Source organism: Anabrus simplex, chromosome 6 (genome assembly GCF_040414725.1).
Source record: "Anabrus simplex isolate iqAnaSimp1 chromosome 6, ASM4041472v1, whole genome shotgun sequence".
Classification (NCBI taxonomy): domain Eukaryota; kingdom Metazoa; phylum Arthropoda; class Insecta; order Orthoptera; family Tettigoniidae; genus Anabrus; species Anabrus simplex.
The window spans coordinates 298,499,928-298,644,106 of record NC_090270.1 but is presented as its reverse complement, the minus strand read 5'-3'; the positions used below and the strand labels follow the sequence as shown (position 1 = coordinate 298,644,106).

The 144,179-nt window shown below is 39.8% G+C and overlaps 1 protein-coding gene across 2 annotated transcripts; it reads left to right on the top strand.

Moving 5' to 3' along the window:
- Positions 1 to 30,454: 30,454 nt before the first annotated feature.
- On the top strand, positions 30,455 to 66,513 carry LOC136875763 (zinc finger protein 250). Of its 2 annotated transcripts, none has more exons than XM_068228120.1 (5): positions 30,455 to 30,977; positions 41,533 to 41,651; positions 46,692 to 46,792; positions 46,898 to 46,968; positions 65,219 to 66,513. In XM_068228120.1, exons 2-5 carry the CDS (start codon positions 41,561 to 41,563, stop codon positions 65,826 to 65,828), a joined length of 873 nt encoding a protein of 290 aa, XP_068084221.1. In that variant the 5' UTR covers positions 30,455 to 30,977; positions 41,533 to 41,560; the 3' UTR covers positions 65,829 to 66,513. The 2 variants fall into 2 exon arrangements, with proteins under 2 accessions (XP_068084221.1, XP_068084223.1); XM_068228122.1 differs by having other exon boundaries at positions 41,533 to 41,736.
- The last annotated feature ends 77,666 nt before the right edge of the window (positions 66,514 to 144,179 follow it).

Below are 144,179 nucleotides of genomic sequence, written 5' to 3'. Positions count from 1 at the left end.
TTAATGTTGTATTTGTGGAGGACCTTGGCAGTTCGATCTATGGTGTTGTGAATGTAAGGCAAGTAGGTAGTTCCCTTCAATTCTTCTTTCTGTGAGCTTTGCTTGGTCGTTTCTTTGGGACGCATTGCTATATGAATCAGCAAATCGCTGTAACCATTACTCTTGAACGTGGTTTTGAGTGTATCCATCTTCACCTGGGTATTTGATGACTTGCAAATTCGTCTCGCCTTCTTGGTGAGTGTCGTGAGAAGGCCTTGTTTTTGTGCTGGATGGTGGTGAGAATCAGCATGAAGATAGCGATTTGTGTGGGTAGGCTTACGATAGACGGTGGGTATGACCTAAGCAGCCGTCCAGTTTCTTTCTTACTAGAACATCCAAGAAAGGAAGACATCCGTTCGACTCCATTTCCATAATGAATTTAATTGAAGGATATTGCTGATTTAGGTCGTTTGGAATTAGATGAATTTTCTCAGGACCATCTGTCCAGACCACAAATGTATCATCAACATACCTCCACCGAATCATATGTTTGACGGGCGCTGAAGCAATAGTCTCTTCCTCAAAATGCTCCATAAAGAAATTGCCCACTTCGGACGAAAGTGGACTTCCCACTTCGTAAAATTTCCTGCCCCACAAGGAACAGCTGGAAGTCATGCAGTGGTAAAAATAGCTTAGTAATGTCATCACGGAACAGATGATCAATGAGAGACATGACCGAGTTAATCGGCACTTTAATGACCAAGGACTCCACATCGAAACTCACCAAAAGTGCATTAGGTTGAATGGTTATGGTTGACAAATTGTTGACGAAATACCGAGAGTCCCTAACGTATGATTCTGTACGCCCTATGTGTGGCTGAAGCAATTTTCTTAGGTATTTAGCCAGAGCATGCCTAGGTGAACCTATCACACTAACAATAGGTCTGAGGGGAACATATTCTTTATGGATCTTAGGCAGTCCATATAATATACGCGCCACTGCGTCCCCCGGGGACAGATGTTTAACCTCCTCCTTTGGAAATGAAGATTGCCTTAGGAGCTTTACGGTGGCGTTTGACACACGAGTAGTAGAGTCACGTGAGCTCAGTCTGTAAACAGGCTCTGACAATATAGCCGAGATCTTATTCTTACCCTGTCGATTTACCCTTATCAGCTGAGAGAATGGTCAGTTCAGAATCATCTCTAAGTTCCTTCAGAGCTTTCCTCTCGCCTCTTGCTAAATTGGGTGCGGGTACAACAGCAGACCTTATGAGTCTCACACATTTCTGTCTTAACTCCTCAGCCTCATCCGCAGGTAGTTTGTGGATGGCTGCCTCAACGAAAGTAATTCATTCCTGAGAGGGAGCGACAGCGAAATTAAGACCCCTAGCGAGAACTGCCTCGTCCAAGAATTTCTTGGAAAGATTGACGACAGTTTTACTAGCATTCTAGTTCGTGCGAGAGACCGCCTGTTTCTGAGCTAGTCGGAGGAACTTAGATATTTCTCTGAATGTCACCTGGTTGAATTTGCGTTCAGGCTGTATAGCAGTAATGCGATCGAAAGACAACCACGATTCCTGCGAGAGAGTGTTGTTTAGCAGCAGGTGTAAATGAAGCAACTCTCGGGAGACTGGGAGACTGAGTCCAGTTCCTTACGAGTGTAATGCACTCTCTCTATGACAAGAGCCTTGCTAGCATGTTGATATATTCTCCGGTCCTCCCCACAGAGGTTTTTAATGTTGCCATTGATGCTTGCACGGCCCGTACTTATAGACATGATATAGGCCTTTGGGCTTATGCCGTGTCAAGAAAATAAGGTAAACTTCTTTAAGATTCGCAGAGAACTTTGCACTGCGTCATCAAAAGAAAATCTTGACTGTTCACCTTACCTTCTTGACACGGCATAAGCCCAAAAACCCATATCATGTCTGTTTTATGTAGCTATGTAAGGAAGTATGTATTCAGATTTTATGGGATATGTATGTGGACTCGCGAGTCGATAAAAGCCCCGATACGGCCAATATATCACGAAGGAAGTGCTCTAAATATCTGGAAATAATATTACGGTTCAGTTTTTGGAGGCTTGGCATGTGTCAGATATGTTTCTAAGGAAACGTATAAATTTATTATTGCCACAAAAATTTATTAATGTATGAGAACATGGCAGCTTGTAATACATGCCATACATTGTAATCGCTGATCATTGAGCGTGATGTACGACCTCCAGGAGTGAGGTAGAAACACTACTACAGTATTTGATATCCTTAATGGAATATGTGTCCAGAACACAATGCGAGGGCAGGAGTTTCACAGCCCAATTCAACAATCCTCCGGTAGGAAACGATATAATATACGAGAGAAACTCATTTTTTTTCTTACGACCTTAATTCTTAATTTTAATCTTAATCATAATGTTAAGATCTAGTAGGAAATGACGGGATTGGGAGAAGCCTTCATTCTGTTCTATAGTCGCAACACATTCTGTGCGCAGTCAACAATAAGACACGATAGAAGCATACCATTGTTGAACAAGCCGCTTACTGTGCAGTCCGCGTTCAGTTAATATATGAAGGGTAAGAATTGTTTTCGCTATTCCTCGTTCACCCAGCACGCGTCCGTAAGGATTCCGGGGGCAATCAAGCGTGCTGACTCTCTGGATGGTTGCCACGGGTGATGGCGGGGAGGGGCCATCACTACGGGGAAGCCTGCTGCGATCGCAGCTGGTACTCCCTCGCTGTACTTGTTACATCGTCGGGGTAACAGTCGAACTCGACACGAGGTACTGCTCCTCAGAACAGGGGTTTTCTCTGTTCGGGGATTCAGTCCCGAGTGTCGGATACGACTGAAACTTCGGGGATATTAACAAATACGCGGGATGAGGTGCGCGTCCGAAAGGATTCCGGGGGCGACAAAGCGCATCGACTTACTGGATGGTCGCCACGGGTGATGGCGGGGAGGGGCCATCACCTCTACGAAAGTTTCCTGCATTAGGTCAAGGAGGCAAGACACCCTCATCGTATTTGATGAGATGGACTTAGAAGTTCTACCCACTATCTGACAAGAAAGAAGAAACGTGCGCTGAATCGACAAAATGACGCATGTTCAGTTGATGTGAAGAGCTTCCATTGTAAAATTTTGGTATTAATGGATGATCATAAAATCTATGTATGGATAATTATGTCTATCCCTATGCTACTCGCTAAATACTGTAAAATTCAACATCACTGTTCTTAACTGCAGTATTCTTTAATATTAAAGCAAATAAAGAAGGCTAAATATATTTACACTGATGGGCTGTTGAAAAGCTCACAACCATAGTGTTAACGGGAGATTTAAGACAATACCCATCTCCCATAATTTCGGAAACCATAGAGCCGAGAGAGAGTATTGATTATTTTAATCTTCATTTTCGATACATGCAGTTTACAAAACGGAATATGGTATAATTGAAAAACATGCACTAAAATCACAAAAAATAATTTGTCCGGAAAATATGAATCAAAATTTAATATTTGCATGTAATTTAGAAATTAAACAGAGAAAGAATGGCCTGAAAACTGTGTTAGAAATATTATCGTAGGAAATGAAACTTCTCGGATATGCTATCGAGGAAACATGACACACGCCCCAAAGAGGTCATCACAGCCTTTATCTTCAGTCCCTCCATATGTCCGACACCTGAAATAAATATTAATATTGACTATCGAAAGAAAAACAAAAAACGTACAGACTAATAGAACTACGACGATAAACTAATTATATGCTATATCTATAATCAACGCACCTAACTGCTCTACTCTTCAAAGGAGTTATATTTTCTAGTTGCCTTAGGTACAATTCTGTTAGTAACAAGCATGTATAACTTATTTTCCTTCCACCAATTTACTACTCCACATTCCCCTAATAATGATGAAAAATTTTTCATTTCTTCCCGGATGCATTCACTCTCTGTTCAATAACTTTACAATCGTATACAGCTGAAATCTTTACCAATTTTTCTCATATCTCCCTCATTACTTCCCTTGCCCCTAAACAATCTTTTATAAGGTGTGCCCATCCCATTTCTTCAGAACATATTAAACCTTTATTTTCATCTCTATTTTGTCTGTATGTTTTATTTTTGTATAACCCTATTAACCACTATATTATGCCCCTCATTTCCTTATTTGTTATGTTATCTACATTTATCCTCACTATCGTAATTAAATTACAAAATTCCCCTAGTTATTATTGTTATTATTATTATTATTATTATTATTATTATTATTATTATTATTATTATTATTATTATTATTATTATTATTATTATTATTATTATTATTATTATTATTCACAGGATCTAACTTAAATTATGCCATAATTATGGCACCTTATAAAAGAAAAACTGACAGACAGTCATGGAGTCAAGAGAGTATGAAAGAAGCTGTAGCGGCAGTTTTGGCCCAAAAAATGGGCTATTTGAAAGCATCAAAGTCCTTCGGGGTTTCTCAGAGTACTCTGGAAGCACGTGTAAAAAAGGCCCGGAGTGGAATGTGTTTAGAGGATGCTACAAATAAAGGTAGGCCTTTTACTATTTTAAAAGAAATTAATTAAACTGTTGTAGTTATTATTATTATTATTATTATTATTATTATTATTATTATTATTATTATTATTGTTGTTGTTGTTTTAGGTCTAGGCTGCTACAAACCTGTATTTAATCAGGAGCAGGAAAATGAACTGGCTGAATATATCCTGTTAATGGAAAGCAGATTGTTTGGATTGGCCATCAATGAGGTGCGGAGTCTTGCTTTCAAACTGGCAGAGAAAAATAACTTGCCGCATAACTTCAGCAAGACTAAGAAGATGGCAGGAAAATGCTGGTTTCATTCGTTTTTGAAGAGGAATCCGGAAATAAGCCTGCGTTCTGCCGAGCCAACATCTCTTGCCAGAGCAATGGGCTTTAACCGTGCAGTGGTGAAGCAATTCTTTGGTTTGCTGTTAGAACTTCATAATAGGTACAACTTCACAGCCGATAGAGTCTATAACGTTCATGAGACAGGAATAACAACAGTCCGTAATAAGCAATCAAAGGTGCTTGCCTTGAGGGGAAAACGTCAAGTTGGCGGTTTGGTTTCTGCGGAGAGAGGCATCTTAGTGACTGCTGTAGCCTCTATGAGCGCTTCTGGAATTTATATGCCCACAAGGTTTGTGTTCCCTAGCCCATTCCAGTCTGGGCCTTAATATCCCTAACAAACGTTCTGGACTGGACATTTTTAAGAATCTCTAAAACATTATATCTCTGTACCTGTAGTAGATATTGGCATGATTCATTTTTCTTTGTGCTTGTTTGAGAATCTAATTTTCAAAGCGCTCTTTGTATCATGTCAACTATCACTTGAGATTTTAAAATTGTTTATATATTATACCATGTTTTGCGAATGGAAGAAAAGTCTGACGGATAACTAAGCAAGTACAGTTTTCTGAAATACAGTTATATTTAGGCCTACCCTATTTCGCTAATATAAAATGTGCATTGCAATTACAAAACAACAACAATAATGAGTACGATATAAAAACAATAATTTTTCAATAATAATAATAATAGTAATAATTACAATAACGAAAATGGGAGCTCTTACGAAATTTTATTTTAATTGATAAATTTTGTTAAAACTCAAATGTAAAATTATTGTTCCATTTACCACAAAATACTTCTGAGAAGGACAAAATAAGTCTTCTAAACAGACAACTTTACGAATATGTAGACAATCTTACGTATTCACGCAAATATGAAATACGCGGGAACATGCGCTAGGCCGTAAAACGATCACCAATCATAATGAAATGCAAGAAGTTGTTTCGAATTCATACGTCAATAATATGTTCATTTGCGCATAAACTTATAATATATCATAAAATATCGAAAATATCACTTTCATCAAGCACATGTTCGCCGCGATAAACCATGTCTTAGACCTCACTGAGTGACAACATCTACTGATGCATGCAGTTCAAAAATATCGTAAATTCTCTGACTTTGACATATAATACTGCCATCTGCTTAAATACTCTCGTAACTAATACATGAAGAAACACGATTTAACCTCCAGAATGTGTGCATAGCTCCTTCTCAATTTTTAGCGAATTGTCAAACCTTACTATGCTCGCAGTTAGACCGGAAAGAGCTAGACAAAGAGCCAAGCCTGAGTTGCTGGATGCAGAAAGACATTTTCCTGAAGTGGTTTCAAAGATTTGTTGAATTGTCTAAACCAACTGCAGAGAAACCCGTTCTTCTTCTCTTGGATGGTCACTCAACATACACAAAGAGTATTGAACTTATTGATATGGCTAGAGAAAACCATGTTCATCTCTTATGCTTCCCCCCACACTGCACCTACCGAATGCAGCCCCTGGATGTTGCATTCATGGCCCCACTGAGTAATTATTACTCTCAAGAATTTCGAAAGTGATTTCGGTGTCATCCTGGACGAGTGACAACCATCAATCAAGTTACAGGGCTGTATGGGACAGCTTTCATGAAAGCTGCTTCTATTGAGACTGCTGTAAATGCATTTCGTCAAACTGGAATCTTCCCACTGGATGCAGATATTTTCCCTGATTGGATGTGTCAGCCTGCTGAAACAACAGACACTGACCCACCGTTGGATAAAGGTGATGTCCCGCCTTCGGAACCTGCTTCAGAGTCAGTAAACAGAGAAACATATTTTCTAACCACACCAGGGTCTTCCCAGTCTGATAGGCCTAAGCCTTCAACTTCAGCTTTCCACGTCTCTCCGAAAGACATAAAAGCAGTGCCGATAGCTGAAAGAAAGGAACAAAAATCTGATAGAAGAAGAGGAAAGACAGCTGTTCTTACAAGTTCACCTTATAAGGAAGAATTAAAGTCTTCTATGAAAAAGGGGAAGACTCCCAAAAGGAAACTTCAAATGGGGCCACGTTCTAACAGTTCTAGGCCTACTGAAGTCAGAAATGTTGGACAGAAGAAAGCAAAGAAAGTTGGAAAAGTACGGGAGTAGGCCTATAGCACATCGTCAGAAGAGGAAGGAGAAGATAATAATACAACTTGCATTTATTGTAATGAACTTTTCTCCAATTCTAAGTCTGAAGAAGGCTGGGTGAAGTGTTATAAGTGTAGTGAATGGGCTCATGAACAGTGCGCCGGCAATGATGATGATGATGATGATGATGATGATGATGATGATGAACCATATAAAAGTGATTTTTGTACATGAAGTGATTGTCAGGGTTTGTAAATGGAGTTTAAAAATTTTCATTATAATATAGTACCCTGTTTTATCCAACTAGATGAACATTGGCAAAGATACAACCCTGCTACCTTTCGTTGCAGAACATACTACACATTGCTCCGCGGGTCTCCACTACTTTCTATGGCGCTGTACAATTCGGTTAGCCACGACGAACGACATTTTGTGCGTATTTCCGCTAAGTATTTTTCTTAATAATTAAAGAAAATAAAGGAAAGAAGTATCTGAAATGACAACAGAGTTTGCAAATATTTTTTATAAATCCTAGTTTCAGGCGGCTAAAATGGAGTAAAATGTAATATTTTTCTCCATAAAGTGGAGTTTGCACCACCTCCTTGTCATCCTTAACCGCCGCTACTGATCACTGGAACTTATAAATGCTGTACTAGCAACTAGATATTACTTAATTAGGGAAAACATAATTATGTTGTAATCGTTTTCAACCCTCCCTCAAAATGATGAAAAAGTTGAATGTGCCAATGTATCATCAAAAAACGTTGAAATATGTGAAGAAGAAGTGGAGGTGCTAGAAAGTCTCAGCAAATTTTAAGACTTCTGCACCATTATTCAGCAGGAATACAGAAAAGACAAACTTGTGAGTAATTTTCTCTTAAACAGTAGCTTGTGCGGTTTCGAATATTTTTCTTGTATCTTTCCAATCATCCTTTTGTATACCGTAGTATTTCTGTATATATTTGAAAATATTGTGTTTGACCCGTTTGACCAATATGAGGGTGAGACTGAGAAATGTTTGTTTACTTGAAACAAATTAAAAGGTTTCTGAGGAACACTATAACTGGAGAACAACTGTCAGCTTGCTATGCTTCCTATTGAGAAAAGATTTTTAAGCAACATCAGTGACTTCAATAGTAAAGTTATTGAGAAATTTGCACGTTTGAAGAACAGACGGATTGCGTTCATGTACACATAATCAATATTTACTTGAGTTCCTAACCAAAATGCTATTATTTAAATAACCATGATCTAGTGCTGTTGGCTGTACTGCCTGCTAAATTGTTTAGAGTAGTGCTGCCTGTAATATCCAAAATGAGAAGCATTGCCATGTGATACTGTAGAACCCCGATTAACCGAGATAATGTGGGGATTGTTGCGGTCATTTCGGAAAAAAGTTTATCTTTTAAAATTCGACCGGCAAATGCGATACACATTATTTCTATGTTTCTCGTCATACATAGGTAACTTCGTGCTATTTAAAAGCCAAGAATAGTGCTTGCATCCTTTCATGTTAGCAATGTAATAAAGGTGCTGTGAATTTTAATTTCGTTGTACACTAACAGATTAGTCTCGTATAAAATCGGTTATGAGTGAAGAAGGGACGGTACAAGGAAATTTTAAGTAAGTTTACCTTTTTTAAAAAACTGAATAGAGGCATGAATAGAAATGCTGCTGTGAATTCCCTGAAAATGTTGTCACTAGCCGCTATTGTAAGTTAGCGTATGTGATTTAAGCGAAAGTATGAATGGTGGGATTGTACGAGATCATTTCTTTTTGCAATCTGCAGGTAAGGAAATGGCGTATGGCTTTCAGTGCCGGAAGTGTCCAAGGACAAGTTCGGCTCGCCAGATGCAGGCCTTTTGGTTTGACTCCCGTAGGCGACCTGCACGTCGTGACGAGGATGAAATGACTATGAAGACGACACATACACCCAGCCCCCGTGCCAGCGAAATTAACCAATTAAGGTTAAAATTACCGACTCTGCCGGGAATCGAACCAGGGACCCCTGTGACATAAGGCCAGCACGCCAAACATTTAGCCATGGAGCCGGACAATCTGCAGGTTAGAAGTAGACACCACTATCTGAATATTTTTAATTATAAATTCTTTCTCCACCTAGAGGCTGCTCGAAGACAATGAATACACAATACGGCGAATACCGGTACTGATTAAAAATAAATAGTTCGTAAAGAACTCGAACAATTAAAAACGATTGTGAAGTTAGCTCTAAAAATTTAAACAATTCTGAAAAACAATTAGTGAACCGGAGTAGTATAATTGGATGGTTCTGCCGCCACCACCACCACAGGCTCCCAGAGGCCTCCTCCACCACCACTACAGCCAGAGGCCTCCCAGAGGCCTCCTCCACCACCCGCGGGAAATTTGAATTGGTAAACAAAGCCACGTGCTTTTTCACAGCTATCATCGACAACAACGCATCGCTAACCTCACTGCTGCCATTTTGACGGGCCTAAACTTCAGTAGTACCAACTTAACCTAACTAGCGCGAGATTTGAATAGGTAAACAAATCCACGTGTTTTTTGACAGCCACGTGCTTTTTGACAGACAACAACGTATCGCAAACCTCAGTACTGCCATCTTGACGGGCCTAAACCTTAGTGCTACCAACTTAACGTGACTAGCGCGAGATTTGAATCGGTAAACAAAGCCACGTGCAGCTGTCATCCACCATCTTTAATCCAGAGAGCACCGTGCTGCCCTCTTTATCGTAGTAAATGCAAATTCGTCACCTGTCATCCGCAGTGCTGCTATCTTAACAGGCCTAAACCTTAGTGCTACCAACTTAACCTCATTAGCGCGAGGTTTGAATCGGTAAACAAATAAACGTGCTTTTTTGACAGCTGTCATCCGCCATCTTTAATCAGTAGAGCACAGTGCTGCTATCATGCGGGCAATTTCGTCAGCTGTCATCCGCCATCTTTAATCCACAGAGCACGGTGCTGCCCTCTTTGTGACATGTAGTAGAGGGCAATTTGAAAAGTTCTGTTAGCTGTCATCCGCCATCTTTAAACAAGAGAGCACCGTGCTGCCATCTTTAGCTAGATACCTTTGAAATGTGGTGGCGGCAAATTGAAAAATTCCACGTGCTCTTGTTTAGTAAACAAACTCACGCGCTCTTTGTCAGCTGTCATCCGCCATCTTTAATCTATAGAGCTCAGCGCTACACTCTTTAGGTACATACCTTTGAAATATGGTGGCGGATAATTTAAAAAGAAAAATTCTACATCAGCCATCTCTCAACGCTAATTACACAAGATGGTGGCTATACATGACTCCTTATAGGTGCTTATGCAAAATGGCCGGTATACATAGGTTCTTATGAGACACCCTTGGAATGCTTGCGCAAGATGACGGTTATACAAGGCTCCTTATGAGACTCTCTAGGGATGCTTGCGTAAGATGGCGGTTGCTCTTATGAGGCGGCTTAAGGGTCCTTTACACAAGATGGCTAGAGATTCCCTAAGGATGCTTGCGCAAGATGGCGGACGCAAGATGGCGGACGCAAGATGGCGGACGCAAGATGGCGGCTATACACGACTCCTTATGAGACGCCTTAAGGGTGCTTGCGCACGATGGCTGCTGCTCTTATGAAGAAAGCTAGCTTAGAGGCTAACGTGTCGTGCTAGTTCGATTCATTAAATTTGGGGCTTAAATGCAAAATGTTAAATATCTCGAAAACGGTGCATCGTGAAGCAAAACGGGCAAAATTTTTCTGCCCAATACCTCGGTTCGCACTATGAGGAACATGATAGCATAAGAAAAACATAGTCTAATGATGAGATCAACGGTTCGGTTCCTACTTAGGCACTTTGGCATTCGCTCTGTTTTAGCTTGTATTGAAGCAAGTCTTCGTAACATGATGAGGTCTAGCTATGGTAGAGAGTATAACGTGCCGTGCAGGTTCGATTCATTAAATTTGGGGCTTAAATGCAAAATGTTAAATATCTCGAAAACGGTGCATCGTAGAGCAAAACGGACAAAATGTTTCCACCTAATACCTAGGTTTGCAGTATCAGGAACATGATAGCATAAGAAAAACATAGTCTAATGATGACATCGACGGTTCGATTCCTACTTAGGCCCTTTGGCATTGGCAGCTATCTAATTCTACAAGATGGCGGCTAGACATAGCTTCTTATGAGACAGCTTAAGAGCGCTTGCACAAGCTGGCTGCTGCTCTTATGAGACGCCATAGGGGTGCTTGCGCAAGGTAGCAGCGACAAGACGGTGACTATACACAGCTCCTTATGATACGGCCTAGAGGTGCTCACACAAGATGGTGGCTGCTCTGATGAAGAAAGCTAGCTTTGCATCGTGCAGGTATCTTTACAGCACTAAACCTCATACCTTTGAAATGTGGTGGCGGGTAATTTGAAAAATTCTACGTGCTGTTTTCTTAACAGCAGCTATCTTTAAACAATAGCGGCCATACATAAGCTGTTAAGGCCTCCTCTTATGTCAAGGCATAGCTCAATCGGACAAGTTAAAACCTGCATCGGGATAGCTAGAGTAAGCACGTGCTGCATTGATGACGTCATTATGCATGTTTATCAATCAATCAATCAATCAATCAATCTATCAATACTGATCTGCATTTAGGGCAGTCGCCCAGGTAGCAGATTCCCTATCTGTTGCTTTCCTAGCCTTTTCCTAAATGATTTCAAAGAAATTGGAAATTTATTGAACATCTCCCTTGGTAAGTTATTCCAATCCCTAACTCCCCTTCCTATAAATGAATATTTGCCCCAGTTTGTCCTCTTGAATTCCAACTTTATCTTCATATTGTGATCTTTCCTACTTTTATAAACGCCATTCAAACTTATTCGTCTACTAATGTCATTCCACGCCATCTCTCCGCTGACAGCTCGGAACATACCACTTAGTCGAGCAGCTCTTCTTCTTTCTATCAATTCTTCCCAACCCAAACATTGCAAAATTTTTGTAACGCTACTCTTTTGTCGGAAATCACCCAGAAGAAATCGAGCTGCTTTTCTTTGGATTTTTTCCAATTCTTGAATATCATAATCCTGGTGAGGGTCCCATACACTGGAACCATACTCTAGTTGGGGTCTTACCAGAGACTTATATGCACTCTCCTGTACATCCTTACTACAACCCCTAAACACCCTCATAACCATGTGCAGAGATCTGTACCCTTTATTTACAATCTCATTTATGTGATTACCCAATGAAGATCTTTCCTTATATTAACACCTAGATACTTACAATGAACCCCAAAAGGAACTTTCACCCCATCAACACAGTAATTAAAACTGAGAGGACTTTTCCTATTTGTGAAACTCACAACCTGACTTGTAACCCCGTTTATCATCATACCATTGCCTGCTGTCCATCTCACAACATTTTCGAGGTCATGTTGCAGTTGCTCACAATCTTGTAACTTATTTATCACTCTATAGAGAATAACATCATCCGCAAAAAGCCTTACCTCCGATTCCACTCCTTTACTCATATCATTTATTTATATAAGAAAACATAAAGGTCCAATAATACTGCCTTGAGGAATTCCCCTCTTCATTATTACAGGGTCAGATAAAGCTTTGCCTACTCTAATTCTCTGAGATCTATTTTCTAGACTTTCTAGACTTGCAAATCACTAAAGAAACATAATAAGACTAGAATCGAACACTGCACTCTACGCCGTTAACTTTATCATGTGATCGGAACATTGATTGAAGTGTTTAGAACACTAAGTAAGTGATCAAGACTATAATAGAACACTGTACTCGATACAACATGTGTTTAGAACATGTCAGGGGATACCTTTGTTCTAAGAAGATTAGATTACCGCACATTCCTTGTAGGGCTAATAGGATAAAGGGCTAATGGGCAAAAGGGCTAAAGGGCTAATGGGCAAAAGGGCTAAGGGGCTAAAGGGCTAATGGGCTAAAGGGCTAGGGTGCCTCTCCTCTCTTTATCCGGGCTTGAGACCGGCTCTACAACTAGAGGCGGAGTTAACACCCTAAGGAAGGGAGAATGTTGGGAAATAATCTATACGAATATAGCTACTCGATCGACTATATACTACAGATGGATGACTTAGGTGAGGGTAAGCGCTTACTTAATAATACCTACACGACGTAATTCATGCTCTATTTAAAAATATCTTCTTTGTACTGTGTGTAACCAGCATCATGATAGGCTCTTAGCAGTTGTAAACATTTTACGAGTACGTTGGGGTCTTTACAGTATCTTATATCTACATAGGGTAACAGAGGCTTGTTGTGAACTTTGAGTCTATATGCAGACAGTTGATGTGTAGGGACTTGTTTTGATGTAATACGTGCTTCAGCAGTAGCGTTTCTAGGTACAAACTTAATTTGTTTCGATAGCGATGAAGCGTTGAAATTTCCTTCTTCTTTACCTTGCATCTCTTCTTGAGATATTTGCACTGCGACAAAACGTGTAGTAGGCTTAGGAAATGAAGTAAAATCATCAAGCTGTAATGGCAATGAAACATTAAGATTTTCTTCTTCTTCTTCTACTTCCCCTTTACTACTGTTTTGATCAACATCATTATCCTTATTATCATAATCATAATCTTGCCTCTCTTTATCTTGAAGTTTGTGCTTAGTAACAGAACTTGCAGCAGGCCTAGACAACAAGGGAGAATTAAAAATATCTCGCAGAGGTGTACTTTTTAAACATAAATCAGTGTTCCCTTGAATATGGTTGAGCTCTTTGTATTTTGTTCCCGATGAAGCTACATTACACGCGGCTTCATGACGTTGAGCGTTGTATGCGTTCTTGAACTCTCTTCTACAATGTTTGCATTGAAAAATTGTCCTACATGATATCTCATGACGTCTCTTGTGATAGCTTCGGGAAAATGCTTTTCCACACTCTTCGCAAATATACCTAGAAATAGGTTTTCCATGACGGACTTTTATCTTCTGCTAACAGATTCTTCTTTAAATCTACTTGACATTTGTTACTCTCTACTTCGATGATGCGAACAGCTTAGCGATTAACAGTAAACTAACACAAAAGCCTATAACCAAGGTAGCAACAGTAAGGTTTAAGCCCATCAAGATGGCAAGAGTGAGGTTAGCGACGTTCTGTTGTTGGATTTTAAATTCCGCGCTATAACATGCATAAGGTGGCAGCCTTGAGGTTTACCGCCGTAAAGATTGTAGCAGTGAGGTTAGCGACGCTCTATTGTCCTTCAATGTGAGGTTAGGGTCCGTCAAGAAGACAGCTGTCAAAAAAGCACGTGGCTTGGTTTACTAAACAAGAGCACGTGGCTGTGACGTCACGGTTACGCTGTATGCTACGTCAGCATGCGAAGTTGAAAAATCCTCGCCTACGCAGTTAACACTCTGCTATGTTCACAAGATTTTTTACAGATAGTTATTCTTTATGCTTTAAGTCGTGCACATACGTTATGCTAAGATAGCAGCACATGTACAAGCGATGGTCGCACGCTCACGTAGAAGTTGTTTAGTACGATAGTTGATGTATGCATTATCAAAAGGTGATATGTACACACTTTTAAACCTTGCTATTCTTACTGCTACTATGTTCGCAATATTTTTAAACATCACTATTTTTTCTGCTTTAAGTTCGTGCGCATAATTCATGCTAATGTGGCAGCACAAACACATGTGAACGTTGTACATTCTAGCGGAATGTGTTTAGTATAATAGTTGATGCATGCAAAATCGATAGGTGATGTGTACACGCTTTGAAACTTAACTATTCTTCGTGCTTTAAGTTCGTGCACATAAGTTATGCTATGACAGCAGCACACTCCAGCGGGAGAAATTTAGTACTCTAGTTGATGCATGTATAATCGATAGGCAATGCGTACACGCTTTTAAAACATTGCTATTCTTACTGCTGCTGCTATGTTCACAAGATTTTATACACCGCTATTCTTTATGCTTTAAGTTCATGCGTATAAGTTATACTAAGTTAGCAGCAAACTTATAAGGTTGTCGCACGCTCTAGTGGAAGAAGTTTAATACGAAAGTCGATGCATGCAAAATCGATAGGTGATATGTACACACTTTTAAACCTTGCTATTCTTACTGCTACTATGTTCGCAAGATTTTTAAACATCGCTATTCTTTGTGCTTCAAGTTCGTGTGCATAGGTCATGCTAATGTGGCAGCACAAACACATGTGAACGTTGTACATTCTAGCGGAATGTGTTTAGTATAATAGTTGATGCATGCAAAATCGATAGGTGATGTGTACACGCTTTGAAACTTAACTATTCTTCGTGCTTTAAGTTCGTGCACATAAGTTATGCTATGATAGCAGCACACTCCAGCGGGAGAAGTTTAGTACTCTAGTTGATGCATGTATAATCGATAGGCAATGCGTACACGCTTTTAAAACATTGCTATTCTTACTGCTGCTGCTATGTTCACAAGATTTTATACATCGCTATTATTTATACTTTAAGTTCATGCGTATAAGTTAAACTAAGTTAGCAGCATACTTATAAGGTTGTCGCACGCTCTAGTGGAAGAAGTTTAATACGAAAGTCGATGCATGCAAAATCGATAGGTGATGTGTACACGCGTTGAACTTGGGTATTCTTTGTGCTTTAACTTCATGCACATAGGTTATGTTAAGATTGCAGCACACACACACACAATCGATGATCGCACGCTCTAGTAGAAGTTTAGTACAATAGCTAATGCATGCAAAATTGACAGGTGATGTGTTCACGCTTTGAAACATAACTATTCTTTGTGCTTTAAGTTCACGCACATAGGTAGCAGTACACAATTGCGAACGTTGTACACTCTAGCGGAAGAAGTTTAGTACGATAGTTAATGCATGCAAAATTGACGGGTGATCTGTACACGCTTTGAAACATAACTATTCTTTGTGCTTTAAGTTCACGCACATAGGTAGCGGAACACAATTGCGAACGTTGTACACTCTAGCGGAAGAAGTTTAGTATGATAGTTAATGCATGCAAAATCGATACGTGATGTGTACGCGCTTTAGAACATAGCTCTTCTTTATGCTTTAAGTTTATACACATAGGTTAGCAATACACATGTGGAAACGTTGTACACTCCGGCGGTAAAAAACAGTCGATACATGCAAAATCAATAGGTGATGTGTACGCGCTGTTAAACGTTATTCTTTATGCTTTAAGTTCATGCACATAGGTTATGCTAAGATAGCAGCATAATCTAGCGGAAGAAGTTTTAGTACGAGAGTCGATGCATGCGAAATCGATAGGTGATGTGTACACGATTTGAAACATGGCTATTCTTTGCTCTTTAAATTTATGGGTATAGGTTAAGCTAAGATATCAGCACAATCTAGCGGAAGAAGTTTAGTACGAGATTCGATGCATGCAAAATCAATAAGGTGTACACGCTTTGAAACATGGCCATTCTTTGTACTTTAAGTTCATGCATATAAGTTACGCTAAGATAGCAGCAGAATCTAGCGGATGAAGTTTAGTGCGATATTTGATCCATGTGAAATCGATAGGTAATATGTACACGCTTTGAAATATGGCTATTCTTTGTACTTTAAGGTCATGCCTATAGGTTATGCTAAGATAGCAGCACAATCTAGCGGAAGAAGTTTAGTACGAGAGTCGATGCATGCAAAATCGATAGGTAATGTGTACACGCTTTGAAACATGGCTATTCTTTGTACTGTAAGTTCATACGTATAGGTTATGAAAAGATAGCAGCACGATCTAGCGGAAGAAGTTTAGTACGAGGGCATCGATGCATGTAAAATCGATAGGTGGTGTGTACACGCTTTAAAACATGGCTATTCATACTGCTGCTCTGTTCCCAAGATTTTTAAACATAGGTAATCCTAATGCTGCTCTTAACGACGTAGAGCTAAGAATTGGTTACGTGACCGTGATGTCACAGCCACGTGCTCTTGTTTAGTAAACCAAGCCACGTGCTTTTTTGACAGCTGTCTTCTTGACGGACCCTAACCTCACACTGAAGGACAATAGAGCGTCGCTAACCTCACTGCTGCCATCTTTACGGCGGTAAACCTCAAGGCTGCCACCTTATGCATGTTATAGCGCGGAATTTAAAATCCAACAACAGAACGTCGCTAACCTCACTCTTGCCATCTTGATGGGCTTAAACCTTACTGTTGCTACCTTGGTTATAGGCTTTTGTGTTAGTTTACTGTTAATCGCTAAGCTGTTCGCATCATCGAAGTAGAGAGTAACAAATGTCAAGTAGATTTAAAGAAGAATCTGTTAGCAGAAGATAAAAGTCCGTCATGGAAAACCTATTTCTAGGTATATTTGCGAAGAGTGTGGAAAAGCATTTTCCCGAAGCTATCACAAGAGACGTCATGAGATATCATGTAGGACAATTTTTCAATGCAAACATTGTAGAAGAGAGTTCAAGAACGCATACAACGCTCAACGTCATGAAGCCGCGTGTAATGTAGCTTCATCGGGAACAAAATACAAAGAGCTCAACCATATTCAAGGGAACACTGATTTATGTTTAAAAAGTACACCTCTGCGAGATATTTTTAATTCTCCCTTGTTGTCTAGGCCTGCTGCAAGTTCTGTTACTAAGCACAAACTTCAAGATAAAGAGAGGCAAGATCATGATTATGATAATAAGGATAATGATGTTGATCAAAACAGTAGTAAAGGGGAAGTAGAAGAAGAAGAAGAAAATCTTAATGTTTCATTGCCATTACAGCTTGATGATTTTACTTCATTTCCTAAGCCTACTACACGTTTTGTCGCAGTGCAAATATCTCAAGAAGAGATGCAAGGTAAAGAAGAAGGAAATTTCAACGCTTCATCGCTATCGAAACAAATTAAGTTTGTACCTAGAAACGCTACTGCTGAAGCACGTATTACATCAAAACAAGTCCCTACACATCAACTATCTGCATATAGACTCAAAGTTCACAACAAGCCTCTGTTACCCTATGTAGATATAAGATACTGTAAAGACCCCAACGTACTCGTAAAACGTTTACAACTGCTAAGAGCCTATCATGATGCTGGTTACACACAGTACAAAGAAGATATTTTTTAAATAGAGCATGAATTACGTCGTGTAGGTATTATTAAGTAAGCGCTTACCCTCACCTAAGTCATCCATCTGTAGTATATAGTCGATCGAGTAGCTATATTCGTATAGATTACTTCCCAACATTCTCCCTTCCTTAGGGTGTTAACTCCGCCTCTAGTTGTAGAGCCGGTCTCAAGCCCGGATAAAGAGAGGAGAGGCACCCTAGCCCTTTAGCCCATTAGCCCTTTAGCCCCTTAGCCCTTTTGCCCATTAGCCCTTTAGCCCTTTTGCCCATTAGCCCTTTATCCTATTAGCCCTACAAGGAATGTGCGGTAATCTAATCTTCTTAGAACAAAGGTATCCCCTGACATGTTCTAAACACATGTTGTATCGAGTACAGTGTTCTATTATAGTCTTGATCACTTACTTAGTGTTCTAAACACTTCAATCAATGTTCCGATCACATGATAAAGTTAACAGCGTAGAGTGCATTGATCGATTCTAGTCTTGTTATGTTTCTTTAGTGATTTGCAAGTCTAGAAAGTCTAGAAAATAGATCTCAGAGAATTAGAGTAGGCAAAGCTTTATCTGACCCTGTAATAATGAAGAGGGGAATTCCTCAAGGCAGTATTATTGGACCTTTATGTTTTCTTATATAAGTAAATGATATGAGTAAAGGAGTGGAATCGGAGGTAAGGCTTTTTGCGGATGATAGAGTGATAAATAAGTTACAAGATTGTGAGCAACTGCAACGTGACCTCGAAAATGTTGTGAGATGGACAGCAGGCAATGGTATGATGATAAACGGGGTTACAAGTCAGGTTGTGAGTTTCACAAATAGGAAAAGTCCTCTCAGTTTTAATTACTGTGTTGATGGGGTGAAAGTTCCTTTTGGGGATCATTGTAAGTATCTAGGTGTTAATATAAGGAAAGATCTTCATTGGGGTAATCACATAAATGAGATTGTAAATAAAGGGTACAGATCTCTGCACATGGTTATGAGGGTGTTTAGGGGTTGTAGTAAGGATGTACAGGAGAGTGCATATAAGTCTCTGGTAAGACCCCAACTAGAGTATGGTTCCAGTGTATGGGACCCTCACCAGGATTACCATATTCAAGAACTGGAAAAAATCCAAAGAAAAGCAGCTCGATTTCTTCTGGGTGATTTCCGACAAAAGAGTAGCGTTACAAAAATTTTGCAATGTTTGGGTTGGGAAGAATTGATAGAAAGAAGAAGAGCTGCTCGACTAAGTGGTATGTTCCGAGCTGTCAGCGGAGAGATGGCGTGGAATGACATTAGTAGACGAATAAGTTTGAATGGCGTTTATAAAAGTAGGAAAGATCACAATATGAAGATAAAGTTGGAATTCAAGAGGACAAACTGGGGCAAATATTCATTTATAGGAAGGGGAGTTAGGGATTGGAATAACTTACCAAGGGAGATGTTCAATAAATTTCCAGTTTCTTTGAAATCATTTAGGAAGAGGCTAGGAAAGCAACAGATAGGGAATCTGCTACCTGGGCGACTGCCCTAAATGCAGATCAGTATTGATTGATTGATTGATTGATTGATAAACATGCATAATGACGTCATCAATGCAGCACGTGCTTACTCTAGCTATCCCGATGCAGGTTTAAACTTGTCCGATAGAGTTATGCCTTGACATAAGAGGAGGCCTTAAGAGCTTTTGTATGGCCGCTATTGTTTAAAGATAGCTGCTGTTAAGAAAACAGCACGTAGAATTTTTCAAATTACCCGCCACCACATTTCAAAGGTATGAGGTTTAGTGCTGTAAAGATACCTGCACGATGCAAAGCTAGCTTTCTTCATCAGAGCAGCCACCATCTTGTGTGAGCACCTCTAGGCCGTATCATAAGGAGCTGTGTATAGTCACCGTCTTGTCGCTGCTACCTTGCGCAAGCACCCCTATGGCGTCTCATAAGAGCAGCAGCCAGCTTGTGCAAGCGCTCTTAAGCTGTCTCATAAGAAGCTATGTCTAGCCGCCATCTTGTAGGATTAGATAGCTGCCATTGCCAAAGGGCCTAAGTAGGAATCGAACCGTCGATGTCATCATTAGACTATGTTTTTCGTATGCTATCATGTTCCTGATACTGCAAACCTAGGTATTAGGTGGAAACATTTTGTCCGTTTTGCTCTACGATGCACCGTTTTCGAGATATTTAACATTTTGCATTTAAGCCCCAAATTTAATGAATCGAACTAGCACGACACGTTAGCCTCTAAGCTAGCTTTCTTCATAAGAGCAGCAGCCATCTTGCGCAAGCACCCTTAAGGCGTCTCATAAGGAGTCGTGTATAGCCGCCATCTTGCGTCCGCCATCTTGCGCAAGCATCCTTAGGGCATCTCTGGCCATCTTGTTCAAAGGACCCTTAAGCCGCCTCATAAGAGCAACCACCATCTTACGCAAGCATCCGTAAAGAGTCTCATAAGGAGCCTTGTATAACCGTCATCTTGCGCAAGCATCCCAAGGGTGTCTCATAAGAACCTATGTATACCGTCCATCTTGCATAAGCACCTATAAGGAGTCATGTATAGCCACCATCTTGTGTAATTAGCGTTGAGAGATGGCTGATGTAGAATTTTTCTTTTTAAATTTTCCGCCACCATATTTCAAAAGTATGTACCTAAAGAGTGTAACACTGAGCTCTATAGATTAAATATGGCGGATGACAGCTGACAAAGAGCGCGTGAGTTTGTTTACTAAACAAGAGCACGTGGACTTTTTCAATTTGCCGCCACCACATTTCAAAGGTATCTAGCTAAAGATGGCAGCACGGTGCTCTCTTGATTAAATATGGCGGATGACAGCTAACAGAACTTTTCAAATTGCCCTCTACTACATGTCACAAAGAGGGCAGCACCGTGGTCTGTGGATTAAAGATGGCGGATGACAGTTGACGAAATTGCCCGCATGATAGCAGCACAGTGCTCTATTGATTAAAGATGGCGGATGACAGCTGTCAAAAAAGCACGTGGCTTTGTTTCCAAACAAGAGCACATAGAATTTTTCAAATTGCCACCACCTCATTTCAAAGGTATCTAGCTAAAGAGTGCAGCACTGAGGTTTGTGACGCAAGATGGCGGATGACAGCTGTCAGAAAAAAGCACGAGAGTTTGTAAAGCACGTGGAAATTGCCACCGCCACAAAGAGGGCAGCACGGTGCTCTCTTGATTAAAGATGGCTGCTGTCATGTGGAATTGCCTGCCACCACAGGTATCTGGCTAAAGAGGGCAGCACGGTGCTCTCTGGATTAAAGATGGCTGGTGTCAAAAAGCATTTTTCAAATTATCCGCCACCACATTTCAAAGGTAAGTAGTTAAAGAGGGCAGCACTGTGTTCTATAGATTAAAGATGGCGGATGACAGCTGTCAAAAAAGCACGTGGATTTGTTTACCGATTCAAACCTCGCGCTAGTGAGGTTAAGTTAGTAGTACTAAGGTTTAGGCCCGGTAAGATAGCAGCACTGCGGATGACAGGTGACGAATTTGCATCTACTACGATAAAGAGGGCAGCACGGTGTTCTCTGGATTAAAGATGGCGGATGACAGCTGCACGTGGCTTTGTTTACCGATTCAAATCTCGCGCTAGTCAGGTTAAGTTGGTAGCACTAAGGTTTAGGCCCATCAAGATGGCAGTACTGAGGTTTGCGATACGTTGTTGTCTGTCAAAAAGCACGTGGCTGTCAAAAAACACGTGGATTTGTTTACCTATTCAAATCTCGCGCTAGTTAGGTTAAGTTGGTACTACTGAGGTTTAGGCCCGTCAAGATGGCAGCAGTGAGGTTAGCGATGCGTTGTTGTCGATGATAGCTGTGAAAAAGCACGTGGCTTTGTTTACCAATTCAAATTTCCCGCGGGTGGTGGAGGAGGCCTCTGGGAGGCCTCTGGCTGTGGTGCTGATGGAGGAGGCCTCTGGGAGCCTGTGGTGGTGGTGGTGGTGGCAGAACCATCCAATTATACTACTAACTGGAACTTAAAAGCACCAAATCATCTAAAAAAGTTCCATTTTCAATGTTTATAATTATAGAACAGGCCATAAAGAAAATCAAGGAGGAATTTCGAAAGGGAATTACAATCCAAGGAGAGGAAATCAAAACCCTGAGTTTTGCCGACGATATTCCGTTGGAGAAATTGCTGACTGGTATGGACAGAGTCTTGGGGGAAGGAGTACAAGATGAAAACGAGTATGTCCAAAACAAAAGTACCGGTACTGGTAATGGAGTGCAATCAAACAAGTCAAGTGATGCAGGAAATGTTACATAAGGAAATGAAATCTTAAAGGAAGTAGATGTATATTCGAAACAGACTTTCAACGTATTAGGTCGTGTTACGTACATGCAGTACGTATTGAAGAGATATTAAGTACAGAGCAAAAATGGCCAGCCGGACACCAGTGGGATCCGAACCCACAACCTCCCGATTTCGCGTCCGTTGCACTACCAATTGAGCTATGGTGGCCTAGGTCAGCCTTGTTCTGTTTGAAAGGATCTGAGCTACAGGTCTGGCACTGCTGCTAGCACACTGTAGAGTGCGTTTAAGTCGCCCGTTGTGGGGCATGTCAATGAATATTGAATTTTCACGACCGCATTGTAATCGAAACAGACTTTCAACGTTTTAGGTGTCCGGCTGGCCATTTTTGTTCCGTACTTAACATCTCTTCAACACGTACTACATGTACGTAACACGACCTAATACGTTGAAAGTCTGTTTCGATTACAATGCGGTCGTGAAAATTCAATATTCATTGACATGCCCCACAACGGGCGACTTAAAGGCACTCTACAGTGTGCTAGCAGCAGTGCCAGACCTGTAGCTCAGATCCTTTCAAACAGAACAAGGCTGGCCTATGCCACCATAGCTCAATTGGTAGTGCAACCGACGCGAAATCGGGAGGTTGTGGGTTCGGATCCCACTGGTGTCCGGCTGGCAATTTTTTTCTGTACTTAACATCTCTTCAACACGTACTACATGTACGTAACACGACCGAATACGTTGAAAGTCTGTTTCGATTACAATGCGGTCGTGAAAATTCAATATTCATAGATATTGTTACATGGGTAATAAACAATAGCAGAAGTAAGGGCATAACATGCAGACTAGTAGTCTACACGCTAGGAAGGCCTTTCTTAAGAAAAGAAATTTGCTCACTTCGAACATTGATATAGAAATTAGAAAGATGTTTTTGAAGACTTTCGTCTGGAGCGTGATGTTTATTTATTTATCGTATGGCTTTTGGTGCTGGGAGTGTCCGAGGACATGTTTGGCCCGCCTAGGTGCACCTCTTTCTATGTGACGCCCATAGGCGACCTTCACGTCTTGATGTGGGATGATGATGATGATAATGAGGTAGAAAGAGACTGAAAACCGGTGTCGGCACGTAGCCTACTCCTTGTCAATAACACCAAGGGGTCTGCTCAAAACTTTACGTCTCCATCCGACGGACGAGCCACCGTCAGCAATGTTATATGCCTTCACTCCAAAAGAGGACTGGAATTTAATCCAGGCTTTTGGCACTGTATGCCACCATCTCCCCTACCATGTCGGTCAACATTCTGATGGTGAAAATGTTTCGACCAACGGAACTCCAACCGGCTAACCATGGTGTCAGGCCATAATATAGGTAGACTTCAACGCCTTAATGATCACAGCCACCACGGGGGCTAGCGTGGCACCATATGGAAGCGGCACATGAACGATAACTAGCTCAGAAAGAAAAAGAGAGCAGAAGCGTTTGAAATGTGGTGTTACAGAAGAATGCTGAAGGTGACATCTACTGAATCGAATTGCTGAGAGGAGATCGATTTGGTTAAATTTGACGAGAAAAAGAGATAGAATGACAGGACACGTCTTAAGACACCCAGGACTTGTTCAGTTGGTTTTTGAGGGAAGTGTAGGCAGTAGTCTAAGATACGAATATGACAAGCAGATTAGAGCAGAAATGAAAACGTTGACACAGGATAGGCTGGCATCAAACCAGTCTATGAACTGATTACTCAAACAACATAAGAACAAATTGAGAAATAATTTCTACAAAACTTTACATATAAGTATGATTCGAACTTGACTTAATCTTATTCTATCATTCTTAATCAATTTACCCTCCAGGGTTGGTTTTTCCCTCGGGCTCAGCGAGGGATCCCACCTCTACCGCCTCAAAGGCACTGTCCTGGAGCGGCCTCACCTGGTGTGTTGTGAGGGAATGGGAATGGGAAGATTGGAAGGGATAGACAAGGAAGCGGCCGTGGCCTTAAGTTAGGTACCACCTCGAGGAGAAGTGGTAAACCACTTCGAGGTTGGCTGAGGAGGTAATCGAACCTCTCGAGGCTGAATGACACCGTTCCAGCCCTCGTACGACTTTTAAAATCTCGTGGCAGAGCCGGGAATCGAGCCCAGGCCTCCAGGGGTCGCAGCTAATCACACTGACCACTACACCACAGAAGCGGACGATGACTATAGATGATGTCTCAAGATGAGGATAGACCCCCTCCCCCGCAAGCTTTTAGCTACAAGTGGCTTGGGTCACGTAGCTATCAGCTCGCATTCGGGAGACAGTGGGTTCGAACCCTACTGTCGGCAGTCCTGAGTTCATCAGTGCTGTTCCCGAAGACTCCCCCTCAAGAATTAGGTACGTCATTGTCTGACACCGTTGAGCGCTTTGGCACTGTCGAGTGGATTAAAAATATGTAATTCAGTATTTGGCCTATAGACACTAAATGTCTTCATAAAGAACCAATTCAACATTAAAGAACTAAATGTGAAATGTATGTCGACGGTCCATGTGGAAATGGTGAACAGCTAAATTACTAAAACCGTACCGTAATTCTTAACAATACGGTATTATTAAATACGAGCGAGTGGCTGTCCCGATCGGGTCACGTAGCTGTGAACTTGCATTCGGGAGGTAGTGGGTTCGAATTCCACTGTCGGCAGTTCTGCAGATGGTTTTCCGTGTTTTCCCACTTTCACACCAGGCAAACGCTGGAGATTTACCTTAAATGAGACTACGGGCGCTTCCTTCCTATTCATGGCCCTTTCCTAGCTCTTTCCTATGCCATCGTCGCCATAAGAACGACCTGCGTCGATGCGACGTAAAGCAAATTATATATTTTTTAAATTAAAATACGTAAAATAACTCCTGCAGGGCACAATTCCAGCACCTCGGCGTCTCCGAAAACCTCAAAAGTAGTTAGTGGGGGCGTAAGACCAATAAAATTATTATTAAAGAAAGATAAGAGGAAAAGGCAGAAGAACAGTAAAAGTGGGAGACTGGCAGGAATGCTGCTTATTAGGGCAGCGGTGCTGCAGATACTTACATCTAAAGGGTCAACGTACTATATATGGAGATTATTAATTTTAAAGGGTCATTTCTTCATTAAATATGGGCCAATAGCACACACTCTCGGATACGTATGTTTTTCATGTAGATTAACATTCCAAGGCTTGAAAGAAATCGGTGACCTTACAGCCATGGGCTCTCCTTGTCAGTGAGGAAGAAATATTGGTTTGTTTGCATTTAGAAAAAATATATGAAAATAGTGACAAGCGTTAGGAAGATGCGAGTTCAGAAGGTTTCACACATAAAACAAATAGTAGGTTCGAACCCCACTGTCGGCAGCCCTGAAAATGGTTTTCCGTAGTTTTCCATTTTCACACCAGGCAAATGCTGGGGCTGTACCTTAATTAAGGTCACGGCCGCTTCCTTCCCACTCCTAGCCCTTTCCTGTCCCATCGTCGCCATAAGACGTATCTATGTCGGTGCGACGTAAAGCAACTAGCAAAAAAAAAAAAAAACATAAAACAAATTGCTTGAAATGTAAAGTGATTAAAATAACTATGAGAGACTAAATTCCGGCACCTCGGAAACCCTGAAATCTGTAAAAGTTGTTAGTGCGACTTTAAACCAATAACTATGCGGTACTGCATAACGAGAACTTTCTCTGTAACTTGTAAATTACGTTTTTCTTTAAAAACTGTATCAGTTCAAATCTTTTTTAAATACACGAATTAAACTCGCTCATACCGTCACTTATTGGACCAGGACTTGGCCAGTACAGGAGAAAGCTCGGAGAGATTAGAGAACGAATAAAATAAAAGGAATGTACTGTAATAGAGTCTTACTGTACCTAAAAGCAGCATTTCACATAAAGCTGTAACTGTAGTAACAGTAGTGTTACACATTTAAATATATAATATATATATATATATATATATATATATATATCCTTTCGTATGTTTAATGAAATGTAAACGAAAGAGGAGTATCCACAGTTCTGTAAGCCTACTGGTCATTACGTTATGTTTGACAAAATATTAAAAAATGGAAAGTTCTCGATGAAGGATTAAAGTATTTCCTCGCCAATAGAGCATTTTAAAAATTATGTGTAAAGCTTATCAAGCGTTTGCTGGTTTATAAAGCAAACGCCTGGAGAGCCTTACATCTAAAGTATTAAAACGTACCGGTACGATACTGAATACACATTTCTTTACAGAAATGAAAACTTGAAAAATTCTGAAATTTTCTTTTGTTTCCCATTCGACGCTCTTGATTTTCAGGATGCATTCCCCCATTTCTTCACCCACAACACGTTCATAGGTGTTGCTGCAGGATGCTGTTCGATGTACAGTATTTCAGCGCGACTTCGTACGCTTCTTTGACCACAGAGTGACTACCGTAACAGTTTCCTTTCCCTCTTCACCGTCAGTATATTCTTCATAAAAGCGGGAATGATGTGATCAATGTTCATTTCCTTGCTTCATACGTATACTTAGCCATTTTTCTTATTCCATGCTATGAAGAATTAGACTTCTTTGCACTCACGAAAGTGTGCGGAAAACGCCATGTTACCATTCAGTAGCTACTTTTCGTACACTTCTATTTTAAAAAGCGTCTCTAATTTGTTGAACTCTCACTCGCTTTCCAGCAGCTTCTCTGATTGGTTCACATTTTTCTATCGAGTATTGATTTTCTGAAATTCTTTCCATGTTTATCATTCGGCCACTCCATGTCTTTTCTTTCTCCTTCTTCTTCTCTTCGAAATTTTTTCAACACCACCAGGCGGTCCGTCCAGTCACTGGTCTGTTTTCTTTTACCGACACAAATAGGTCTTATGGTGACGATGGGATAGGCAAGGCCAAGAAGTGGTAAGGAAGCGGACGTGGCCTTAACTAAGGTACAGCCCCTAACATTTGGCTGGTGTGAAAATGGGAAACCATCTTTTGTCGGCAGTACTGTATTTTTAAGGGACTTTCCAAAGACCGAGTTTCTTGTCCCTAACATGTTAAGTTTTTGACATAGGCCTATAATGTAGATATATCGGTACTCATTTTAAAAATTCACCCGCTTTTCCAATTTTTCAGCCCCTTAATTGGATTTTCCGAAAACAAAAAAAAATACGTGTTTCATTATTTTTAAAGGAGATTCCAAATAACAGCTTTCATGTCTGTACGTCTGTAATACTTTCAATTTTTGAGATAAATGTATACTCATAAAAATAATTCTATTTCTTCACTTCTTTCCACCCCTCTCCCGCCTTAAGTGGACTTTCCGAAAACAAAATATACGTGTTTCTTCATTTTGAAAGGAAATTCAAAATACCGACTTTCACGTCTGTAACAGCTTCAGTTTTTAAGATAAAGTATCCTCATAAATATATTCCAACTCCTTATTTACTTATTTTCAACCCCACACCCCTTATGTCGATTTTCCGAAAGAAAAAAAAATCCGTGTTTCTTCATTTTTAAAGGAGATACCAAATACAAATGTTCATGCTTCTAACATGTTCAGTTTTTGAGATATAAGTATCCTCATAAAAATAATTCATCTCCTTTTTCACCCCAGTCCTTTAAGTTGATTACCCCCCCCCCCCACTCCAAAAAATGCGTGTTTATTTTTTGAAGGTGATTCCAAATACAAATTTTCACGTGCGTAACCTTAAGTTTTTTCATAAAAAGAATTAAAATTTTCACTTCCATTCACCCTCCCCCTTAAGTGAATTTTCCGAAAACCAAAAATACTTGTTTCTTTATTTATAAAGAAGCTTCCAAATGCCAATTATCACGACTGTAATCTTCAGTTTTGAGATACCGGTACATGTATCCTCATAAAAAGTAATTAAACTCCTTTCTCATCACCCCCACCCCCAAGTTGATTCCCCCCCAAAAAATGCGTGTTTCTTTATTTTTAAAGGAGATTCCAAATACTAATTTTCACGTCTGTAACATCTTTAGTTTTTGAGATATAAGTATTCTCATACAAAGAATTCAACTAATTTTTCAATTAATTCACCTCCCACTTAAGTGGATTTTCCAGCACAAAAGATTACGTGTTTCTTTACATCGAAGGAAAATTCCATATGCAAATTTTCATGTCTGTATCATCTTCAGTTTTTGAGATGTAAGTATCATCATTAAAAGAATTCAACTCCTTTTTCACTCCATCTCCGCCCGTTAAGTTGGTTTCCCCCCACTCAAAAAATGCGTGTCTGTAACCTTCAGTTTTGAGATATAAGTTTCTCCAGAAATAGTTTTTACTTCCTTTCACACTCCCCACGCAAGTGAATTTTCTAAAAACAAACAGTACCCGTTTATTTAAAAGAGCTTCCAAATACCAATTATCACGACTGTAACATCCTCAGTTTTTGAGAGATACGTATCCGCGTAAAAGGAATTCATCTCCGTTTTCATCCCCCTCCCCTACCAAGTTGATTCCCGAACCAAATGCGTGCTCTTTTATTTTTAAAGGAAATTCCAAATACCAGTTTTCACGTTTGTAACACCTTTAGATTTTTTGGTGTAGGCCTATATATACATTCTCATACAAATAATTCAACTAATTTTTCAATTCTCCCTCCTCCCCGGTTAAGGGTATTTCCCGAAAACCAAAGAATGCGTGTTTCCTTATTTTTAAAGGAGATTCCAAATACCAATGTTCACGTCTGCAACATGTTAAGTTTCTGAGATATACTGTAGATACGCTAATTTTAAAAATTCACCCCATTTTTCAGTTCCCCTTAATTGGATTTTCCGAAAAAATATTTATGTTTCTTTATTTATACAGGAAATTCCAAATACCAATTTTCAAATCTGTAATAAGTTACGTGGCTGAGATAATTTGCAGATATAGTCTTTCTTAATTTCACCCCTTTTGTCACTCCTGTTCACCCCCTATTCATAGGATTATCCAAAAACGCAAAAATACACGTTTCTTTATTTTGAATGGAGATTCCAAATTTCAATTTTCATGTCTGTAACATCTTCAGTTTTTGAGATACAAGTCTCCTCACAAAAGGTATTCAACCCATTTTTCACCCCTCCTATTCTCCGACTCGTTGGCTGAACGGTCAGCGTACTGGCCTTCGGTTCAGAGGTCCCGGGTTGGATTCCGGCCGGGTCGGGGATTTTAACTGTTGTCTTCATTATCATTTCATTCTCATCACGATGCGCAGATCGCCTACGGGTGTCAAATAGAAAGACCTGCACCTGGCGAGCCGAACCCGTCCTGGGATATCCCGGCATTAAAAGCCATACGACATTTCATTTCATTTGCCCCTCCTATTGGGATTTTCCGAAAACAAAAAAATACGTGTTTCTTTATTTTTAATAGATTCTAAATACCAATTTTTACATCTGTAAAATTTCAAAGTTTTGAGATATATATACACTCGTTTTAAAATTTCACCCCCCCATTAACTGGAGTTTCCAAAAACAAAAAAATACGTGTTTCTTTATTTTTAAAAGAGATCAAAAGTACCAATTTTCAAGTTGTAATATCTTCAGTTTCTGAGATATAAGTACCAGCATCCTGATTAAAGGCATTCAACCTCTTTTCCCCCTTTTTCACCCCTCCTATTGGGATTTTCGAAAACAAAAAAAATACGTGTTTCCTTATTTTTAATCAAGATTCTAAATACCAATTTTTACATCTGTAAACTTTTACAGTTTTGAGATATAGATACATTCATTTTAAAATTTCACCCCCCTTTTCATCCCGTTAGCAACGGAATATCCAAAAATCCTCTCTTAGCGAGCACCTACATCTTAATATGAATATGTCCCCAAAATTTCATTTCTTTATGTCCAGTAGTTTTGGCTCGGCGATGATGAATCAGTCAGTCAGGACAAGTTATTTTATATATATACAGTATAGATTATTTGTTTATTTTGGAAGGGCAACTAAGCTGTGGTTCGTGTATGTTTACACATACGTTATTATAGGCCTACATAGTATGGTACCGTAAACGCATGTTTATGAAAATTGCAGTATAATATTATTATGATGTAACCATATCCATATAGGGCCTACTTATCCACTTCAATTTTCTGGCACTGGGATCTAAACGTCCTAATGCAGTCAACGACCATCAATAATCAATAATAAAATGTAAACCTAATAGTCATTTCATAGTTAGGCATTACCGGCACAAAAGTGAATCAAGAATATGTTTCTTTCCTTGCATTTTTCCACATGATACCGATCACATATCTCCCCATAGAATCACGATTTATACCTCTCGTCTAGAATCACCATACCCAGTTGATGATTGACACGGTTAACATTAGAGAGATGCTGCTTAGCACACAAATTGGTTTTGTACAACGATATCTGACTGAATGACTTCTTATTCGATGTCATTACTGGGTTGATGTTAATGCTCTCTTGCGTGATAAAGGAACTGTTAAGGTGTAAAATCAGCCACTAGCACGAAATTGGATCTAAAACTTTGTTGGACGGTGCTCTTCGGGTACCGGTAGTGAGATTATGTGTATAAATTCGATGTATTGTTTTATCTTAACGTCTCTCTGTTCAGTCATGTGATTCATCATATTTTAATAGGTGGTGATGATGCTGAAAGGGGCCTAACATCTAAGGTCATCGGCCCCCTATCTTCATAGGCACATTGGAAGTTTACCACGAGTATACTGAAGCATCTGCACCAGTATGGAACGTAAGTAGTGTTTACATTTACTTCTCTTTGATTATGTAGCAACTGACGTTTACAAATACTGTTTCATAGTGCAGATTATTAGTTTTCTGTCTTCTCGGGAATTGCTTTGGAAGGTAAAATCGCTTTAATTTCCGAATCTCTCTCAATACTAAGTAGGTATTTGAGGAAATATACCCGTTCTTTTGAATTTAAATAAATGCTGAAATGTTATCTGTTCCTTTCTGTTGTATCTATTTAGGCTGTTGGTAGACTTACTGTATGTAAATCACAATTGTCAACATATATACGAAGCGTAGTGTATAAAACATGAAATATGGATTCAGGATTTAGACCTGGGATTTGTGTTGAAGTGGGCGAATGTACTATATGCTCAAGATGATAGGAAAACAAGGTATGTAGAGGTAGTTCGAACATGAATAGCTATGAATCCAAAAGCTAGGAACTAATAATACACGATAGCAGTATATCTGTGATGTAAGAGAAAGCGTGTGTTTATACGTTCTGTGATTAAAAGGTTAAAATACAGTAATAGTGTACACTTCTCAGTATGGTCTGTTGTGCCATTGCAGGCTGCACAAATCATAGCAGACACGTAAAGGAACAACACATACGGATTCGTTCATTCTCTAAAGACACTGACCTAAATAAACAGTGGATTCATGCTTGTTAAAGATGTGATTCGTTTTCAACAAATAATGCAAGGGTTTGTTCTGAACATTTTGGAGATGAAGACTATCAGTGAGATTTAAAGTCAGAGATACTTCAGGTAATCTGCAGAAGAAAGCTCAAATCAAACGCTGTTCCAATTTGAAGTTGGCATGTGCAAAAGGTAAGGGTTTTTATAATAGTGATTAGATTAACTGAGTCACAAATTAGGGCGAAGGAAGAGAGGGATATGGAAGAGGATATACGTTATAGGTGGGCCGGCGTAAGGTTGCACATTACAGCTGCGCACAATGTTGGTTTTAAAAACATGGGAGAAATTATTTTAATATCATAGCGATGATACACAGTACAAATAAAATTGGCCAACAAAAATCGAGCTTTCAACACACCGATTAAGTTTACAATAAAATATTTCATCACACAAAATAATACGAGATACATATACTACGAAGTTCTTATTACTGCGATGTTATAACGGAAGAAATCGGCCGACAAGAATCTGAATTTAAATACACCAATAAATATTAGAATAAAATACACCCGTACTAACACAAAAGGGTTAAAGTAAAATCTATAAAATTTACAAAAATTCAGAAACCTTATTTTCATACCTGATTCATACAGGTAGAGGCTCGATACACTCCAGATCACTGCTATCACTACCGTCGCCTTCGTTGTTATTGTCATCGTCATCTAGGCAGATCATCAACTCCTGACAGTCACTGTTGATGCCATGTATTGCCATTGCCAAGTTAATGAATGTTGCGACATGGCTAACTCTCTTCCTTCACAAATCTGCATCCATTCGAGCAATACTCTCCCGGAACGGTCCTTGCACTTCAGTAATTTTGAAGGACTTGTTATTAGTGCGTACGCAATGTTTTACTTCACTCCGTACCGTACTGGTACCAACTCAATGAGGTAGAAGTGACAGTGGTACGGCGGCAAGCTAATAACCTCATGCCCTTGTTCCTTCACAACCTCGTCAACTAATATAGTCATACACATATGCGCTGGGATATTTCTTTCCTGCAGCCATTAGACTAACAGTTCTTTATGAGTGCTCGATGTAGGGGTCTTGTCCATTATTATGGAATGGTAAGGTGCATTGTCCATAACAATGAAAGAAGGGACTTTGAGCTGTAAAAATCATACACGTATCTCCGTATTGCATCAGCCTGGTAAGAATTAATTCCTGTTGCAGGAGATAGCTTAATTCGTTTCTTTCCCGAAGTGATGTGAAACAAGTCCCTACTATCAGCTCCGTTTCCGCTACTGCTACGGTTCAAAACTATGTTATCGTTTCCGTGACATTGCATTGCATTCGTTAAAATAAAATTTCACAATTATCTCACAAAGAAAACAAAACTTTCACAGACTCGCAAATCACACCTGACCAGTGCTAGCGACGACGGACAAAATGGCAACACTTCAATACGGTAGTCAAGCTAGATATAGATGGCACCACTATACTACCCATATTGCCAACAACAATCAACTGAAAATAGTTCATATTTATTTTGTGGCTCGCTTAAACCTTACAATAAATGCTCATATTTGTGTAAGCAAATAAAAGATTATAAGCACTAGGCCTATACCGAATGAAATACGAATTAACATGAATAAAATGCATAACTGTATCTGACATAAAATGTAGTAGTTTGGTGATTCTGATTGACGGATGACGTTCTTCATTTCATTTTTGTAGTGGTGCCAACATGAATTACAACTGTCAAATGCAACCTTGTGCCGGCTCACCTATAGTTCACCAAGTGGTTCCATCATATATTTAGAGATTACACACAGCAAAGCAGTCAGTATAGCAGATACACCCACAAGCAAATAACTAGGATGATACATAAGATTAATAAATGTCAAAGGAATATTGGGTAAACTGGAAAATAATGAAATCAGGGAATTAATGTGGGGGTAGTAAAATTACAGGAAAGATCGAAATGTGGCTACTGGTAGGTTGTGAATTACAGATACTGCATAATAAAATTTGGAGTAAATCGCATACCTGCCAAGTATTCTGGTTTTTCCATAAAATGTATGGATTTTTAGTGTGTTTTACGGTTGTACGGATGAACAGTGTTATTGTAATATTTTGAATATCCGCGCTTGGTTTCACGTTCTGCGTTCAAATCGGATTTGACTTTTGATAGTAGCTGGTAATACGAAATGCAGTTTTTGAAATTTGATCGGTAAATGTATCGATAATCACATTGATTATCAGCGTGCTTTTGTCACCTGTTCGGCCTCAACTGCTAATTCATTCACTGAGATGTTCCCAAACAAGTAACAGGCTGTGAATTTATATATAACAACTTCAGTAACTACGTCGTGTTTCGTAGCAGCTGTGAAAGACTTTGTTTGTGTGTGGGTATGAGTAACATTGGCGGTAGTTCTGAAACTCGTGGAATTGTGTGACGATCTTGTAAGCGATTTAGTATCTTTACTGGTGTTCGTAATTAGTTCAACTAAGAAAGGATATTGCCAGTCTTTTAGGGAGGCATATTCTGCTTAAGTTCCTTGTTTCATATGATCTCGAAAAGTGTTCTCAGTGTGAAGTGGAAACAGATGAGCACTCATCAAGATGTAACTTTGTGTAAGTATTGAATTTCAGGGGTGATCATAATATATATTTGACTTGTATTAGTATTGTTTATAATCTCCCCCCTTGCCACCCTTTTTCATTATGTCTCAAGACTTTGCAATGTGTGTTGTTAAAAATTTTCTGCTTTACGATCTTCCGGATTTCTCTTTTTGAAAGTTGGCAGGTCGAAATAAAGAAGAGTAAAGAGAAGGGTGTTATCAGGGAGGGATATTGTTCTAGATAAAGGATGAATCAAGTAGAGCATGTGGATTCAGGCCCAGATGATCTGATTTGGTTGAAGATAATGAAAAGTAGGGAGGGAAAGAGAATTTGTCATAGGTTTCTGCTATGACCATCCAATGGGGTCTCCATTTGAGGGAAAAAACTTTGATAACTTTATTGGAGTAGGCTAGTAAACCTGCTTAAATTAAAGAATGAAGAAGTAGAATTAATTATAATGGGAAATTACCGGTATAATTCAAGGGTGGGTAAAAAAGTTTAGTATACAATAAAGAAATAGAAGAAGATCAGACCTTTGCGGAAATCTGGAAATATGCAGGAACATCAGCAAAAGTTGACCTCCATCAACAACTTGCCTTTATCTGGATTATTAAAGAAGAACTACCAGAACACTGGACAACAGCCCTCATTCACCCACTGCACAAAAAAGGAGACAAAACCGACCCTAATAACTACAGGGGTATCTCGCTGCTAGACATAACATACAAAATATTTTCAATAATCATCCTTAATAGGATAAGTTTACAACTTGAGAAAAAACTAGGAGAATCACGGAGGTTTCAGACCCTGGAGGAGCTGTCCTGATCAGATCATGAGTCTTAAGTTGATAATGGACTATAACAGGAGAAGAAATAGAGATATGCTGATAACATTTGTAGATTTCAAGAAAGCTTATGATTGCATCCATAGAGAATCTCTGTTCAAAATTTTAAGACACCTTGGACTACACCGCCAAATTAATAAACATGATAAAATTGACTCTGACTAACACCAAATCAAAAGTGAAGTTTAGGGATGAAACATCTGAGACTTTGAAATTAAAACTGGACTACGGCAGGGAGATGGGCTCTCACCACTATTATTTAATTGTGCTCTTGAAATGGTAATGAGGGAATGGTTTAGGAAATGTCCCCCCAAAATAAAGATTGGCCGAAAAATCCAAACAAATTGCCTGGGTTTCGCTGATGATTTAGCATTACTAGCAGTGGACATAAAAGAAGCAAAAACCCAGATATCAGAACTTCAAAACATTGCAAATAAAATTGGCCTCAAAATATCATTTGAAAAAACAGAAATTATGCCCCAAAAACAAACACAACTAAAAGAAGTTACCATGAATGATAATAAAATTGAAATAGTAACTCAATTTAAATATCTTGGAGAAATAATAACACATAACCTAAATGAAAAAATCTCAATCCAAAGAAGAACAAATAGATTAGCTAAAGCACAAAAATTAACATGGGATATCTACAAAAAGAAATGTCTATCAATAAATGCAAAAATAAAACTCTACGACACAGTTATAAAACCAGAAGCTACATATGCAACAGAAACAGTTTTTCACCTGAATAAACAATCAAAGACTGACAGACTTCAGAAAATTGAAAGGAGGATTGGAAGAGCCTGCATCAACAAAAAATACCAGAAAGATGGACAGTGGTGGTTAATACCTAACAAAGTCGTGTACAAAGAGCTGGAACCCATTACGGATACTATGCGTAAGAGGAAACTGGGATTCTTTGGACATACCGGTATCATGAGGATGCAGAATTCGAGACTTCTGAAACAACTAGTACAGCACAATCTCGTCTCAAAAAATACCACAACAGGATGTAAATGGATCAGAGAAGTAAGAGAGGATCTGAAGGAAATAGGCCTTACAACAGAAGACACCACAAAAAAGATAAAATTGAATACAAAACTCAAGAATACAAACCTCCACTTTACCCTTACACAAAACAAACCAACAACATGCATATTTTCAACTGAGGAAAGGGCACAAAGATCAGAGCATCCTGAAGAAGTACTGGGAGGACCGCAAAGCCCGAACAATCCCTTCAAAGTGATCCTATGTGGTCATAAAAGAAGAAGAAAGAAATAGAAGAAATATTAATAGAAGGAAGAGAAGTAAAGATAAATGGCTGATTGCAGAAACAGTATTTAAACAGTATTTAGAGTTAAACAATGTATAAGTATGGCTGCCGCATTGCAAAGACGTTAATTATCACTTAGACACTGTCTAAAACCGATGTTCAACCAGCCATGTGTAAACATTGCCGAGGACACTGTTTAACCTCAAATTTTAGGAGCGAATCACAGTCAGAGGTTATGTAGCATGAAACATAATTTGTATAATTATATTGAGACTATTCTGGGAAGAAATGTTAGTCTGATAGCCTCGTGTAGGTCGTCTGCAAAATCGCAGCAATTCATTTGAAATGTATGGGAAGATATAGTTTAAAATACGATTTTGCTTTTCAAGAGATAATATAAGGGACTTGTTTCTTGAGCCTGACACAAGGGACAGTCCGGTAACTGTTGACTTGACTGCAATTCTTGGCAACTGATATAGGCCCCTATTTTATTGTATTTGGGATAATATCCCTCTAAAGATAGGTCATATAGACTACATCCATATCAGAATAACTTTTCCCAATTGTCAGAAGGCTGTCTCATACATCAGTCGGGAGGGATTGGATTATATTATATTTACTGCCAAGTAAGCACACTTAATAGTGACACTGCAAAGTGGGTTCTTGTGGTTTTTTCTGATAATGATTATGCCTACTCAGATAAGTTTTGGCAGTTATGAGATAGGAAAAGGCAAGGACCAGGAAAGAAGAGCCATGGCCATAATAATAGCCCCAGTAATTGCCTGGTGTACAAATGGGAAAACTATGGAAAACAGTCTTCAGTGCTGCCGATGGTGTGTTTCAAACCTGCGATATCTAGAGTGCAAGCTACATCTGTATAAACCGTACAGTTCATTCTCTTACACAGTACTATAGTTTTATCTTCCCTTCGCCGATGCTATTTAGATTACACTCGCTGTAACAACACTATAATTAAAGCTAAGACTTCCTCCTATGGTGACGTGTCACTTTAGTCTTGATAATGTTATGAGATTTCATTTCCACTAAAAGCAATATTCTTATCAGTGGGCAAGTCATGCTCATGCTTAGCCATATTTGTGTAATGTGTAGTAAGAAGACAGTTGACTGATGGAGCTTTTAAAGTTTATTAATATTAAAGCTGACTAATGTGTGGCGTACACACTGGCAAATTTTATTGGTTGTAACAAGCAAAGAGTTCATTTGAAATGTACGGGACAGTATAGTTTAAAATGTGATTTTGCTTTTCAAGAGATAATATAAGGGACTTCATTTTCAAACCAATATTGAAACTTTAAACGACGCCTAGCCACACACTGGTTGAACATTGTTTATGCAATGGAATATCATGCATAACTTAGACATTGTTTAGGTTTAACTTGAAAAGTATTCCAAGATTTTGACCTCAAACTTGAGACATGTACTTACTAGGTTGCTTAGTAGTCTGTATGGTGTGATACGTTTAAAAATAGTACCATTTATGGCTCCATTTAATAGTCTTTCTAAGCACAGTGTTGTAGGAATGCCCTGTTTGTGGCTTTCATGAACTTATTGTATTCAGGTATGCAAGGATTTCGCTTTATGGTTGCTCCCCGTTTATTGTTAGCCATTGTGCTTTCTACCAGGTTTCAGATGATCTGAAACTAAGGGATGGGAGTATTCTATTCTACAAATAAAGAAGTGGGCAGTTTCATGTGTAAGTTCGACGATTCTGAAAAACAGGAAAAAGGTGCAGTCGATGCATAGAATTCGACTGACATTTTGCATTCCAGTACTTCAACCTCGGAACAGACTTTTAATGAGTAATCATTTTCCAAAACTATTAAACAGCTTGAACAACAGAATAAAGCACTGGCAGAGGAAAATAAGGATCTCCTCATATTAATAGCAGCAAATACTGTGGTTTAAAATGTGAGAAGTGTTTGTCAAGAATTTGGAAGTATGTTTCCTACTTGTCAGCAACAGGCATTAATTAAAGGACAATGCACTAACTGTTCAACAGATGTACCAAATGCTGTTACTCTAAGGTGCATTTCAAAGAAAGCCTTGGAACTTGTTTACAGAATATTTAGATATCTTCTTCCAAAGCAAAGACAAAGCCAACTTCATGTTAAGCCTGGCTATTTGGAGTTGAGCATAAATATTTTGAAATTGCAGAGTGGTATGTTTCAGTAACTTTGAAATTCTCTATCAACCATCCATTTTGGGTTCGAGGCAGCTGCATGATACTGACATTTACATATTTATTTAGTATATAAGCACATTTGACTTCCAATCAAGAAGATTGATTCACAATAAATAATCTGAATCATATTCATCGTAACATTATTCACAGTCACCTTGACATCAGTTGTAATAACACTAGAATCAGTCCTATGACCGAGAAAAAGTTCACCTTTTGAATATGGATTTGGTCAGCTTTGGTTTTAGTTTTCGTTTAAATGAAAGTTAAAAGTGAGATATATTTAGATCGAGGCTGTCTCTGAAAACAGTAAAAGTAGATAGAGGGATGTAAAACCAATAACTGGGGGTCTTCACTCTTCAAGATGTAAGAGTGGTTAGATCTTCCATGACCTGTCTTCAGCCTACACAAAACTATAGCCTCTGTCTCTCAAGGTCAGAAAGAGGACTATCACATGGCAGTTGTCTTCTTAGTTGCTCCCATGTGGCGGTACATGCTTTCCCTAATGCACCATCACTGCATTATCCTACATAGGAGGCTTGTAGTGGTGTCTCAATGGCACACTGGCCACCAGCACCTTGGAAGAGTGTGGTGGTCCAACAGATAGGCCCGCTGCTGCACTGGGGCAAAGCACTGGTGATTTTATAATTGAAAGGGCCTAAAGAGCTTAAATGATTCTGACATTTGCAATCGTTGAAATTAAAGTATGGTTTCCTTCTGGGAACTTACATTTTTGAAATAACATTATTTATGATGTAGGCAAAGACATGTTCAGGGGCTCTCATAAACAGCTTGACAAAGAAATGGGAACAATCCATCTTTTATGATTCTGACAAAGTGGTGGATGTGGACTCATTTCTGACAACAGTGAATGTAATTGAAAGTACATGATTTTGAATTAGGGCCTTTTTATCACATATGGGAGCTGCAAACAGGTTACTGCTACTTTGGTTAGGGATAATGTAGGGCTGTCCTTATATTAAAAATCCCACCTGTGCTTCTCATAATATTTGGGCCTTTTGTGATGCTCCATATGCTTTAAAATTGCTGCAGACTCACCATTTAGATGCGGGGATAAAACTATCTGTTAAAGAAGAGATCGAGAGAACAGTATTTTAAAACCTTGTCAAAAAGCAGTATGAAAAACCCTGAAATATACTCATAAAGTCACACAGAGTCATTATCTGGTGACAGGCACAGAACAACAAAATGTCAGGAAAGCAGCAGAATTATTGTCTGTGAAAGTAGCAATGGCATGTGTGGTTATGTTTCACAATTTGAGCAAGTTATTAATGATGGAAATGATATTGTGAATTGTAGGATTTTGTATTATGAAGAAAATAACCTCAATAGTGTCTGTGGTAAAATCCTTAAAAACAAGACAAAACACTTAATGATATGTTGGTGTCTGTTTTTTGAGAGCAAGTAATTGGTAAAGCTTATTTACTATCTTTAAAAAAGTTTCTTAATCACTATTCATGGTTCACAAGGACTTTACAAAGATATTCTTATGTTTTGGCTGCAAGATGTAATCAAGACAATATTGAAAGCTATTTTTCTCAGCTTTGAGGGCTCGGAAGATTTTATGACCATCCTCTTCCGACAGCTGTAATGCAAAGGGTAAGCGTAAAGTAAATGTTTGTCAGCCTAAATGTTTCCAAGGTGATGAGAAGTGCCAAGTGTTCTCCAGAGGATTGTGAAACATTAAGTGCAAATATTTTGTCATAATTATGCTACTGAAGAAGTCAATCAAAACTTGGATATTGGATGCCAGGGGGGAAGAGCCTGAGGCCAGTGTTGAGCCTACTATATCCTATTCTTTACTAGAGGATGGGTGAGAGTTCGTTAAAGCCCTTGAAGGGCCAGTGGAACAGCTTGAGAACAGTTGTGAAACCGAGGGTCATGAAGATGATCTGCTTAAAGATCTCACTGGCTATGTGGCTTTTGGGGTAAACAAAAAGAACCTTGGCACAGAAAGTGATTATGAAGAGAAAACAAGTTGCCCTACAGCAAAGGGTGGAAATTGGATTTCATATCGTCTAGAGGTGGTTTGATGCTGCCTACACAGAGATGATACAACTCGGTAGTGCAGATGCAAAGGGAAATTTTTAACATGGCAAAGAATTAAAAGAGGGTTCAAACATTATCACAAATCTTACAGATATTCTGAAAAATTAATTCCCCAAAATTCATGAATTTGTAATGAGTTGCTTCATGAGAAGCCATTCCTTTATTTGAATGAATGATTTAAACGAAAGTAAGGTATCCAAACAGTTGAATTTCATTGAACACAAGGCCGATAAAAATTACTTAGGAAAAGATCAAAGAAACTGAAGAAATTCCACTGGTGCTATAGATAACTGTGTTTTGTATTTTTTTTATGTCAGCATTATTCTTTATATATAACACTCCTGTGTATTTTTATTAGAGGAAGTTTAAGTACATACAAGACCAGTGCTAACATTGTTAATATACAGGCTCATTAATTTGCAAAAATTGTCTAATATTAATTTGGAATTTGTCAGTTCCTTGTCACTTCAAGGAGAACATTTGTTGTTTGTGTTGTTGACAGTTACATAGTTTTGTTTGTAACAATGGATTTATTTCATGAGGTCACGAGGCTTTTTATATTTAAGTCTGCAATAATCAGAGCCCCTTGTTCTTGTTATCATATTTTGCTGTCAAAATCATAACAAGGTTTCATTCCTGCCCTGAAGGAAGTTAGGAACATGAACGAATGGAATGTCCATTCCTCTGTGATCGCTATGTGAGCATTGTTTCAAACTTTTATACAAACCTTATTAATATTCCAGAAATGCTGCCTGCATCATATTGTATTTGATTTCATGTTATTACTCTAATATAACAGTCGAATGTATTTTCTGAGGTGGTGTTAAAATGTCCATAAAGTTCTCTTATCTCTAACATGTCATTAGAAACAGAATCGCTCATAGCTGTGTATTACTTTATACACAGGACAAGGCGCTGAGATGTCTGGATTCAGATGACGTCACAGGCGGCCAAGCACCTGCACGTGATAGCTACCTCATACTCAAACTACCTTGGCAAGAAAAGAAGGCACAACTCGACTTTCAGTAAGCTTTTGGCTGAAACCTCTGGATCGCTTGACCTAGATATGAATATTGGGGAACAATCACAGGCTACATATTTCACACCTTGGTAATAGCTGGTGAAGTTGTTCACAAATGGGAGAAATGTAGCCTAACTTTACACTGTTGTTATAGAGATGTCTTATCAGATGTTTTCTCTTCTTTTAAAATAAATAGTGAACTGATACCGTGCTTTGCATGCCTTGGAATACAGAATGCATTATTCTAGTTTGCTTTTATGTTCACTGTTTTAAAGTTCATATTCAGATTTGGGACAAGAAGATGCCCAGGGGAAATGTTTTCTTCCGCTGTACAGTCAGGATTAATGCAAGGGAAGGCACTTGAAGTGAAAGCTTCTGAGCATGCCCCCAACCCCTCCCGGTAAAATGTGGAAATCACGCATTCAGCAAGTTTAATTATGGTTGTATTGTATATAAATACAAAATCTAAACAGAATTTTACTTTTTAGATGCCATATTTATTATATACAAACAACAATAAGTTATTTAGAGAAACAGAAAATGGTTGATTCTTGGTAATGTAATGTGATGACTATTTAATTATTATTTTACATATAGCTATTTTTATATATATATATATATATATATATATGTATTGTGTGTGTGTGTGTGTGTGTGTGTGTGTGTGTGTGTGTGTGTGTGTGTGTGTGCAGTGCTTAACACTTTCAACACTATGCCCGTACAGGATAAGGGCGAACTGCTTTTCTGGTTGTGGGTGACGCCCATATGCTATACGGGCATGATTTTCGCGCGTGTTTATAGGCAGCTGCACATATCCCGTACGGTTCCCATCCCTTGCTTGGGGGTAGTAGTTTATCTAGTGTCAAGTAGAATGAAGCAGTTATCAGGAAGTTCAAACTGAAATGATAAAGAGGTTTCTCCCTGCCATGACCTCAACCGAAGCACTCGATGTGTTGAGTGTGCCAAATCTGTTGTTCTGTTAGTTGTGATACTGTACAAACATGTCCTCATGCCAGCTCAATGATAGTGATATGTTGGATATTTTATCGTGGGAAGTGAGTTCATAAATACTCTGGATGACAGTGATAAACACTCTGCTTAACCATATCGCATATCAAGTGATAGTTCAGCGAAGATTTTTATTTGTTATGTCACTTTCTAATGCAGGTTTTTAGCTGTATTATTTTACTCTGAATACAAAAAAAAAAAATTCACCTCTCCAGAAATTTGGGTTTGTTTTTAGTGTAGAAAAAGAGACTGTACTGAAAAAAGAAAGTAAATAGTGGTTCAAGGAGTGCAAGGTTAGACTGTGCATTGCCCAATGTTTTGAGGGCTATTATACCAAAATAAACCATTCCTAAATAGGTAAATTTTGTATTTCAAATGTAATTGTGTTTATTTTTGGCTTAAGTAACAACGGTAAATGATTCATTTTATTGTTTGAGCAGGCTTATTGGCATACCTTGAATGTAAAAGTTTTTCTGTACATTTTTTATGTGTTTCATAAGACAAGTATAATTAAATTACGTTAGATATATACTTCCTGATTGACATCTTCATTTTGGATGGCTGATACCTTCATATGATGCAAAAATCAGGAATCTACTATGTTTTGCTGCTGCACAATAATGTATTAAAGTCAAGGAAAAAGACCCAGTTCACTGCCAGGGTCCATGTTAAAATATGGTAGTGTTGAAAGTGTTAATTTCTAAAATTTTAGGTGCCAGAATGCATACCCACACATTGTGCACCCTTTTCAACCATACACTGCCCTCTTCCCCCCTACCCCCCAATAAAAGTCACAAGTTTTGATATTTGAAAAATTGTAGCAAAACTGTATGAAGCATGTATGAACATTCATGTTCCACTTACTTTTATTGAGCAAACCCCTGAAAAGCACTGGAAAAAACAACCCTCGTAGAGGTACCGGAACACTGTTCCGACGCATTTTGACTGAAATTAAGCATTGTATATGCGTGTAACTAGTTATCAACCTTTCTTGTTAGTGAATGTTGCATGAAATCATTGATATACGAGGGTTGGAACTTTAATAGTGGCAACTATTTAATAATAACTGATACAAAAGAGATACATGTTACCAAGTTTTACTGTCCTTCAAAGTAGTCTCCAGGATTGTGTACAACTCGTCGCCAGCGATATAGAAGTCTTAGAAAACGTTTTGCAATGCCTGTTGTACTGATATTTCAAATGAAGCCTGACAAATCTCTGGAACAGTTCTGAATCAAATGCAATTGAAAGTGCTAGAAATTGTACAGCATGAAAGTGTCATCAAGATGTTCAAGAGGCTTGCGGAGAGAGTGCATTGCCTTACAGAACAGTGGCAAGGTGGGTAAAAGCCTTCGACAACTTTTTTCATGCCCAGGCATTCCTTCAGAATGTGAAGCACAGTCCATGTGCTAATCCGGTGTTTCGGGCCAGCTCATGAATCATATGGCATCAATCAGTGTCCAGTAATGCGGCAAGAGCATGCACTTCTTCACTGACACTAAGATGTCTTGACCAATGCATGTCTGCAACATTTTGGCGTCCCTTGTTGAAGGCTCTTACCCAATGTGCCACTGTTCTGTAAGGTAATGCAAATTCCTCGCAAGCCTCTTGAAGACCTTGATGACACTGTCGTGCTGTACGACCTCTTTCACATTCAACTGGGGTCACTTCAGAACTGTTCCAGAGATTCGCCAAGCACTAGACCACTCCATTCAAACTATCAACACAAGCGCAGCTAAAGGTATTGTACGACTTCCACATCGCTGGTAACGGGTTGTAAACAATGCTGGTGACTACTTTGAAGGGCAGTAAAACTTGGTAACATGTGTCTCTTTTGTATCAGTTGTGATTAAATAGTTGCCACTATATAAGTTCCAACCCTCGTATTAGAATCCAATGCAGATTCTCGCTGTTGACAAACGTACTATGCTTGTGATCTTTCAGTGCCAAGTTTTAATGGTGGAATGAGCTGGCCACAGACAGCAGTGAAGACTGCTCTGTTGTGTTCCGTTTAGATCGTTAACTCCCTTTTCCTGTCTCAACACTTCCATAGTACAGATTGAATAGCTCAAGTACTATAATGGACCAGTGTGAATGTGAATATTGCCCACAAGCAAAAATCATCCTTAAATAATCATCATCATCACTATCATGGAATCCCTCCAGAATACTGTGTATGGTGGTATTCAACGAGTCTTCACCATCGTTACCTGTCCAGAAATGCCTCCTCTCTCACCACTGACTCCCAATTACCGCTTCTTCTCTCCACGTCCTCTCTCAGCTGGTTTAGCGATCTCTTCCTAGTAGTGATGGGACATTCGATTCATTTTACTGAATCAATTCATTTGATTCCATTCACGTTACTGAATTGATACAGTGATCCAATTCATGGCACATTAGTCACCGCTCCTATTGCATCTGTGTAGTATGTACTGGTAAGACAACAGCAACAGCATTTAGTGCTCGCAGCTGCCATCTAGTCTTCATACTATGAACTCCTTTCTTAGAAAAAAAAATGCTAGTCACTCTAATACATCGAAGGTTTCCGGTGATGCAGAATGGGAAAGGTCTAGGATTAGGAAGGTAGCAGCCATGGCCTTAATTAAGGTACAGTCCCAGCATTTCCTGGTGTGAAAATGGGGAAACTACAGAAAACCATCTTAACGACTGCCGACGGTGGGATTCGAACTCACCATACTCCGAATGCAAGCGCATAGCTACACGATACTAACTGCATGTCCAACTCACTGTCATTTTTGAAAATATGTATTTTTCTATCAGCTGAGGATTTTTGAAAATCGTCATATTTTGTATAGGCTACCCGAGCTGTACAGTAGCCCGGTGGTTTTCTGATTCAACATACTGTTGGTTAAGTTATTGCATTAGTCGGCTCACTTACTGTCCACATATGATTGAAGTCTTGTGCAACGATGTGACATATGAACTGAGAGAATACTGAGCTGTTCTTCCCAATATAAAACAGGTACTTTTGAGTGGTCGTGAGCATGACTCATAGTCGTAGGGCAGGCCAGAGTCGAGTCTAATTAATTGTCAAATAAGTTATAATACTAAGATTCATTAAACTAATAAATAGTATAACCTAATAGCCTACTTCCTAACTACTTCAGAATTATGTTTTGACTAACTACTTCAGAATTATGTTTTGACTATCTTTTTAACACTGCAAATAAATCCATCTATTATTTAAACCTCCCTGTAAGAAGAGGACAGTGTATGCAAGTGGGTATTATTTTCAAATGATCTGAGCTCGAGAGTCCATTATATAATACGATTCTTCCAGTGTACCATGGCTCACTCTATGTCTCGCTGCAGCGGAAGCTTGGCTCTCCGCCAGTGTCCAGTGTGCCGATAAGGAGCCGTGTGTATCTTGTGTCTCACTAAGTCGTGCTCGTTCACAATTCTTTCGGTGTGCCATGGCTCACTGTATGTCTCGCTGCAGCAGAAGCTCGGCTCCGCCAGTGTCCAGTGTGCCGATAAGGAGCCGTGTGTATCTTGTGTCTCACTGAGCCGTGCTCATTCATGATTCTTTCGATGTACCATGATTCACTGTCTTGCTGCAGCGAAAGCTCGACTCCCTGTCAACATCCAGTGGGTGCGCCACTCAGCACTGTCTGCTGGGAGTAAGCTGAATAGTGTGCTGTGAGCTCGCCGTTCCTGTAAATCGATTCACTCAGACACTTGAATGAATTGATACACTGCTTCGAATCATACATTCAGTAGCCGACACTACTTCTCTCTAGCCTCCTTCCTTCAGCCCTTCTCTTAAAATAACATTTATGATCAGTGCTTATGTATGTAATTTGAATAGTTCAAAACTGGAAATATTTTTACTTACATCATGTCTAGTTAGTACTATATACCTTTATTGAAGTGCAGTACCTTTCTGTATCAAAAATATATCTCTGTGAAGAACTTAATGATGTACTCCTTAAATGCAAATGTAGATTGGACATGTACTTTTCCTAATTTTTTGACTCTTCTGAATATCACTAATCTATGTTAAACTCTTCCACAGCTGAGGATTCCAGAATCATGGCTGAGGAAGTAGTTACAGTCAAGTGTGAACCAGACTTGATCCTAGATGAGGATGAAGAGGAAGATCAAGATGTAGTTTTGGTTAGTGAGTAGCCATTGATTCAGATGTAGATAATTCTTAGATACAGTATACTTAGGAGTTGCTGAACTTCTTGAACCCATCAGAGCTCTCTGTTTTCTTTTCAGACTGTGAACAATGAAATGAGAGATGAAGATAACGGCCATCCAAAAGATAGTGCCTGCCAGGAAGAGAGCAAGTAGGACTTTTTCCATTTTAAAGAATTCGTTATATACCTCGGCATATACAGTATCTGATCGGAAGTATCCGTAGAACTCTCTGTAGATGTAAGCTAGAGTCTAGTTGCCACTGTGACCACCACTACTGCTACAAAAGGTGTCACGATATCCACAAAATGGGCAGAACACAACAAAGAAGCTTAGTGACTCTGAATGTGGAATGGTTGTTTTTTGCCACATCATTAACAATCAGCCAGGGCCATTTCCTCCCTTCTCTTACTGTCCATGGCAGTGACATGATCGTTAAGAGGAAAAAAGTAGAAACCATCACATTGAAACTATGACCAGGTAGGCTACATGTATAGGCCATCATGGACCATCCAGTATTGAAGAAATTGGTACAGGAAAACTGCACAACATTGTGTGAGACCATCAATCATGAATTCCACATTGCCACTAATTGTGCAGCTACTGTCATTACTGTATGCTGGAGATGTGAGGACTTGGGTTAACATTTAGGCACCTGCTCTTAAACCACACATTTTTCCAGTGAATGTTAAGCGCTGTGCTTGTTAGTGTAAAGAGCACTGTCAATGGTCAGTGGATGACCGGAGATGCATGATTTGGAGTGTTGAATCACATTATACCATGTGGCAGTCGTATGGGAGGGTTATCGTTTGACAAGAGCTAGGTGAATGATGCATGCCAAGTCTTTGCAGTGCCCCAGTGAAATGTGGTGGCAGTGGGTTGATAGTGTGGGAGTGTTTCTCATGGAAGGAACATGGTCCTCTCAGTAGTAAATGCGGAAGGATAGAAAGATTATGTTGACCAGTTAGATGTTGTCTTCAGTAGCAGACCAGTTCAGAGATGATTACTGTGTGTTTCAGCATGATGCTCCTCCTTCCATAAAATGGGGTCTGTTTGTGAGAGGTTTGTAGACAAAAAGGTTCCAGAAATGAACTGGCCAGTCCAGGGTCTCAACTTCAAATCTATTGTATACCTCGGATGAATTAGAATGGTGACTTTGCTCCAGGCCCCAATGTTCCATATCACTAAACATGCTTGCTACAAGACTTACAGAAACATTCTGAATTGCTGAGTTCGAGCAGTGTCCAAGACCAAGAGTGGCCCCATGTCCACCTGCCACTCCATATGTATGTCCATTGCTGGGCAGTGTATCTGATGAATACTTAGAGGACAGTTTCAAGTAGTTGCCTGGATATGGTACTTTTGATCAGATGGTGTCTGTGCTGGTTTTTATAGAATTATTTATGAAAACTTATTTTGAAAATAGTAATACATAGTTTATGGAATAATTTGTTACATCTATTTGTTCTCCAATTACATTTTGTAAATTAAGTTTTCAAGTATTATGGTGATTATCTCATAAGGTAATCGTACTTATATCTGCATCTCCTTTTTTGAAGATTTCACATTTCATGATCTATTCATCTGTTTGATTTCAGTCAACTATGTTACTCATCAGCATGTATTCTTAGGTTCTGATCTGTCCTTTCCTAATCCATTACTCTCTCTTCTTGAGTTTACTCATATGGTTCAGTATACCAACAAATACTATTCATCAATTTTATATGACCTAAAACAACTTTATCTTGATGTAAGAACATTAAAATAAATTGATCTATTATTCTAGTTCAAATATCTCCTACAACTGTAAAGTAGTGAACTATCTTTGCATTTAAAAAAAATGAGTTTTGAATCATTCTATTGTCCACACGTTCTCCATATGTTGGATGACGCATATTTGTTTCTGATCCAACACGCTTGGATTTTGTTTTAAAAGTTGGAAACTATAACTGCATGGCAAAGCCATGGGTGGGAACTAATATTGCAATACTTCCTTGTACTACAGCTGGATACATGTTAAATAATAGAATTAGACATCAACTGTATTGACTGTATACATTACAGAGCCTTTTCTTGCATATTTCACACTGCACTTTTTTAAATACAAGTAAAACTTTTCACAAAGTAAAATACAATACTTATAACATGCCAGTAGCAAATCCAAATAGAATAACCATTTTATATATGGAAGAAGGCTACTCAATATGTGGTTGTTTCATGAAATAAATGTAAAGTATACATATGCACAAGCAGAGAGAGAAGATCATAAAATCCACAGTTCTAGCCCTTCAGGCAAGCAACTCAGTGTTGAAAACATCCTAGGGATAAGCTATGAATTTTAGGTAAATGAAATAGAATAAACTATGAGAATATATTCTTTATTTATTCCTAAAAATTACAATCCTTTTTCTAATTATCATTATCAGGTCGATTAGATTAGCAGTTTGCCTTTTTCTACCACTGCAAGCGCTAATGTGAGTCAATGCAGAGTTTCACTTAAGCCCTTATAAATACATTTGGTGTGGACATTTTTCAAAAATAAAATATTAATGCTTGAGGGTATTGAACCAAAAAACACATTACAGAAAGAATTATGTAAGTAAGTTAATTTGGCTAGAATTTGAATCAAGAAGAAAACGAGTAAATAAACAAGTGATTTTATGCTGTTTTGCTGGAACTGCCTTTAGGCTGGAAGTGATTTTAAATGTTTTTTAAAATTTTGATAGAGCTGTCCAAGACCTTTCTGGGCCATTTAGCTTTTCAACATTCGGCACAATTGAGGAAATTGTTTAATTTTATGTTTTCCATACTATGGAGACCCCTACTTTGTGTGCTAAGAATTGTTTTCAGCATTAAAAAGACATGACAAGGCCATTGTTATATCACAGAACTGTCTGTAAAGGACTGTATTCTTAAGCCAGAGGGAACTACTATATTATTATAACCATCCTAAACATTACAACCAAATCCTGCCCTTACACAGTAGAATGTAATGCTTGTTGCATGTTCTTTCTCATGGCCTCTTTCCCAATTTCATCGAATTGGCAGTTGATGTGAATTTGGCCCATTTTTATAGCTAGATGCCTTTCTCAATGCCAAATCTGTGAAGAGGGATGAACTTAATGTTATTCATGTCCATGATTATAATCTGTAAAACTTGAATCCTCAAAAATATCATAAAATATTCAGTGTCTCATGCACTGTCCAACATTTGAATCACAGTTGACAAGCGTATCGGTATAACACTATGATAATATGACCTGGCCAATCAGAATGTATTATCGAAAAGTATGGCCACTATTGGCCTCTGCATTTTGCAAAATTACTGCCATCTGGTATGATTTGTAATAAACATGACAATTGATTAACAGTTGTTTTCACGTAAATGAAGGGAAAGGTTGTTGTTTGAATTGCGTCATCACGTCAATAAGTTCACTTGGAAATGTTTGATAGATTTCCAAATTATTTCCTGAAATCATTCCATAATTATTAATGTGGACTAATGAAAGCTCTGCCTCGGTTGTCTGAGTAACTTAACGTGAAATCATTCCTAGTATCTTAAACTCAAAAAAAGAAAAACAAATCATATTTTTTCGTATTCGAGTTTTAAATATTCCTTTGATGAATTTAATTCATCTATTTTAGGTTATCAGACAAACTTATATAGTGTAGAAGGAATAAGTAGGCTGGATTTGATCAATGATGCCCTTATCGGCTGATCAACGAAAACAAACCAGTCTTCTGTTGACCATCACCAAAGCGAGAGGATTATGGGAATAAAGGCAGCCACGGCCACACACACTCTGCAAGAATGCGTTGTGATTGGCCAGGTCATATTATCGTAGTGTTATACCGAGCCGTTTGCCACAGTTGCCTTGATGAGAAGTCAGTGGAATTTAATGCTTGTTGTATGTTCTTTCTCTTGACCTTTTTCCCAATTTCATGGAGTTGGCAGTTGATGTGAACTTGGCCCAGTGTTATGGCTGAATGCCGTTCTCAGTGCCGAACCTATGAGGAGGGATGACAACAATTTGTCAATTATTTTGGTATTTTTTGAATAAAATATGTAGCAGAGCACATTTGAGCATAGTTTTGTGGAACACTGTATGGGTTAGGAAGAAGAAAATGCATGTACAATTCTTTGTAAAATATTGAATTCTAATTACTCTTGGTAGGCCCTGTTGTTTAATAGAACCAAGTGTTTAGGCAGTGTACTCACTTTTATGGGTTCCAGGTATATGTACTTAACTTTTTCTTTTTGCATGGTCCCCTTAAGACATGGCATATCTGGGATGAGTGGCTCAGATGGTTTAGGAACTGGCCTTTTGACCCCAACTTGGCAGGTTCGATCCTGGTTCAGTCCAGTGGTATTTGAAGGTGCTGAAATACTTCAGCCTTGTGTCGGTAGATTTACAGGCACGTAAAAGAACAAAATTTTGGTACCTTGGTGTCTCCAAAAACTGTCAAAAGTAGTTAGTATGATTTAAAAACAATAACATTATTATTATTATTATTATTATTATTATTATTATTATTATTATTATTATTATTATTAGATACAGTAGATAGTAAGTAGCCTATATTTCATTTCGGATCATAGTCTAATTGTGTGTGAAATTTAATTCAGATATACCAAGGTTTTCAAATGTGATAGTTCAGCAAACATCCAAACACATTTTCTCATTATATTGGCAGGGCAGCAATACTATTAGGTGGAAGTTCCTTTAAAACATAATTCCTCTTTATTTTAAAGTCAAGAAGGAATATTAAATTCACATTCTCTGCTTGCAAAACTCACCTCCAGGCTTTTGTTGATGGAAAACCTTGGATTGATCAAAAACCATCTGTCAAGTTGTTCTCTAAAGAGTTTTAGTGATAGTTTTTTAAATTCTTCGTTATATTAAGGAGCATTAATCCTAGTGTGGTATGAGAGCTCTGACTCCTGCTCAATCTCAGTTGCAAAATAATTGGACATCAGAGGTAACCCTATCAAAAGTGACATTTCATTTGCTTTACAGAAGAATAGAAAGAAGCTGCTGAGATCCATATTTTGCTACCTTTAAGGCAGGTTGAATCAACAATTCTGACCAGAGTGAACTTCCATAAGAACTAATGGAGTGCGTGGACGACATAGGGTTGAACTGTTGTATGATCAGTTACCATTGTTTTTCTCTGGATTGTCTTTGCACATACTGTACGATAGTATCACACAGCTTATCTTCATTCCTGTGAAACATACAATAGTGTACTCATAAGAAGACATGACCAAAACACATTGCATACGATAAAAATTCAAAATCATCATTTTTGCATTTATGATTAGTTTACATCTGATGTCTGGAACTAAAATTATATGAGAGGGTAACTGTCCTGAACATAAGCACAGGGATATCAGACAGGGATGGTGTAGAATAGGAATCACATACACATAAATAGAACCAAAATTAGATTTATCAGGTGTCCCAGTACCATGATAATTTCAAAATATAAACCTTGTGTAGAAAATTTGTCTTAAACAGTGCAGTTATATTTTTAAAAGAATACTGTTATTTACTCACATTTGATCTTCTATTGGTGTGGCATTTCAACATATTACTCTACAGAGTGAAGTTTCTTAACCATCCAGTACACACACCGTGGCTTTTCGACTGCAGATTTGTTCTTTTTGTTTCAATAATAATAATAATGTTATTCGTTTTACATCCCACTAACTACTTTTTAAGGTCTTCGGAGACGCCGAGGTGCCGGAATTTAGTCCCGCAGGAGTTCTTTTACGTGCCAGTAAATCTACCGACACGGGGTCTTTTTGTTTCAGTCCAGTGAGTAGTTATCTCACCAGTTTTGCCTTCTACGTTATCTTAGTTTGGACCTCACCTTTCTGGTCTATTACAACACTTAACCTTCAGTTCACTGCCAGCTCTGGGGATATTTTAGTTACTGTGTGGTGCTTCCCACCACGTGCGTGTAGTACTGTGCTCCATTGTGATGGTCAGCTGGATTGTACGCTCTAAATTTTCAGGGACTTTTGCACTCTTATATTACATATGGCTTACCCTCAAATGGATCCAGAAGAAGTGAAAAGGATAAATAACTTAATGAGTAGTGTTGAAAAGGAATATAGACAGAATGAAGCATTACTGAGAGATCAATGTGCTGCCAGAAAGAGACTTTTTTCACGAAGACAACGAAGATGAGAGTGAAATGTTATCTGTCCTCAGAAGAGGAGGAAGACAATGCCAGCTGTGATACAGAAGAGAGTGAACACGACACAAACATGGAAGTTTTGGCTGATACAGAAGGAAAAGAAGATGGAACTGAGGATAACTGTATCAGACTTGAACTCCCTCCTCGCCCAATTCAGTATACTGGAAGAGACTTGTAATCGAAGTGGAACATCACACTGCAGTGCTTATTGGGGCCAGGTGAGGAGAGACAACATTGTAACACACATCCCTGGCCCGAAAGGTATGGCTCGAAATGTTCCATCTCCTGTAGAATCATGGGAATTATTTTTTTCTGACAGGATGCTGGATAAAATTGTAAATTGTACAAATACTTAGATCGAAAAACAACAGGAAAACTACAGTAGACCATGTGATGTTTCAAGCACAGATATCATTCAAATCAAAGCCATGATTGGTTTACTTTTAAATGGGGTACTGGTGTTCTCCCGTCAGAACTTGAGAGATTTAGGGCGCAAGACGGAAGTGGCGTTGAGCTTTTCCGCACCACTATGGGCATAAATAGATTTCACTTTTTAGTCTGAGTTTTATGGTTTGACTGTATTACTGATAGAAGAGGAAGACAGAGTGTTGATAGACTCGCAGCCATCAGGGAAATATTCGAGGATTTCGTTGACCGTTGCAAAACAAACTATTGTTTGGGTGAATATGTAATGATCGATCAAATGTTGGATGTGTTCCATGGTAAATGTCCCTTCTGACAATACATTGCTAATAAGCCTACAAAATATGGACTGAAAATATTTGCTCTAACAGACTCCAGAGCATTCTACATGCAGAATATGGAAATATGTGTCAGGAAACAACAAGAAGGTCCTTATAAAGAAAGACAGGCAACTTCAAAGCAGTTTGTTTGGTTTTGGAAACGTTGCAACTCTGCTATCGTATGTGCGCAGGAAGAACAAGGTGGTTTTGGTATTGTCAACTATGCACAACAGTGGTGAGATTGACGAAAAATCTGGTGATGCTCGAAAAGCAGAAATGCTCACTTTCTATAATCTCACAAAGGGAAGAGTGGACATAGTTGGTGCATAAATTGCTGATGGCCTCTATCCTTGTTCTACACACTCCTAAATGTAAGAGGGATCGACAGCTTCATCATTTTGCAAGCAAAGTGTGATATGAGTAGACTTACATTTCTGAAAACCCTTTCAACTGAACTGTGCAACGAATATTTACATATCGCCTCAATCTAGACTGTATCCCTCGGGGAATGAAGCAGAGACATCAGGACTTACTTTGACCGCAGCTGGTTCAGATGTGACCAGAAGAAAGGCCCTATTACCGTGGAAGATGTAACTTTTTTGACAGGACCAAGAACCAGAAAACGAAGACTACTTCCACAACATGTTCACACTTTATCTGCTGGGAACATACTCTCTTCACTTGTAAAGACTGCAGTTTGGGAAGAGAAGAAAATGATGACAATGACTTGTAATTAGTATGAACCAAGAAGCTGTCATTGCTATGAAACAGAATTGAAGTGGGAAAATTAAAAATCCTAACTAATGAACTAGACAAACAAAGGATCTTTATAGCAGTACTACAAGAGATGAGGAATTCAGACCTGGAATCCCAAGGGTATAGAGTTGTCAAAGGCATTCCTGGAGAAAGAGTGATGAGGAATTGTCCACAATTTGGTTCAGGATTCATAGTCAACTTGAAAATAATTAATTCAATAATAGATTTTCAGGCACAATCCACAAGACTCGCAATGCTAACAATAAAGGCATTGAATAAAATGTACACAATAATTAATGCCCACACTCCTACAAATGATAAAAACAATAGGAGAAAAACCAGAGAAGAGGTGGATAAATTCTGGGACCTCCTGGATCAAACATTGACAAATATAAATAAAAATCATACCAAAATTTTAATAGGCGACTTGAATGCACAGTTAGATGTTAAAGTACTTAGAGGAACAGACATACCGGTAGGGTCTGACCATTACATGATGAAAATCAAAATTAAATTCACACCAGTAAAGAAATCAAAATGTAAATTGAGAAAAGTTTATGATCCCCATAAACTAATAAACAATTAACATTATAAAGAACTAACTTGAGACATTGATAAAACAGATAAATTAGAAGAGGTCATCTCAAAACTAAAAGACATGTCTGAGAAAATAGCCTTGCCAAGTCCAAGGAAATAGCATCAATGGTGGAATGAGGTATGTGATAAAGCATTTGAAAGTAGACATCAGGCATGGTTAAATCATCAACGTCAGAAAACAGAGACCATCGGAAATATTAAAAGACAACATTAAGCATTATTCAACAAATAGAAATAGATCACAAAAAAGACCAATTCTAGGGATTACTATAAAATATTTAGTAAACAACTTCAAAAATATGAACTGCCAACACTTATGCTAAAAGAAAAGAATGGAGAGATGCCACATAATAATAAAGATAATACACAAATTCTAGCAGACACATTCAATAAATTATTGAATTGTGAAGAACCAAAAGAACTACTTGATATAAACACAGACATGCTCATTAAAACTCCACCAGAAAATATCGATCCACCCAGCTTTGATGAAGTTAATCAAGTCATTAAAGAACTGAAAAATTTTAAAGCTTTTGGGGAAGACCAAACATTTGCCGAGTTGTGGAAAAATGCAGCGGAATCAATTAGAGAATTACTTCACCGATGCTTGATTAAAATTTGGAATGATGAAAAATTACGGGACCATTGGACAACTGCCGTAGTCCACCCTTTACACAAAAAAGGAGATAGAACAAATCCTGATAACTATAGAGTAATGTCACTCCTGGATTGTACTTATAAAATATTCTTGAGAATAATTTACAATCGGTGCAAATATCAACTGGAAAAAGAATTAGGGAAGTACCAGGGAGGATTTCTACCATGGCGTAGTTGTGCAGATCAAATCATAACACTAAAATTATTAATGGACATCTACAAAAGAAGACAGAAACAAATGATTACCACTTTCATAGACTTTTGGAAAGCTTATGATTGCATTCACCGACCTTCAGTTTTAAAAATTTTATGGAATTTTGGATTACATCCTAGATTAGTTAAAATGATAAGCTTAATGTTAACAAACACTAAATTATAGGTGAAGTTTAGAGGAGAATTATCCGAAGCATTCACAATCAGAACAGGACTAAGACAAGGTGATGTACTATCACCACTTTTGTTTAATTGTACTCTGGAATACTTGATGAGAGAATGGTATAAAGACAATAACAAAAATATAAAAATTGGATACACTAAAGATGAAATTAACCTAAATAACTTAGGATTTGCAGATGATCTGGCACTACTAGCTAATAACCTTAATGCAGCTCGGAATCAAATCACAAGTCTCCAAACTATTGCTGGAAAAATGGGATTAACGATTTCATTTGAAAAAAGTAAATTAATGGCAATAGATCCCCTTTTAATAAGCAGTGTTCTGATATGTGGGAAAGAAACAAAAATCGTAAAACAGTTTAAATACCTTGGAGAAACTTTAACATACAATTTAAATGAAAAAAATCTTGGACAGAGAGAACGAATAAATTATCCAGAGCCCAAAAAGTAACCAAAAATACATACAACAAGAAATGTTTGTCAATAAATACAAAATTGAAACATTATAAGACTCTAGTCCAACCTGAAATAACTTAAGGAAGTGAAACATTATTTAAACTAAAGCAAAATAACATAGACAAAATTTTAAAAATAGAAAGAAGAATAGTAAGAACATACATTAACCCTTTCCGCTCGCATGTCGACCTCAGGTCGACAATAATAAAGTTTTATTATGAATCTACCCGTTCAATACAATATAATGTTGTTACATTTAAAATAACTTCATTAGTTAAAAAGTTATATATGGGACATGTTTCGCTCCCTTATAGAGCATCATCAGCCAAATCTGAATCTCAAATAATTGTTATTTACGTAAATAAAGACTTAAGAACTATTAGAACATTTTTGACAAACTTAAAACTTATTCTATTAGAAAATCATAAAATATAAAATCTTTGTATACATGGCTTAATTACATGTGCTTAATAGGAAGATACATTAAAATTATTGAAGAGAGAGTACTAAAATATAAAATAAATAATATATATATCATGTCCAAAATCCTAGAAAGACGTGAAGATCAATCTTAGGAGCTAAAATTTGAGGATTTTCTTAGCAATGAGATCTGGTAAAAAAGATATTTATCCCTTGTGGATAAGAGTCTATAAAGATTCAAATTTATCGTCAATTTGATGATTGAACTTACAACAGGACAAATGTTGGTCTTCAAGAAATTTAAATGCTTGTTGTCATGTGACCTCGGCAAATGCTGTTGAAAAGATATGTTCTTATAGATGTCAATGACCGTTCGTTGAACTAATGGATTTGATAAGGTGATTGAAAGGGACGTAAATCAACGTTATATTGCAAGCTGCTGCTTGGTTTATCTTGTTGAATGTCTGTAACAAGAAAAGGAATCTTGTAAGTAATCGGAATTTGTGTTGCTAGTTAAGAGTGTGCTTCTAGAAACTTCACTTACCCCTCCAATTGCTGTTTGTCGGTTTGGTGTTGTCCGAGGTTATGTGGTGACTGTCTGTTCTGTGTCTACTCCTTGTGTTGTAAGAGTGAGGTGGTGGGGGTTGAGGGGGGGAGTAGGGGTAGGAGGAGAAATGTTTGTGGGTGTGGTTTTGGAAGGGGAATATCTAGTAGGAGCGCAGGGAGGGGTTGAGTTCTTTAATGTTGGATGATTATTAGTTGTTTTGGGAATGAAAACTTTGGCAAAATTACTTTTTTCTAGATTAAGCGTCTTTAAGAGTTTCGGTAATTGTTCGTGTAACGGATTTCTTATTTCAATTTCGTCATTTAAATTTTTTTCCTTATTGAAATACTGGTCTAAGTGGATATAAATATTTTCTAATTCTGTCATTAGTTTACCTTTTTCTATCTTCTTTATAATTTTTAGGTCTTTCTCTATGGTTGTAAATTGGTGGCCTGACTCTCTCATGTGAGCACTCATCGCAGAATGTTTGTTGTGCTTTGTAGCATTAACGTGTTCTAAGTATCTTGTGAGAAAGTTACGGCCAGTTTGGCCAACATATGAACATTTACATTCTACACATGTTAATCTATAGATGCCAGAACTTAGATAAGGGTTCTTGTTGGAATTTATACTATTGTGGTTGAAAAAAATGTTTCTGTTTGTATTTTGTGTTTTGAATGCTACATTCACATCTCGTTTTTTGATAGGATTAGTTATTTGAAAAATGGCTGGATTGGTGAATGTAAATGTTGCGAATTTGGACTGCTTAGTTTTTTCGGGAGTAAGATTAGTTACTAACTTTTGTTTTACTTTATTGATGATCCGATTGACTATATTTATTTTATATCCATTAATTGAGGCCAAGTCTTTTATAAATTAATTAATTAATTAAGCCATGTATACAAAGATTTTATATTTTATGATTTTCTAATAGAATAAGTTTTAAGTTTGTCAAAAATGTTCTAATAGTTCTTAAGTCTTTATTTACGTAAATAACAATTATTTGAGATTCAGATTTGGCTGATGATACTCTATAAGGAAGCGAAACATGTCCCATATATAACTTTTTAACTAATGAAGTTATTTTAAATGTAACAACATTATATTGTATTGAACGGGTGGATTCATAATAAAACTTTATTATTGTATATCAACAGATTTCAATACGGATTAAAACATGAGATTAATCTCTCAGGTCGACAGCCGTCACTTAGCGTTATAGCTCGTGTGTCGACCCTGAGTCGACACAGTGTTTCGCCGCTCATTGCTAGGTTACCTGGCAAGCCAGGACTTTTGTACTTCGTTTCGTAAGTGCTGGTCCCTTCCGGAAACCGAAAGAAACAAAATACGAGTGTTTTAGTTTCTCTTTGCTCGGCAGAATTGCTCCATTTCCTTGACAATGGAAAGCAGTCGCGTGAAGCAACATGGCGGCGCACGGTCTGACGAAAGCTGAGATTATTACGTCTATTTCGGCTGATTTTGTTGATAGTGACCATGAAAGTGACAAAAATTTTGAATCTGGCGATGAAAGTGATATATCCATTAGTGATTCAAGTGATGATATCGATATCAGTGTTGCAAGAAATCATAGAGGAGGCGGTAGTATTGTGACTCGTCCCGGTCCCGGTCATACAGTGCTGACTTCAAATATACCTTGGAGATCGTGGAGAACTGGTGATGCAGGATTACCCAAATTTCCTTTCAGGTTAGTCAGTGGATTCATAACTTGTGGCAGTAGACCTAAAGTAGAACTAGAGTACTGGCAGCTATTTTTTACTGATCAGTTGCTAACCTCTATTGTCCATGAGACGAACAAATTTGTCGAAATGAAAATACAGCAAAATACTCCACTTCAGAAAAGATCTATCTGGTTTTCTTGGAAAGCTGTGACTTTAGAAGAGCTGAAGGCATTTATTGGTGTAATTATCAACATGGGGATGAACAGTAAGGCAGAAATGCAGGATTATTTTAGTGAAGACTGGTTGGATAAGCAGGTGTATTACAAAGATGTGTTCTCTAGAGACAGATTTCTACAGATATTCTGGAATCTCCATCTTTCTTCCCCTGATGCTGATAGGGCAGGCCCACAATCTAGAGGTTCGAAGGTCAGAAATATAGTGTCGTACCTGGACACGAAATTCAGGGTACACTTCATTCCAGGAAAGAATCTGAGTGTTGATGAAAGCACTGTAGGCTTCAAGGGTCGTGTCGTGTTCAAGTGTTACAATAAGCAGAAACCAACAAAGTGGGGACTCCGTATTTATGTACTGTCAGACTCGAGTACCGGATACGTATGTGCTATTGAACCTTATTATGGTTCAATAACCACACAATCACTTGTTAGGCAAGATTTACCCTTCACTTGCAGGATAGTTATACATTTGGTTACAAAAGTTTTGCAAGCCACCAACGAAACTGGGTTTCATGTCTTTACGGACCGGTTCTATACCAGTTACGACCTTGCAGCTGAGCTACTGAAACTAAAGGCCCATATTACAGGCACTGTAATGGTAAATAGGAGAGGTCTGCCATTACAAGTGAGAAAAACCGCAACAAAGAGAATGAAACAACATGACATTATTGCACTCCGAACAGATAACACTTCTTGCTTGGTTTGGAAGGACAAGCGAATTATTGCTATGCTGTCCACTTTCTATGACGATTCCACTCAGCCTGTGCAAAGAATAAGACGTCAAGGTGCCGAGGAAATTGTAGAGAAACCTACAGTCGTATGTGCTTATAATCAATACATGGGGGGCGTTGATCTTTCTGACCACTATGCTAGCTCATACCCATTCACACGTAAATCAGTGAAGTGGTGGAGAAAAGTGTTCTTCTGGCTTCTGGAGATCACAATAGTGAATGCCTTCCTACTCTTCAAAGAAGGTAACAATGGAATCACCCATCTGAAGTTCAGGAAAAACTTCGTAAGACAACTTGTAGGAAATGTGCAGAATACACAGAGCAGGAAAAGGGGAAGACCTTCCTCAACGGATGAAGAAGTGAGGCTGAATGGCAAGCTACACCTGCTGTACCCCCATCCTGAAGGAAAAACTAAAGATTGCAAGGTTTGCAATGACAGGAAAATTGTTGGTGGGAGGAGAGAGACAGTCCACTTCTGTAAAACCTGTGAGAAGCAACCAGGGCTCCATCCAGGCATTTGCTTTGAACGCTTCCACGCACTCAAGGCATACCATTAAGAAAGTGAAAAACATTATTTTGTGCATTGTAAATACCATAAATTAATTAATTTTGTAGTTCTTTCCTGTATATATTGTTACAACCAGTACTTAATACAAGGTTTAAAAAAATGAAGAATGCTGACAGAAATAAATACAAGTGGGGAGAAATCAGGACTTACAAATAATTCGAGTGGAAAGGGTTAATAGGAAGTGCCAAAAAGAAGGAGAATGGCGCATCATCCCAAATTCAGTAGTATATCAGGAAATAGAACCTAGCCTATAACGGATTTCATGAGAAAGAAGAGAATATCATTCTTTGGTCATCTGTTGAGAACTCCTCAAGACAGGTTAATACGCAGAATTTTGGAAAAATTTTGGAAACAAAAGCAACAACCTGTCTGGATAAAAGAAATAAAAGAAGACATGAAAGAATTAGACATAACACTGGAGGATTTAAAGAATAAATCAAAGAAAGTAAATAAATTGAAGAATAGTAAAGTTAGATTCCTACCAAAATGTGATAAAAGAGAAACAACTAAAAGGGTATTTTCAGAAGAAGAATGGCAACGAAGATCAGATAGAATGAAGACATACTGGAAGATCAGAAAAGAAAAAAATATAAAACATCATAGAAGACCGAACAGAAATTGACTACAGTGGCCCAATGCGGCTGTAAAAGCACATTAATAATAATAATAATAATATTACTGGATATTTTCATTTTGTAGCTGAAGAGAATGAATGGACCAGGACATATCTTCCTAAGCTTCACTGTACATATCTACTTTTAGTATCTAGTTTTCTGAGTTTTATGTAATTACACCAACAATATTAATGCTATCTTTGGTGAAAAAGAATATATGACTTTAACTACAGATCTGATAACTTTTGTGATATTAGTGTTTCACTGGTGATTAATTGTATGTAAAAGAATATAAATAAATGGCTATGTACCTTTCATTCAAGAAAATAAATGTAGAAACAACAAAATGTAACCTTAATGTGATAAAAATAAATACTAGCATAATAATATTGCAAAACGTAAATTGCGGTCCTTTCCACCGCACACGTGTGCTGATGTAACACTACCCCCGATGTGTTCTGGAGAGTTAAGGGATACAATCAAAATATTATTCAAAAATTTAATTCGAATCTTGCTGGAAATGATTCTTGATGTTACCGGGCGAGTTGGCCGTGCGCGTAGATGCGCGCGGCTGTAAGCTTGCATCCGGGAGATAGTAGGTTCGAATCCCACTATCGGCAGCCCTGAAGATGGTTTTCCGTGGTTTCCCGTTTTCACACCAGGCAAATGCTGGGGCTGTACCTTAATTAAGGCCATGGCCGCTTCCTTCCAACTCCTAGGCATTTCCTATCCCATCGTCACCATAAGACCTATCTATGTCGGTGCGACGTAAAGCCCCTAGCAAAAAAAAATTCTTAATATTTCCTGATATAAAACCGTGGACACAAAGTTGGTACGTCTGCATATTACAAGTATCTATCATTCAAGGCGTAGAACTATCGTCAGTAAAGATGAGAAACCATAGTAGCCCTACAGTGTAGACATCCATTGTAGTACAATAAAACCTGCCTTTAGCAGTACATTTATGAACTGGAAAACTGTCCAAATCGGAAAATTTTCCTGATCCCGTGAATTATGGTTTAATATTCCTGTAAGTTTACCTGTATTTAGCGGAACCTATCTGACGCAGAAACAGAAAGAAATATTATACTATAATGCAAAAATGATGCAAATTTCCTTCCTAAACGTTTTCAGTACATGTGTATTCCGAATGGATCTAAGATGCTGAGAGAGCATTTAGCCAGGAAGTCTCTTTCTCTGTGCTCGATGTCGTAATTTGATCACGGAAGCAGTGAAAGAAGTGTCGCCAAATATGGTGTGTCACTGTTTTTACAAAGCCAGGTTTGTCTCACACCATGACAAAATAACCATGATAAACAAAAATACTGATGTGCTACAACAAACTTTCGAACAATGCGATTATGGCAATGTCAGCACAAAAGATTACGGACCATTGATCTAGAAGTTAAGACAGGCAGCATTAGAAAACATGGAAAAGTTCACCACGCATCACCTCCAAGAAAGGAAAGCAGAAATAATGATGTTGATGTTTTGAGAACAAAGATGAAGAAGATGCTTTAACATGAGGTCCTATCGACATGCCCTATCAGCTGTAAAGGTCATTCAGTCTTTTTTGCTAGTGAAAAATGACTCAAAATTTATCGACATTATTAGCCGTACATGAAATTTAATTGAGGACCGTGTTACCAGGGATAGTTGTGTCCAGCATACAATTCTGGATTACTGGAAGAAGTAAATGAAACAACCATACACTATTACTATTGGTGTTATTTGTATAAAACAAGTAATTTGTGTTGAATAAGTGTGTGTACTGCACTGTGCACGGTGATGAAGTTCTAAGCAAAAACAGATTTGTGTTATTGTTGAACTAGTGTGTATAAGTGTGTGGTTAGTATCATTATTGTATCTACTAACACACAAAATCATATTTATCTAATGGAGGTGTGTATTTATGATTTTTATTTTATTTTTTAACCACCTTTATGAAACAGAATCCTGCACAGCAAAAGAAATTCCGGTTTCTTAGGTTTCCACTGAGGAATAGTTATACTGTAATTATAAGTTTGTCACCGGGCGAGTTGGCCATGGAGTTAGGAGCGCACGGCCGCGAGCTTGCATCCGGGAGATTGTGGGTTCGAATCCCACTGTCAGCAACCCTGAAGATGGTTTTGCATGGTTTCCCATTTTCACACCAGGCAAATGCTGGGGCTGTACCTTAATTAAGGCCACGGCCACTTCCTTCCAACTCCTAGGCCTTTGTTGACCCATTGTTGCCATAAGACCTATCTGTGTCGGTGCAACATAAAACCACTAGCAAAAAAAATTAGTTTGTCAACATTGAAGGATAGAAATAAACATTCGTCCAACTTCACTACTGCCAAAAGTAATAGTGAAATAGTTCCCATCCTCCAGAATGAGGTAGCTAATTCAACATATTGGGTATCATAAAAACATTTCCTTATACAACCTTGTTTTATGAGAATTTGCTCCATAATTATTATTTATTGATATTGTTGATATCCTTTGATCCAATATGTATCTGATTTACGCCGGGCTGAGTGGCTCAGACGGTTAAGGCGCTGGCCTTCTAACCCCAACTTGGCAGGTTTGATACTGTCTCAGTCCGGTGGTATTTGAAGGTGCTCAAATACGACAGCCTCATGTCGGTAGATTTACTGGCACGTAAAAGAACTCCTGTGGGACTAAATTCCGGCACCTTTGCGTCTCTGAAGACCATAAAAGTAGTTAGTGGGACGTAAAGCAAATAACATTAATTATTTAATTATCTGATGCACAATTGGTAATACTGCATAATCTCATTTAACTTCCTTGGTTGCAGTTATTCCTTTTATAAAGACATTGGATTTAATAACATTGTGAACTTTAAAATCATTTAGGCTCTTTAGGCTTTTTCAATCGTGAAATTACCTGCGTTTTACCCTGGTGTAGCAGTGGGCTCATCAGTTGGATTGCTACCCCTTTTCAAGACGCTGGTGGCTTGTGCGCCGTTGAGACACAACTGCAAGCCTCTTATGTAGGACAATGCGGTGACGGTGCACTAGATGAAGCATGTGCCTCCGCTTGTATAAATGCATGCCTTTGGCCTTTATATAAAAAATATGGTTCATAGAAGAAAACAATAATTTATTTTCAGTGATTGCAAATGTTAAAAACATTTAAGCTCTTTAGGCTTTTTCAATTGTGAAATGACCAGTGTTTTGCTGCAGTGTAGCAGTGGGCTCATCATTTGGATTGCTACCCCTTTCCAAGACGCTGGAAACTAGTGCGCCATTGAAACACCACTCCAAGCCTCTTATGTAGGACAATGCAGTGACGGTGCACTAGGGGAAGCATGTGCCTCCACTTGTATAATTGTCTGCCTTTGGCCTTTATATAAAAAATAAGGTTCCTAGAAGGAAACTGTAATTTATTCTCATTGATTGCAAATGTTGAAAACATTTAAGATCTTTAGGCCTTTTCAATCGTGAAATTACCAGCGTTTTGCCTCAGTGTAGCAGTGGGCTCATTGGTTGGATTGCTACACTTTTCCTCGAAGCTGGCAGCTAGTGCACCATTCAGGCACCACTGCAAACCTCTTATGTAGAACAATGCAGTGATGGTGCACTAGAAAAATCATGTGCTTCCAGAACTTTAATTAATTCTTCAGGTATTACCACCCTATATTCATGGTTCCACTTCAAGCATTAATTGATTTTTGGTTTGTTTGTGGGTGATCATAGGTAATACCAACAAGGAAGTATTTAAACGTCATATCAGTAAGGTGGTATGTAAAATGCAGTCTGTGGTTGACATTTGGAGGAATAATGTATGTGTCATTTTCAGGACGCAAGAAAAGAAGAGGCCAAGAGGTCGGAAACTGTCGTTTTGTACGATATGTGGAAAGTCTTTTTCTCGCAGCTCAAGCTTGAATCAGCATATGTTGGTGCACACTGGAGAGCGTCCTTGGCCTTGTTCGGTTTGTGGGAAGACCTTCACAATCAAGTCAAACTTGAAGCAGCACATGTTAATGCACAGTGGAGTTAAGTCTCACATTTGTACTGAGTGTAACAAGGCTTTTACTATACGTTCGCACTTGATACGGCATAAAAATGTGCACACTGGCGTTAAGCCGTATTCCTGTCCAGTATGTCATAGAGTTTTCTCGCAGACTTCGTCCCTTAGACAACACATGTTGGTACATGCCGGAGTTAAACCACATGCTTGTCCTCATTGTGGAAAATGCTTTGCCCAAAAGTCCACTCTGAAGCAACATATCCTTATACACACAGGAGAAAAACCTTTTGCTTGTCCTGAATGTAATAAAGGTTTTGCTCAGAAATCTAATCTTACTCAACACATAGCAGTGCATCATACACCCTCGTGTGATGTGGAGTCATACGTAGCGAAAAACTCACATGGTACTGTGACTCTCCTTGATAGTGCATCGCATTAGCATGATTCCATGCATTTTAAATATTCTTTCCTTGTGTATGTTGGTTTGAAGCTAATTCTGTCATTTGACTGTTGCGACTAGTTCTTCCTGACAGGACACTCTCACTTCTGTAGATAATTCAAAAGTAATCTGGTGATTTTATGGGAAATTGTCATTTAATTGCATCAGCTGTGGTAAATCATACTATTAGTGCATTCTTTGATTTAAATTGTTACCTTAAAGAAATATATAACATTTTAAAGCAGGATATGCACACTTGTAGAAAACACATTACCTTGGGGGCATTGCCAGGAAGCATCCAGGTGTGAGTAACAGCAGGGGAGAACCATCAAGTTCAGCTGTCAACCATAATAATGGCTAGCAATAGTTTTGATGTTCTAATCAAGTGTTATATGAGTGAAAATGAAAGTGGAAATATTATGTGATTCACCTTATAATGAATATGAAAAGTCAGTCCTCCTCCTTGATGACTGCTGTATTAAGGGCTAAACTTCATTAGATGGTTGTCTTTCTCAAACGTTGCTCAGACAGTTGAGGTACTGGCCTTCTGACCCCAACTTGGCAGGTTTGATCCTGGCTCAGTCTGGTGGTATTTGAAGGTGCTCAAATACGTCAACCTCATGTCGATAGATTTACTGGCATGTAAGAGACCTGAGGGTCTAAATTCCGGCACCTTGACATCTCCGAAAACTGTAAGGCCCGGTTTCATCAACACATGTTAAATATATACTAACAAGTAGTTAGTTAATACGGAGTTAGAAATTTAACATCTTGTTAGGTTTCTTGCGTTTCATCAAACTTTTCTTGTGAAATGTTAACTAATCGACTGTTAACTCTCCCAATATTGCGAACTGGTGCGAATCAAGGAGGCAGTGGTACGAACATGCTGTTTTACAGCGCGCTCCGATGCGCTTTTGTTTGAGCACAGCTGTAAAATATGGCGCGTGAAGTGAAACGGAATCGTAGTTCTAATTTTTCCTCCTTCGAAAAAGAGTTGTTAATTGAATTAGTTAGTAAATATATATATAAGTTATTGAGTGCAAGCGCACAGATGGCTTGACGATAAAAGAAAAGAAAAAGCACGGGAAAAGTCCGCGAGGGTTTCAATGGGGTAAACAGATACTTTTTTTAGCGCGTATCCGCTGTCACCTAACAAAATCACTTCGTTAATTGTCCCACTTCAAACTGTGCTCCGTTATGGGAGTCATTAAATATTGTATTGTAGTGTGCAAAACCAGACCACCTAGCAAGTATATCCCTGATTTGGAGGTTAGGCTCACTAATCACCTGAACATTAACAGAGAATCCCTTTCGATTACGATATATTTCGGCCCAATTGCCTCCAGGTGATTGGATTCTTACATGTGTGCAATCTATTGCACGTAGAACAAACACCAGGAAAACGACTTATTTCATAGAAGTCGCGGATGATTTGCTGACGCTCTTCTACTGAAGGGAATGTTACATACCTCCTTCTCATGGATGCTATTGCTGCAGACACTCGACCAACAACTCTATTAACAGCGGCTTTAGAAATTCCAGCATTGTCTCCGGCCATTATGTGAAAATAAGCAGTAGCAAAAACTCGTAATATTATCAGTACCTGCAACATTGGAGAAAGAGGTAAGTTTCTCTTCGTAGGATATTCTAACCTCACTTGAATTTCGTCAACAACCTTAGCAACGACTGTTTTCGATAACCTGTATCTATGAAGAAATTTCGGATCCGTCAAATTTTCTGTCATTACGTCGCTGAACTCTTCTTCGATCAGGATTGTTTTGTAAAAGATCTAAATAGAGCAATTCCGCCTCGAAAGCGAGATTCACAGCAGCCATTTTGGAACAGGTTGTTAAATGCTAATGTTAGCCATTTAACATTGGAAATGGCTGATGTTAACTTTAATACGCAGTTTAACATTTGTTAATGTTAACATTTGTTGATGAAACGCAAATTTTCTTAAATCGTATGTTAAAATGATTTAACACCTTGTTAAGTACTAACATGTGTTGATGAAACCGGGCCTAAAAGTAGTTAGTGGGATGTAAAATAAATAACATTATTATTTATTATTCTGAAACCTGTTTGTGTCACATTTTCTATCAAATTCCTTTTGCTTCATTTAGCATCTTTTACAGCAAAAATTACTGAGACAACTTTTCAAGATTTCTCTCTGTTGTTCAATCTGTATTGTACCATATTAACCTAGCCTGTTCACAATTGTTCGAGCTCTGAGGAAAGGACTGATATTCATCTGTATGACATGTAGGTAGCTTGCCAGGAACTACACCGTTTTTTCAAAAGGGAAGAGGTAGCAGATTATTATTGAAGATGTACCTCGTGAGTTTAAGTTCAGCTTCAGGACTGGTTAGTTATATTTTAGAGGCATGATTATATTTTTAATTTGTATCTTGAGTATTTACTGTGATAACAAAGAAGGCAAATTTTGATTTTTCATTGCTGTGTAATTTTGTATATATATAGCTGGTATGCTTAAAGAAGCTTGCAGGTAGAATTCTGTTACTAAATCTCACTGCCTTTTCATAGTGGTATGCTATTAGTGAGAGAGTACGTAGGTTTATTTCATGATGACAACCTTTTATTTAGAGAAAATATTTGAATCTATAAGACTTTACAGTTGTTGTAAATGCTATGAAGTTTGGAATGTACATAGTGTGAAGTCCCTGGTTATACGTAAAAATAAATTGTAAACCTATAATATGTTTCTTACATGAATACTTTAAATATATGTATAAAATATGAGACCTGTTATCAAAATATGCTATGTTCATTTTTACATTCTATCTGATAACTGTTGTTATGGTTTGACTTTTACTGACACATTGTGAACTAGCTAATATTGTTTGAAATTAGGTCAAAGTTCAACAACATTCCTAAATAAACTGATAATAAACATATAGAATACTATTCCTAGTATGATAGATTAAAGCTATTTTTGTAATTTTACTACAGTTTTGTAGTACTTGTGTGAGCTCTTGTAACAGTTATGCTAGTAAATGTACATGGTGAAGCATCATGAGTCACATGCCAATATTGAGTTTTTTATTATCAGATGGTGGAGGATTTAAGTGATCTTTACATTTATGGTGCTGCCATGTCCATATTGGGAAAATTATACTTTATTTGAAGTCCTACTAAACTTCCCTGTCTTCTCTCATTTATTTTGAGATTATTTCCTAGTATAATTTATCTAGAAAGTTATGCATACTGTGATTGAAACCTGATGTCTCTTGACCTGAAAGGCTGCTGAAATATGAAGTGCAGTTATTCTAGTTAATTAGGATATTTAACCTTTCATGAGTGTTAAATACAACCTTATTGTATCCTTGATTTCTCTCTAATATTATTTTCTTGTTATAAATCAGAGAAGGTAGTTAATGTGACTTCACCAACTAGGAGGTTCAGGCACCTTTTATTGACTATAGGTTGTTTTTAGACAATGCAGTTACACAAATTAATATTCTCCGTAGCACTGTCCATGATGATTGCAAACAAGCAATGTGCCCCTTAGTAAACAATGTGAAGAGGAAATATTGAATCTGATAATTGCATTATGTACTGTATATTTGTTGTGTCTGTGTGTGGTTGTTAGTGTGATAAGCTGCCATGCACAGAGGCCCGGGTTTTATTCCTGGCTCTGTCATGAAATTTGAAAGATGGAACAAGGTCCACTCAGCCTCTGGAGGTTAACTGAGTAGAGGATGTTCAGTTCCCACCTCCGCCATCCTTTTTCAGTGGTTTCCCCACTTCTTCTCTGAGAAAATACTGGGATGGTATCTAACTTAAGTCTATGGCCACTTCCTTCCCTTTCCCCCCACAAGACTCCTGTTCAGCATAGCAGGTGAGGCGGCATGGGCAAGGTACTGGTCCTCCATTCTAGTTGTATCCCGACCAAATGTCTTACCCTCCAGGACACCACCCTTGAAGCAGTAGAGGTTGGATCCCTCACCGAGTCCCGGTGGAAAAACCAACTTGGTAGGGCAAAAAGATTAAATAATAATTTTATTCTGCAGAACAGGTGTAAAACTAATCACATAACAAATTTTGAAAATTTGTTTTTAGGAAGGCTTTCTACTTAGACAATGTTTATGAGTATTCAGTTATTCTTAAAATGACCATGGGGGATGCATACAAAGAATACACCCATGGTATCCCCTGCCTGTTGTAAGGGGTGACAAAGGCATGATTGAATTAGAAGCATGAAACTATAATTAGTACCATCTTGCACAGAACCCCAGGGATCGCCTTTACTTACGAGTAGTACCACTGTCAGGTACACAATAGGTTTGTGATTAGTAACAACAGATTGTGAATCAGGGTGGGACCCATGGTTAGTACCACTACATGCAGAACACCACAGGCTTATGTTGCCTGTAATTAGTACTGTTATGTGAGGAACACCACAGGTCTCGGCATTACCTGTGATTAGTACCACTATATGAGCAGCACCGTGTATCTGCGTTGCCTATGATTAGTATCCACTATGTGTGGAACGAGTCCCTGAGATTAGAACACCTGTGTGAGGAACACCATAGGTTTGCGTTGCCTGTAAGTGGTGCCGCAATGTGAAAAACACAATAGGTCTGCGTTACATGCAGTTATTACATTACCTGTGAGTAGTATCATAATGTGTGGAATACTGCGAGTCTACGCTACTCTTGATTAGTACCGCAACATAAAAAATACCACGGTTCTACTTTACTGGCAATGAGTACCATTATGAGGGGCCAGTGACATGGATTTTAGACTCCTTTAGAGAACAAGCATCATCGGATCAGCAGCAGTCCCTTGGTCAGTAATACTATTGTTTTATGATAGTTCTGGGAATATTGGGCATTGTGGGTTGGATCCGCTGACTGTTTAAAATTAATATTCATCCATTCATTCTTTGTCATCACATTTTGAATTCTGGTCTGTGGATGCTTTTGGACTTTTAAATTGTTATTACATTTCGTCTCATTTTGTACCATTAGGGGCCGATGACTAGATGGTAGGCCCCTTTATAAAACAAGCGTCACCATCATCATTTTTAAAATGAACCATCAGCTTCAAACTGGAAAATAAACAGGCTTATGAAAGAAGTGTCTCTTAGAAGTCCACCTTTTCAATACATTTTTTTATTTATTAGAAATCAAAAACAAAATTACATGCTCAAATATTGGGACATGTTTCACCTATGATGTAGGCATCATCAGCCATGCTGTCCTTAATATTAGAGTTAAAATTGAAGAGGTAGAAATGACTTATGGCTAAGCTTAAAAATACTATATAAAATGGTTTATAACATTTAAAAAATATATCACAAAATCACACTTATTAAGATAAAATGAGCATTTGAGTGAAAATAATGTGTTGAGTCTTAAAAACATCGTAGTGAGTAAAGTAACATTGATCATATGTGGCAGTTGATATTTGTGAGCACTCAGGTTCACTTGTATTTATGTTCTTAAAACTTGTTTCTTCCTGGGATAAAAGTGCTATCACTTCAGGCCTAATTGTGGCTATTTAAAATCAAAATAAGTGGGCTTGACTTGCATGCTTCCTGTAGACAAAGTAGAAGAGGGGACTTCCAGAGAAAGTTCTTCCAATGGCTGAATGTTTTGTTTAGTTCAAGAAATTCTGGTTGTGGTAGGCAGGAGTCTGAATTGAAAAAAGAGGAAAGGGAAATATCTTAATTATAAATTCAGGTGAAAATATGTGAGGGGATTGTGACGGAAGACTGACAATTAGCGTTAGGCTTACCCACTTGTTGTGCACACTTTGCTGCTGACAGCCTAGCGTCGGAGTATTTTGATGCGGCCGAGGCCAAGGCTGCTCATCTAGTATTGTATCTGCTGTGTGCGAACGGGTATGCTGGAGAAAGAGAGGGAGGGAAGTACGGCCTCAAGTGATAGTGCTTTTATCCCAGGAGGAAACAAGTTTTAAGAACATAAATACAAGTGAACGTCAGTGCTCACAAATATCAACTGCCACATACGATCAATGTTACTTTACTCACTACGATGTTTTTATGACTCAGCACATGTTATTTTCACTCAAGTGCTCATTTTATCTTAATAAGTGTGTTTTTGTGATATGTTTTAAAATGTTATAAGCCATTTCATGTACCTAGTATTTTTAAGCTTAGCCTTAAATCATTTCTACCTCTTCAGTTTTAACTTTATTGCTAAGGATAGCACAGCTGATGCTGCCTACATCATAGCCTAAATATGTCTCAATATTTAGCATGTAATTTTGTTTATGATTTCAATAAATAAATAAAATGTATAGAAAAGGTGAACTTCTAAGAGACACTTCTTTCATAAGCCTATACGTAGTTCAATACGGATCCTAGTATGAAGTTTATAACTTGCAAGGGAAATGAACAGTCATTTTGTACATCAAATATTTTGAATGGAAATTCTAAGTTCCCAAGGAGGGAATTAGATATTTTTCCACCAATAGAGCATGTCAAAAAACAGATCAGATGTAAGGCTTTTCAGGCATTTGCTCTATTAACCGGCGTTTCGTCTTAGGTCTGACACTAGACTCATCAGAGTGGGATGTGTCAGACCCTACCCACTGACGCTGGGGTGTATGCAGGTGAACTTATCAGAAGCCCTATATAAGGGGGGCAGTTTGATAACTGCATATGGCTTAATAGAGCAAATGCCTGAAAAGCCTTACATCTGATCTTTTTTTTACATGTTCTATTGGTGGAAAAATATCTAATTCTCTCCTTGGGAACTTAGAATTTCCATTCGGAATTACTAAGTGGGGAATAATTCCATTGTGGAGTTTTATCTCCCGTATGCAGTTATCAAACTGTGCCTCTTATATAGAGCTTCTGATAAGTTCACCTGCATACACCCCAGCGTCAGTGGGTAGGGTCTGACACATCCCACTCTGATGAGTCTAGTGTCAGACCTAAGACAAAACGATGGTTAATAGAGCAAATGCCTGAAAAGCCTTACATCTGATCTGTTTTTTCATCAAATATTTCTCAAGTTATTAATAAAGATGAAGCATCTGCATTTTCGGATAAAGTAGCTTAACATTTTATGTTGAGGAATCTGCAAGATCAGCTTCCACCCAAAGGATTAACTTGTATGATAATACTCATTATTAGCCAAACAATTTTTTAACAGTTGTGTGACTGAGATTTTTGACTGCATGGTAAATAAGTTAAGTTACAACCTTCTTCCTTTTCTTCATCATCTAAACACATGGTAACAAATTTTTCTGCATCAAATCATTCCATCAGAATGTTAGTCTGGATGCTGCTTAACTTCTCAAATAGCACTACTGAAGTTCATGTAGTTGTAGAAATGCCTCGTAATCAATTATGGAAAATCATGTTCCTGTGGCTCTGAATCCATGTAAAACTGAAAGTCCTGTGACTGTAATCATGGTAAAAGTAGTATAGAACAACTTGCTTTTTCACTATCTTATTAAACAGTGTATAAACTGCTATGGCAGTCATATGATTACAAGACTGTCAGTCCTTGAGAAAATAATAATTTTGACATTTAGTGGCATTTGTCAGCATGGTAAGTTCCTAATTTTTAATTCATAACCTATTGGTATTATTACTGGTGTTCATTTCTTGGATATGTCAGTAAAATTCAGAATGTTCCTTCATAATCTTAATAAGAACTTTGCACTCTCTCATCTCACTACCATGGAAATTATGTACCGTAGTTTTGACATTTTAACTAGATAGAATTTAATCACAATTTTACTGAGTTGAACAGGAAATGCCGATAGGTCAGCCAACATTCTTTTAGAAGTGTGTATAGATTGGAGTTGATTTTATAAAGGAATCATGCTAATCATAAAACCAACCTGTTGAGCAGGAATGTTTTCTTACTTAATACTTAGCTGCGAGGAATTATCCCAAGTTTGATATTTTTCTCTAAATGTTGAAATCAGTTTGAGACTTCAACAGGAGTGCTCTGTGTTGGAGATACTTACTGTAATGGTGTTCCATGAAGTGGCAAATATTGCCTACCTGTCATACATACCTTTCTTGCTGTAAATATCACTTCACTGCTATGGAAATTCTCAATAATTATATCAGCAAGGAATATTGGCAGACAATAAAAATTTGGGGCAATTAATACAGTATTTCCGGTCATGGTCAGAAATCATTCATGAAATTTATTTTTTATCCATTTAAAGACTGGTAGATTCCAATGTTGTAAGAAGTAAAGTTTCCATTATTGAGAGTTCCTACACAGTACTGTATGAGTGACTGATATTGCTATGGTTGATTGAATGTGCCTTCATTATTTGATGCTGAGAGAAGCAAAATGTTCAGACCTGACTCCTCTCCAAATATACTTCCTTAGGATATGAACTCAAGCCATTTCAGGTTTCCTTTCTCCTCCTAGTGACTCATCCATTTCCAGATGTTGATTATCATCAGGGTAATTTCAGATTTGTTACGAGCAGTTGCTGCGTCGAGGTTTTATAAGTCTAGACTAAATTTAAATCTGGAGTTAGAATTGCATTGCTAGGTCAGTGGATAGTTCTGAACTTAATTTACCCTGGGTTAATTAAAGTTCAGGATGAGTTTTTAACACCACATTCTTTTAATTCTGAACTTCTGCAGAGAGACAGAGAATTTGACTGCTTCATGTTGGCAGTACACAGTATTTAAGGAAAAAAAGCTACCCCAAATACCTGTTTCCTGCAGAGAATGCATCATTTTTATTTATTCTATAAACTACAAATTGATTGTTTAGTAGCAATTTTATAGCTATAAAATCACAGTGAAAACTGACAGAGGATTTAAAACAGAACTGCAGCAATCAATTCATAATATATGAAATACAGTGCTTAACGCAACTAGTGTCAAAATGTTTGTAGGTTGAAAGCAAATTGCATAACAGAGCAAACAAGCAATCAAGAAGAAGGTGTGGGAAAATGTTTGTGCTGAGTTTAACTATGACTCCAAGAATTCAAATTGTACTGTGGGACAGCTGCAGAATGCTTGAAAACGGATATACAAGTTGAAAAACTAATATATTGGTTCCAGCTAGTCAATACCTTCAGTTTACTTACAATTCAAAGTTGTAAAAAACATCATATTAAAACAAGACATGTTTCAGCCGCATTAGGCCCTTTGCCATTCCCTAATTAAAGGCAGCTACCAAGCTGGAATTACCATGATTTCTGACAGGGTCATTCAAGTCCCAATAGATGCAGCAGCGCAAATGCCACCCTTTAAAGAAAATGACATAAAAGTCAAACGAATAAAGATACAAATGTAATTTAATTTGCATTTCATTTTTAAATGACCAGTGCATATATATATACACACACACACACACACACATATATTTGTATTCCCCTAATTTTGGATCTCCACATTTCGCTCCTGATGGTATCCCAAAAAGCATCCTGTCCTGCACAGTGGTAGATCGCACTGCTTATATTTGAATGTTGTTTGTTTGCCTCTCCCAGAAGCTGCCCTATTTTTCATTTGTAAGCAAAAACCACACACCTTGGCACGACCAGGTATCTTCATAACAGAATGAAATAATTTAGGATATGGAATGTCGATGGGTAAACTTCCAATTTTGCGTTCTTTCAAACCTGATGCTACCCCAAGACAAGCAGACAACATGTGTGAACTTGAACAGAACACCTGATCTCTTAAACGGCATAGGGTTCATTCTTCCTTTCTCATTTTAATTCTACATTAGCATACTTCTGTATACTGGTGGGTGATAAAAACTTTACGGATAAGAAAAAAAATTACTTGTTTGGAAACAAACTTGTTTCGTTCCTTATTTCAGGCAATGGTGGAGATGGACTGGCTACTTCTATTCATAGTATTATTGAGGCTAATACCAATATAATATGTCCAATACCTTACAGAGACAAAAATCAGAAAATCAGCTCTGAGCAGAAGCCCTCCAAGAAAACAATGAAAAGAATTGTCAGGTATGCCCAAGAGTACTATGAAGCCAGAATGACAAACATGAAGGAAGAACATGACATGAAGATGCAGGTACTGGTTGAAGAACTAGCTTTTGGGAAAGAGACGAGGACAAGACAACAAGCACTAACAATGCAACAAGTTCATGCAGCTGACAATAGCATTGGAACCTCTGACAGTGTATTTATTGAGTTACTGTATCAGTCAACAATGGACAACTCAAATAACACAGAGATCTAACTATGTTTCATCTTTTCACAGTCTGAGATAAACTCATCTGAATTAAAGTAAAAAATTATCAAGATTCAAAACCGGTTCACTGTCTTTCATTATGAAAACAATAAATTAGTCAGTTTCACGTAAAGTGCCTTCGCACTAAGTCATCCCTTGTCCTAACATCTTCCTCCACAACATATTCATTTACTCCTTGCCCAGCTCCAGCTTCCCTCTCATCTTGCTCATCTTCTTCTTGAAGTTTGAACTGCTCACTGATGGCACCACATTTCTATAGTCCTCTCCTTAAGCCACAATTATGAAGAACTGCATGTCAGAATTACTACACAGCAATGAGCAGGAGAAAATCTGAGGGTATTTTGTGTATTGATATGTTTAAACTGGTTTTTTCACAGGCCAAACACCCTTTCTCTACTTTATCTCATGAGCTTTAGAGCACCCTGGTTCCACATTTGAGGCAGCGACACAGGGCTTGTAAATGGTGTATTAGAAACGTGTTGCATCGGTAGCCGTGGTCTCCAGTTAAGATACCATTGAATTCATTTTGTTCGAAACTTGCATAGAGTGAAGAGTTTTGAAATATTCTAAAATCTTCCATGTGGCAACAATGCATATAAATTCATTCTCTGCACACGTTTATGGAAAAGTAGAGTTTTTGTTTTGATTTTCCTCTTTGTCATTGGTACAGGTGGAAGTGGAGAGTCAAAACTAGTATTTAAGTTGCTTTACATCGCACCGACACAGAAAGATCTTATGGCGTCAATGGGACAGGAAAGGGCTAGGAGTGGGAAGGCAGTGGCCATGTCCTGAATTAAGGACAAGCAAGTTGGCCATGCAGTTAGGGTTGTGTAGAAGTGTGCTTGCATTTAGGAGAAGGAATTAAGCTTTGCCTGGTATGAAAATGGGAAACCACGGAAAACCATTTTCAGGGCTGCCAACAGTAGGGTTCGAACCCACTATCTCCCAAATACCGGATACTGGCTGCATTTAAGCGGCTGCAGCTATTGTGCTCAGTCTACTAGTACTAGTGTTTTAACATGTAATATGTATAATTTGAATGTTATATCTTTGTACTGATCAGATGGAACATCCCCTCTTTTGAATTATATAATGAATTAAGGAATCATCAATATGAACAATATGAAACTTATATCATACGAAATAAATCTATATCATGAAAATTTGAAAATCAACATTTATGTATTTTCATTCTGTTTTTGTGTGATAATGGATTTTATGTATTTTCATCATCATTCTTCCCTTTTTCTGTTAGGTTAAGAAAACCAATTCACCAAGCAAGTTGGCCATGCAGTTAGGGTTGTGTAGAAGTTTGCTTGCATTCAGGAGATGGTGAGTTCGACTCCCACCGTTGGCAGCCCTGAAGATAGTTTTCCATGGTTTCTCATTTGTACAGAAGGCAAATGCTGGTTCTGTACATTAATTAATGCCACGGCCACTACATTGTGAATCCTAGCCCATTCCCATCCTTCCATCACCAATAAAACACTGGGTTAGTGCAATGTTAAACTACTATCACCAGGCAAGTTGGCCATGCGGTTAGAGGAGCGCAGCTGTGAGCTTGCATCCGGGAGATAGTGGGTTCAAATCCCACAGTTAGCAGCCCTGAAGATGATTTTCTGTGGTTTCCCATTTTCACACCAGGCAAATGCTGGGGCTGTACCTTAATTAAGGCCACGGCTGCTTCCTTCCAACTCCTAGGCCTTTCTTATCCCACCGTCGCCATGAGACCTATCTGTGTCGGTGCAACGTAAAACCACTAGCAAACAAAAACTACTATCAAAAAGGTAGTTCAGCTGTCGTCTGTTACTGCTAGATGTCAGCAGTGTTGAGAAATTGATCATTTTCCGTTAATCGATTATGGTGTGTACTACAATCACGCTTCAGCTGTGATACTTGTGAAGTTGTGCAAAGTATTTTTCATATTCAAAGACATTATACTGTAGTTACAGATGCTATATCGTTACTTTTGTTGATAGTGTGTTTAGACTTTAAGTTTCTATTAAATTACAATTGAGTGACTGATGCAAAAAGGAGATGCAGCACACAAGTTGATGAAACACAGTGAAGTGTCAAATACTTGGACAATGATAAAGCAGAACAAGATGCCGAAATCAAGTCTTATACTTTGGACCAGTGGGTTATTACACATTGTTTTTTTGGTCACACTCTTTGACCATGAATTATCCTGAGGTTATGTTCAGCCATATACGAGAGAATGACTTTCACCACTAATTTAAATTCAAGAATTCAAACACTGCAAAATTTCGACCGACTCAAGTCGAAACTCGGAGGTGTGAGTTTCAACATTTGCGCTATCTCTATGTGCTTAAGGATGCAGATGCAAGTCCACTCACTGATGGGTTTTAATTTTTTCTTCATTAGTAAGCAATTTGATGACTTATTCCATATCCATAACTAGGCTACCACAAGACAAATATGTAACATACTAGTCAACTTCAAAAGTCAAAACCTCCATCTTGGTTTGGCGCCAGGATCTTGGTCGAGGATCTGCTTTGTTGCTTGATCCGGCTCATCCTTATGATGTTCCCAAGGTACCACAGTCTCCTCTTCTTGGCTTCTGCAACAATCTTGAGTTTACCGTACAGGACGTAGACTTCTTTGGCTGATCCTGATGCACCACTCCCCTCAATTATGAATCACGCTAAAGATCTTTCTTTTCACACCTGTAGAAAGTTCTTGTCACTTTCGTTTAGGGTCCGCATCTTGCTTGCATGCATGTAGCACCACTGGACAGATTATAATCTGGTACACGGTGAGTTTCAATTTTCTGGAGAGTGTTGCAGTTCTCAATAACTTCTGGAAGGCAAAGTAACACTTGTTCTCAGCTGCCACCCTCACCTTTATCTCTTCACTGACCTTCTCCTCAGTCATGAGGGTTCCCAGGGACTTAAATTGAGCCATTCTCTCATAGGTGTCACTTGCACATTTCTGGCCTCTCACTTTGTGGAATCTTGTTTTATCTGAAGTGTTCACCCTGTACTTGGCTTTGTCCATATTGATCCGCAAGTCCAGACGTGTGATCCCTCGCTCGTACTGCAGAGCTTCCATCAGGTAGTTTGCACTTGGACGAACCCTCTCTGCAGTTCAAATTTCCTGGAGAACTGCTCCTGGATCTTCACTTAGGCTCTGATACTCCTTATAGTCATTAGGAGAAGGCTGGTGATCTTCTACAGTACCTGTATCTCTTCAAAATCCTGCTGCAACCATGACATGTCGCTGTCATAAGCCTCAACACAGAGCTGATTAATGTTGACTTTGTACTCATAACACTATTTAAGGATGAGCCGCAGCAACAGTATGTGGTCTGTTGATGATCTGTTGTACCAGAACCCACATCGATAGTCTCCCAGTGGCCTCTGTAGTGAGATTCCTCGGTAGATACTGCACACATCTTTTCACCTTTCTTGTAGATGGGAAAGATATGTACCGAGGTCCAGCCTCTTGCCATCTCCTCGTTCCCCCTCACAAATCGAATCAGGTAGTGCATGCTGTCTACAAGCTCTTCTCCTCCATACTTGAAGAGCTCTGCTGTTATGCCATCCTCTTCTGATGCTTTTTTATTGCCCACAACGTTGATCACCTTGAGGACTGGCTTGTGCTTGCTGGCAGTGGGTGAGTGACCAGCTACTATCTGATCAGGTACCCTTGTCTCTGCCTTCTCAGTGATCAGGAGCTCTTCGAAATGCTCAGTCTATTTTGACAGGATCTTCTCCTCCTCTCCAACCAAAAGAAGGTAGTATTTTAATACAAAATTGGGAAATCCCAAAAAAATTAAGGCTCCTTTTATAACTAGTAAAATAAATTTTAAGTCAATAATATCATAAGGAAAATGTTACAAAATCATTTTCTATAAACATTTTATTAACTATTATCAGGAAGATGGCAAATAAGAAAAATAATGAATAACAAGAAATACAATCAGATGTGAGATATTAATAAATTAATTACAGTTTAAATGTTTATATCTGTGATACATGCTTGTGTACCAACACTGATCCCATTCCAATAACAAGAAAATTCAAAATTACTGTCTATGGCACTGCTACTGTGGAACTGAGTTTGGGCATCAGCTAATTTCCTAATTGTTTGTTTGCTTTGAACACAGATTAGCTCATCTTTGAGCGTTTCTACATTGAATCTCTTTTTGTCTCTCCTAAAACTATTCATCGGGTTAGATCCTGGATATTTTATCTCTGTAGTTTCCTCAAAATTCTGTTCAAAAGTTGCTTCTGAAGGATCTTTGGGTCTTGCATTTCTTGTTAAGTTATCACTGGATGCCTTGAATCCCATGAATGGTGTCTGCAGAGTATCATCTGTCCTATAACAAGAAAATTACTGTATACTACAAATTCCACAAAGAAAATTATAGCCAATATAAAGGAAAAGTGTCTTAAACTTTTGGATTCCTATGCCAAGTGGGGCTCGACATTAACATGTTAGACTTGCGCTCCGATGTAGAGTTGCACTCGACATGACAATAGCTTGTACTTGCAGCGTTCATGATGACTGTGTTGTGTTCCAGTATTGTAGAGCTATCTAATGGTCTTCAAGAGAACATTTTCCATATTAACTATAGTTAGTGGGAATCAATAAGACTTTGTAACCTCTGTTATTCTCAAATTTATTTTGAAAGTACTGATGATGCAGACTGAATGTAAATACGGCTTCCACTTCATCTTCGCTCATGGAAGTTGATATTTTAGAAAAGTTAAGGGACAATGATAGTGATGTTGATGAAACAACAACTTACTTGGATGATCTAACAATGAATAATATAACTGAGAGTGAACAGAGTGATAATGAAAATGAAACTGGAGGTGGTGTTGCTCCTCCAAATCTATGGCACGAGGAGAGAGCTGGCAATCCTGATTTATCCGTGTTCTTAGTCAACAAAACAACTTGTGGATTTTAGGCATCACATAGGGACAATCCTTCCAACACTGCCACTGTAAATAAATTTCCTGTAACATAATTATATTTGTGTTAGACTGTTTTGCAGTGTTCACTTTCTACAGCTGTTCATAGAGCAGAAATTAATTAGGAGTGGAACAGGAAGCACACGCTAAGGGTAATGGAGTTCAAAAGGTTAATTTCTGCATTATCATTAATTGTGATACATACGTATGTCTCAGAAACAGAAAGAGAGCAGAGACTTATCATGTAAGACTGCATGGATATAGTATGCATAAAAGAATAACATGGGTCCAAAGTTTTTGGCTACAGCCTTCAACAGTGGAGGAGAATAATTCTGGCCACTGTCGGCGAGTAAATGCTGTGTGAGGTGAGGGGACAGACAGTCAAGTGAATGAAAAAATGAGCAGTTTTCTAATGTTAAGCTTGGGTCCGTTCCTGAACCTGAGCACCAGCTGATGTTCCACTTCCGAATCTCTAAGGGCGAGAGGGTGGGAAGTTGGGAATAAATATTTCAGGACTTAAACTGTAAAACATTCATCAAACATGGTTTGATGGTGCCTGGTGTGATTGGGAAAAGGAAGGCCTATGTTGGATGTTTTGCAGATACTACAGTGGTTGCACATGTACTGAACTCGTGTGTTGCTAGTTAAGCCAATGTAGAAAGCTGGGCAGATTCTTCACTGAAGCTAGTAGATGATGGATGAAGTACAGTGATTACAACCTTGTATAGGGTAGGACTTGTTGGTAATGCAGATGCTAAAAGTGGTGCTAGATATATGTAAACAGCAGGTGTTAGAGCGGCTGTGTTGTGTTGTGGACGGAGATTGGAATGGTTCATAGCGAGTGAGAATGTTTTCGAAGTTAGATGCATGCCTGAATGAGATTGTGGGGCCAAACTAGTACATATTCAGAAGTGCAAGGGAAAATGCAATGTAATGATTTCATGCCTATTTAATTTTCTACCCCCATAGTAATGTACCATTTACATGATTTATACACTGTAAGAAATTTGAATGACCATTAATATTACTTTTTAGCAATATAAACTTTTAAAAGTGTAAGCTGTCACAATGGACTTCAGTACCAATGAATAAGAATAATACGTACATACATACATCATCATTATAGACCATTATGCCTTTCAGCATTCAGTCTGCAAGCCTCTGTGAATTTACTAAACATCGCCACAATCCTCTATTTGAAACTAGTAGTGTGGCCTCATTTTATTCTATACCCCTTATCTTTAAATCGTTAGAAACTGAGTCTAACCATCATCATCTTGGTCTCCCTCTACTTCGCTTACCCTCCGTAACAGAGTCTATTATTCTCTTAGGTAACGTATCCTCCTCCATTCACCTCACATGACCCCCCCACAGCCAAAGCCAGTTTATGCATACAGCTTTATCCATCAAGTTCATTCCTAACTTAGCCTTTGTCTCCTCATTCTGAGAACCCTTCTGTCATTGTTCCCACCTGTTTGTACCAGCAATCATTCCTGGTACTTTTATGTGTGTTACTTCTAATTTATGAATAAGATATCCTGAGTCCACCCACCTCTCACTCCCATAAAGCAAAGTAGGTCTGGAAACAGACCGATGTAAAGATAGTTTCATCCGGGAGTTGACTTCCTTCTTACAGAATACTGTTAATCGCAACTGCGAGCTCACTGCATTAGCTTTACTACACCTTGATTCAATTTCACTTACTATACTATCATCCTGGGAGAACACACATCCTAAATACTTGAAATTATCTACCTGTTCCAGCTTTGTTGTAACGTGCCGAGGCTAATATGAATAGAACATAAACACTATCCCCCATGGCACTACAGTCCTTGAAGGACCTTGGCCTACCAAGCGACCGCTGCTCAGCCCGAAGGCCTGCAGATTACGAGGTGTCATATGGTCAGCACAACAAATCCTCTTGGCTGTTATTCTTGGCTTTTTAGATCAGGGCCGCTATCTCCCCATCAGATAGCTCCTCAATTCTAATCACGTAGGCTGAGTGGACCTCGAACCAGCCCTCAGATCCAGGTAAAAATCCCTGACCTGGCCGGGAATCGAACCCGGGGCCTCTGGGCAAGAGACAGGTATGCTACCCCTACACCATGGGGCCGGCATAAACACTATAACGAGCAGTTAATAAGAATTAAAACACTGAGACATGGCAGCGAATAAAGGAACACAGCAACTTGGCAAATAATAACAGGTTACAAAAAAACACAGTGACCAAGTGGTGACCATAACGTGTTATCCAGTACCAGGTTCAGGTTAGGTAAAGAATAGCACACACAGTACACTTACAACCACAACATAAATTCCACAATGGCGTCACGCCCCAAGTCAAATTAAAACAGAAATTTATTAACCAACTGCAAGAACAACCAAGATAACTTACCTCAAAGAGATAGATGAGGGGAGAGCAAGCTTTGAGTGGATCATGCAAGGGTGACCTCTGTATCAGAACCTACCTACTAAATTTAGAGTTTAGTTCCAAATGGTGAAAGTCAACCATGAAGTGGTTAAAACAAATATGAGAACACTAACTATCACCACTAAATCTTCTAGTCCAATGTTAACTCAAAGGAGAAAACACTCCTTAATTCAATAACATGAAAGGATAACACCAGTTTTAGGAAAGGTAAAATTTAATAAAGGTATATAAGGATTACAGAAGGATTAATGATCAGGTTTGGTATTAGGATTAATTGGCAAGAAAAGGGGTGAGTTATTAATTAAATAAACAGAGAAGGATAATAAGAGAGAAATTAAACCAATATCTTAGTACAGTGAAAATACATAAATACATAAATGTTCCCCAGGACCAGAAATCAGGAAGGGAATCACCTCCCAAATATAACTCACAGAAAATCACTGCACAAGGAGAGCAAAGCAAAGGGATCAAACCCCAAATGAATTAAGGGAAGTTTAAAACAAGGTCAGTAAAAATCACCACTGACACATCAAGCCCAATGAAACACACAGAGAAACACTCCTTAATTCAAAAATATAGATAAATTAGTTACTGGTGAATCTCAAGGGTTGACAGAGAAAGTCAACCATGAAATGGTGAAAACAAATATGAGAACAGTAACTATCAACACTAAATCTTCTAGTCCAATGTTAACTCAAAGGAGAAAACACTCCTTAATTCAATAACTTGCATAATTTAAAATGGGAGAATTCCAAGGGTTGACACAGTAAGTCAACCATGAAGTGGTGAAATATGAGAACAGTAACTATCACCACTAAATCTGTTAGGCTGATGTTAACTCAAAGTAGAGAACACTCCTAAATTCAATAACAGTTAAACAAATGTAACAGAATAGACTAAACTAGCCTGAGCTCAAGCTTACAGATAGGTGCAATTACTGCTTTTATCCAATCTGAAGGTACCTTACCAACACTCAATGGTAAAGCCATTTCATCCCTGCCTTCGCACTATATTTCACCATTTCAGGTCTAACTTCATCTATTCCTGCTGTTTTATGACAACGGAATTTAATTACCATCCTTTCCACTTCCTCAAGCGTATTTTCACCAACATCATTTTCCTCCTCCCCATGAGCTTGGTTGTTTGCAATACCACCCAAAAGATTTCCTTTTACACTGAGAAGATTTTCAAAATATTCCCTCCACCTCTCCAGTGATTCCCTGGGATCTATTATGAGTTCACATAAATTACCCAGAAACACTGTTCATTTCCTTTTTACCTCCCTTCCTAAGATTCTTTATTACTGTCCAGAAAGGTTTCCCTGCTGCTTGACCTAACCTTTCCAGGTTATAACCAAAATCTTCCCACGACTTCTTTTTGGATTCAACAAATATTTGTTTCGCTCTGTTTGTTTCATCTATGTAAAATTCCCTGTCAGCATCAGCCCTTGTTTGGAGCCATTTTTGATAAGCCTTCTTTTTACGTTTACAAGCTGCTCTCACTTCATCATTCCACCAAGATGTTTGCTTTTTCCAATCTTTATACACAGTTGTTCCTAGACATTCCCTTGCTGTTTCTACTACAGCATATCTGTAGGCCTATGCCACCCATTCTCTTTCTATATCCTGAACCTGCTTAATGCCCACTGTTCGAAACTTCTCACTAATTGTATCCATGTACTTCTGTCTAATTTCATCATCCTGAAGATTTTCTACCCTTATTCATTTGCAGACAGATTTCACTTTCTCTATCCTAGGCCTAGATATACTTAGTTTTCTACAGATCAGATCTGTATCATCGAAAATCCCTGGAAAACCTGTACATTCCTAACGGATTTCCTGAATTCAAAGTAGGTTAAGACATGGATCTGGTAACCCTACCCTTCCATGTGTAGTGATGAATGGCTTTATGCTTGAAGAATGTATTCATAACTGCTAAACCATACTAACACGGAAGTCCAGCAAATGCCTCCTATTCTTATTAGCTTCCATATCATCTCAACATTTACCAATCACCCTTTTGTATCCTTCAATTCTATTTCCAACTCTCGCATTGAAATCGCCCATTAGCACTATCCTATCCTTGCTGTTGACCCTGACTATGATGTCACTCAATGCTTCATACAACAATTTTTTGCTATTTGTTTTACGTCGCACCGACAGAGATAGGTCTTATGGCGACGATAGGATAGGAAAGGCCTAGGAATGGGAAGGAAGCGGCTGTGGGCTTAATTAAGGTACAGCCCCAGCATTTGCCTGGTGTGAAAATGGGAAACCACGGAAAACCACTTTCAGGGCTGCCGACAGTGGGGTTCGAACCCACTATCTCCCGGATGCGAGCTCACAGCTGCGCGCTCCTAACCACACGGCCAATTCACCCGGTGCTTCATAAAACTTGTCAACTTCATCCTCATCTGCACCCTTACATGGGGAATATACTGAGACAATTCCCGTCCTAATTCTTCCAACTTCCAAATCTACCCATATCATTCGCTCGATTACATGCCTAACAGAAACTATGTGGTGTGGGTGCAATAGTATTCCTGATGAGCAGCCCTACCCCAAACTCTGTCCTTCCCTTTTTAACACCCATCAAGTACCGGTACGCTTTATAATCTCCTATCTCTTCTTTGTTATCTCCCCCTTACCTGAATATCACTCAGTAGCATAGCCAGGATTTCATTTTGGGGGGGCCCATTCATCCAGAATTTAGGTGGTGTAGAATACCTAAAAAGGAAATGAGTGATCATGGATCCAAGTAAGAGTGGTGGATTCGTAGGGATTCCGGAAGCTAATAGTAATCTTCTTCTTCTTCTTCTTCTTCTTCTTTTTCTTCTTCTTCTTCACCCGTTTTCCCACATCTGTGGAGTCGCGAGTGCGAACTGTGTCGCACATGTGGATTTGGTCCTGTTTCACGGCCAGATGTCCTTCCCGACGCCAACCCTATAAGGAGGGATGTAATCACTGTTGTGTGTTTCTTTGGTGGTTAATAGTGTAGTATGTTGTCTGAATATGAAGAGGGAAGTGTTGGGACAAACACCCAGTCCCCGAGGCAGAAGAATTAATCAGACAGGATTAAAATTCCCGACCCGGCTGGGAATCGAACCCGGGACTCTCTGACCCGAAGGCCTCAACTCTGATCATTCAACCAATGAGTCAGACTCCGGAAGCTAATGTTAATATACATTATATATAAAAACTCCTGGGGTGTCTGGACTCCTTGGACGACAAACCCCCTTCCCCGGCTACCTCTGTTGCTCTCATCCCAACATAACTGCAGCATTTCATATATTCCGAGTAAAAGTGAAATGAATGCAAGAATAAACTGTTTGAGTAAAGGTGCAATATTCTGGTTTAGAATAAATACGGTAATTTTATTATAATAATGATCATGTGATAAGCAATAAAGAAGTGAAATTTTATACAAGTAATGCGGCAAAGAAATACACACACACACACACACGTCGAATACAGCTTTCTCGCCCTTCTTGTCCATAGCTAGATGATAAAGCCAAGAGAATGATGGCCCACCGTGACTCGTTATTTCGACATTATAAACAAACCCTAGATGACACAGACTTCGAATCTTACCACATCTTAAGAAATCGCACAAAGCGGTTAATCAGAAATAAAAAATGTATATATTTCCAGAATTTAGCTAATAACTTAAATTTTAATCGCGCATGGGACCAACTTAGTGCTCTGGGAATAGGAAAACATCAACAGAGACGGACAACTCCTGACATTCCACTTGAACTGAACGATTACTTTAGTAAAATAAATATTCAACCTACCCCAATTAACTGCACCGACTCACCGCCCTCTCCTCCAGCCAATCCACCATTCAAATTTCAAAGTGTCACAAAAAGTCAGGTTAAAAAGGCTTTGTACTCGATTAAATTAAAGACTAGAGGTGTTCTATTACTTTTATACATAACATTATGGGTACTGTCCTGCCTACACATACTGAACTACTGTTTACTAAACGGAACTTTCCCTCCTGTCTGGAAAACAGCCAATATTATACTGGTACCTAAGAGTTTAGACCCACAATCATCGTCCGACTATTGTCCCATGTCCATACTCCCTGTGTTCTAAAGCCTTTGAACGTTTATTATACGAGAAAGTTCTGGAATACCTAAAAAAAAATGCTCTTTTGGACCCTTTTCAATCTGGATTTAAAAAGGGTTACTGTACCACGACAGCACTTTTGCAGGTTACTGAAGACATTAGAAACACTATGGACAAACGACAGCTCACAATACTTATCCTTTACTTCAGTAGCGCCTTTGACACTATAGTAACTCCGACCATGATAAAGAAAATGGAACTGCTAAATTTCGACCTGGCTGCGCTTGAGGTTTTTAGTTCTTATTTGAGTAAACGTCAACAGCATATAACAGTAAACAACAAGGCCTCTAAATGCAAAATGAAAGTGTTGCTCCAAAGGGCAGTATACTAGGGCCCCTAATTTTCTGTATTTATATCAGTGGCATGTCATCTGTGACAGGAAATAACACACACCACCTCTATGCTGTTGATCTTCAAATAGAGTATATCGACACTGCAAGACAAGATATTAACAATGTCCTCCGACGACTCAGTGCATATGCACAATGAAACACTCTTATACTGAACTGCACAAAATCTCAGGCAATCATAATTGGATCACGAAAATTACTGAGCTGCTCAAACAATGTCGCAATTCCGTCTATCCTACTGAATGGTAACATTATTCCCTACAGTAAAACGGTTAAAAAATCTCGGCATAATGATGAATGAAACAGTTGATTGTTCTGATCACAGGAAGGAAATATGTAAAAAAGATTTTTGGAGTTCTTCACCCTCTTAAATAGCAAAGGGATGTATTTCCATTTGAGCTAGAGGCCAAACTAATACAGACACTCATTCTCCTATTCTTGATTATTGTGACGTTGTTTTAGTTGACAAGATGAGAGAAGAAACACTTAAACTTCAATGAGCACTGAATTCCTGCCCGTGATTTATTTACAATATCGGGTATGATGTTCATATCACCCCATACTATCAGGCTGTCTCATGGCTGATGTCTGATAAACGTCGGCAGCTATACACTTTAAGTAGAGTGGTAGCTGAAAGTCAGCCCCTGTATATTTTTTCTAAATTCATCTTTTATCATCATTTCACAACTGTCCGACTCGTTGGCTGAACGGTCAGCGTACTGGCCTTCGGTTCAGAGGGTCCTGGGTTCGATTCCCGGCTGGGTCGGGGATTTTAACCTTAATTGGTTAATTCCAATGGCACGGGGTCTGGGTGTATGTGTTGTCTTCATCATCATTTCATCCTCCTCATGATGTGCAGGTCGCCTACGGGTGTCAAATAGAAAGACCTGCACCTGGCAAGCCGAACCCGTTCTGGGATATCCCGGCACTAAAAATCATACGACATTTCATTTCATTTCACAACTTAAATACACGTTCTAAATTCATTCTTTCTATTCCACTACACCACACAAATAAAATTAATAGATCATTTGTGGTGACTGTTGCCAGATTATGGAATTCCCTGCCAGCTCAGGTCAGAGAAACCAGCGTGTTCTTTTATAAAAAAATCACGATTTATTAAGGTCACCTGCCGAGACTACCTGCTGAGGACAGCTGACTGAATGGTTGAAGCATTAATGTGTGCATACGTGAGGATTAGTCATTTTCAAGAGTTTTTAATATTAATTAGTTTTAATATTAATTTACTTAGTAATGTATTTAAATTTATTTTCAGTTCTATTAATTTATGTAGTTTTAACTATTTTAAGTATCTCAGTATTTTATTTAAGATTCTAATTAGTATGTGGTTAAGTGTACGAGAGGGCCTGGAGCCCTAACTTTGCCACTGTACAGAAGGCACTAATAAATAAATAAATAAATAAATAAATAAATAAATATAGAATGTAAAGTGTATGGGTATTTTGTTAGTTGGTAAAGAAAAGTACATGTCACAAAACATTTGCTAGGTAGTGTTTACCTCGTCCTGTTAGTTTCCCTCGCGGTTAGAGCCACGCAGCTGTGAGCTTGCATCCAGGAGATAGAGGATTTGAACCCCACTGTCGGCAGACCTGAAAATAGTTTCCCAAGGTTTCCCATTTTCACACGAAGAAAATGCTGGGGCTGTACCTTAATTAGGGCCACGGCCGCTTCCTTCCCACTTCTAGGCCTTTCCCATCCTACCGTCGCCATAAAACCTATCTGTGTTGGTGCGACATAAAGCGAAGTGTTAATTACTTTCCTTCGCAAGCCTGGGATACAGAATATAGTACCGTAGTATAAAGTTACAATTTTTTGACGCTAATATTCATATGTATAATTTTTATTAACGCACCAGAAACCAACAACACGGAGGTGTTGCCATTTCAACACCGTTTTAAGGACCATCAAACCAAACCGGGATTTGAACCTGCGAACTCTGACTCAGAAGGACAGCGACTCAACCAACTGAGTCACATGAAAAGGAGGTGTTGTGATTATTGTTATAAATAGATGCAGTCAGTATTTGTACAAAGGTTTTATGAGGAGCACTTATTAAGGCGTACGTTCTCCATTTGTCCGAAATGCACGAGGCCGGATAGAAGAACTAGCTGGAAGCTAAAGTGCCTTGCAGGGGTGTCGCTTCCTTCTCTGTTCACTTTTCCACACCAAACTCCATGGCGTAACAGCTCCGAAGGGCCATCGCCTACCAAACGGCCGTTGTTCAGCCCGGAGGCCTGCAGATTACGAGGTGTCGTGTGGTCAGCGCGACGAATCCTCTCCGCCGTTATTCTTGGCTTTCTAGGCCGGGGCCACCATCTTATCATCACATAGCTCTTCAATTACAAACACGTGGGCTGAGTGTACCTCGAATCAGCCCTCAGATCCAGGTGAAAATCGCTGACCTGTCCAGGAATCGAACTAGGGGCCTCCAGTAAGAGGCAGGCACGCTACCCCTACACCGCGGGGCCGGCTGGTTACTTTTAGGTCTCCTTATTTTAGAATTTGACTTAAGGCATCCTGCATTCGATTTCCGGCACTGACAGGGTTAAGAAAGGCATGGGATGGGGGAGATAGAGCCTTGTTTTTGGGTGCAGTAGAGTTGGACTTGAGTCTCCCGTAATCGAAATATCTACGACTTGGAAGATAGTCACCTTCATGGGGTGTAGTACCAAAGTGGTTCCTTTTTATAAGAAGAAAAATTAAATGAAGATTCTACTTCCTATCAAACGAAGAACGACATTATCAATTTTACGAACAGTTTCAAAAATGCAGCCGGTTTATGTTAAGAGCACAGAAGCTATTATTGTACATGATAACAATTAAAACCATCAATATCTACTGAAGATCCATCACTGCACTTGGTAGGACCGACTTTCTTTTCATATCCACTGGGCGAGTTGGCCGTGCGGTTAAGGGCGCACAGCTGTGTGCTTGCATCCGGGAGATACTGGGTTCAGACCCCAATGTCGGCAGCCCTAAAGATGGTTTCCATGGTTTCCCATTTTCACAACAGGCAAATGCTGGAGCTGTACCTTAATTAAGGCCACGGCCGCTTCCTTCCCACTTTTAGCCCTTTCCTTCCCCATCGTCACAATAAGACCTATGATGCAATGTAAAGCAAATTCTAAATAAAAATTTAAAAATACACTGACTAACAGAGCAAATGCAACACCAAGAAGGAGTGGTCAGAACTTTATGCCAATTGCAGGGTAGACTGACGTCACTGAGGTATGCTCATGATGTGAAATGCGCCGCTGTGCTGCGCACGTAGCGAACGATAAATGAGACACGGCGTTGGCGAATGGCCCACTTCGTACCGTGATTTCTCAGCCGACAGTCATTGTAGAACGTGTTGTCGTGTGCCACAGGACACGTGTATAGCTAAGAATGCCAGGCCGCCGTCAACGGAGGCATTTCCAGCAGACAGACGACTTTACGAGGGGTATGGTGATCGGGCTGAGAAGGGCAGGTTGGTCGCTTCGTCAAATCGCAGCCGATACCCATAGGGATGTGTCCACGGTGCAGCGCCTGTGGCGAAGATGGTTGGCGCAGGGACATGTGGCACGTGCGAGGGGTCCAGGCGCAGCCCGAGTGACGTCAGCACGCGAGGATCGGCGCATCCGCCGCCAAGCGGTGGCAGCCCCGCACGCCACGTCAACCGCCATTCTTCACCATGTGCAAGACACCCTGGCTGTTCCAATATCGACCAGAACAATTTCCCGTCGATTGGTTGAAGGAGGCCTGCACTCCCGGCGTCCGCTCAGAAGACTACCATTGACTCCACAGCATAGACGTGCACGCCTGGCATGGTGCCGGGCTAGAGCGACTTGGATGAGGGAATGGCGGAACGTCGTGTTCTCCGATGAGTCACGCTTCTGTTCTGTCAGTGATGGTCACCGCAGACGAGTGTGGCGTCGGCGTGGAGAAAGGTCAAATCCGGCAGTAACTGTGGAGCGCCCTACCGCTAGACAACGCGGCATCATGGTTTGGGGCGCTATTGCGTATGATTCCACGTCACCTCTAGTGCGTATTCAAGGCACGTTAAATGTCCACCGCTACGTGCAGCATGTGCTGCGGCCGGTGGCACTCCCGTACCTTCAGGGGCTGCCCAATGCTCTGTTTCAGCAGGATAATGCCCGCCCACACACTGCTCGCATCTCCCAACAGGCTCTACGAGGTGTACAGATGCTTCCGTGACCAGCGTACTCTCCGGATCTCTCACCAATCGAACACGTGTGGGATCTCATTGGACGCCGTTTGCAAACTCTGCCCCAGCCTCGTACGGACGACCAACTGTGGCAAATGGTTGACAGAGAATGGAGAACCATCCCTCAGGACACCATCCGCACTCTTATTGACTCTGTACCTCGACGTGTTTCTGCGTGCATCGCCGCTCGCGGTGGTCCTACATCCTACTGAGTCGATGCCATGCGCATTGTGTAACCTGCATATCGGTTTGAAATAAACATCAATTATTCGTCCGTGCCGTCTCTGTTTTTTCCCCAACTTTCATCCCTTTCGAACTACTCCTTCTTGGTGTTGCATTTGCTCTGTCAGTCAGTGTACTTTCACAACCCTTTCCAAGGAAAAGTTGTATCCACGCTACTGGTCTGTACTGAAATTATTTTGTGGGTACTCCACTGCATCCACTCACCATTTAAGGTACAAGGTAAGCTCAAAGAATGGTTGGATACTCAAAATACACCGCCATAAATGATGTGGTTATGGCTCAAAAGTATAAGGAAAGGTAAGGGACGGGACCTAGTGTTTTAAGTAGAATCCATATCAATAGAACGTGACTTTCCATTTTAAAACTTCTTCATGCATCGACCGCGATTCAAGCCTGGGCCGTCCTGATGAGAAGATAGAACCAAGTACAGAATAGTTACCCGCACATTTGATGGTGCCATTTGAGATTCCAATCCGTCCCTGGGCATTTTGCCTACCTATCGAACTTAGTCTTGCTACTGTTAGAATTTTTTAAAAACTTTTTCATAACTTACCGAGGATGTACAGTGACAAAATGGTCCCTCTTCAAAAAACTTACTTATATGGCACAAAATGAGGAACTGACGTGCAGCTCACCAATCCTGTCACAGTCTTCCCAACGCTGCAACTTAAACACAGCACATCTCTCAACCAAGGTACAACCCGAGGATCCCTGGGACATTGTTGTATCCGGGAACCGATGTGCAAAAGCTGACACGATGTTGCAAGCTTGCAGCTGTTTCTGGACGTGGCCCCGTTATCTCGGTGGTCACATTCCGGCCCCCTACTGAGTAATCCCTTGCTAATTGCCCCTTTCCTCATGTCTTGATATTTGTCAACACGCGGTTACATTCCCAATACTGAGGCCTCTACAGGGAAATATCCCCGCGCATCACAATCGTGTTTTCCTTTCATTGAAGCAGCCTACAAATATGGAGAATTATATGGCCCTATTGAGCCTTGCTAGTAGATTCTTCGTCGCTACGTTAATTTCGGAGTAAGTTTCTTAAGTTGTTCGTACGTAAAACAACGGCTGGTCCTCGCTCTAATTTCAGGAAATATGGATCCTTTTGCTGACTCAGTCAGTTCTACTTTCTTTCTTTCTTTCATAAGCCCCATTAATATTGACAGCACCCTATTGAATTCCATTTTGTTCTCCAAGTTGTTTCCCAGGAGTCCCTCGCCTGTCAGATGGGAGTAGGACTCTCCATTACTCCCATAGGTCCGAGGCTTGCTTGAAATGTTCTGAGCTTGGTAAATTCTGTGAAGCAGGATGCTACTCTACTTACACATAGGGACCACCGGTGGATTGTGTAGTCCACGCTGCCTGATCACAAGGAGGGCCATGACTCAGAATATGTCCGAGATGCCCACTCCCATTCTGTAGCAACTGGTATCCCGACTCTCAAGACCACTTACTAGGCCACTCAGTCGTTGCCCATGGTTCACGAACTAGGACGTGACTACAGTAACCCACACCATAAACCACAATAATAAACATTTATTCTTCTTTAAGGTATGTATTCACGTTTCGGACCAAAATCTATACTATTTTATCAATGTTTTTGAAATTTTTACAATGAAATACTCGTATTTACGGAATATATTTACACTATAAAAATTTCACACTTAAGGTACCGTTTCCTAAATAATTGACAAAAACTCCGAAATTTTGCATAAATTTCCAAAAATCATAGCTTTCTGGAAAATAGTTCAATTCCAATTATTTTTGCGCATAATTCATCCTAATAATGCATATAATGTGATGAACTAAACAGAATTTAATAATTCACTGATATCATATTTTTATAATATATTTTTCATGGCAGTCAAAATTTTAGAATATTTAGATTTGTTTTTTCATTTGGTACCTTTTTATTATAGTCTTATTTATTATTATGTTTAGTTCAGAGCATTCTACTTTTAATAAGCTTCAATTTGACATATCAATGTATTCTATAACTTAAAATTTGAAGACGTTATGATTTTTTGAATTATGAAAAATCTGGAGAAATTCACTGTGTGGAAAATTGAACTTGAATCTTGGAAGTTTATTTCGGGATTGAAATTGCTTACTTTGGCTAATTCAAACCCTCCTGAGACATAAGTGCCGGCCCCGTGGTGTAGGGGTAGTGTGTCTACCTCTTACCCGGAGGCCCCGGGTTCCATTCCCGGCCAGATCAGGGATTTTTACCTGGACCTGAGGGCTGGTTCGAGGTCCACTCAGCCTACGTGATTAGAATTGAGGAGCTACCTGACGGTGAGATAGCGGTCCCGGTCTAGGAAGCCAAGAATAATGCCAGAGAGGATTCCTCATGCTAACCACACGACACCTTGAAATCCGCAGGCCATCGGGCTGAGCAGCGGTCGCTTGGTAGGCCAAGGCCCTTCAAGGGCTCTAGTGCCAGTGGGTTTGGTTTGGTTTGATGCATAGGTAGGTCCCTCTTATTGTAGTATTTTGTCCTCTTTGAGTCGTTTTCTTCCTCTGAGATACTTTCAGTGGTAACTTCAGCCAGAATCTTGACATGTTCAGTATATAATGCAGGTGCGGGCGGTGGAGGTAAATTCAAAATATTCGAAAATTTTCTTGCTTCACTTCCACCACACCCATTGAAGCGCATCCCATACACAAGTCTTCTATTAATTTCATAATCTGACAATTTCCCCTTGATGTACACTGAGGTTCAGATTGAAAATCACTATTACTACACACCAAACTAACAAAAAAAAAAAAAATGCCCAACCTAACCTCTGTTTACAGAAGTTTTTCAGCGATATTGATCCACATTTCATACAGACAGGACATACCAGCAAAGATAACAGTTTTTCTACACATTACACACTAAATGTAATGTTAAAAATACTTGAGAATCACCACAATTACTGTCATAATGCGAAGTAGAAAGTTTTTGACTCGGAAGCACTACTGACATTGGGAAGTTGATTTTTATTGTTCTCATTTTGGACTACTGTCTCAGTAATATTTTTTTTATTCATTGTATACTTATTTCCATAGCAACGGCGCTTTCTTTTATAGCCACTATGTCTATTACTGCCCATTATTCACTTAGCAGAAGTTAGTTACTCGATATAAACACAAATAACACAGCAAATGGCATTCATAATTGGATTGCACAGCATTTATGCAAGATTCAACATTCCTTCTCCAGAGATATATCATGTGACAACCACTGCTATCTTTTGGTTCACAAAGTTACTACATGGGGAAACACCAGTGCGATGTATTGAAATGTAATTGGGAACATGCATCATTTTCAAAAATATTTTTTTTGAAAAGTACACCAATGAAATAGTACGTAAACGTATTACATTGTGGTATGTTGCCTTGTTTTCTACCATTAAAAAATATTTAATAGTGCCTTTCCGCAAGGCGAGTGAAACGGTCTCTGACGTAAGCGGCGCGCTGTGACGTCACGATCCAGTACCGCATGGAGCTCTACCAGTCGTTGTGCATCAGCCGTTGCTAAAAGCCGATTGTTTATTATTCGTGATCGCGAATAACTTCAAAATGACAGAAGAAAGGTTCAAAACAGCACAATCAGACAATCTATCTTGAAAAATAGTGACTTTTGTGGCCGCAGAAATTCGCGGATAACAAGCAAGTTTGTAAGTGGCGTCTTTTATACACGTGCAATGTACTGTAACCCATAGTATTAGGATAACAACGAACCTGGATAGGTATCACATCACTTTCAACATTTCCTTCTAGACTGATTCCCTTATTAAAGAATAACATTACATTTTCGGGCTTTCAGCATTAGTAAAGTAAGAAATCGGATTTCAGCACTAACATAAACATATAGGTTGTATTATAGTACTAGTCCGCTTCTGTGGTGTAGTGGTTAATGTGTGCCACTCCCGGAGGCCCGGTTTCGATTCCCGGCTCTGCCATGAAAGTTGAAAACAAATAGTACGAGGGCTGGAACGGGGTCTATTCAGCCTCGGGAGGTCAACTGAGTAGAAGGGTTTCGAATCCCACCTCAGCCATCCTCGAAGTGGTTTTTCGTATTTTCCTACTTCTCCTCCAGGCACCTAAGGCCACGGCCGTTTCCTTCCCTCTTCCTTGTCTATCCCTTCCGATCCTCCCATCCTCCAACAAGGCCCCTGTTAAGCATAACAGGTGAGGCCGCCTGGGCGAGGTAATGGCCCTCCTCACCAGTTTCATCACCATACTCAAAGTCTCACGTTCCAGGGCACTGCCCTTGAAGTGGTAGAGGTGAAATCCCTCGCTGAGTCCGAGAGAAAACCAACCCTGAAGGATAAACTGATTAAGAAAGAAAGAAAGAAGGAAAGAAAGAAAGATCATAGTACTATAGGGCTATAATCTATCATTCCCAAAAAATATATATATTTATGGTTGGGACAACTGGCCTACCGTCTTCCAGGGCCCATGAAGGAGAAATATCTTTGTGGAGGGAAAAAGTTAAACATGATAAAGATAAATATGACTTCATCTAGTTTTCACAAGTCGGGTTGAGTGGTTCAGACTGTTGAGGTGCTGGCCTTCTGACCCCAACTTGGCAGGTTCGATCCTGGTTCAGTACGGTGGTAGTTGAAGGTGCTCAAATACGTCAGCCTCGTGTCGGTAGATTTACTGGCACGTAAAATAACTCCTGCAGGACTAAATTCCTGCACATCGGCGTCTCCGAAAATCGTACAAGTAGTTAGCGGGGCGTGAAGCCAATAACATTAATTACATTTGGCTTTTAACAAGCTGAGCATATCAGGAAAGAAAAGTGTCCTGGTGACATTTTAGTCGCTCAATACAGGAATGTCTTTGGGTGCTGTGACTTTTACTTTTTTTTTTTTTTTTTTTTTTGCTTTACGTCACACCGTCACATATAGGTCTTATGGCGACGATGGGACAGGAAAGGCCTAGGAATGGGAACAAAGCGGCCGTGGCCTTAGGTACAGCCTCAGCATTTGCCTGGTGTGAAAATGGGAAACCACGGAAAACCATCTTCAGGGCTGCCGGCAGTGGGGTTCAAAATCCACTCTCTCCCGGATGCGAGCTCACAGCTGCGCGCTCCTAACCGCACGGCCAACTCGCGCGGTATTTTTACCCTTCGGTTTATGACTTGGCTTGTATAACCTAAAACTTAGGCTAAGTTGGATAATATTTTAAACACCTACATCACTATTTTCACCTGTGTGCAATTATATTATTTATTTCATTAATATTATGATAATTATTATAATTGAGCATTGTTAACTTATAAGGCCCCAACAGACAAGCATTGGTTTTGTGTAGTTATACATTTGTTAAATTCACGTTGTTTCCTTTCATGATGTACACGCCTATTCTTTGTTACATTAGGGAGTATTTAGATATAGCCTAAATTTCTTTACCAATTAAGCTCTTCAATAAAGACATACACAACTGTCCCATGCCAAGATATATTGGTAGAATTAGAGCTGTCAAATGGTTCATAACCCCTTTGATTTATTATCTTGATATGGATCACCCAAAACATAGGTTAGGTTTGGAGAATACTTTAATAATCAGCATTATTTAATGCACTGTTTGTTACTTTCATATTCCAAGATGTAATTGAAGCATTTAAATAAAGCATCATACATTAAAATTTAAAGTTTTACCACTAGAACAGCTGACATAGAAAAGTGGTTTGAAAATCCAAACAAATTCATCTTACGTTAAAATCTTCAAAAAATAAACTGTAGACTTTTCCGATATATCACCAGCATTTCTCCAGCTCGCCAAAATCCATTTCTCTCTAGTTTTAGCGTCTTTGGAACGTTTATAAACAATTTGTTTATGGTATGCGATGTGCTATTGCACATCGGAACTCTACACCATTTATAAGTTTTCTGCCTCACTGTCTGCGCAGGATTCATTTTAAGTCTAAAATATACCACTCAGATTATTATCCAATGTATAGACCTCGAATTTAACCATACTAGACATTAACGTAAAGTAGAAATACGCGAAGTGTATCCTGCTTCTCACAGCACACTATGTGTTATTTCGTCTGCTAATTCAGCCAACCTGTACGATGACGTCAGGCCAATGAGATCGCGTACTTGCGTGACGTGACATTTTCGTAGATTTTTATCATGTTTGGAGTTATTATTTGTACATTCTGATCACATTTTTGAATTCTGCATGCAATTTTGAATCAGATTAGCATATTTTTAATTAAAACCCCGGATCATGCATGTTCCCTATTATGTGGAAAAAACTGCTTGAGTATGGAAAGCTAGTGAATGTTAGCACCTGACCACGCCCCCAGAGCAGATAAATCATGAATGCAGTGGTCCATTTAAATGCAATTTACGGCCGTTCTATATGTCTCAGGCCAATGATACTTACATATTTGGAAACTAGAAATTCCAGGCTTTCATTTGTCATCAAAAGCTAAATATTGATTATTTTGACCTAAATCGCAATTTCGAACGTGAATACATACCTTAAATGAAAATGAAAATGAAAACCTACAACCTGTTTTCCAGTCATTGACCGGGTCAGGGATGTAATGAATGAAACATACATAGGCTGTTATTACAATGGGGTCGCCACTCCCAAGGTGATTTATTAATGAGTGATAAATGCTATGAAATGAGAATGGAGAGTGTTGCTGGAATGAAAGATGACAGGGAAAACCGGAGTACTCGGAGAAAAACCTGTCCCGCCTCCGCTTTGTCCAGCACAAATCTCACATGGAGTCACCGGGATTTGAACCACGGTATCCAGCGGTGAGAGGCCGATGCGCTGCCATCTGAGCCATGGAGGCTCTTCTTCTTTAAATGTAAAAAAAAAAAAACTCATTTTAGACTGGATTTTAAGTTCTCAAATTTACACATATTATGATTTGGAGTACTAAATGTGTCATCTGATTTGAAGCAAACTATAGCCTACAATTATGTTTAACATGAGGGTATAAAAATTTCAATAATAATAATTTTAATTGCTTTATGTCCTACTAACTACGTTTTACGGAGCTGCCAAGGTGCCAGAATTTAGTCCCACAGGAGTTCTTTTACGTGCCAGTAAATCTACCGACATGAGGCTGACGTATTTGAGCACCTTCAAATACCACCAGACTGAGCCAGGATCAAACCTGCCAAGTTGGGGGGTCAGAAAGCCAGCACCTCAACTGTCTGAGCCACTCAGCCTGGCTAATTCTAAAGATTGGACAGTCTCCACTCGACCCTAGCATAGGATTTCATTCTTCAGATATGGTAATGAACTTAATATGAATACTACCGGTATCAACAGTAATTTAAGGTTATATTTTGAGACTGATGTATATTTTATTTATTTTACAAAGAATCTATATATTAAAAGAGTTTTCTAAAAACAGCTTTGGCAAATCCGTCCATCCATTCTACTGGACTGATTTACCTCATTTTCATTTTATTCTCTACAGAATTACCTTCCGATGACTCATAAGACATTGATAGGTCTCTAAGTTCAGCCAACTTTGAGTAATCATAAAATCCAATCATCAAATGATCACTCCAACAATTGCAGATGGAGGATTACACTAACCAGCAACACATTCTGTACTATCAGGTTGCTAAGAGACTAACACTTTTATTAATATTTTGATGTATGTGATTTTCATTCTTAGCGATGTCATTACATGCAGCCATGTTTAATTACTACCTATCAAGCCAGAGAGTACACACTTCCTCTGATCACGTAAGAATACTATTCTCTGCTAGAAACTCTTTGATTCTCTAACCTTTTCCAGCGTCCAAATATATTCAACAAATGGTAGAGTGTTCTGCTGCTGATAGGAAAAAGTCTACGTACAAACAGACTCCATCATGACATATGCCTTAGACATTACTTGGGAACACCTATCAAAGGATAACCTACCTGCACTAGAAAGAGTGAAGGCCATGTATGTTTAAAAAGTTCTCTGCCTGGCAAAAAACCGCTCCTTCGAGACTAACCTATGAGCGCACAAGACAACACTTCTATACAGAAGAACTGTGATTAAAAACGTCATTGTCTTCTACAACACTATACCAAGTTTTACATCAAGAACTGCAGGATTAAAAAAAAAAAAAAAAAAGTGAATATATAGATAGATTTTTACCAAACACATGGCATAATGACGTCTGAATGGATGAATTCTGAATACGAACTGCAGCATACTATAACGTGCTCATATTAAATGTTCATATAAAGCCATTGAAAAGGACAGGCAAAACAATGTGACCGTGAGAGGCATATCAAGATGTGTTATCTGGCCTATTTATAATGAATGCTACGGAGCAGTGCGGGTCCTCTAGTTTATATTTTAATGTCATCTTTCTTTATTACCTTCTGAAAACATACTTGTATTAAATTATGTTGCTTAGGGTTTCAAAAGTGCTTTGAAGACCTAGAAATATTTCTACAAGTACATATAATATGGTATCGATATTGAAATAAAATAGAATTTAAATATTTGCCAAAAATTGAACGTGGAGTATAGCATCAGACTGACACTGACAATTTTTAAGCTGAAAATTTATTACTAAGCAAATAAAATACATTGTTATTACAAAAATATTACATCCGATACAGAGAAGTTTAAAAGCCAAAGAATGTCATCCGCATGTTATTTTCGTTACATATCTTCACTGTCAACGAAAGGTGCCAAAGAAGTGAGGTGTCAGAAGCTTAAATACAGTATGCTCATTCGTACAGCCAGGGACCGACTCCAGCAGAGGAGCACACACTTCAGATGAATGGCCACCAAACGAAATAGTGAAGACCACATAATAAAAAGTGCATGCTCATAATACCATTAACAATTTTAAAATCTTACTTGTAGATTTAAGTTTTGAAACATTGTTGATCAGAATACAGAATTTTAGAAAAAAATTGTGCTTGTCTATTTCTGTAATAAGAAGATGCAATGATGGTAAATTGTTGCTCATTCCTCTTTCAAATGAAGGGTACAAAATCGAGGGCAGAAAACCCAGATGGTTTTCTTCTTCTCCCTAGCACTTATCCTGCGTAACTGCAGGGTCCACTTTTCTGCACTTCGCTTTCCATCGCTTCCAGTCCTTGGTGTCAACTGGAGTAATGCCCACCAAGCAGATGTGTTCCTGCAGTGCATCTTCTGCCATCCCAGTGGTTAACATCCCTCGGGGTTCAAATCTAGTGCTACCTTCACAACTGAAGTACTACTTTTGAGCAGTACGTGAGCATACCATCTCAGACGAGTCTCCCATATTTTGTCAGTAATTGGGAGCCACTCCAAATGCCGCTCTAACAACCTCGTTTCTTACATTGTCCAATTTATAGAGTCCCACAGGCCATCGAAGCATCCTCATTTCCATGACATGGGAGATATATTGTTGATGTCTTTTTTATGACAGACCAGCATTCCATTCCGTATAGTGCTACTGGATGAATGACCACTCTATACAGCTTTGATTTTAAGTACAATGGGATCTTCCGGTTGAAAAGGACTCCCGCAACTTGGCCCCTCTTCATTGAGGCCATCAACACAAGTAAAAATAGCTGCGCAATAATAATAATAATAATAATAATAATAATAATAATAATAATAATAATAATAATAATAATAATAATAATAATAAATAGTAGATTTATACCTATTAAATTATTTCATTCTATTCCTTTCTTTACATTATTTCTTCATCTTAACGCTGACAACCTTGTCATCCTTATTTGGCTTCCTGCTCTCTATACCCACATCACCACTCCCTAGTCCACCCTGTTTCTGTGTCTTGGTCCTTAAATGCAGAGCATTACATATGTGGAAAGGAGTATATACTTGCTTGTTATATCTACTTTATGATTTTACAAGTGTCTATTTACTTTTGCCTTGCAGGCAAACAAACTTTCTTTTTAGTATTGTGAGGAGTCACTGGTGTATTAAAAAATGAACAATCTTTTATTTTATGACTTTGCTGCTAATCAACTGGAGTGGTGTAAACTTTAAACAGTTAAGATAAAACAAAATGTTGTTTACCTCAGAGAATTCATGAGCCAGTACATTCCTAAGATTGAAGTCTGGCAATAGCTCAGTAATCGTACAGCTTTGCATATACCAATGCGTAAAACAGTCAAAACTCTTTTAACATTTTGACTGATCCAAATAAATAAATATATATTAATTTTGAAAAATAATTTTTTAAAATATTTTTCTTGTAACAATCTGTTATTTTTGGAATGAAAAACCATCATACTTAAAAGAAATAATAAATTGTGCATTTAAGGGTTAAACATGTAATCTCTACTGTACCTGATCTAACCTACAGAACCCACAGTATGTAATCTACCAAACATCAACAGAACTATTCTAAGGTACATTAAAAAAAATATTCACTTATCTTCAAACAAACAAACAAACAAACAAACAAACAAACACATAATATTTATTGTATTAATTGGACCATTCATGCGGTCACCTGACTCTGCGGTCAGCAGCCAGACACATTTCAAAAATTACATTTTTTCTGGCTCGGTGAGGAAAGCAACGGAAAACTACCTCACTCCACATTTCCCTTGTACACCTCTTCAGTGATGCCTAGGCCATCTATGACAGCTGATGGCAGAGCTGTTGAGGATCCAACCAGCCTTAGGGCTGAAGACTGAACATACATGGGGAAAATATTAACCTGGTTATCTTCAACATAATTTTTGCAATGTATTTACTGCCATAACGTTACCATATGTATTATTGCATTTACTCACAGTAATTGAATAAAAATGATAGCAAAACTACAGAAAGTCATATCCTATTACATGAAATCATATTAGGAATTCCATAATAGTAATAATGATAACAGGTTTATTCCAAGTAGCAGTTTGCTTACGGTTTCGTACCGATTCATGCAGAGATGCATGCACATGCGTGAGCTATGTACTCGTTGGGAACCATCGCTAAACAGCATTCTGTTGGAACGGTTCGTGAATGGTCAAGAAAAACTACAATGCGCATGCATTCACAATTATGCGGGAGATAGATTTGTGGTCAGCGCGTTTGAGGATAAATAAACAGTTCTTGTTCTGCTCTGGTTGTTAATGCTCCTTGAACATTTCATTATCATAGTGGGGCACTGTTTGCTCTAGAGAGAGAGGGAGAAAGAGAATTTTGGTTACTAAATTATTTATTTCACTACATGTAACATATTATTTAAACATAATTGCAAACAATTTTTTTTTAAAGTAATAACCTGCCTAAATAATGATCATTCTTCTCTTCTGGGGTATTATAATGTATCTCCATACCATCTTCACTGGACTCTGAGTTCATAAAATCATCAGAATCGCCTTCAATATACTGTAGTCATTTATCATTCTTATTATTATCTATTGTCTGTTACTTTGTTAGTGTGTAGTCAGATAAGACTTTTTAATTGTATAATAACGTTGTACTTCTATATAATTTTAATAGTATTTGTAACGTGTCATCTGCTCCCACCAGATGATGATGATGACCGATCAGCTGTTCACAGCTATGGAGCACAATGCCCAGCTTACAGCTATTTTGGTTTACTGCACATGTCACTGATGAACAGTTCTTGTTCTGGACCACAAACTACTTTGCCAGTCAGCAAACTAATTCATGAATTGTCCACAGTCTGTTGGAACAACCGACTCACAGTCCGCTTTTGAGTTTGAAGTTCTTTTAATGTTCTTTCTTTACCGTGCAGGTGCCAGACAGTTTGTAAACTGTTCCTGTTCGTCTTGGAACAAACCTAATAATAATAATAATAATATGTGAAGATCATATATTCGTTGCACTCCGTAGAGTATCACAATAAAAATGAATAAAATGGCAGCATACGAGGATATTGCAAGAGAAATATCTTAAGGAAGTGTACAGTAACCTATACGTAAACACTTTCAGCAATGATCGATTTATGAATATAGGCAGGGATGTGCCTCATACTTAGCAAATAACACACATAAAACATCCCTCGGTCATGAAGATGAAGCCAATTTTTGATGTTTTGATTCCCGTCCTACAAATCCCAGCATGCCTAGCGGCAGAGCACCTACCATTAATACTCGAATTCCGCTGGTCAGTTCTGTCAGAGATTTGGCAATCCTTTGATCGATTAGAACATGTTCTAATTCAGTTTCAAGTCTTTTGAAGACTTCTCAAGACTTGTCAAATATTGCAAGCGATGTGACAAGTTAACTTGTGATGAACTGAAAATTCTTGTGAAGTCTTGAATTTGACAACAATTTGATCGTGTACAAGATGCTTTAAATGAATAATATGTTGAAAATTCAGTTTCGTATCTGAATAAACCTTTTGAATCTTTTAAATGTGCGCTGCTAAGAAGAGATGTGGAAATACTATGAAAGATTTTGTTGTAAATCAAGTGAATGTCATTGTACAGCATTTAAACTAGCCTACTTCCTTTCAGACTTCATTTCCTAATCTAATATTTTCTGCATCAACTGACTTCGTATGACTGCACTCCATTAGTTTTGTTTTGGACTTATAGGTCCTAGTGTAGCTAATCATGTGACAAAACAGACCTAAAATTCTGCAACCTTAATTCAGCAGCCACCCACACCAAAGGCAATCATTTCAGAAGAAGAACAACTAGTGGCCGCTTTAAGCAGGTATCACTGTATGTTGATTGATGTTTAAAAGCAATCCTACCCTGTTGTGACAAAATGAAATGTGCAGGTGTGTATACTGTTAACGTAACATGTTAATTAAATTGCATTAATTTCAAAACTAACCTTCAAATAGCTGGGACAGGAGGCAGAGCCAACTAAGCAGAGGTGCGGAACATCAGGCAACCCCACGCACCAGTCTCAGCACCGGATCATCGGAGAATGTCAGCCGGTCAACCTACACGACAGACGACATTATCCTATAGAGTGGTAAAGAAGCTCCAACTATCCAAGGACAGAGCCAGAACACAAGCCTCCGCTGCATCACCCTCGCAGCTCACCGTCACTCCACTGTTGATAAGCCGACAACCTACCATGGCAGACCAACCTCACCCACCACAGCAGCCTCCAGAACAATAACAACAGGCGCAACAACCCGGCCAGCAGCCAGCACCACAGACGCTAGAACAACTTTCCGCCATTGTCAACCAACTAGCAGTCAACATGAACGTGCTCACTCAGCATTTTTTAGCAGACGATCGAGCGTCCGGCGATGGCGGTGGGGCGTCTGAAGCTGGAGAACTAAACTTTCGGACCTTACGCCCCCACAACTACCCGCAGGGACTGGAAGTGCCGCCGGACTATCGGGTCTTCCAGATTGCCACCGCTCTGAAAGCTCTACTCCCAGGGATTCCAGCTGGCCGCGACCACCACGACGCCACCACTACACTCTGGCTCCTCTCCGCATGATACAATCTCAACCATGCTCAACGCAAGTATGCGTTCAACAGAGCCAACTTGCTTTACATTGCCCTCTCCCGCGGATGGAATGCAGCAATCCAGCTCGACCAAGCAACAGGGCTTCCAGTTCCAACCTCTCCCGCGACTACTGGTCAGCCGCACCCCAGCAACCAGGGGGAGGGGTCGCGGAGGACGGGCCGGAAGAGGACGAGGAGTGGCAGCAGCCGCAGTGTCAGCAGCTCCTCAACAATAGATGTGGCCAATGTAACTCTACAAGTGGCGACGCGATATGCTGGTTGAGTCATCCTCATTACTGGTCCCAGAAATGTTCCGGATTATGTGCTGTTTTGCATCGCCTCATTCTTTCTTTGTTTTATAGTTTACATGAACTTAACAGAAGTTTATGTTGTTTTGCAAGGCATTAAATGTAATGCATTGCATTCCGATTTGAACTCATTTTGAGGCTACAGTCTGGCCTTTGCCTTCAGTGAATGTACCCAATAATTACCGTAGTTGAATGGTCAACGTTCCGGCCTTCAGTTCAGAGGATCCTGGGTTAGAATTTTTTTTTTTTTTTTTTTTTTGCTAGTGGCTTTACGTCGCGCCGATACAGATAGGTCTTACGGCGACGATAGGATAGGAAAGACCTAGGAGTTGGAAGGAAGCGGCCGTGGCCTTAATTAAGGCACAGCCCCAGCATTTGCCTGGTGTGAAAATGGGAAACCACGGAAAACCATCTTCAGGGCTGCCGACAGTGGGATTCGAACCCACTATCTCCCGGATGCAAGCTCACAGCCGCGTGCCCCTAACCGCACGGCTAATAGATCTCTGGCCAGACTGGAATTTTAGCGGTGTCTAGTTAATTTCTATGGCTCAGAGACTGAGTGAATGTGATGGTCGTATTACACATCTCTTGATTCACACACTGTACACCTCACTGTCATCCATTATAGAAACACGAGCTTAACAGATGAATGCATGCAGTGGCGTCAACTTTGAACAATATTAGTGTTATTGGTTTTTACGTCCTACTAACTACTTTTACGGTTTATGGAGACGCCTAAGTTCCGAAATTTAGTCCCGCAGGAGTTCCTTTACGTGTCAGTAAATCTACCGACACGAGGCTGACGTATCTGAGCACCTGTCAAGTTGGAGTCAGAAGGCCAGCGTCTCAACCGCCTGAGCCACTCAGCCCGGCGACGAAATGTTTTGCCGGACTTTAAGAAAGTGTCGTAAAATGGACAAGTCCCCAACATTCAGTCGAGACAAATTTCTCATCTAACCTACTCTAAGAATAATTTCAGACCGAGCGAGTTGGCTGTGCGGTTAGGGGCGCCCAGCTGTGAGCTTGCATTCGGGAGATAATAGGTTCGAACCCAACTGTCGGCAGCCCTGAAGATGGTTTTCCGTGGTTTCTTATGTTCACACCAGGAAAATGCTGGGGCTGAACCAGTGGCGGCGCGTGGATAAAGCGTCTGGGGGTTCCCTGCTGTTGAAAATAACGTGTTAAGATTTATTGTTACTTGGTGTTTACATAGATGTAAAATAGTGACATTGCTTGATTAGAAACGCAACATTCCTTTGAAGGGACACGGCTACAGCTCGAAGAATTTACCAGCACAATGAAGATGAATTACTTAAAGCTGGTCCAATTCCCTCTCATTTTGGAGACGTTGCTTGCGTACAAATAACTTCTTCAAGAACGTGTTAGGCAGACTACTGTTGTTTATGTATTGCCGTATTTTGCTGCTTACTTCTCATAAAACACGTATTACTAATGAAAAGCTCCAGGGACTATAAACTTGGGAGCGTGGGTTGGTGACCACGGGCCCTTAGCTGAGTCCTGGAAATTGCTTCCACTTACTTGCACCAGGCTCCTCACTTTCATCTATCCTATCCGACCTCCCTTGATCAAGTCTTGTTCTTTTCCGACCCCGACAGTATTTTTTTGCTAGTGGCTTTATGTCGCACCGACACAGATAGGTCCTACGGCGACGATGGGATAGGAAAGGCCTAGGAGTTGGAAGGAAGTGACCGTGGCCTTAATTAAGGTACAGCCCCAGCATTTACTTGGTGTGAAAATGGGGAAACCACGGAAAACTATCTTCAGGGCTGTTGTCAGTGGGATTCGAACCCACTATCTTCCGCCCGACAGTATTAGAGCACTCGAGGTCCAGGGAGTGTTACATTTTTACGCCCTCCTTAGCCTTTGTCTTTCTTTGGCCGACACCTTCATTTTCGAAATGTAGGATCCAGGGGCGTATTCTCCTTGAATGCAAGGCATTCATTGCATGCGTTATGATAACACAAAGAACTGTCTGATGTACGATTTTAGGTTGTTTCAAGTCAAATATTAACGATTTCATCTCTCAGAAGTTCAAAAGGTCCGCGCAACTGTATTGGTTCCGTTGCTTGACTACGTGTGGTTCTGGTGTAGTCTCGCCGTCTACTCCACTCTAGGAAGGAAGAGACAGCGAATGCAGGAGTTAAGGATGAAAGGCATTCAATCTTTAAATTGCATTCAGTGGCAGACGTAGTTCTGAAACCCTCCGAACGATGTCGCTGCAATTGAAACTTGGTCAGAATTTGTCACCCCATACCCGTGCTACCGTCTGCCATCTGTTAGCAACTTGGAGAAAGTCGGCATCTTTACCTCCCGGCGAGAACCCAATGTGACGAAACTGACCAATGCCACTGGGGTGACTTACCTCCAGTGCTTGAGTTGTGGCTAACTAGTGAGTTAATTCATTGTGTTTTCGGTGTTTTGTTATATTTTGCGCACATGTGGTATTAACGATGGATGAGTCTAAAACGGATATAATTGTAAATCAGTTTGAAAAGCCATTTACTGGTCGTTCGTTTGATGAAAAGATTCAAATAGTTAAAGCCGGGAGACCTCTACCTTCCCTCGTAAATTTCTTCTTCTTCTTCTTAATCTGTTTACCCTCCAGGGTTGGCTTTTCCCTCGGACTCAGCGAGGGATCCCTCCTCTACCGCCTCAAGGGCAGTGTACTGGAGCTTCAGACTCTGGGTCGGGGGATACAACTGGGGAGGATGACCAGTACCTCGCCCAGGCTGCCTCACCTGCTATGCTGAACAGGGGCTTGCGGGGGATGGGAAGATTGGAAGGGATAGACAAGGAAGAGGGAAGGAAGCGGCCGTGGCCTGAAGTTATGTACCTTCCCGGCATTTGCCTGGAGGAGAAGTGGGAAACCACGGAAAACCACTTCGAGGATGGCTGAGGTGGGAATCGAACCCACCTCTACTCACTTGACCTCCCGAGGCTGAGTGGACCCCGTTCCAGCAGAGCCGGGAATCGAACCCGGGCCTCCGGGGGTGGCAGCTAATCACACTAACCACTACACCACAGAGGCGGACCCTCGTAAATTTAAAAACAGAAAACAAGAATTGTGTACGCACGTTCAATCCAGAAACTTACAGTAAAACTGTTTGGCTCGAGTTCACCTACATGTAATTAGGATGAGTAGAATTGAAATTTACTTAATACATTGTGTTAACTGCATGGTTACTAGTTGCATGCCTCAGTGGAGATTCCAGGATACGCCACTGGTAGGATCCCTTCCATTCTTTCTCTATGATCACTGTTATATAGTTGCCTAGTTGTACTTCCTCTTAAAACATTTCATTAATTACCTTTCATTAATTACATAAACTTAGGCTACGTACGCCTATTGTTGCTATACAAAACGTAGTTACCAAAATATTCTGGTTCATTGCGGTTAATTACATCAGAATTGCAAAATCGTCAAATTAAAACCCCTCCAAAACCTACCACAAACGGCAAACTTTTACCGCGCGCTCTGACAGTGCTTTGACTAATTTCGGAACTGCTCGATGTAACTCGTGTCTATCGCTGGTCCAGTCGCCAGCGATTCTTGGGCTATGTTTTCCCCGCTCCTCACAGCCCCTCGCCTTGTGCACCCTCCTTACAAGTCTCACAACCCCGCTCACGCAGTCCTGAAATTGAACCTCTTCGCTGGTTCCGAAGAGCAACAGAGTGTTGATGTCAAAAATACCGCTACGCGCGTGGATATACAGACCTCATTAAAGGAATGGGCTGTAATAAACCATTTTAGATATACTTATCTATTTCTATGGGGGTTCGCTGAACCACTGAACATATAGAACGCACCGCCACTGGGCTGTACCTTAATTAAGGCCACGGCCGCTTCCTTCCAACTTTAGTATTTTCCTATCCCATCGTCCCCATTAAGACCAATTCCCCTGGGACTCAGCGAGGGATCCCACTTCTACTGTCTCAAGGGCAGTGTCCTGGAGCGTAAGACATTGGGTCGGGGGTAAAACTGGGGAGGAGGGCCAGTACCTCTCCCAGGCCGCCTCACCTGGTATGCTGAACAGGAGCCTTGGGGGGAATGGGAAGATTGGAAGAGATAGACAAGGAAGAGGGAAGGAAGCGCCCGTGGCCTTAAGTTAGGTGCCATCCCGGCATTTACCTGGAGGAGAAGTGGCAAACCATGGAAAACCACTTCCAGGACGGCTGAGGTGGGAATCGAACCCACTTCTACTCAGTTGACCTCCCGAGGCTGAGTGGACCCCGTTCCAGCCCTCGTACCACTTTTCAAAGTTCGTGGCAGAGCCGGGAATCGAACCCGGGCCTCCGGGGATGGCAGCTAATCACACTAACCACTACACCACAGAGGCGGACTAAATTGTTATTATTAACACCATTTTGCTGGCCCCGCAGTGTAGGGGTAGCTTGCCTACCTCTTACCCGAAGGCCCCGGATTCGATTCGATTCCCGACCAGGTCAGGGATTTTTGCCTCGATCGGAGAGCTAGTCGGGGTCCACTCAGCCTACGTGATTTCAATTGAAGAACTAAATGGCGGTGAGATGGCGGCCCCAGTCTAGGAAGCCAAAAATTAACGGCCGAGAGCAGTTTTCATGCTAACCACATGACACTTTACAATAGCCTTCGGGCTGAGCAGCGGTCGCTTGGTAGGCCGTGGCCCTTCGGGACTGTTGCAGTATGGGTTTTTCAAATATTAATATTCCACTTCTGCAAAGGGACCACGTGTCCTAATGGTAAAACCATCCCTGAACATTGGGGAAGCAATCGTAACATTTCGTAATGATTTAGTCTCTTAGTTTTTTGTTGTTTTTTGTTTGTTTGTTGTGTTGTTGTTTGAGTCATCAGTCCATAGACTGGTTTGATGCAGCTCTCCATGCCACCCTATCCTGTGCTAACCTTTTCATTTCTACGTAACTATTGCATCCTACATCTGCTCTAATCTGCTTGTCATATTCATATCTTGGTCTACCCCTACCGTTCTTACCCCCTACACTTCCTTCAAAAACCAACTGAACAAGTCCTGGGTGTCTTAAGATGTGTCCTATCATTCTATCTCTTCTTCTCGTCAAATTTAGCCAAATCGATCTCCTCTCACCAATTCGATTAAGTATCTCTTCATTCGTGATTCGATCTATCCATCTCACCTTCAGCATTCTTCTGTAACACCACATTTCAAAAGCTTCTATTCTCTTTCTTTCTGAGCCAGTTATCGTCCATGTTTCACTTCCATACAATGCCACGCTCCACACGAAAGTCTTCAAAAACATCTTTCTAATTCCGATATCAATGTTTGAAGTGAGCAAATTTCTTTTCTTAAGAAAGCTCTTCCTTGCTTGTGCTAGTCTGCATTTTATGTCCTCCTTACTTCTGCCATCGTTAGTTATTTTACTACCCAAGTAACAATATTCATCTACTTCCTTTATGACTTCATTTCCTAATCTAATATTTCCTGCATCACCTGCCTTCGTTCGACTGCACTCCATTACTTTTGTTTTGGACTTATTTATTTTCATCTTGTACTCCTTACCCAAGACTTCATCCATACCATTCAGCAACTTCTCGAGATCTTCTGCAGTCTCAGATAAAATAACAATATCATCGGCAAATCTCAAGGTTTTGATTTCCTCTCCTTGGACTGTGATTCCCTTTCCAAATTTCTCTTTGCTTTCCTTTACGGCCTGTTCTATGTAAACATTGAAAAGGAGAGGGGACAAACTGCAGCCTTGCCTCACTCCTTTCTGGATTGCTGCTTCTTTTTCAAAGCCCTCTATTCTTATCACTGCAGACTGATTTTTATACAGATTGTAGATAATTCTTCGTTCTCGGTATCTGATCCCTATCATCTTCAGAATCATAAATAGCCTGGTCCAATCAACATTATCGAATGCCTTTTCTAGATCTACGAATGCCATGTACGTGGGCTTGTCCTTCTTGATTCGATCCTCTAAGATCAGATGTAAAGTCAGGATAGCTTCACGTGTTCCTACATTTCTTCTGAAGCCAAATTGATCTTCTCCCAACTCAGCTTCAACTTGTTTTTCCATTCTTCTGTAAATAATACGTGTTAAAATTTTGCAGGCATGAGATACTAAACTAATGGTGCGGTAGTTTTCACACCTGTCAGCACCGGCTTTCTTGGGAATAGGTATAACCACATTCTGCTGAAAATCGGATGGGACTTCTCCTGTCTCATACATCTTGCAGACTAAATGAAATAACCTTGCCATGCTGGTTTCTCCTAAGGCAGTCAGTAATTCAGAGGGAATGTCATCAATTCCAGGTGCCTTGTTCCTATTGAGGTCACTCACAGCTCTGTCAAACTCTGACCTCAAAATTGGGTCTCCCTTTTCATCAACATCAACAGCCTCTTCATGTTCCAGAACCAAATTATCTACATCTTTACCTTGATACAACTGTTGGATATGCTCCTGCCATCTTTCTGCTTTGTCTTCTTTCCCTAGAAGTGGTTTTCCATCTGAGCTCTTAATATTCATACACCTAGATTTCCTTTCTCCAAAGGTTTCCTTCATTTTCCTGTATGCAGCATCTACCTTTCCCAGGACCATACAGCCTTCGACATCCTTGCATTTCTCCTTCAGCCATTCTTCCTTAGCTGCCTTGCACTTTCTATCCACTTCATTCTTTAATCGTCTGTATTCTTTTCTGCCCTCTTCATTTCTAGCATTCTTGTATTTTCGTCGTTCATCAATCAGGTCTAGTATCTCCTGAGTTATCCACTGATTCTTAGTTGATCTCTTCTTCCTTCCTAACATTTCTTCAGCAGCCCTACTGACTTCATTTTTCATGACTCTCCACTCTTCCTCTATAGTGTTTCCTTCAGCTTTTTCATTTAGTCATTGTGCAACATGTTCCTTGAAACAATCCCTCACATTCTTTTCTTTCAACTTGTCTAGATCCCATCTTTTTGCATTCTTTCCTTTCTTCAATTTCTTCAACTTCAGATGGCATTTCATGACCAACAAGTTGTGGTCAGAGTCCACGTCTGCTCCTGGGAAAGTTTTGCAATCCAACACCTGGTTTCTGAATCTCTGCCTAATCATAATGAAGTCTATTTGATACCTTCCAGTGTCTCCAGGTCTCGTCCACGTATACAGCCGTCGTTTGTGGTGTTTGAACCAAGTATTGGCAAGGACTAAATTATGATCAGTGCAGAATTCAACCAGACGACTTCCTCTTTCGTTCCTTCGTCCCAATCCAAATTCTCCTACTGTACTACCTTCTCTTCCTTGGCCTACCACTGCATTCCAGTCTCCCATCACAATTAGATTCTCGTCACCTTTTACATATTGTATTAAATCTTCTATCTCCTCATATATTCTTTCGATTTCTTCATCATCCGCTGAACTAGTAGGCATATAGACCTGCACTATTGTGGTGGGCATTGGTTTGGTGTCTATCTTGACGACAATAATTCTTTCACTATGCTGGTCGTAGTAGCTTACCCGCTGCCCTATTTTATTATTCATTATTAAACCAACTCCTGCATTTCCTCTGTTTGATTTTGTGTTGATAATTCGGTAGTCGCCTGACCAAAAATCTTGTTCTTCCTGCCAACGTACTTCACTTATGCCAACTACATCTAACTTTAGCCTATCCATCTCCCTTTTCAGATTCTCTAACCTACCACAACGATTCAAACTTCTAACATTCCACGCTCCGACTCGCAGAATGTCAGTATCCATCTTCCTGATGATCGCCCCCTCTCGTGTAGTCCCCACCCGGAGATCCGAATGGAGGACTAGTTTACCTCCGGAATATTTTACCCGGGAGGAAGCCATCATCAGTACATCATTCATACAGAGAGAGCTGCATGTCCTCGGGAGTTAGTTACGGCTGTAGTTTCCCGTTGCTTTCAGCCGTGTAGCAGTATCAACACAGCTAAGCCATGTTGAGTATTATTACAAGGCCGTATCAGTCAATCATCCAGACTGCCGCCCTTGCAACTACCGAAAGGCTGCTACCGCCCTTTGTTTGTTACAATTTGTTTTACATCGCACCGACACAGATAGGTCTTACGGCGACGCTGGGACAGGAAAGGGCTAGGAGTGGGAAGAAAGCGGCCGTGGCCTTAAGTACGGTACAGCCCCAGCATCTGCCTGGTGTGAAAATAGGAAACCACGGAAAACCATCCTCAGGGCTGCCGACAGTGGGATTCGAACCTACTATTTCCCGAATACTGGATACTGGCCGCACTTAAGCAACTGCAGCTGTCGAGGTCGGTATGTGTGTTTGTACCTAATAATGCAATCTGTACTATTGGTGTGTGTTCTCATGTCTTTCATGACATCGACAGAGTGTTTTTTTTTTTTTTTTTTTTTTGGTATTTGCTTTGCGTCGCACCGACACAGATAAGTCTTCCGGCGACGATGGGATAGGAAAGGCCTAGGAATCGGAAGGAAGCGGCCGTGGTCTTAATTAAGGTACAGCCCCAGCATTTGCCTGGTGTGAAAATGGGAAACCACGGAAAACCATCTTCAGGGCTGCCGACAGTGGGGTTCGAACCTACTATCTCCCGATTACTGGATACTGGCCGCACTTATCGACAGAGTGTATTACAAAATGTTCATACAGGGTCGTCTGATCTTACGGATCACATGAGCACGTGTACACCCTGTTAATTCCAAACTATTTAAATTTACACGACATTGTATGAAAACAAGATTTTTGTACGGCGAGAACATATTTACGAAGTTGTAAGAACCGATTCACTTTCCGGATTCATTTGAATCACGCGCCACGCAAGCTGATCACAACCCCGTCGTGAAGTAGAAAGTTGGGCGTATTGCATAGCTAGTGCTTGAAGGGGCAATGCTGTGGGTATGGCGAATATGAGCACAATAATTGTGTGATCACGGCCCACACGTCCGCTTCCAGTGCCTTCTCCCAAATCCCAAAGATGGTAGCATGTATCGCGTAGCCCCTGGCAGTGAGAAAGGCACAGGGCTGCTACCAGGGAGTGGTTCATTGACCGACCGCATGGCGCTGTTCTTGTCAGCCGCAGGGGTAGCAAAATATTACTTAATAAACTACGTGCTTACAAAATAGATTTGTACTTTCAGCTTATGTGCTTCAAAATATTAATTTCAATTCCTACAACTACACTGCCGGGAAGAAAACATGCAACATATTCAAGGACAAGGTCATTTTATTCACAAGCGATGTGAAAGGTAGCTCATCATTGCAGGGGTATATGATTACAAATTCAGACCAAATGAAACAGCGATTTCACAGTAAACGGTGCCCAAACAGTCGCATCACTACACAGTGTCCCCCCTCTGGCGGTAATCCAGGCGTGTACTCGCGTATGCAAACGATCATAAAGGTGCTGAATGGCATCCTGCGATAGATTGTCGCAAGGATCTTGCATCTTTTGACGCAGTTCGACAATGGTTCTTGCAGGCTCTGGAGAACGCGTAAGTTCCCACTTCATCATGTCTGATACGTGTTTAATTGGCGAGAGATCCGGTGATCTTGCTGATGAGGACAGTTGTTGTACATCATGTAGAGCACGCTGCGTCGCAGCAGCTGTATGTGGACGTGCATTGCCCTGCTGAAAAAGCACATCACCTTCCTGTCGAAGAAATGGCAGTAGCATTCGAATTTTTCATGCTAACCACATGACACCTCGCAATAGCCTGTTCAGTGTAGCAAGCACTGATTACGTTACACTACAAAAACAGCAACTGTGGCCGCGAGTTGTAACTGATGGCCTCCCACATCATGAAGCCTGGGGTGGGGCCAGGGTGTCGTAGGTGATTGCACTCTGGAATAGACCGCTCATCAGGTCTACACCGTACACGTGTGCGCCCATCATTTGCATTCAGACAGAACCTACTCTCGTCACTGAAGACAAAAGAGTACCATTCCCCCTCTCCAGTCGACTCTTGGCTCTGTCGCGGTGTCAGTGGTAGCCTGGCCAGAGGCACAAGTGATTGTAATCCTGCTGCAAGCAGACGGTCCCCAATGGTCCTTCGTGACACAGTAGGTTCAAAATGTGACCGGATTTCATTCCTGGAACACGTTCGGTCGGCCACCGCTGCTCCCACAATGCGTCGATCTTGACGCGTGTCTGTACTACTCGGACGTCTGCAGCCTGGTCTACGGGTGTGGGAATGTCCCACAGACCACTGCTGAAAGCAGCGACACACCACCGATACATTGTGCCCAATATGTGCAGCAATCCATCGATACATCCATGCAGCTTCCCGTAGGCACAGGAGCACGTACTTGTCGGCGGGGTATGGTTGTCCCCTAGAATGAATGTTGCAAACACAGTTCACCTCTAACCTAAATACAGTTACTGCCTGCAGAGTCAGAACAGAGTGCGCACGGACAGACCTCCTGAGCGCCATCTGATCGCCAATGTCCATGACAAATGAATCACTAACACAACAACCCCGCAGTATGCACATTTTATACCCTGGTGCCACTTTAGGCTTAAGTAATACATAACACCATAAGTCATTTTCGTATCCGTTTACCTAAGAATGCCTGCGCCTAAATTTCTTCTCTGTTACCGCCTTCTTAAATCCGTACCTCATACCATCACAATTTATTGAGGGGCATTTTATTTTCCAATTCATCCACTTGGTATTTCATATTTGTCCTATACGGTGGTCCTCAGTTATAATCCCATTTTCTATTAAATTCAACTTCATTAACTGTATTACTTTCTTCCTTAATTACTCCGTATGTATGCGAGTGCCAATCCCGAAACCTGGGCATTCTTTTCTTTGAGGAAAAATACCAGCCTTTTGAAATGTAAAACTTTTGGCCCGGAAAATATCGAAATATGGATGCAATGTTAATGACGGTGCAGACCTTCGTTTCGGGGTAATAGGGAACATGCATAATTTTCAAAAACTTTTTTTTGAAAAGTACACCAATGAAATAGTACGTAAACGTATTGCATTGTGGTAAGTTGCCTTGTTTTCTACCATTAAAAAATATTTAATAGTGCCTTTCCGCAAGGCGAGTGAAACGGCCTCTGACGTAAGCGGCGCGCTGTGAAGTCACGATCCAGTACCGCATGCAGCTCTACCAGCCGTTGTGCATCAGCCGTTGCTGAAAGCCGATTGTTTATTATTCATGATCGCGAATAACTTCGAAATGACAGAAGAAAGGTTCAAAACAGCACAGTTAGACAATCTACCATGTGTAGATGTCATCATTCTTGAAAAATAGTATCTTTTGTGGCCGCAGATTCGCAGATAAAAAGCAAGTTTGTAAGTGGCGTCTTTTATATACGTGCAATGTACTGTAACCCATAGTATTAGGATAACAACGAACCTGGATAGATATCACATCACTTTCAACATTTCCTTCTAGACTGATTCTCATATTAAAGAATAACATTATATTTTCGGGCTTTCAGCATTAGTAAAGTAAGAAATCGGATTTCAGCACTAACATAAACATATGGGTAGCATTATAGTACTAGTCCGCCTCTATGGTGTAGTGGTTAATGTGTGCCACTCCCGGAGGCCCGGTTTCGATTCCCGGCTCTGCCATGAAAGTTGAAAACAAATAGTACGACGGCTGGGACGGGGTCTACTCAGCCTCAGGAAGTCAACTGAGTAGAGGGGTTTCGAATCCCACCTCAGCCATCCTCGAAGTGGTTTTTTGTATTTTCCCACTTCTCCTCCAGGCACCTGAGGCCACAGCCGTTTCCTTCCCTCTTCCTTGTCTATCCTCCGATCCTCCAACAAGGCCCCTGTTGAGCATAGCAGGTGAGGCCGCCTGGGCGAGGTAATGGCCCTCATCACCAGCTGCATCACCATACCCAAAGTCTCACGTTCCAGGACACTGCCCTCGAAGCGGTAGCGGTGAAATCTCTCGCGGAGTCCGAGAGAAAACCAACCCTGATAAACTGATTAAGAAAGAAATAAAGAAAGATCATAGTACTATAGGGCTATAATCTATCATTCCCAATATATATATATATATATATATATATTTATGGTTGGGCTAACTGGCCTACCCACTTCCGAGGCCCATGAAAGAGAAACATTAAATATCTTTGTGGAGGGAAAAAGTTAAACATGATAAAGATAGATATGACTTCATCTAGTTTTCACAAGTCGGGCTGAGTGGTTCAGACGGTTGAGGTGCTGGCCTTCTGACCCCAACTTGGCAGGTTCGATCCTAGTTCAGTCCGGTGGTAGTTGAAGATGCTCAAATACGCCAGCCTCGTGTCGGTAGATTTACTGACACGTAAAAGAACTCCTGCAGGACTAAATTCCTGCACAATGGCGTCTCCGAAAACCGTAGAAGTAGTTAGCGGGGCGTAAAGCCAATAACATTAATTACATTTGGCTTTTAACAAGCTGAGCATATCAGGCAAGAAAAGTATCCTGGTGACATTTTAGTCGTTCAATGCAGGAATGTCTTTTGGTGCTATGAATTTTACTTTTTTTTTTCTGTTTGCTTTACATCACACCGTCACATATAGGTCTTATGGCGACGATGGGACAGGAAAGGCCTAGAAATGGGCACGAAGCGGCCGTGGCCTTACGTACAGCCTCAGTATTTGCCTGGTGTGAAAATGGGAAACCACGCTAAACCATCTTCAGGGCTGCCGGCAGTGGGGTTCGATATCCACTATCTCCCGGATGCGAGCTCACAGCTGCGCGCTCCTAACCGCACGGCCAACTCGCCCGGTAGTTTTACCCTTCAGTTTATTGACTTGGCTTGTATAACCTAAAACTTAGGCTAAGTTGGATAATATTTTAAATACCAACATCACTATTTTCACCTGTGTGGAATTATGTTATTTATTTCATTAATATTATGATAATTATTATAACTGAACATTGTTAACTTATAAGACCCCAACAGACAAGCATTGTTTTTGTGTAGAGTTGTACATTTGTTAAATTCACGTTGTTTCCTTTCATGATGTACACGCCTATTCTTCGTTATATTATAGAGTATTTAGATACAACCTAAATTTCTTTACAAATTAAGCTCTTCAATAAAGACATAAATAATTGTCGCATGCCAAGATAAATTGGTAGATTTAGAGCTGTTAAAATGGTTCATAACACCTTTGATTTATTATCTTGACATGAATCACCCAAAACATAGGTTAAGTTTGGAGAATACTTTAATAATCAGCATTAATTAATGCACTGTTTATTACTTTCATATTCCAAGATGTAATTGAAGCATTTAAATAAACCATCATACATTAAAATTTAAAGTTTTACAACTAGAACAGCTGACATGTAAAAGTGATTGAAAATTCAAACAAATTCATCTTACGTTAAAATCTTCAAAAAAATAAACTGTAGACTTTTCCGATATATCACCAGCATTTCTCCGGCTCGACAAAATCCGTTTCTCCCTAGTTTTGTCGTCTTTGGAACATTTATAAACAATTTGTTTGGGATGGTGTGCGATGTGCTATTGCACATCGGAACTCTACACCATTTCCAAGTTTTTTGCCTCACTGTCTGCGCAGGATTCATTTTAAGTCTAAAATATACCACTCAGATTATTATCCAATGTATAGACCTCGAATTTAACCATACCAGACACTAACATAAAGTAGAAATACGCGAAGTGTATCCTGCTTCTCACAGCACACTATGTGTTATTTCGTCTGCTAATTCGGTCAACCTGTACGATGACGTCAGACCAATGAGATCGCGTACTTGCGTCACGTGACAGTTCCGTACATTGATTTAGAATTTTTTCATGTTTGGAGTTATTATTTGTACATTCTGATCACATTTTTGAATTCTGCATGAAATTTTGAATCAGATTAGCATATTTTTAATTAAAACCCCGGATCATGCATGTTCCCAATTGGTGGCTAAACGGTAAGTCGTATCACAAAACAGATATCACTATCACCGTTCAATTTGGAGAGATTTACAACTTTGGTCTACGACTTATTGTCGTGTCTCTATTGTTGATATGTTAGAAAGCGCTGCATTTCTCGATTATAATAAAATCTCTTCGACTCGATTGTGACTGGCATTAGGAAAAGAGGCCTGTATTCATAATGGAAACTCTCCATCTCTACTGTCTATGGCAGTTGACAAGTGAACCTGGTGTTATTGTAGAAACTCCCGAAATCGATTGTGATTGGTAGTAGGAAATGTGACCTGCCATTATCAACAAAACTTCCCCAATGCCTACCTTACATCGGAAGCAACGTATGACGTCCTCACTTTTTCTTTCTCGGATAGCGCTAAGAGCCATGCAATTTAATATAAGCTCACTCACTGCTTTTACAGTGTTTTACGGAGAACTCAGTATACAGTGTAGAATACCGCAGCGCAGCAGAGTGCATTTGCTAGTTCTATAATATTATTGTCAATACATTATAGACTAACTGGGCTTGCGTTAACGTATTAACCGTCTGAGGAGCAATTTACACATAGTTTTTTAATCTACTGTCCGCTCCGTGCGTACACCCAAATATTTTATGCATGCGACGGCGTGACGCCACCGCTTTCATACGTCATATCTGATTTTAATATGTCCATTAACAGCAATGTGTAATACTACTATACTAAGTACCGGTATCCAGATGGGGCGGTCCAATCGCTAATGGAAAGATAAGTAGGAGATAGGAGTGTCAACATGTAACTTCGTGCAGCTACCTATGAGTATCGATGTTAATGGACAATGAAATGCTTTTTATGTCCCAAAATGGTAGAAATATAGAAGTAAATATGGCCCCAAAAGACAAAGAAAGTGATCTTGAAAGTAGTTTATTAATTCAAATATGATTACACCTGTCTGTTGTGTAGAATTTATGTTTGTATCACTCATCGAATATTTTCACTGCAGCTCCAGATATCGTGGTTCATGTGCCCTGTAAATCTGTGTACCTATATTATACAGAGTGTACCTGTGATTATGGGATGAGTGGCTCAGACAGTTGAGGCGCTGGCCTTCTGACCCCAGGTTCGATCCTGGCTCAGTCCGTTGGTATTTGAATGTGCTCAAATACGTCAGCCTCGTGTCGATAGATTTCTTACTGCCACCTAAATGAACTCGCGCGGGACTAAATTCCGGCACCTCGGAGACTCTGAAAACCGTAAAAGCAGTAAAACCAATAACATTATTATTATTAGATTATAGTAGAGGGGATCGATTATTTTGGTGGTTCAGTCCTTCGACTATCCTAATGCAATACTCGAATCCATCTCACCTTATTCTATCCCATCCTACTCTTCCAATTAATCTACATACTAACCTTTCCACTACAGACCATTCGGCTCTCTAGATTCTACCTGCCAGTCTCGGCGTGAACCAGGCCATATCTCCGTACATATGAACTCACCACGGTCCACGATTTAGGTAAACACTCATGTATGGCACTGCTGGCCTTCTGAGGGAATACTGCGAACGTTTAAGTATTGCCCGGTTCGCCTTGCTTAATGCAGTTCTCCACACCACAATATCCTGGGCCAATCTCTTCATCGCTACCAGTTGTAGGCATAAGTATTTGCCGGTTTTTGTGGTAAGGAAAGCGCGTAATTTTAAAGAGAAATTCATTTTTTGTATATTTAAAATATTGGCCTTCGGCTTCTACACACTTCGCCCATCTTTAAGGTAAGTTATGAAAACTGCTTGTATTTTGCGGCAAACCATTCGTCAAGCCATTTTCCAACTTCCTTGAAATTGTTGAAGTTCTGCTCTGCGAGCGCGTGCCCCATTGATGCGAAGAGGTGATAGATTGCACCAGGTCGGGAGAAAACGGCGGGTGCGGTGGGCGCGGAAGGATGTCCCATCCAAGCGATTTCAAGGTGGCTTTCACTGGTTTTGCTGTGTAAGACGGTGCATTGTCGTGTAACAAAATGGCTATGGAGAATGAAATGGGAAAAAACTGAGAAGAGAGAGAGAGAGAGCACAAGAGTGACTTATGGAAGATAGGATAGATGGTGCTGGTCGCTGTGGTGGTTACGACGCTGTTAGTTATTGGGGGCGAGGAACTTAATCCCGGCCCGAATGCTAACGGCAATATGAGTTGGGACGACATGGAGGCTATTAAAGGAATAGTCAGAGAGGTGGTGAAGGATGTTTGTACAACAGAGCAACTAAAGCAGATGTTCCAGAACCAGTCAAAGAAATTCGAAGAGCTGGAGAGATGGATAAAGGACAAAACTGAAGAGGTAGCAGGGAAGACGGGAAATAATGAAGAAATCAGGAAACTGAAAGAAAAAGTTAAACATCTGGAAGAAGAGGTAACGAAACTGAAGAAAGTAGAGGCGAACAGTGGTCAGAAACGTGTGAAGAAATGTATTTTTATATATGGAGTGAAGAAGGAGGTAAAAGAAGCTAAAGTTGAACTCATATACAAGGTGGTCGATGTAATTCAGACTAAGATGATCAACGTTAGTGAAGTGGATATCGACGATATGGAAAGTGTTGGAAAAGTTAGGGGGAGCAGGCCTATCAGAGTGAAATTGATATCAACACTGATGGCGGACATTATCGTAAGAAAAGCGAACAATCTTCAAGGCGAGAAATTATGGGTGAGAAGAGATATGGGAAGTGAAGGCAGTAAGTGCTTAAATACTTTAAGATCCCGTCTATTTAGAGCAAGAAGTCAAGGGCTCAGAGCGCATATCAGGGAACAGCAGTTAATAGTTTCAAACGGAAGGTGGGTAAGGCGTTGGACGGTGGAGAAGTTGCAGATGATTGACGAAATCCTAAAACGAGAAGAAAACAGGCTAGCTGACAGGAAGACAGAAGAGGAAGCAGCGCGGGACAACGAAGCAAGTAAGGAACGCACGTCAGGGGTCAGTGTACTGAGCAGTCCAGCGAACAATGCGGAAGCTGAAAATGAGGAGTCAGCAAGTGCAGACAGAAGTTGACTCACAAGATGTGGGAAGCTCAAACGTAAGTAGGCAAGTGTTCAATAAAGAACAGGAGCACGCGTGGAAATAAAAGGTCGAGACGCCCTGAATAGAGGGAGAAGTTTAAGCCTATAAGACTTATGAGGCAAGTAGACTTGCGGAAGAAAAGGATGACAGGCTGCGCCCCAAAGGGCAAAAGAAAGATGGAATGGGAATAGAAGAGGATAGGGCCATAATAACAAGAAGCAAAAATAAGGGAGATAACCGGGAGGGGCGGGAGGGGAAGTCATAGCTAGACTGGAAGATAGGGTTTATAAATATTGTAGGGTTACTAAATAAGCTAGGTAACGAGACAGTTATTAAAACGATAGAAAGCTTTGATATTGTGGCACTACTAGACACCTAGCTTGAATTTGGGAAGGCGATAAAATGGAAAGGGTATGAAGTAAAATATAAATCCAGGAAAAAAAGAGCGGAAAGGGAGAGTTCCGGGAGGAACAGCGCTATTGATGAAAGAAGAGATTTGCTAGTTGCTTTCCGTCGCACCGACATAGATATGTCTTATGGCGACGATGGGACAGGGAAGGGCTAGGAGTGGGAAGGAAGCGGCCGTGGCCTTAATTAAGGTACAGCCCCAGCATTTGCCTGGTGTTAAAATGGGATACCACGGAAAACCATTTTCAGGGCTGCCGACAGTGGGATTCGAACCTACTATCTCCCGAATACTGGATACTGGCCGCACTTAAGCGACTGCAGCTATCGAGCTCGGTGAAGAAGAGATTAGTGAGCTAGTAGAAGTTATTGAAAACCAGATGAACGAAGTAATTTGGGCCAGGCTTAGTAGGGGAAAGGGACAAGAGAGGGAAAGGAAGATATGTTTGGCCTTTGCTTATTGCCACCCACAGAACTCTGCCTACGCGAAAGAAAATTTCTATGAGGAGTTAGTACTAGAAACGAGTACCATAAGGAGGGAAATTTGATGAAGATGGAATGCTGTTATTTGGGAACTGGAATGCCAGAATAGGAGAATTGTGCCCTGCTTACAGTAAAGAAGACGAGATGACGATGAGAGTAAGAAGCCGAAGTGCAGATAAAAAAGGAATGGGTATGGATCAAAACTGCTGGAGCTATGTGCCACAGGCCAGTTTTGAATGGATGGTGGGAAGGAGATAGGGGCGGGGTAACCTGATATTCATAACAGGACAGGGGGGGAGTGTGATTGATTTAATATTGTGTTCAGAGGACATGCTAGAGTATATAAAAAAGATGCAGGTTGGAGACTGGGCTCAGTCCCACCATGCGCCAGTATGGGTAAAATGATAGAAAGAAGCGACGGAAAAATAGAGGAGGGATGTAAAGGGTTGCATGGGAAAGGGCACTAGCTATACTAAATACAGGTGGGCGGAAAAGACAGCACAGGAACTAAATGCCCTTTTAGAAAAGGAGCTGGATGTAATTAGGTGTGGATGGGAAGAGGCCTTAAGAGAAGGTAATATTGATAGAGCGCTAGAGTTAATCAAATACCCAATAAAAAGGGTGGCACAGGCGAATAGAGTCCCTAGGAGGTCGAAGAAGAATGAAGAGGGCTGGTACAACAATGAATGTAAAGAAAAAAGAAAATTAGTGATGGTGGCGCTAAAAGAGTTTAGGAAGAAGGGAGGGTGCCAAGAAAGAATAGCGTTCTGTAACCTAAGAAAAGAATACAAATAAAAAATCTCAGAGAGAAAGAGAATATGGATGAGAGAGCAAATAGGGTTAATAAACAAGGAGTGCAAGATGAAACAATTGGATAGCATATGGGGCAGAATTAATAAAATAAATAAGGAAGGGAAAAGGGTTGGCAAACCGAATATAGCACGTCTGCTATATTCGGTTTGCCAACCCTTTTCCCAATGGTTTGATTATTTCCGAGAGCTGTTAGGGGGTGAAGACAAATGGAACAAGGTAGAAATGGAAATGACAGAAGGGAGAAATCTAGAGGTTCAAATTCAGGAACTTGATAAAGAGATTTCAAGGGATGAAGTAATCTTAAGTAACCTTAAGAGTAAATCAGCGGGAGGATGTAATGGTATAAGTAACGTTCTTTGGAAATTAATAGGTAAACACGATCAGATAGTAGAATGAATAGTTATACTTTTTAATGGGATTTTTGAAGGAGGGAATTACCCAAAAGAGTGGGAAGTTGGTGTAATATGCCCTATTTACAAAAAGAAAAGTTGCAGAAATCTACCAAAGAACTATAGAGGAATAACACTGCTGGACTCGCTGAGTAAGGTCTACACAGGGGTATTGGCGAACAGGTTAAGTGATTGGGCGGAGACACAGTCGATATTGTCAATCTATCAAGGGGGTTTAGAAGAGGACGTAGAACAGCAGATAGTATAATGACCTTCAAGATGATAATAGAAAAGTATCTGGATAGGAAAGGGGGTAAAGTGTACTTAGCTGCAATAGACTTTGAGAAAGAATTTGACACGGTTAGTAGAAAAGCACTATTAGAAAAATTAGGGAAGGTGGGGATATCTAGGAAAATGATCAAAGCGATTGAAGCGTTATATAGGAAGGTATATTGTAGGCTTAAATTGGAGGAAAATCTGTTGAGGAGCCAAATAGAATCTAAGGTATGACTGAAGCAGGGCTGTAAGTTATCGCCCATATTATTTCTCCTGTTCATCAACGACTTCCTCCAGGATCACGGGGGAAATAACTGGGCAGTGCCAGCGGTAAACGGGTTGGAGATACCAGGCTTAATATTTGCCCATGATGTGATCCTTCTAGCCCTGACAGGGGCTCAATATGGTTGAGGAGTTTGCAAGGAAATGGTCCCTGAAAATTAATGGAAGTAAGTCGAAGGTGATGGTAGTAAGTAAAACTAGGAGAAGGAAGAATGAAAGGATATGGGTGGTACAGGGAGTGAAGATTGAAGAGGTAAGCAAATTAGAATATTTGGGAGTAATTATCAACAGGAGAGGAGGCTGGGATGACCAAATTAAGACGGTGAAATAGAAAGGGGCCAGGGCACTTTCGGTGGTCAACATCATATTCCATGGCATAAATTACAGTTTGCAGAGATTGGTTTAAAAAACGTTGGTGCTAAGCAGAGTACTGTACGGGGTGGAACTATGGGGTTTAGAGGACACAAAAGACATGTTGAAACAGATTATAGCCATATTCAGTAAAATAATAATGAATTACCACAGTGCACGGCTAATGAGGGTGCGTTACTAAATGTGTGGGGAGTGTATCGAAGCTGATTGTGTTAAAAGAGTACTAAAATATAGGAGCACAGGGTGTTGTTTTGCAAGCAGCGTATCTCCAACAGTTGAAGCATATGTATAAGGGGTGTTGGCTTACGGAAGTTAAAGCGTATTTGGATAAGATCGGTATGGGGTATATTTGAAAGAGTGATACGGGAAGGAGAACAGTAGACTGAGAGAGATAGTAGGGAGAATTAAAGACATTCAAAGGCAGCGCCTGATAGAGGAAGCCATGGAGAAGCGTCCCCTTAGCCTGTACAATGAAGTCACCAAAGTTCCAAGATTAAGCATTATCAATGTAAACAGAGCGGAGAGAAGAGGTATGTTATGGTGGTTAATGGGACTGTATAAGAATAAGGGATGGACTACAAAGACAGATAAGTCACGGTGTTTATTATGCGAGAAAGTATCTAATGACCTGCACTTGGTGAAATAGCGTGTTGCTTTAGAAAAAGTGAGAAGAAATTATTGAACCCAAAGGAGCAAGCCCTACTCAAGCAGGGGGATGAACGGAAAATTACTAAATGGGTAGTGAAAGAATGGAACAGGGCCGGTAATTTAAATAATTATTTATGTGCTGTAAAAAATTATGTGTGGACAAAATAGAAGAAGGGATTGGTCAAATATCTTTAAAAATATTAAAAGAAGACTTGGCGAGTGTGATATAAATGCTGCTCCTAAACAACGAGTCAGGGTTTAGGAGATCTCGAGTTGAAAGTAGTTAGTGTATAACTCAGCAGGCTAAAGAAACGTTATGTGTGTGCAGCGAAATGGAACAATAGTGGATAGAACAAGCAGACAGGTCCAACCATATTGAACAGGGTTCAAGGTCAGTGCCTGCTTGCTAAGATGTCTGCGTGTGAGGAGGAAGTGAATAGTCGAGTGTTGCTGACAATAAGAATGGGCAGGTCATGTGCCCCCACAGAGTGCCTATGTGTTTTTAATTATTTACTGCCCTATATCGCCGAAAGGCATTATTTATTTATTTTTATTTTTTCTTTCTTTAACCAATGTTGCCGTTCTGCAAAAGTCTCCGATTAGGAGCGAAACATTTCTGTATTTTATTAGTGTTATATGTATTGGGTTAGACGTAAATTGGTAATCACATTTAGTAGGAGGTGGTAGGAGGAATAGTATACTTGGTTTTTATGGGTATGATGAAGATGTATTTGACCGTAAGTCTGCTCCGTTCAATGCGCAATAAATATATTGATCTCCATTGGCCACTTTTAACCCATACGGCTCCTTCCAAAGCTAAACGAACAACTCCTACATGTTACCTTCGAATCAAATATCATCAAACCGTTCTCTTCATTCCCACTCGGTTCACTGCCTCTTCGCTTGTGATCTGACCGACTCACCTGATCTTAGGCGTCTATAAAGGGTGGTCGAAAACAATGTGAACTTGGTATATGAGCATTAGAAGGTCGGTCACGCTGATAAATAATTGGGAAATAAATAATTCGATATCCTGCACCATTGTCATTTTATCAGCTGCTGAAGTTAGCCAATCAGATCGCTTCGCGGGCGAATTCAAATTATCTTTGCGCGGCAATGTTGTTGAGTCTGCACGTGACTTAAGAGTGCTGGTGGTGGTGATGATTGTTTTGAGAGGAAGTACAACCGGCAACCATCCTCTACCAAAACTAATCTGAGAGGGAAAAAATGGAAGGATTTCGACACTTCGAAAAAAGAAGATAGTGGTTTTTATTATTGTTTTAAGAGCGAGTACAACTAGGCAACCATCCTCTGTATAACACTAATCAGAGAGAAAAAATGGAAGGGATCCAACACTTTAAAAATGAAGATATCGGCCAAAGGAAGACAAGGGCCACGAAGGGCGTGAAAATGAAGGACTCCCTAGGATTCGCAACCTAATATTGCAGGGGTCAAAAAAGAAGAGTTGACCAAGTGAGGTCGGATAGAATAGATGAAAGTGAGGAGCGTGGCACAAGTAAGTGGAAGCAATGCCAGGACTCAGCTAAGGGTCCCGTGGTCGCAAACCAACACTCCCATGTTAAGAGTCCCTGGGCCCACTTCTAGTCGCCTCTAACGACAGGCAGGGGATACCTTGGGTGTTATTCTACCGCCCCCACCCACAGGGGGTCGTGACCTAAGCCCGGCTTGAGAGCCATGCTGAGAAATCAGCGTCAAACACAAACACACCATTTGTTTCAGCTGCTGTAGTGTACCGTACTTCCTTTGGCGTGATCCTGTCACCTGTGAGTGGTGGTGGTGATTATTGTTTTACGAGGAAGTGCAACTAGGCAACCATCATCTATGCAACACTAATCAGAGAGAAAAAATGGATCCGATACTTCGAAAAATAAAGGTATCGGCCAAAGAAATATAAGGGCCACGGATGGCGTGAAAATGAAAGACTCCCCAAAGCCTCGAGTGCTCTAATACCGTCGGGGTCGGAAAGGACCAAGAGTTGACCAAGGGAGGTCGGATAGGACAGCTGAAAGTGAGGAGCCTGGCACAAGTAAGTGGAAGCAATGTCATTCTTCTTCTTCTTCTTCTTCTTCTTCTTCTTCTTCTTCTTCTTCTTCTTCTTTCCGATGAGGCCTGCTAAGGACCACGTGCCAATTTCAATTCAGTTCTTCATACTTTGTTGTTTTCTCTTCTGTTCCTTCCAATATTCTTTTATCCTTTCACTATGCTGTTTCTTTCTGTCCTCGGACCATTTCGCACCAGGTTTCTTGTTCAGTCTTCCTTGGAATTCTTCCATACTTACTACCCTCTTTCTAAAAATCTCTCTGTCCATAGTTCCTTCTTCTCTTAAATTATTTCTTTCTAAATCTTTCTTTACTCGTTGAATCCAGCTAGTTGTTGCCTTTTTGTCTCAAAGATACTTGAAAATACTTTTTGTTAATCTGGAATCTTCCATTCTGTAACTATGTCCAAAAAATTGCAATCCCCTTTTTCTTATGGATTCTGCTATGTTTTCTATGTTCCTGTATATTTCATCATTAGATCTTAATTTCCACACTTCTGTTGTTTTCACAGGGCCACAGATTTTTCTCATGATTCTCCTTTCTACTACCCCAAGTTTATCCAACCTTTAGTTTAGTACCAGGCATTCACTTGCCTATGGGCATTCCGGTTTCACCACTGCACTGTAGTGCCTTATTTTAAGATTTTAGATAGACACTTTTTGTTATAAAAATTCTTTGTAATACCGTATGCTTTTTCCATCTTGTGTACCCTTTCTTCTACTGCAGATTTGTCTAAACCATTTTCATGAATTATTTCTCCCAGATATTTGAATTTGTTACTCTTTCCACTGGACCAATATCTGTTGCAAAAAAATTTCAGAGCCCCTGGACCCCCTATTAGTTGCTTCTTACGACAGGCAGGGGATATTGTGAGTATTATTCTACCGCCCTCATCCACAATGTCAGCTGTGAGATCCGCATACAAACTCCTCCCCCCCTCCCCCTTACTGGCGAAGTTTTATTCTTCGACTGGTAATCTGATGCCGATCTTAAGCCACGTACAGATTTAACAACTCCGCCTCGTATAGCCAATTTCAATTCACCCGCGAAGCGATCTGATTGGCTAACTTCAGCAGTAGACAAAATTACAACGGCGCGAAATATCGAATTACTTTTTTGAAATATTTATCAGCATGACCAACCCTCTAATGCTCATATCCTCGGTTCAATTTGTTTCCTACCATTCTGTATATAAACTACTGTATATAATTCCTCGCTTACAGGAAATTTCGATTCTTTATAAACTCACGAAGTGTGCACAATTGATAGATTGCTAATTTGCTACATTTAAAAGAAAAGAAAAATAAATGCTGAGTTAAATACCACTCACTGACTCGTCACCATATCTCTGACATTCCGTAAAGTAGGAAGTTTAAATTTCACACAGTACTTGCCCTTATATCTTAGGTGCTCACGAAGAAAGTGTTTGAAAAATCCCACCCTTAAAAGATTAAAATGGGGTAAAGCTCCAGAAATTAAGACATCATTTCTCCAAAACGTTGAAATTTCAGTTAATGGTTGCACTTTTATGTCTTCGATATTTATGGTTCAAATGTTAAGTAAGACTGAGATTTTTTAACAGTTTGCTTTACGTCGCACCGACACAGATAGATCTTATGGTGACGATGGGATACGAAAGAGCTAGGAGTGGGATGGAAGCAGCCGTAGCCTTAATTGAGGTTATGTTTTCTTCTACTAATAGATAGGCCGACTTGAGTCCGTCAGTGGAAACATTAATGTCATTGCCCTTGATGTTAATTGTAATACATTTGTCTTCCCTATTCACAACTAGGAATGGTCCTTCATATAGAACCTCGAGGGACTTTTTAACTCTTCCTGTTCTGGGGAACACGTGCGAACTCGAACGAAGATCTTTATGGACACACAAATTTTGATGAAGCCCTGCAAGTTGTAATAGATTTCAATTTTTCTTTTGTTTTTTCGAAGTTGTCACACCAAGGAAGCTGCTTTTGTTTGTAGTACTGACGATTTCTCTAAGAATTCTCCTGGAAGTCTGATTACAGTTCCATACACCATCTCTGCAAGTGAATAGTTGCAACCTTCTCTGAGAGTTGCTCGCAGGCCTAGATGTACTGTTGGTAAGATCGCTCCCAGTCCATTTGGGGTGTTATGAGCTCATATTGCCGCCTTGAGAGTTCGATGTAACCTCTCTATTTGCCCATTTGAGTGTGGGTGATAAGACGTGGTGTGCTGAAATTTTGCTCCACGATGCATGGCTAAACTCCAGAATAACTCAGATTCAAATTGCTTGGTCCGTAATGACTGACGCTTGTGCTCCGTATCTGGCAATCCAGTTGTCGTAGAATGCTTGTTCTACTGTCCTTGCAATTATATTGGCCATAGGTATGCCTTTCTTCCAGCCACTGAACGGTCATTGAAGGTAAAACAGTAGATGACGCCTTCTGATTGTGAAAGTGGTCCAATTATACAAACATATACGAGTATAACTGTAAATCTGTCATCTGGTTGTTGGAATTCTTCCAGTTGAGATTGTGTGTGTCTTATAACTTTCTTCTGTTGACAATTGATACACGCTTCGGTCCACTTACGAACATCACTTTCCATTCCTGGCCGTATGAATTTAGAAGTAATGTGCGTAACAGTGGTTTTTATACTTGAGTGTGCGAAATTATGAAATTGTTTCCAACCATCATCTTCATATTGCTGCAGTACCGATCCAACAGCTTGAACCGGTACATCCGTAAAAATGCCATGGGATATTCTTGGTTTGGAAAGGTTAGTAGCGCAGCATTCATCAAGCTTCTTTGCATTTCTCAAACTGTTTCCTAGCTTCCTCAGTCCACTGGATTTTCGCCTGTCGTTCTTCTTTGATCCCTTCTAATACTCATTCAGAACAGCTTGAGCTTGAACAGCGTTCTTAAGATAATGACGATAGAAATTTATCAAACCTAGGAAAGCATGGAGTCCTAGTACTGTCTCTGGAAGTTTGTAATCTTTGATTATATCCATTCCTTCTCAAGAAGTGGTCTTGAGTCACAAGGGGTGATCAGTTATCCTAAGAATTCCAGGTCTCCAACAGCTATTATAGACTATATGATGTTAATACGAAGGCTATAAATTTCTTTAACCTTTCCAATACCAGTTTTAGATGTTTCTGGTGTTCTTCCTCTGATGATAAAGCTATCAAGATGTCATCAACATACGGAAATGCAAAATTCAGTCCATGCATTACTTCATTGATGAAACACTGGAATGTCGAGGGTGCATTTCCGAGGTCAAAACTCATAACGTTAAATTCGACCAGGCCAAATGGCAGTTTTGGGTTTATCCTCTTCATCTATTGGTATTTGGAAATACGCTTTGAAAAGACCATTTTTTGAGAAAAGTTTGGCACCTTTCAGGATATGATGGAAGTCCTCAGCCCTCGGAATGGGGTTTATCTGTCATTTAGTCTTCTGTAGTTTCCACATGGCCGAAGAGACCCATCCTTCTTACTCACCATACGAAGTGGACTAACCTATTCTGATTGTGATGGTCTGATGATCCTATGATCCAGCATAAATTGAAATTCTTGTTTTGCATGTCGTAATCGAATTGGGTCTAAAGGTCTTGCCCTTGAATAGACTGGGGCTCCTTGAGAGTTAATATGGTGTTTGGTGTTATGTGTGATATACTAATGCTACTAAATTTGGCTTTATTATTTACGGGTAAGAGTTGAATATATAGGAAAATTTAATGTTCTTGTTGACTGTGCTTAAAATGCTTTTTTCTGAAATGGACATAACTTCACCTTGGCTAGTAAGTTTGCTTATGCCATCAATCAAGCTTTTCTTGCGAAAATCCACCCATAAATTGAATTCATTGCGGAAATTATTATGCTCCTAATATATATTTTTCAATTTTTGCTACTATAAATGAACACTGAAAGTTTCTTCGCAAATCTAAATCCATTTTCAATATCCTAACACCACAAGTTGGGATTTCGTTTTTATTGGCAACATAGTTTGTAAGTGTAATCGATTTTATCACACTTTTTGACTGGAATAATTGTGCTGCACTATCAACAATAAACCGCAGGCTTTTAATTTTACCTCGCAAGAATAACCGGTGTTTGGAGCTTGTATCATAGCTTTCGGCAGTCGGACTCGCCACTAATTCTGCTGTCGATTGGGGTTGTACAAAGTTTCCCATGCACAAGGTTGCTTAAATTTTTCTGGCATGCATCTTTGTCCAAATCTGAAATGGTAGTAGCAATATTTACCCATTGCGTCAAATCCTTGCCCATTGCGACTGGAGCTTCTGTGGTATGGACTGTGACTGTACTGTCGGTCTAATGGAATAACTGCAATTTTCTGTTCTAATTCAGAAATTTTAACAATAAGTCCAACATATAAAGCATTTTTTCAACCTTGACCTTCAGCAGTACATATTTCATCTCCAGCATTTTATCAGCCATGACCGCAACTCGATCTAGCCGTTCTTCACACACAGGATATTCTTCAATGAGTTGGGTAGTTTGTTATCCGACTCTTTGGCTGAATGGTCAGTGTAGAGGCCTTCAGTTCAGAGGGTCCAGGTTTGATTCCCGGCCGGGTCGGGGATTTTAATCGCATCTGCTTAATTCTTCTGGCTCGGAGACTGGGTGTTGTATTTGTCCCAACCATCATAGAAACACGCAATAGCGATTACATCCCTCCATATAGGGTTGGCGTCAGGAAGGGCTTCCGGCCGCAAAACAGGGCCAAATCCACACAGTTTGTACCCGCGATCCCACAGGTGTGGGAAAAGAAGAAGAAAAACAATCTGTAGTTTCTCGAGCCAAAGTGCTCGCAGGACTTTATCGGACACATCCCGTCCGGCTAGGGATTGCATTTTTCTCAAAAGCTGACCGTCTACCAAATTATGATATGCACTCGAGTTTGAGAGCCTCCGTGGCTTGAGCGGCAGCGCACCGGCCATGGGCGCCCGCAGGATCTTTTCCAGGAGGGGGGGGGGGATGCACATTAACAATTTTCTTTAATATAAAAACCAATATAACGTAAGCAACATTAAATTGTTCACAGAAATTTCCTGTTATAACAGATGCTAGATGACTGTCAGTAAGTTCAGTTTATGAAATAATCTGGTATGATATTAAACAATTTAACATCAATCTTTTTAGAATTCCACGGGGGCAAGAACTCTCCGTCCCCCCATGCGGGCGCCCATGGCGACGGCCTCTCACCGCTAGGTTCCGTGGTTCAAATCCCGGTCACACCACGTGAGACAAAGCGAAGGCGGGATAGGTTTTTCTCCGGGTATTCCTGTTTTCCCTGACAAATTTCATTCCAGCAACACTCTCCAATATCATTTCATCTGTCAGTCATTAATAATTGCCCAAGAGGAGTGCGACATGCTTCAGCAGCCGGCACAATTCCTATCCTCGCCGCTAGATGGGGGCTTCATTCATTCCATTCCTGACCCGGTCGAAAGACTGGAAACAGGCTGTGGATGTTCATTTAATAGCCAATAGGCCTACAGAAAGTCAAATTACCTCATCATTTCCCTCGTTTCATTTGACCTTAGGTTTTGAATTTTTTATTATTTTAATAATTTTAAGGCAGATGGAACGCAAAAAGTGCCTATTTTTAAACGCGTTTCAACTGTGCGTAAGACACTGTTACTAAGAAATCCGTCATCTGATCTAATCAAAATTTCAACACAATATACATTGGGGTGTTTTATACTTTGTTTATAAATCGCAGAATTGTGTGTTTCCAAAAACATGACATGACTTATTCTTCTCCTGTTGATTTTCCCTATACTTTCTGTACATATAACCATTGTAACGTGCATAACGATTTGCCCTATTAGTAACTGTCAACTCTATTAGGTGATGATGCTTGTTGTTTAAAGGGGCCTAACATGTAGGTCATCGTCCCACACCTCTACTATAGAATACAACAGTAAATACATCAGGAAGTTTCGATATAGAATAGTGTTTGTGGCTGAAGGTATCAGTCTCTAAATAATGCGCGCGTGAGAGAAGAGATCTAAAACGAGCGAGCAGGAGCCCAGGCAGGTTAGTGGAGATAACCTAAGATTAAGCTAATTAAGCCTACCTCCTGCTGCATTGACCGCAAATCTCCTATGACTGCTGGGGAATTTCTGTGAGTGGGCGACCGCAAATGTCCCTTATGTTTTCATTGTATTTTGTATCCTCGGAGGTTATTAAATTGATTGCGAATTGGGCTTCCACCTGATAAAACCATATGTCGAGTTTGTCGGCCCGAAATGCTGTAAATTCAACGCTAACTTTATTTGCTTCGCTTTTGTTACTTGAAGGTTCTTTTTCATTATTCTTCACCATTGTATTTACTTGTATTTACTTCCATACATGAATGTTTGCGTGTAATTTATATAGTCCTAAGCTTATCTGTTTTTTAAATATTGAAAACATTTCCTATCAGACAAAGTAGAGGTCCCCCGTAAAATTAAGCAATTTCCCTCGATTGCGCCGAAAGTTGAAGGACTAAAGGGCCCGAAATGGTTTAAAATTTTGAGTCTTGAATAGCTCTATCAAACTTTTAAAAATCAAAAAATCACTTCCGGCCTAAATACAGTTCCGGAAAAACGGCCTGATATATTTTGTTTCTTTATTCGTTATCTGCTTCGTCTATGATTCAAATTCTAGCCAAATTAACTTATTTACATAATTGTTTGTGTAATGTGTTCCTTGGTTCAATATCCTCAGACATTTTTCGATTTTTGAAAGATGTCCACTCCGATTATAGTTATAAGGGCTTAAGTGAAACTCTGCGTTGACTTACTTTAGCGCCCGTAGTGGTGTTTAAGTGAAACAATGCATTGATTCACATTAGCGCTCGTAGTGGTGGAAAAAAGACAAACTACTAATGTTTTTTTTTTTTTTTTTTTTTTTTTTTGCTAGTTGCTTTACGTCGCACCGACAGAGATAGGTCTTATGGCGACGATGGGACAGGAATGGGCTAGGAGTGGGAAGGAAGCGGTCGTGGCCTTAATTAAGGTACAACCCCAGCATTTGCCTGGTGTGAAAATGGGAAACCACGGAAAACCATCTTCAGGGCTGCCGACAGTGGGGTTCGAACCTACTATCTTCCGAATATTGGATACTGGCCGCACTTAAGCGACTGCAGCTATCGAGCTCGGTACCTACTAATCTAATCGACCGGATATTATCTTCTCGTAATATCCATTCCTACTTTAAATACAATACTAAACACTTCGTTTGCCGCCTACCAGTTACTTATTGATTGAAATGCTGTCAGACCTTTCTAGATTTGAGCTGATTGTTATATGTAACATAACGATGTAATGGAATGATGTCATCGTCATAAAAAGTGAGTAAAGGGTTCAACACAGGGATATCAGATATTGGAGTGAACCCTAATGGCTTGTGTTACATCAGAGTAGAACATACACAGACTCGCAACGTATCGTGCAGTGTTTTAGTTGGCACTCCGCGAATTATTAAGGCACAAGTTAACGCTAGTTTGGGCTAATACATTTATTAGAATTTGTGTCATAATACAGTGTCAGGTCAGAAAAATTTAAGCAGATATCTACACCATGACGAAATTTACTGTATTTTGGATAGAGGCCCGAACTTGATGTTAGAAGTTCGCAACACTATGTATAATGTGAGTATAAAAACTTGATAACGGGTTGGTTTCTCTTAAGTTATTGAATTTATTCATAAGGACTCCAATCAAACTGAATACATATATCTATTATTTCAGAGTAACTTGCTTGAAAAAGAAAGAAGCGTTGTAATTCAAGGTATTTAGGATTAGGAACATGGTTGGTGAGCAAAAGCATGTGAGTCGAAGAATATTTCCGACAATCCTTATGTTTCGAGAAATCAATGGACTATGAAAAGCTCTGAAACAGACTCACATACACCGGGTGGGCTAAATAAAACTGGCCCAGAAAATATTTACAATCGAATTAAGAATAACAAGATTTAGAAAAATGTTGATTGGACCAAGCTGTTTGAGATTCTGAAGGTGTTCGGGATCAGACACCGAGAACGAAGAATTATCTACAATCTGTACAAAAATCAGTCTGCAGCAGGGCCGGTGCGTGGTATTGTTGCAGTGTTGCACAACTCCCAATAATTTTGCACTTCATTTGTCGTCTTTTCTTCTAATGTTTTAATTTATTAAACCTAACATATATTCGAAAACACGTTTAAAATCAACCATCATTGGTCGTTCGCTGTACTAATGCTTCGTAATGGATCAATAAACGCTGCCGGCTTCGAATCAAACTCAGGGGGTTTGCTTTCCTACGGCAACTCCCTAGCGGACAGCGCGGCGCAATGTACCTCAGCAGGGACGAGCCTAAGCCTGTACAGCATCAGGTAGCATGCTCGCCAGTATCGGTCTCAAGGAGTTGCACGAGACCAGCAAGTCCCCTGTCGAGAAACAGTTCCAAATATCGCTGTTAGCTTCCGCCACTCTGCGGAAATTACTTCATTCCTACTTTCTCTCCTCTCGCAAAGGTAATTTTATTTCTATTTTCTTTTTAAATTTATAATATTGTTGCTTTACGTTGCACCGACGCAGATAGGTCTTACGGCGACGATGGGATAGGAAAGGGCTAGGAGTTGGAAGGAAGCGACCGTGACTTTAATTAGGGCACAGACACAGCATTTTCCTGGTGCGAAAATGGGAAGGAGCGGAAAACCATCTTCAGGGCTGCCGACAGTGGTGTTCGAACCCACTATACCCCGAAAGCAAGCTCACAGCTATGCGACCCTAACCGCGCGGCCAACTTGTTGGGTAATTTCTTTCCCACGCCATACCAGACCACCCGCAATATTACCAACATCTTGGTTCAATGAAAAACAGGACGGCATATTTTTAATTCAAGTGAGGCAAAAGTAACTGTGCCAGCTGAGTGGCTCAGACGGTTGAGGCGCTTGCCTTCTGATCCAAACGTGGCAGGTTCAATCTTGGCTCAGTCCGATGGTATTTGAAGATGTTCAAATGCGTCAGCCTCGTGTCAGTAGATTTATTGGCATGTAAAAGAAATCCTGCGGGACTAAATTCCGGCACCTCGGCGTCTCCGGAAACCTTAAAATTAGTTAGTGGGACGTAAAGCCAATATCATTATTATTAACAGTAACTGTAGCTACGGTGTATAACTAGCCTCTTATTTCCTGGGTTGTAATTGCCAGGTATATTTCAGTTTTAGAAGGAATGTAGTTCATTACTTAACGATAATAGAGTTTCTTAATACTTCTGTAAGCTATACAAATATGACACTGAAAATTTTGGTGCAACACCCAGCTTCAGAAACCACCAGCCGCCACTGGTCTGCAGTGATAATAATCGAGGGCTTTGAAGAAGAAGTAGCAATCCAGAAAGGAGTCAGGCAAGGATGCAGTTTGTCCCCTCTCACTTTCAGTGTTTATATAGCAGTAAAGGAAATCAAAGAGGAATTTTGGAAGGGAATCATAATCCAAGGAGAGAAAATCAAAACCCTGAGATTAACCAATGTTCTTTTTATTTTATCTGAGTCTGCAGAAGATATGGAGAAATTGCTGAGTGGTATGGACAGAGTCTTGGGGAAGAAGTACAAGATGAAAATAAATAGGTCCAAAACAAATGTAAAGGGGTGCAGTTGAACGAAATCAGGTGATGCAGGGAATAGCCTATTAGATTAGGAAACGAAGTCTTAAGGGAAGTAGATGAATATTGTTACTTGGGTAGTAAAATAACTAACGATGGAAGAAGTAAGGAGGACCTAAAATGTAGACTAGCACATGCAAGGAAGGCATTTTTTTTTTTTTTTTAGAAAAGGAATTTACTCATTTCGAACATTGATATAGGATGTTTTTGAAGACTTTCATCTGGAGTGTGGCATTGTATGGAAGTGAAACATGGACGATAACAAGCTCAGAAAGAAAGATAATAGAAGCTTTCGAAATGTGGTGTTACAGAAGAATGCTGAAGATGAGATGGATAGATCGTATCACGAATAAAGATATACTGAATCGAGGAGGTCAGAGGAGATCGATTTGGCTAAATTTGACGAGAAGAAGAGACAGAATGATAGGACACATCTCAAGACACCCAGGACTTGTTCAGTTGGTTTTTTGAGGGAAGTGCAGGCGGTAAGAACTCTAGGGGGTAGACCAAGTTATGAATATGACAGACAGATTGGAGTATATGTAGGATGTAGTAGTTGCATGGAAATTAAAATATTAGCACAGGATAGGGTGGCATGGATAGCTGCATCAAACCAGTCTATGGACTGATGATTCAAACAACAACAGGACTGACGCGGCATTGATCCTTGGTAATGAATATCACAGAAGATGCTTGAAATGATCACGGTTGACGTCGATGCAGCGCACCACACACCAATCTTGAGATTATACAACGCCTTTTCGACGTACTGATGGGGATTTTCTGATGCATAATGGCGCGTGTTCTGTGAGTTCACATATGCTGAGAGAATGATCCGGGCCTCATCCGAATAAATGAAAAACTGAGGATCCTAAAGTCCTGAGTCTACTTCACTCAGAAACCTCCGGCAGAACTCAACACGCGAAGGTTCGTCTGGACGCTTTAATGCATACAGAACAATACATTTGTATGGATATAGATGCAAGTCCTTTTTGACAATGTTTCGACACGACATCTCTTAATTCCCACTCGCGCAGATAAACGGCGTTGAGATCTCGTCAGACTTCGTTTGTTCTTACCGCCTGAACTTCCCTCAAAAAACCAACTGAACAAGTCCTGGGTGTCTTAAGATGTGTCCTAACATTCTATTTCTTCTTCTCCTCGTCAAATTTAGCCAAATCGATCTCCTCTCACCAATTCGATTCAGTATCTCTTCATTCATGACTAGATCTATACATCTCATCTTCAGCATTCTTCTGTAACACCACAGTTCAAAAGCTTCTATTCTCTTTCTTTCTGAGCTTGTTATCGTCCATGTTTTACTTCCATACAATGTAGGGTTGGCAGATTTCTGAATGGCAAATAAGGAACACTTCCATTTCACTGCCATATAACGCTAAATTATGGCACCATAGTCGTGATTAAGAGAAAAGAGCAGGGTTATGTTAACTAGTAAATACCGGTAATAATATAACAGCGTCAGCATGAAATATATAGGTACTTAAACTAATAATGCGTTAGTCTTTACATTGATGAACATTTCGCAAGTACTTGTCATTTGAAGAAGCAATTTGTAACAGTTTCTTATTCAACAAAACTTTCTTGAGAAATTCCTTACAATTCTCAGCATAGTTGAAGTATACAAGAAGTCCATTTTTATTAAACCTACTGAGCATCTGTTTCTGTCATCTCTCCATTGTATTGCCATTACTGAAAACATTCTTTCTGTATACCTAAGCATTCGATGGAAATATATTTAAGACAAACTTAAGTACCATCAAAATGTTCTTCAGTTTTCTGGGCCAATTAAATCGCTGATATATAAAATGGAGGAGATTCGTACTCTACATGCCCACTAGTACCGCTAGAACACTGCCAGAGGCGCTGTTCTCAACTGTGATGGCTGATCATTGGTCAGGTCAGCATACAGAATATTTTGATCATAACCGTGCACTGTTTTTATACTATACTATTGTCTAAACCATGATATTTTAAAAAACGGAACCTTGGGTGTACGGTTTAAAGGGTGCACCGTACGCGGAACAAAATGAGAAAAAACCGTATTGTTCCGGGCAAAACCGTACATCTGGCAACCCTAATATAATGCCACACTCCAGACGAAAGTCTTCAAAAACATCCTATATCAATGTTCGAAATGAGCAATGTATTCTGGTGTTCGAACTCTTTTCGGATAGTTACGGTTTTTATTCTCTACACATCTCGTTTCGCGCCATTTTGCCACTTAGTTTTGTATTGCAGACTTTGCTAGAGGTTTTGCCAAAACACTTCCAGTCTTAAACTCTTGCACAAACAGTTTTGCACAGGTTTTCCACGAATCGTGCTTCGCATAACACTCGGAAATGAACTCGCACTGTTTTATCATGAGCACCATTTTGTGTTGCATTCAACTGATCGCTAAACACGCCTGATCCTCTCACTCACTGCGACGTACTCGGGACAGAGCATGCGGGAGATGCGCACGCCCAGACATGTGACAGCAACTGATTTGTGCATCAAAATCAGGGTTTCCAGCATTTCCTGCGATGAGCAGTTCATTAACAAGGGTCAATTCCGGGCCAGTTTTATTTTGCTCATCCTGTATATTATAAACCCGCCTTGATGTTTGTGTATGCTATGGCTTGCGTCGATGAAACTTACCTCAGGTCGTGCAAGTCATCGAATGGATGGATCGATACTTCCAAACTTGGTAGCTCATTTCTTGTAGTACAGTTAACTTGGAGTGGGGCAGGAATGGCGAACCTATGACTTGTGCGCCACGTCAGACAACATACCATGTTTGTTAATGTTTTTAACATACAGTTAGACCTCGTTATACGCGATAGATACGTTCCGCGAAATTGCCACGCGTAAATCGAGAGTCATTTTATATGTAAGATATAGGGTTAGGTTCCCCTTTACTCAGATATTAAGTTAAAAATAGCAGAGATTCTTAGTATTTTTACAAAAAAAATAACCATTATCGTGTTTCTGAAGTGCATTTTAATGCAAAATATATACACTTAACACATGGGTGGCGGGCCCCGAGAAATCTCGTAGTACGCTCGCCAGCGGTAGGTGACAGGCCCCGAGAAATCTCGGTTTTATTCGCGACATTGTTTTCGGTCTTCCTATGACATCTCTTGACCATATCTTGAACTATTTCGGACGTGCACATTGAGTAGAATAAATCATAGATGTATATCTGCCACTTTTCTTTTATTTACGGCCTCTTTTATTCTTTGATTTAGTTTCGAAACGTCGGCTTTCTTTCTGCCGGTTCAGTCAATGACAAGATTGAGCGCCCGCGGAATACGGTGTTAGCTGACGACGATATTTTAGAAGAATTATATGCCGATGATCGTTCAAATGGAAATAGTCTAATGAATTAGTCGAAACTGAATATGAGAGTGATATTCAAGCCTCTATAGGCCGTAATTTACCTAGTGTACTTATTTATTCAAGTGATTCTGACGACGACAACGATGTAAACATTAATGATGTGTTAGGAATTGACGCTGAAGATAGTTTTGTAAAGGCAGATCGACTACTACTAGGGGCATTGGAGAGTACCCATACCAACTTTAAAGATAAAATATTGACTGGTTTAATATTTATGTACATTTTTATAATCAAGTGCACCCTAGTATGCCTAGTAGAAAAATGTCCGGTCCACAGGGTATGTGACAAGCTCAAACATCCGGTCAGCAACGTCTTAAAATTTAACACTGAAACACACAATAATAAACTAAACTCTACATTCAAACTCTTGACTTTAGTTTGAATAGCAGCTCCAGACAGAGGCATGTGTTGCTGGTTGTGATGCTCAGTCCAGTGGCTTAGCATTTTTTCCGTTCTTTCCATCGCTCCGAGCGAGATTTGGTTACTCTAGTCTAGCAGTTTTTTGAATTGATTGCGCATTGTCACGAATAGTTCTTGCAGTGGAATCACTAAGTCCCAAAGTACGCTGAATGTCAACAATACGCTCACCTTTCTCATAGCGATCCAAAACTTCTGTGTTTCTAACGAATACGACTTTCGTACACGCTTCTTTCTTTTTTACCTGGCATTTTAAATACGAAACCTGTCAAGTGCAACTTCACAGGTCTACAGACGGAACTGATGATTCACGTCTCAACAAACACGACAGAAGATGTGCGTAGATGCGTTTGCGCCGTTTAACCTTGGCGCGCAGTGTATAGGTAGTGTACGTTAAACAGAGTTCGGGACGCATGTCTGTACTCGCCTTACGGCATTACAGTTTCCACGTACTGTTAATAGATGACAGCACTAGACTTAAAACTAAAATCGCGTAATATGCGAAATCGCGTATAACGGGGTTTACCTGTATAGGTCGAAAATCTAGCAACATAGCATGTCTTGATATTACGCTGTAATAAAGAAGTCTCAGTTAATTCTATGGCCATATTGTTTACAAAATGTTATTAGGTTAAAGCAAAAATATACCTTATTCTTTACTTGTTTTAAAAATGTAATTTTCAGTGACGTTTGCAAAGTTAAATCATGAAACATTCAATCGAATGGATTTATGTGTTGTGCAATCTAATACGTAAATTAAAGTCAAATGAGTGGTTTCATGATGATTTTAAAGGAAAATAACCGATGGCACACTAGACAGCAAATAGTAATACACAAAATTTTATCGACGCGGTAGTTGGTAAAGGTTTGCCATCCCTGGAATAGGGTATCACATAAAGTCTTTACTTATGCAGATAATAACACATATGGATCCTTGCTTAGAAAGACATTCCATTTTTATTCAATAAATGAGGAACATCTTGGAAAGAAAATGGTAGGAGTTAATTACAATAGAGAGCAATAGCAAATGGTTACGTCATTTGAGTAATCAAGATTGAAGAATACATTCATCAACAATAAGCAGCCTCTTCTTAAGAACAATCATGTCTCGACCTCACTAACAATGACCCAAATAAGAATTCCACACCTAGTCTTCCCGCGTATATACTTCTTCTGTTTACCCTCCAGGGTTGGTTTTTCCCTCGGACTCAGCTAGGGATCCCACCTCTACCGCCTCAAGGGCAGTGTCTTGAAGCTTCAATCTCTGGGTCGGGAGATACAACTGGGGAGGATGACCAGTACCTCGCCCAGGTGGTCTCACTGCTATGCTGAACAGGGGCCTTGCGGGGGATGGGAAGTTTGGAAGGGATAGACAAGCAAGAGGGAAGGAAGCGGCCATGGCCTTAAGTTAGGTACCATCCCGGCATTTGCCTGGAGGAGAAGTGGGAAACCACGGAAAACCACTTCCAGGATGGCTGAGGTGGGAATCGAACCCACCTCTACTCAGTTGACCTCCCGAGGCTGAGTGAACCACGTTCCAGCCCTCGTACCACTTTTCAAATTTCGTGGCAGAACCAGGAATCGAACCCGGGTCTCCGAGAGTGGCAGCTAATCACACTAAACCCTACACCACAGAGGCAGGTCCGCGTATATACATTATTTGAAATGCAAATAAAAAAATCTTCGTTTACTATTTTAAACGTAAATCCCACCATATAAGATCAAGCACATAGCGGTTTTACGTTCATAACAGTTATATGATTGTTGAATTATTCTTTCCGTCCATGTTTTGTTCTCGTTTCGTTTGGAAATGGTATACCTTACTTTCCTTTCGGGAAAAGCTTCTTCACAAATCAACAGAGATAAGTAACTGCAATAATTCCTCCTATGCACTGGAATGATTCTAGAAAAAATAAATTACCTTTAATTTGAATGGAGGTAACGACACTACAATGTAAAGAATGCAAAGCCAAGGACTCAGTGAGATGATAAACACAGCGAGCATATACAGTGAGTCTCCGTCATCGGTTGGCCAGCAGGCATGCCCAACTAGAGGTGGGGACGGAGCGAGTAATACCGATGAGTAATCC

What these genes read in the sequence shown, in the direction of transcription:
- LOC136875763 (XM_068228120.1), top strand. Translation starts at nt 41,561, where the DNA reads ATGACGTCACAGGCGGCCAAGCACCTGCACGTGATAGCTACCTCATAC. An exon ending in AAGGCACAACTCGACTTTCA is followed by an intron (nt 41,652 to 46,691) that starts GTAAGCTTTTGG and finishes ACTCTTCCACAG; the next exon opens with CTGAGGATTCCAGAATCATG. An exon ending in AAGATCAAGATGTAGTTTTG is followed by an intron (nt 46,793 to 46,897) that starts GTTAGTGAGTAG and finishes TTTTCTTTTCAG; the next exon opens with ACTGTGAACAATGAAATGAG.